This window comes from Salvelinus alpinus, chromosome 13, assembly GCF_045679555.1.
Source record: "Salvelinus alpinus chromosome 13, SLU_Salpinus.1, whole genome shotgun sequence".
In the NCBI taxonomy this organism is placed as follows: Eukaryota; Metazoa; Chordata; class Actinopteri; order Salmoniformes; family Salmonidae; genus Salvelinus; species Salvelinus alpinus.
In genome coordinates this window covers 45,488,360-45,632,538 of record NC_092098.1, presented here as the reverse complement: position 1 = coordinate 45,632,538, position 144,179 = coordinate 45,488,360, and the positions used below count along the sequence as shown (strand labels likewise).

General features: G+C 43.2%; 5 protein-coding genes and 1 long non-coding RNA gene across 10 annotated transcripts; 2 read left to right on the top strand and 4 right to left on the bottom strand.

Moving 5' to 3' along the window:
* Positions 1–34,209: 34,209 nt before the first annotated feature.
* LOC139537781 (NEDD4 family-interacting protein 1-like) lies at positions 34,210–54,954 on the bottom strand. Of its 3 annotated transcripts, none has more exons than XM_071339550.1 (7): positions 54,684–54,954; positions 48,057–48,144; positions 47,648–47,778; positions 44,890–44,977; positions 44,554–44,678; positions 43,859–43,925; positions 34,210–34,774 (listed from the first exon to the last, which is right to left on the bottom strand). In XM_071339550.1, the coding sequence occupies exons 1-7, from the start codon at positions 54,690–54,692 to the stop codon at positions 34,671–34,673; spliced, it is 612 nt and encodes a 203-aa protein (XP_071195651.1). In that variant the 5' UTR covers positions 54,693–54,954; the 3' UTR covers positions 34,210–34,670. The 3 variants fall into 3 exon arrangements, with proteins under 3 accessions (XP_071195651.1, XP_071195650.1, XP_071195649.1); XM_071339549.1 differs by lacking the exon at positions 54,684–54,954 and adding an exon at positions 53,961–54,238; XM_071339548.1 differs by lacking the exon at positions 54,684–54,954 and adding an exon at positions 48,350–48,488.
* Positions 54,955–58,615: 3,661 nt separating this feature from the next.
* LOC139537779 (uncharacterized) lies at positions 58,616–65,294 on the bottom strand. Its single transcript, XR_011667598.1, has 3 exons — positions 64,466–65,294; positions 59,066–64,229; positions 58,616–58,943 (listed from the first exon to the last, which is right to left on the bottom strand). It is a non-coding gene; the product is annotated as an uncharacterized lncRNA (long non-coding RNA).
* Positions 65,295–75,464: 10,170 nt separating this feature from the next.
* Positions 75,465–81,731, bottom strand: LOC139537778 (E3 ubiquitin-protein ligase RNF14-like). The gene is made up of 7 exons (XM_071339545.1): positions 81,553–81,731; positions 81,315–81,445; positions 80,697–81,221; positions 80,390–80,618; positions 80,074–80,246; positions 76,237–76,367; positions 75,465–76,051 (listed from the first exon to the last, which is right to left on the bottom strand). The coding sequence occupies exons 1-7, from the start codon at positions 81,701–81,703 to the stop codon at positions 75,994–75,996; spliced, it is 1,398 nt and encodes a 465-aa protein (XP_071195646.1). The 5' UTR covers positions 81,704–81,731; the 3' UTR covers positions 75,465–75,993.
* A 5,045-nt stretch (positions 81,732–86,776) lies between these two features.
* On the bottom strand, positions 86,777–97,381 carry LOC139537777 (heat shock 70 kDa protein 4-like). The gene is made up of 19 exons (XM_071339544.1): positions 96,994–97,381; positions 93,663–93,720; positions 93,422–93,562; positions 93,214–93,336; positions 92,925–93,024; positions 92,710–92,843; positions 92,375–92,619; positions 92,112–92,188; positions 91,829–91,980; positions 91,482–91,588; positions 91,241–91,374; positions 90,914–91,095; positions 90,081–90,173; positions 89,784–89,930; positions 89,266–89,391; positions 88,998–89,105; positions 88,799–88,918; positions 88,504–88,665; positions 86,777–87,708 (listed from the first exon to the last, which is right to left on the bottom strand). Exons 1-19 carry the CDS (start codon positions 97,098–97,100, stop codon positions 87,499–87,501), a joined length of 2,526 nt encoding a protein of 841 aa, XP_071195645.1. The 5' UTR covers positions 97,101–97,381; the 3' UTR covers positions 86,777–87,498.
* Positions 97,382–103,767: 6,386 nt separating this feature from the next.
* LOC139537776 (zinc finger CCHC domain-containing protein 10-like) lies at positions 103,768–112,034 on the top strand. Its single transcript, XM_071339543.1, has 4 exons — positions 103,768–103,951; positions 107,334–107,495; positions 108,112–108,156; positions 110,057–112,034. The coding sequence occupies exons 1-4, from the start codon at positions 103,911–103,913 to the stop codon at positions 110,298–110,300; spliced, it is 492 nt and encodes a 163-aa protein (XP_071195644.1). The 5' UTR covers positions 103,768–103,910; the 3' UTR covers positions 110,301–112,034.
* Positions 112,035–114,195: 2,161 nt separating this feature from the next.
* Positions 114,196–143,150, top strand: LOC139537774 (AF4/FMR2 family member 4-like). 3 transcript variants are annotated; one of them, XM_071339540.1, is made up of 20 exons: positions 114,196–114,620; positions 128,605–128,731; positions 132,957–133,670; positions 133,823–133,867; positions 133,979–134,065; positions 134,399–134,432; positions 134,557–134,623; positions 134,869–134,967; positions 135,160–135,313; positions 135,489–136,355; positions 136,622–136,707; positions 136,802–137,054; positions 137,397–137,494; positions 137,849–137,912; positions 138,426–138,562; positions 138,803–138,874; positions 138,998–139,091; positions 139,265–139,308; positions 139,468–139,679; positions 139,953–143,150. In XM_071339540.1, the coding sequence occupies exons 2-20, from the start codon at positions 128,609–128,611 to the stop codon at positions 140,078–140,080; spliced, it is 3,378 nt and encodes a 1,125-aa protein (XP_071195641.1). In that variant the 5' UTR covers positions 114,196–114,620; positions 128,605–128,608; the 3' UTR covers positions 140,081–143,150. The 3 variants fall into 3 exon arrangements, with proteins under 3 accessions (XP_071195641.1, XP_071195642.1, XP_071195643.1); XM_071339541.1 differs by lacking the exon at positions 128,605–128,731 and having other exon boundaries at positions 114,197–114,620; XM_071339542.1 differs by lacking the exons at positions 114,196–114,620; positions 128,605–128,731 and adding an exon at positions 121,981–122,165.
* The last annotated feature ends 1,029 nt before the right edge of the window (positions 143,151–144,179 follow it).

Here is a 144,179-nt window from a genome sequence, read left to right as displayed (position 1 = left end):
ACACCCTCCACACTCTAATTGATAAACAAGTTAACCAAAACAAAGGCAAAATCTACTCGTGTTTTGTAGATTTCAAGAAAGCATTTGATTCAATTTGGCACGAAGGTCTTTTTTATAAACTAATAGAAAGTGGTATTGGAGGGAAAACATATGATTTTATTAAATCAATGTACACTAAAAACAAATGTGCGGTTAAAATTGGCAACAAGCAAACAGACTTCTTCTCTCAGGGGCGGGGAGTGAAACAGGGCTGCCCAATAAGTCCAACATTATTTAACATCTACATTAATGAATTGGCAAAAACATTAGAAGAATCGGCAGCACCTGGTATCACCCTACACAACACTGAAATCAAGTGTCTGCTGTACGCAGATGACCTGGTGCTGCTGTCTCCCACTAAAGAGGGGTTACAGCAACACCTAGATCATCTTCACAGGTTCTGTCAGACTTGGGCTCTGACCGTTAACCTAAAAAAAACAAATATAATGATATTCCAAAAAAGGTCCGGAAATAAGGATGACAAATATAAATTCTATTTGGACACAGTTCTATTAGAACACACCAAAAACTACACATATCTAGGACTAAATATCAGCAACACAGGTAGCTTTCACATGGCTGTGAATGAGCTGAGAGACAAAGCAAGAAGAGCATTCTATGCCATTAAAAGGAACATCAAAATTGAAATTCCAATTAGAATCTGGCTCAAAATTTTTCAATCAGTTATAGAACCAATTGCTCTATATGGCAGTGAGGTATGGGGTCCACTCTCTAATAATGAATTTACTAAATGGGACAAACATCCAATTGAAGTATTGCATGCAGAGTTTTGCAAGACTGTATTGCAAGTACAAAGAAAAACTCCAAATAACGCATGTAGGGCAGAATTGGGCCAATATCCCCTCCTCATTCGAATAGAAAAAAGAGCCATCAAATTTTACAACCATCTAAAAACAAGTGACCCTAAAACATTCCATCACACAGCTCTACAATGTCAAGAGATGAAACCAGAGAAGAGTCCCCTCAGCCAGCTGGTTCTGAGGCTCAGTTCACCAACCCAAACCAACCCCACAGAGCCTCGGGACAGCCCTCAGAAAATCTGGCCCAACCAAATCATCACAAAACAAAAAGAAAAATATATAACCTATTGGAAAGACACCACAAAAAATCTAAGTAAACTTCAATGCTATTTGGCTCTAAACAGACAGTACATGGTGGCAGACTATCTGACCACTGTGACTGATAGAAAACTGAGGAAAACATTGACTAGGTACAGACTCAGTGAGCACAGTCTGGCTATAGAGACCGGTCGTCACAGACAAACCTGGCTGCCCAGAGAGGACAGGCTGTGCTCACTCTGCTCCAGGGGAGAGGTAGAGACAGAAGTGCATTTCCTACTACACTGTGACAAATACTCAGACCTAAGAGCATATTTCTTTCCCAAAATTATAATTCAATACAAAGAATTTGAAACTATAAAAGATGAAGAAAAATTCAAATATTTATTGGGTGAAAAGCCAAAATGTGCAGTTTTTGCAGCCAAATATGTGTCCTCCTGCCACAGCCTGAGGGACAGCCAGTGAAAAATGCAAAGTAATGTTGATAATATTTCCCATTTAGCTTAGTTTTGTTTTGTCTTTCGTACCAGGTCATGTGTCTTCTCAGTCATGTTGACACTGGTCTACTACTGTTGCTTTAATGTATTGTTGTTCTGATTAATATTGTTGTTGTAGCTGTTATTAATGGTAATCCCATGTCCACTACTACTATTATTATTGCTGTTAGTACCACCATTTATTTATATATAAATATATATATATTTTGTGTATATATATACATATATATTTTATTTAAATTTTTCGATATGTATACTTTGACAATGTAAGTAATAATAACTTGCCATGTCAATAAAGTCAATTGAATTGAATTGAATTGATATGGAGAGAACGGGAGGGAGATAGAGAGATATGGAGAGAACGGGAGGGAGAGAGAGAGAGAGATATGGAGAGAACGGGAGGGTGAGAGAGAGAGAGAGGCAGGAAGAGAGAGAGAGAGAGAGGCAGGAAGAGAGAGAGAGAGAGGCAGGAAGAGAGAGAGAGATGCGGGAAGAGAGAGAGAGAGAGGCAGGAAGAGAGAGAGAGAGAGAGGCAGGAAGAGAGAGAGAGAGAGGCAGGAAGAGAGAGAGAGAGAGAGAGAGGCAGGAAGAGAGAGAGAGAGAGAGGCAGGAAGAGAGAGAGAGAGAGAGAGAGGCAGGAAGAGAGAGAGAGAGGCAAGAAGAGAGAGAGAGAGAGAGGCAGGAAGAGAGAGAAGGGTAGAGAGAAATAATGAACCTAACCCAGGAGCAGGCCGTGTATTTTATGGTCACCCAACAAAGTCAGCATGATGTCTGGCTCTGGAGGGGGTATGTAACATACATCCATTATTTATTTATTTATTCCTTGAATTACTTATTTTTCATGTTTCAATGTTCTTTAAATGGGGATAAAAGCATTGATTAATATGTAATTCTAGGGAGTAAGTCAAGGGAGTGGGTTTTCATGGATTTTTTAAGCACTAACTTTTTTTATTTTGTCATTATTATGATTTTTATGAAGCAACATGGGTGTTTGATGTGGCTTTTCTGCATGTGGTTGATATTTGGCTTTTGCTGTAATGAGTATGTTGTGCTTGTGGCCCACTTATGTACGGGGGAATAGCTCAGTCAAAGCTGAGGGTTGAGAAAGTGACTTTGCAGTTTGCTACAATGAATAGAAAGATCTGAACTGCAACACTATCGACTAAATGAAGTTATTCAAGAGTTACTGCATGGAGATTGAAGATAGTACTGGGAAGGGGATGCCTGGGTGTACTGGGAATGCCTGTCTGTACACATCAGAGGTTTACAGGTTATCTTGGATAGCTAGTAATGACAGTGCAGAACAACTTGAAGACATAAACGTTGTGAACACATGCAGACATTAGGTTTCTCCCGTCTGGATTACTGCAACTCGCTGTTGGCTGGGCTCCCTGCCTGTGCCATTAAACCCCTACAACTCATCCAGAATGCCGCAGCCCGTCTGGTGTTCAACTTTCCCAAGTTCTCTCACGTCACCCCGCTCCTCCGCTCTCTCCACTGGCTTCCAGTTGAAGCTCGCATCCGCTACAAGACCATGGTGCTTGCCTACGGAGCTGTGAGGGGAACGGCACCTCCGTACCTTCAGGCTCTGATCAGGCCCTACACCCAAACAAGGGCACTGCGTTCATCCACCTCTGGCCTGCTCGCCTCCCTACCTCTGAGGAAGTACAGTTCCCGCTCAGCCCAGTCAAAACTGTTCGCTGCTCTGGCACCCCAATGGTGGAACAAACTCCCTCACGACGCCAGGTCAGCGGAGTCAATCACCACCTTCCGGAGACACCTGAAACCCCACCTCTTTAAGGAATACCTAGGATAGGATAAAGTAATCCTTCTAACCCCCCCCCCTTAAAAGAGTTAGATGCACTATTGTAAAGTGGTTGTTCCACTGGATATCATAAGGTGAATGCACCAATTTGTAAGTCGCTCTGGATAAGAGCGTCTGCTAAATGACTTAAATGTAAAATGTAAATGTTTACATCCATGGAGACCACATCACCCCAGGGTGATTCACCCAAATTCAGCTCCTTCCTCGAGCAGAGTAGCAGCGGTCCCTTTGGTTTTACAGCTTCATAATCTGCATCCACCCATCTCTCCAGAGGCCCCCACCCATCTCTCCTAGAGGGTTCCAGAGGCCCCCACCCATCTCTCCTAGAGGCTTCCAGAGGCCCCCACCAATCTGTCCTAGAAGCTTCCAGAGGGCCCCACCCATCTACCCTAGAGGGACCATCTCTCTGATGTAAGGAGGAGGGCTTGGTGATGGTAGGGAGCAGGCAGGGAGCATTGTCCTGGGGGAGGAGGAGGAGGAGCAGGGGAGAGCACTGTCCTAGAGAAGGAGGGGGAGGAGGAGGAGGGAGCACTGTCCTGGAGGAGGAGGAGGAGTAGGAGGAAGAGGAGAACTTGGCAGTGGCAGGTAGCAGCGAGACACCAGGGAGGGAACATTGTCCTGGAGGAGCTGGCGCGGTCGATGATGAGTCTAAGAAGCTTGTTTTTAAATCAGCGGTATGGTCGGGGGGGGGGGACAATTCCTCAGTGACATGTTGTATCATATCCTAAGTGCAACATCCTCTCTGCAGGATAAATAAAAGAGCCGCCTGTGATCAGGGGGAGATATATGATCCCCTCTCTTGGCTGAAGTGAGCCTCTGGTGACGTGTGTCGGCTCCCAGCAAGCTTCGCTCGCTTCGTGGAGAAGGGCAGATAAATTCCCTGTTTGTTTTGTTTAACGTGACAGCAGGAAGGAGAGCAGATTAACAAGCACCGGGCCCTAGGCACCCAGGCACATGTTGATTGCACAACCAGGCAACTACTCTGACACACACACACACACATGCATGTACAGTACGCACACACACACGCGCACAAACACACACACACTTCTACACCTATTAATTTCACATCCGTATCAACATAACAAGGAAACCCTCCAATCACCCACAGCAGCACACACATTTATTAGTCTCAAGCATGTCGCTGGTACACCATAGCGAAGCTGGTATAATAGCTATACCTACATTTTAGAAAAACAGGGTGATTAATACAAACAGACATATACTGTTAAGCTCAGGGAGACAGTTGCAGTCTGAAGACAACATCTCCATCTACGATCATAGAGGTAACTAAGTGGAGTCAGACTCAGAACTGGAATGAGGGAGGGCTGCAGGGCACAGGGTTGCAGGGCTGCAGCGTACAGCCACGGTCAAACATCTTCTCCAGGTGGAGTGTCTGCTAATATATTAGGCTGTTCCCGGACAAGATTTTTCCTGTGCTGAAATATTGTTCCTGTGATTTACTGACCCACAGGCCCCATGTGGAGATGTGCTGGAGCTTGGGAGGTGGGTAGGTGAAGAGAGAGGGAGAGAGAGGTGTAGAGAGAGGGAGAGAGAGAGGGGGAGAGAGAGAGAGAGAGAGAGAGAGAGAGAGAGAGAGAGAGAGAGAGAGAGAGAGAGAGAGAGAGAGGTGGAGAGCGAGGCAGTGAGGGGGGTGGAGAGAGGGAGAGAGAGAGATAGGGATGGAGAGGGAGAAAGAGAGAGAGAGGGTGGAGACAGAGGCAGAGAGAGGGGTGGGGAGGGAGAGAGAGAGAGAGGTGGAGAGCGAGGCAGTGAAAGGGGTGGGGAGGGAGAGAGAGAGGTTGAGAGAGAGAGAGAGAGAGAGAGAGAGAGAGAGAGAGGGGTTGAGGTTGAGAGAGAGAGAGAGAGAGAGAGAGAGAGAGAGAGAGAGAGGGTGGGTGGGTGGGTGGAGACAGAGGCAGAGAGAGGTGTGGGGAGGGAGAGAGAGAGAGGGTGGAGAGAGAGGGGCCCTTGCTTATAGTACTATGAGCTGAGCATTCACATAATATTACACATGCCTATGGTGGTTCTGCCCTGATCTATCATGCATCTTATTTTGCAAGAGACTTGGAAAGATAGTACAGTTAGAAAGTTCAATGAAAATGTAAAGTACATATCATCCAGTAAAGCACATCACTTCAGTTCTACTACTGGGTTTGTCAACTACTCATCCTTCATCCTTCTCAGTGTATCGGTTGTAGACAAATACCTTTGATGCAATACAACAGTACCAGTCATATGTGATGCAGGGACAGTTAACAGTGTAACCTGGGTTTTGTCATGTGTTGATTGGAGAGCACATACACAGTATGGGCTTGTGTATGGTTATGATGACCAGCCAAGCAGAAAGGACCCCCCACTTTACCCATTAACACGCTGTGGCCTCTCACCTCTGACCCCTGACCTGCCAGAATGGATTTTTAATGGAGGCCAGACGCTAGCGCCAAGTGGGCAGGAGCTGTGGGGGGCGCTTGGCTCGGCACGACTTAGCGGACAATTCACCGCTGTCTTGGGACTCTGCGTTCACCTACTATTTTTCCCTCAGGAGCAAGTAGAGTGAGGGGGAGAGAGAGAGAGAGAAAAAGAGAGAGAGAGAGAGAGAGAGAGAGAGAGAGAGAGAGAGAGAGAGAGAGAGAGAGAGAGAGAGAGAGAGAGAGAGAGAGAGAGAGAGAGAGAGAGAGAGAGAGAGAGAGAAAAAATACTCAGAAGAGGAAGTTTACACAGCTGACTGGAGTGCTGTAGGAATATGGCTATTTATAAAGCTAGCGATCCCTTGCTAAAATTAATAAATACACACAATTGAAGGCATCCTGTTATTTTGCGGTGAGGACTGAGGAAGTTATTTTGTGGTACACTGATCATTTTGGTTAGAACACCAGGCTATAAATACTGTCAGCGCTGCATACCCGCGCCCTCACTCCAAATGAAAAACTGTTGTAGAAGAAAAAAAAGTGGGTGGTGAAAAATAAAACGTTTACAACTGTAAAGTCCTTCAATCTCCAATCTTGTCAGATTCACTGTCACAACTTTTGGCATTGAGAACAAACGTGGTTCAGGCCTGTCAGGAAAATATTTCAAGGGCATGTTAATATTCCAGATGCTACTGAATGGTGAATCGCTCAGCGGATATCTATCACATCAGCAGCATATCTCCAGCCTGCCACCAGATCCCTGTGGTGGGTCAGTCAGCCAGTCTCTCTCTGTTTGTTTAGCCTAGTCCCTGGTGAATAGGCTTTTATATGGAGCACTAGTTCGTAATGCTCCAGTCCAAAAGAGGGTCCATCCCTCCCTACTCCTCAGCAGCACTTGGCCAGTTAGCCTCCCCACTGGCAGTCTGTCTCCAGTCTACTCACTGTGGGACCCAGACACACTCCCAGAGTTCACAGGCTCCAGGAGTAAACTTAGGGCAGCATGCCCCACTGAAAGCACTGAGCCCAAGGAAGGGGAGAGGAGAGGAGAGGAGAGGAGAGGAGAGGAGAGGAGAGGAGAGGAGAGGAGAGGAGAGGAGAGGAGAGGAGAGGAGAGGAGAGGAGAGGAGAGGAGAGGAGAGGAGAGGAGAGGAGAGGAGAGGAGAGATTAGCTCTGACCATGGTTTGGAAATGTCAACGACAAGAAATGTGTAATGACTAGGCTATTGGGCTAGGGGTCTTTCCTGATTACGTGACTGACCGTCACAGGAAAAACTCCAGCGGCCTGGCTTATACCCTATAACTAGGACCCCAGAGTTGTTCCTGGTAAGGTCACACATGGTCAGGAAAAAACTCCTGGCCCTCCAATGACAGCCCAGGATTCCATCACGGATATGAGTCTCAGGTCATCTAAGGTTGTATAAAAAGCCACACCTTCAGATTTAGTATTTCCCTATGCACCCCTAGTTTGTTCCTTTAGTTAGAATGTCCGACAGCTCATCATTCAATCACCTCTAACTTTTAATCCAATCAGAGACAATCTATTTAGCCTCCAGTCCCGCCTCCAGCCTGTGAGTTTCGGTGAAGACAGAGAACAGACAGTTTGTGATTATCCACAGAAGTAACAAGAAGAGAAGTTGCAGCATGTTTAACTGTATTTGTGTGTGCATCTAAAAGTAAGTAAGAATATGTCATGTTTCTCATACTGTATGATTGCTGTTAGGGGGTGATGAAGTAATCTGGTTTATTATAAAGTTGTAATTTGTAATTGCTTATGCATCGTCATTGCTAGCAACTACGTTAGCTACGTAGCCAGGCTAACTGTTTTCTATGTGTCATGCACATAGTGCATTGCAGTTATGTTTATGCTTTAGATAAAATATTTAGGTCCCTTTATTATCGTGGTCATAAGATGCAGAGTTTGTTTACATTGCACAGCCTGCTGGTAACTGCAGCAGCTTAGTAGAGATAGCAGGTTTAAGTTATGTTAGTGAGCGCTCTCGCTCTGTCCCACCATTTTCATGGTCAGTTATTTCACCTTTCAGTTGTCACCTGTCCTTGCGGGCCACTTTATAATTGACCGTCTATGGTAGCATACTAGAGCTGTATTCTATGTTAGCATACTAGAGCTGTATTCTATGGTAGCATACTAGAGCTGTATTCTATGGTAGCATACTAGAGCTGTATTCTATGGTAGCATACTAGAGCTGTATTCTATGTTAGCATACTAGAGCTATATTCTATGTTTGCATACTAGAGCTGTATTCTATGTTAGCATACTAGAGCTGTATTCTATGTTAGCATACTAGAGCTGTATTCTATGGTAGCATACTAGAGCTGTATTCTATGTTAGCATACTAGAGCTGTATTCTATGTTAGCATACTAGAGCTATATTCTATGTTTGCATACTAGAGCTGTATTCTATGTTTGCATACTAGAGCTGTATTCTATGTAGCATACTAGAGCTGTATTCTATGTTAGCATACTAGAGCTGTATTCTATGTTAGCATACTAGAGCCTTATTCTATGTTAGCATACTAGAGCTGTATTCTATGTTAGCATACTAGAGCTGTATTCTATGTTAGCATACTAGGGCTGTATTCTATGTTAGCATACTAGGGCTGTACTGTGTAGCGGTGTATGGACTGCAGCTGTATTCTATGTTAGCATACTAGGGCTGTACTGTGTAGCGGTGTATGGACTGCAGTTGTATTCTATGTTAGCACACTAGAGTGGCGCATCAGTCACTACAGCGCAGCGGTCACTACAGCACAGCGGTCACTACAGCACAGCGGCCACTACAGCGCAGTGTCACTACAGCCTCGGGTTCAATCCCAGGCTGTGTCACATGAGGCGGCGCACAATTGGCCCAGTGTCGTCCGGGTTAGGGGAGGGTTTGGCCGGCCAGGATTTCCTTGTCTCATCGTGCTCTAGGGAGACCAGGCGCCTGCAAGCTGACTTCGGTCGTCAGTTGGACTGTGTTTCCACCGACACATTGGTGCGGTTGGCTTCCGGGTTAAGAGAGCAGTGTGTCAAGAAGCAGTGGCCTCTCCCGAGTCCATAGGGGAGTTGCAGCGATGAGACAAGACTGTGACAATTGGATACCACAAGAAAAAAAAGAAAAAGAGTACCAGTGTTTGGTTGATGACAAGCCAGTTAAGACTCCATCCATACTGCTCTAGCCTGCAGCCTTATAGTGATTCAATATCCAGCCAAACAACCTAGCTTAGCTATCAGACACAGGTTTAACCCTGCCCTATTTTACAAAGGCCATTATCATGAACATACTGTTGAGCTCCCTCTAATGAACCCATCTCTCCTAGTCCCCTTAAAGCTTGATTTTCCACTGCACCGCAGGTGGCGGCCATCATCTGCCACAGTGAGGCAGACAGACGTCTACACAGACTTTAACTACCAGCAGTTGCTTTAAGAGGTCCACCCAGCTTGAACATTAGCAACCTTTCCCACCTCTCCCGTCCCCGTCCTTGCCGCTGGCGGCCTAGCCTAGGCAGCAGCGGGTAACCTAGCTGCCGTGACCCTGGCCTGTTGCCGTGGGATATGAGCTGGAGCCAGCCAGGCTTGTTTATGGCCTCTGAGCGGCAGGAAGTGCCGTGAGGGATTCCAGTTGGACCTGTCTCGTAGTTCATTTTACTGCCACTTTTTTTATTTACTTGTCATTCAGAGGAAAACAAGCAAGGGTTGAGCTTGTTACCGTTCTCAAACCCACCACACTTGAACCCCCTCCCCTTCCTCCCTCACCCATCCTCTGTGGAGGATGAGAGTGAAAACGCAGGTCGGGTCAAAGGGAGATGCTGATATCATTCCTTTCAATCAGCGGGGCTTGTCCTGGGAATTATCCCCGGGCATCGGAGCTCTCTGTTTGTTCCTCTCATATGTTTAACTCATTGGAGGACATCTTGATTAGACAAGAGGTCTGTTTTTCATTCAAGATGTAAGATGGGAAAGAGAATAGGTTAACCACAGAAATCATGTTGTATACACTTCTGTAATGTCTGTTAAGGCCCGAAAATAAAACTTGACTGATCAAAGTCACATTAAGCTATTGACTAAAGGTTGAATTAGAGCTCATATCTACCTAGTTCGAAGCTGCTGTAACAACAAGAATCATTTAAATCAATGACACAGTGGCTTACTTTATTTCCTCTCAGAATACAGATGTTGATTTGGACATGAAAAGCACTGTTTGTGTTTTTGCCCTGGGAAGGACACGTGTATAATGTAAGAGGCAAGCGACACGGTCCAAGAGGCTTTACAGAGAGCATATCTCCAGTGTTCACGTGGCATCCGCCGCTATCCCAGGGTGCTCCACTCTAGGGCAATGTTTATGTGACCGGGCCGCACTCATGTGACAGATAAAGACTGGCAGAGTAAACAGGACTGTGCGATACTGTGCTGATAGAGTGTTCCCATGCTTCCGCTACCTTCTATTTACCATCTGATGGAGTGGCCAATAAGCCATGTCGAGCTGTGTGCTGTGTGGGGGTTGCGTGTGTGCTCGTGTGCACGTGTGCATGTGTGTGTGCGTGCATGCCTTTATATGTGTATACATGTGTGTGTATGTCTGTGTGTGTGTCTGTGCGTGGGCCTGTATTTGTGTGCAGTGTTGTGCACACTGGCCAATTGGAGCAAAAAGCCTGCTGCAACTGGGTCCCATTTCCACCTGGAGTGTAAATATTGTCAGATGGACATCAAAGTTAGGGGCAGGGTCAGACGGTGGTGCTCGTAAGGCTTCTCTTCTCTTCTCCTCTCCTCTCCTACTCTTCTCCCCTCCTCTCCTACTCTTCTCCTCTCTTCTCCTCTCCCCTCCTCTCCTACTCTTCTCCCCTCCTCTCTTCTCTTCTCCTCTCTTCTCCTCTCCCCTCCTCTCCTACTCTTCTCCCCTCCTCTCTTCTCCTCTCCTCTCTTCTCTTCTCTTCTCCTCTCCTCTCTTCTCCTCTCTTCTCCCCTCCTCTCTTCTCTTCTCTTCTCTTCTCCCCTCTTCTCTTCTCTTCTCTTCTCCTCTCTTCTCTTCTCCCCTCTTCTCTTCTCCTCTCCTCTCTCTTCTCCTCTCCTCTCTTCTCCCCTCCTCTCTTCTCTTCTCCTCTCCTACTCTTCTCCCCTCTTCTCTTCTCCTCTCCTCTCTTCTCCCCTCCTCTCCTCTCTTCTCCCCTCCTCTCCTCTCTTCTCCCCTCCTCTCTTCTCCCCTCCTCTCTTCTCCTCTCCTCTCTTCTCCCCTCTTCTCCCCTCTTCTCTTCTCCTCTCTTCTCCTCTCCCCTCCTCTCCTACTCTTCTCCCCTCCTCTCTTCTCCTCTCCTCTCTTCTCCTCTCTTCTCCTCTCCTCTCTTCTCCTCTCTTCTCCCCTCCTCTCTTCTCTTCTCTTCTCTTCTCCTCTCTTCTCTTCTCCTCTCTTCTCCCCTCCTCTCTTCTCTTCTCTTCTCTTCTCCTCTCTTCTCCCCTCTTCTCTTCTCCTCTCTTCTCCTCTCCTCTCTTCTCTTCTCTTCTCCCCTCCTCTCTTCTCTTCTCTTCTCTTCTCCTCTCTTCTCCCCTCCTCTCTTCTCCTCTCTTCTCCCCTCCTCTCTTCTCTTCTCTTCTCCTTCTTCTCCCCTCCCCTCCTCTCCTCTCCCCTCCCCTCCTCTCTTCTCCCCTCCTCTCCTCTCCCCTCCCCTCCTCTCTTCTCCCCTCCTCTCCTCTCTTCTCCTCTCTTCTCCTCTTCTCCCCTCCCCTCCTCTCTTCTCCCCTCCCCTCCTCTCTTCTCCCCTCCTCTCCTCTCTTCTCCTCTCTTCTCCTCTTCTCCCCTCCCCTCCTCTCTTCTCCCCTCCCCTCCTCTCTTCTCCTCTCCTCTCCTCTCTTCTCCCCTCCTCTCTTCTCTTCTCCCCTCTTCTCCCCTCTTCTCCTCTCTTCTCCTCTCTTCTCCCCTCCTCTCTTCTCTTCTCCCCTCTTCTCCCCTCTTCTCCTCTCTTCTCCTCTCCTACTCTTCTCCCCTCCTCTCTTCTCTTCTCTTCTCCTCTCTTCTCCCCTCTTCTCCTCTCTTCTCCCCTCCTCTCTTCTCTTCTCCCCTCCTCTCCTCTCTTCTCCCCTCCTCTCCTCTCTTCTCCCCTCCTCTCCTCTCTTCTCCCCTCCTCTCCTCTCTTCTCCCCTCCTCTCCTCTCTTCTCCCCTCCTCTCCTCTCTTCTCCCCTCCTCTCCTCTCTTCTCCCCTCCTCTCCTCTCTTCTCCCCTCCTCTCCTCTCTTCTCCCCTCCTCTCCTCTCTTCTCCCCTCCTCTCCTCTCTTCTCCCCTCCTCTCCTACTCTTCTCCCCTCCTCTCCTCTCCCCTCCTCTCCTCTCTTCTCCCCTCCTCTCTTCTCTTCTCCTCTCCTACTCTTCTCCCCTCTTCTCTTCTCCCCTCCTCTCCTCTCCCCTCCTCTCCTCTCTTCTCCCCTCCTCTCTTCTCCCCTCCTCTCCTCTCTTCTCCCCTCCTCTCTTCTCTTCTCCTCTCCTACTCTTCTCCCCTCCTCTCTTCTCTTCTCCTCTCCTACTCTTCTCCCCTCCTCTCTTCTCTTCTCCTCTCCTACTCTTCTCCCCTCTTCTCTTCTCCTCTCCTCTCTTCTCCCCTCCTCTCCTCTCTTCTCCCCTCCTCTCCTCTCTTCTCCCCTCCTCTCTTCTCCCCTCCTCTCTTCTCCTCTCCTCTCTTCTCCCCTCCTCTCTTCTCTTCTCCTCTCCTACTCTTCTCCCCTCTTCTCTTCTCCTCTCCTCTCTTCTCCCCTCCTCTCTTCTCTTCTCCTCTCCTACTCTTCTCCCCTCTGCTCTTCTCTTCTCCTCTCCTCTCCCCTCCTCTCCTCTCTTCTCCCCTCCTCTCCTCTCTTCTCCCCTCTTCTCTTCTCCTCTCCTCTCTTCTCCCCTCCTCTCCTCTCTTCTCCCCTCCTCTCCTCTCTTCTCCCCTCCTCTCTTCTCCCCTCCTCTCTTCTCCCCTCTTCTCTTCTCCCCTCTCCTCTCTTCTCCTCTCCTCTCTTCTCCTCTCCTCTCCTCTCTTCTCCCCTCCTCTCCTCTCTTCTCCCCTCCTCTCCTCTCTTCTCCCCTCCTCTCCTCTCTTCTCCCCTCCTCTCCTCTCTTCTCCCCTCCTCTCTTCTCCCCTCCTCTCTTCTCCTCTCCTCTCTTCTCCCCTCCTCTCTTCTCTTCTCCTCTCCTACTCTTCTCCCCTCTTCTCTTCTCCTCTCCTCTCTTCTCCCCTCCTCTCTTCTCTTCTCCTCTCCTACTCTTCTCCCCTCTTCTCTTCTCCTCTCCTCTCTTCTCCCCTCCTCTCCTCTCTTCTCCCCTCCTCTCCTCTCTTCTCCCCTCTTCTCTTCTCCTCTCCTCTCTTCTCCCCTCCTCTCCTCTCTTCTCCCCTCCTCTCCTCTCTTCTCCCCTCCTCTCTTCTCCCCTCCTCTCTTCTCCCCTCTTCTCTTCTCCTCCCCTCTCTTCTCCTCTCCTCTCTTCTCCCCTCCTCTCCTCTCTTCTCCCCTCCTCTCCTCTCTTCTCCCCTCCTCTCCTCTCTTCTCCTCTCTCCTCTCCCCTCCTCTCCTCTCTTCTCCCCTCCTCTCCTCTCTTCTCCCCTCCTCTCCTCTCTTCTCCCCTCCTCTCCTCTCTTCTCCCCTCCTCTCCTCTCTTCTCCCCTCCTCTCTTCTCTTCTCCCCTCCTCTCCTTAGGTTGAACACGTGGCCCTGGGAGACAGACGTGGATCCTCGTCCCACAAGGTAATCAGTCGTAATGAAAGCACAACCAAGCTGAGCCCAGAACATCTATTCTCATGTATAAAGAAAATAGCAATTAACAAATCAGAGTTGAACTGTGGGAAAATATCCAGTAGCACCTCTGTCCTCCAACCACACACACTTTAATAATCACCAGAGAGCTGCTGCTGCAGAGGCACGTGGAGGGCAGGAGACAGACAGTAGTCCCAAACACTCAAACTTATTAAAGGCTAATGTTAATTCATCCACAGTGTCTCTGGCTTTGGGCTTGTAGAGGTCTTGACTTGTATGACGCCTGAGGGATCTGAACATAGATAATTCCAGTATGCTCATACTTCAGATTTCTGATATTTTCCCCCATTGGCTACAGCAACATTAATGGAGACCGATCTGCATCCAAAATGGAACCCCATTTCCTATATTGTGCACTACTTTTGACCAAGGCCCATAGGATAAGTATTGCACTATATAGAATGTAAGGTGCCATTCGGGATGCACTCTGATAGGAAGAGGACTTGCACCACGATCCCAGCAGCCAGTGTCTCCATCATCGCAGCACTCGGTGTCGCCACATTCCATCCTCAGGCACCGGTGAATAAAGAGCCATGGCGTGAAGGAGAAGGGCTACCAGACAAAAGCTCTCACGCTTCAGTGCCAGGGACACCCTGTCATGCTCCTGACCAAAGAACCATTGTGTTCTATCGGACCATGGGAATAAAGTCGATATGCATAGGGACTTCTATGGGGGTTGTGATAAGCAGAGAACACGTCTTCTACTTGTTTTTGTCAGTTCTGCAGCAGGAACATAGAATAATAGACTGTAGAATTACACATTATAAAAGCTCTATTCAAACAGACAGACAGAGACAGACCGACAGACTACTAGTAGATGGAAGTGTACAGCCTCAGGGGGAAAAGAGAAATTCCTCATGTTGAAGGAGGACTATGGGAGGCCTCACCATGGCCGGCTATATATGAGCATGCAGGGAGGGAGGGAGGCAGGCCCTGAGGCCCTGACCATGGCAGCAGCATCACACAGTGGGGAAAAGTCACAGATCAGTGTAGGAAATTGGGAATGTGAGGCTTGCCAGATTAGAGGAAATCTGTGCCCCTGTAGATGAACACAGTCCTCTTCCCTGGGAAAACAACTAGCCCTGCTCCAGGGGAAAGGCTCTCTCCGGGCCCCAGGAGACAGCGGAGACTGTGGCCACTTTAGTCGTGTTTGTTTGTTTGTTTGTTTGTTTATCCTTTATTTAACTAGGCAAGTCAGTTAAGAACAAATTCTTATTTACAATGACAGCCTAGGAACAGTGGGTTAACTGCCTTGTTCAGGGGCAGAACGACAGATTTTACCTTGTCAGCTCGGGGAATCGATCCAGTGAGTGGGGTCATTACCAACACTCAACTACAGGCAAGTACAAGGACAATAACAAAAAGTATCAATATACTTTAGACTACATTCAGTATCTTGTTTGAAAGTTAAGAGTGTTAAAAGTTTGTTTTTAAAAAATTACAATACTTTAGTTAATGCATCTCCATTAAACAAAGCACTTATTTTTTTACTTATCTATTTTTTACTTAACACCTATTTTTCTTAAAACTGCATTGTTGGTTAAGGGCTTGTAAGTAAGTATTTCACTGTAAGGTCTACACCTGTTGTATTCGTCGCATGTGACAAATAAAGTTTGCTTTGATTTTGACTTCACAGTCCTCCAAAGCTGAAACTGCTGATAACAACACAGGTTAGAGAGGAGACAGACACACTGTGGCTGAAGTAGGGTTGGTGTGTGGGGTTTAAAGGCCTTGTTCTGTCCTGTCCAAAAAGGAGGGAGAAAACAAGACAGACAAAAGTCTGCCCAACCCAGCCACCTGCCACATTCCCCGACAAGGACAGAGCCAGCGGAAGGACTATTATTCAGGAAGCCCGGGTGGCTCAGCAGAGCCTCTTAAACCCATTACCAGTGAGAGAGCCAGCACGCTTGACTTGAGCGTTTCAAAGCAGGAAGGAGCTAGCCGCCACCGTGTACATTTAGGAGGAAGTGGGGGGGTAGGAGGGGAGGTGGGGGAGGGGCGGGGGGGGGGGGACACACACACAAAAGGATTAAAAACAAGCATTAAACTCGCCGGCAAGCTCCCACACCTGCCTCACCTCAGAGGTAGTGGGCGGGCGGTTTGGGTTTGGGCAGATTTCCTATGGCTTACGGAATGGGAGGAATCCCTTCTCTGAATGTGTAAGTGAGGGAGCAGAGACAAACTTAATCGGAAGAGAGGAAGAGATCAATTCTGGTGGTATCCATCCATTGCTCACAGAAGGCTAATTTGCTCAAATGATTTGATCATATGATAAACAATGAGAAATATAACTGATAATCTTCATCTTCACCATCCTCTTCTTCACTATCCACTTCTTCATGGTTTATTTACACACACAAACACATACACACTCCCAAACTTGTAATCAAGAAATATGGTATTGGTTGCTATCCCCAGCCGTAAGCCCATAACACTGATTGGTCATTCATGAAATGTGAGAGGTGAGGAACCCTGGGATATCAGTATTACCATGGATGCAGAGCCCCCTGATTTATTAGGTTAGATTACTTGTTGGTTATTACTGCATTGTCGGAACTAGAAGCACAAGCATTTCGCTACACTCGCATTAACATCTGCTAACCATGTGTATGTGACAAATAAAATTTGATTTGATTTGATTTGATATTAACATGGATTTCCACTGCCTATACATTTAGAAAGTTAAAAAAATACACAGCCTTTCTCTGTGTAGCATATAGTAATGCCTTTCCTGAAACTAAATGCACAGCTAAACAAAAGCACCATCATTCCACAGGCCAAGGAAGGCAGCAGGAACATGTGAAAACAAGTGTCTGTGTATTTAATAACACTCTCTTTTGTCCATGTTTTCTCAGTCATCTGTGCTCATTTAAGACCATTAAAGGCCACTCAAAGACTCCAGCTTAACCACTTAAGATTAGGACCTCTCCCATTTCCCATCTTTATCCCCCACATCAGAGATCAGAAGAGGACAGCCGGCACACCACCTCATAACCATCCATGCGAGAGGGGATCCGCAAAAATCGCCCTTTTTTCAAGTGAGGTCACTGCCAATTAGGGCTCAGCCCTGGGCCTCAATACACACAATCAACCCAGGAGGGTCTCAGCAATAAAGAGGAACCACAGCCCAAATTCTCTCACTGACAAAACCTCTTTGCTCTCTCTATACACACCCAGCCTGCATGGAGTGGACCTCCAGCCTCGCCGACAGGTTCTCCCTTTGTCCCTTCACTACACACTGACACGCTCAGCTCCAGCTCAACCTCAGCCCTCGTACCCCGGGTGCACCTACCCGGCGTCCAGCACCTGTGCCCCTCCGCAGGGGGAGTTCCGGAGAGGAACCCCTTCAGGCACCTCACAGATGGTTCCCAAATTACACCTTCATTACCCTTCCTGGCCCTTAGCCTCACTCTCCTCCTCCGGCCAGCACTTCCTCTCAACGATGCAACACGTCACAATGACTGGCTGTTTCTCCAACACCTCAGCTGCTGACAGCTTCCTGGGAGCCCAGAGTAGGCCTCGGTGAACAGGCTCCCATCCACCACACCACCTCTCTTCCTGCACCAAGCACAGCACATGTCAACTGTCATCTGTCAATCACATTATTTTATAGGCTCACTAGAACTCTACTTCCTTGGGTTTGTTTCCTCATGCCTCTTTAGTGGAGATATCAAGAGGACACAACCTCCCTGAGCATGATGTCATGGGAGTGGAATGTGTGTACAGAGAACTAAAACAACCGCTATGGCTTTTCACTGTGTCCCACTGTAAATGTTGATCTGAGGCCAATGGAAGAATCCCAGCGGAGCCTTGATTGATAATGACCATGAATTAGCTGCTCGTTACAGAGTCTGTGTCTCATTTTCCAACCTTTTAAATGGGCCAAAGTGAAATCATTAGTTCTGATAGGAAGGCAGAAAATAGATGCACCTAACATGCATGAGCAAGGGCCATTTGTATTATGCATTTGTTTTTATGGATCCCCATTGGCTGTTGCCAAGGCAGCAGCTACTCTTCCTGGGGGCCAGAAAAATTAAGTCGGTTATACATTTTTTAAAACATTATAATACATTCACAACAGATTTCACAACACATTAAGTGTGTTCCCTCAGGCCCCTACTCTACTACCACATATCCACAACACAAAATCCATTTGTACGTGTGTGGATAATGCATATATTATCGTGTGTTTGTATGCATGTGTCTGTGCCTATGTTTGTGTTGCTTCACAGTTCCCGCTGTTCCATAAGGTGTTTTTTTTTATCTGTTTTTTAAATCTAATTTTACTGCTTGCATGGGTTACTTGATGTGGAATAGAGTTCCATGTAGTCATGGCTCTATGTAATACTGTGCGCCTCCCATAGTGTGTTCTGAACTTGGGGATTGTGAAGAGACCTCTGGTGACATGTCTTGTGGGGTATGCATGGGTGTCCGAGCTGTGTGCCAGTAGTTCAAACAGACACCTCGGTGCATTCAACATGTCAATACCTTTCACAACAATACCTCTCACAAATACAGGTAGTGATGAAGTCACTCTCTCCTCCAGTGATACAGCTGGACTTTCAGAAGGAGTGTGTGGTGCTAAAAGGTATCTCAAAAACAAACATGTCCATAAGGAGCAGTACATTACTTTTTAGGTGTCCACAAGTCTGTGCCTATACTTGCAGTAACTGGGGACGTGGACTGGGAACCCTGTGCGGTGAGATGGAAGGCATGTATGGTGAGACTTTGGAATAGACTGTTGGATATGCCAACTGCCAGAATAGCTAGTAAAGTTTTTCAATGGGATCTATCCATAGGAGAGCCTGGGCAACGGAAATGTCTGACGTTTTTCAACAGTCTGACTGTTTTTCAACAGTCTGACTGTGAACATCTGTACGAAAAACCAAATTAAGGGAAACAGATTTTTTTTTTTAAACAACTGTTGATGCAATATGAAAAGAAATAGGTGGAGAAGATTAATCATAAACACAAATTGAGAACCTTTTGTTTGATTAAAGGTGAATTTGTGCGTGAGAGATATATTACGTACAACCTACCTAAAAGCAAGAGATCGCTATGTGCACAGGTAAGATCAGGGAAATTGCCTCTGAGTATTGAAACAGGTAAGATCAGGGATATTGTCTCTGCGTATTGAAACAAGTAAGATCAGGGTTATTGTCTCTGCGTATTGAAACAGGTAAGATCAGGGATATTGTCTCTGCTTATTGAAACAGGTAAGATCAGGGATATTGTCTCTGCGTATTGAAACAGGTAAGATCAGGGATATTGTCTCTGCGTATTGAAACAGGTAAGATCAGGGATATTGTCTCTGAGTATTGAAACAGGTAAGATCAGGGATATTGTCTCTGCGTATTGAAACAGGTAAGATCAGGGATATTGTCTCTGCGTATTGAAACAGGTAAGATCAGGGATATTGCCTCTGCGTATTGAAACAGGTAAGATCAGGGATATTGTCTCTGCGTATTGAAACAGGTAAGATCAGGGATATTGTCTCTGCGTATTGAAACAGGTAAGATCAGGGATATTGCCTCTGCGTATTGAAACAGGTAAGATCAGGGATATTGTCTCTGCGTATTGAAACAGGTAAGATCAGGGATATTGTCTCTGCGTATTGAAACAGGTAAGATCAGGGATATTGCCTCTGCGTATTGAAACAGGTAAGATCAGGGATATTGCCTCTGCGTATTGAAACAGGTAAGATCAGGGATATTGCCTCTGTGTATTGAAACAGGTAAGATCAGGGATATTGCCTCTGCGTATTGAAACAGGTATTGTGGTGAAATGGAAGAGGAAAGACATTTTGTGACCTCGAAGAAATAGAGAATGAAACTCATTTGATCCTCTATTGCCCTTTCTACCACGATATACGCTTGCTCTTATTCCAGAAGGCACACCAGATAGACCCTGGCATTATGTGGCTGAGCGATGAGGAGAAACTGAAATGTTTTTTTTGTCCATTGTGTATTTCAGTTTGCAGAATATTTAGATAAAGCCTGGAATAAAAGAAAAAGGGCTACCTATAATTAAATTATACAAATATTTAGCTTCTATGTGGTAAATGGCTCGTGTGTATATAGATTGTTAATATTTTATTTTTATTTAACCATTATTGAACTAGGCAAGTTAGTTAAGAACAAATTCTTATTTATAATGACTGCCTACCAAAAGGCAAAAGGCCTCCTGTGGGGACGAGGGCTGGGATAAAAAATTAATTAAATAAAAATAAAGGACAAAACACCCATCACGACAAGAGAGACAACACTACATAAAGATGTATGTATGTATGTATGTATGTATGTACACTGCTCAAAAAAATAAAGGGAACACTTAAACAACACAATGTAACTCCAAGTCAATCACACTTCTATGAAATCAAACTGTCCACTTAGGAAGCAACACTGATTGACAATAAATTTCACATGCTGTTGTGCAAATGGAATAGACAAAAGGTGGAAATTATAGGCAATTAGCAAGACACCCCCAAAAAAGGAGTGATTCTGCAGGTGGTGACCACAGACCACTTCTCAGTTCCTATGCTTCCTGGCTGATGTTTTGGTCACTTTTGAATGCTGGCAGTGCTCTCACTCTAGTGGTAGCATGAGACGGAGTCTACAACCCACACAAGTGGCTCAGGTAGTGCAGTTCATCCAGGTGGCCTGCTGGAGGTCATTTTGCAGGGCTCTGGCAGTGCACCTCCTTGCACAAAGGCGGAGGTAGCGGTCCTGCTGCTGGGTTGTTGCCCTCCTACGGCCTCCTCCATGTCTCCTGATGTACTGGCCTGTCTCCTGGTAGCGCCTCCATGCTCTGGACACTACGCTGACAGACACAGCAAACCTTTTTGCCACAGCTCACATTGATGTGCCATCCTGGATGAACTGCACTACCTGAGCCACTTGTGTGGGTTGTAGACTCCGTCTCATGCTACCACTAGAGTGAAAGCACCGCCAGCATTCAAAAGTGACCAAAACATCAACCAGGAAGCATAGGAACTGAGAAGTTGTCTGTGGTCACCACCTGCAGAATCACTCCTTTTTTTGGGGGTGTCTTGCTAATTGCCTATAATTTCCACCTGTTGTCTATTCCATTTGCACAACAGCATGTGAAATTTATTGTCAATCAGTGTTGCTTCCTAAGTGGACAGTTTGATTTCACAGAAGTGTGATTGACTTGGAGTTACATTGTGTTGTTTAAGTGTTCCCTTTATTTTTTTGAGCAGTGTATGTATGTATGTATGTATGTATGTATGTATGTATTTATCTGTATATGTATGTATGTATGTATGTATGTATGTATGTATGTATGTATGTTTTTTACTGCTCTAAGGATATAAGTATTGTTTGGATAACCTTATTTACTTTTATGTATTTATTTTGATCTTTAATTTTTTTCACTTTTTATGCGATGCGCACTGCAGAGAACACCAGAAGAAGAGTTATAACACTCAAGTATTGTAATTATTAATTCATTCATTGAGCCAGGAGAGATTGACAGGCATATTATTAATGTTAGCTTTCTGTGTACATCCAAGGGCACGCCGTGCTGCCCTGTTCTGAGCCAATTGCAATTTTCCTAAGTCCCTGTTTGTGGCATCTGACCACATGACTGAACAGTAGTCCAGGTACAACAAAACCAGGGCCTGTAGGACCTGCCCTGTTGATAGTGCAGTTAATATTGCAGAGCAGCGCTTTATTACGGACAGACTTCTCCCCATCCTAGCTACTGTTGTATCAAAATGTCATTTCAAAATGTAATTTCAGTCGCTGTGGTAGCTGACGTGTATAGTGTTGAGTCATCCACATACATAGACACACTGGCTTTACTCAAAGTAAAGTAAAGGGGCCTATACAGCTGCCCTGGGGAATTCCTGATTCTACCTGGATTTTGTTGGAGAGGTTTCCTTTAAAGAACACCCTCTGTGTTCTGTTAGGCAGGTAACTTTTAAACACAATATAGCAGGGGGTGTAAAGCCATAACACATACACTACCGTTCAAAAGTTTGGGGTCACTTAGAAATGTTCTTGTTCTTGAAAGAAAAGCAAATTTTTTGTCCATTAAAATAGCATCAAATTGATACAATGTAGACATTGTTAATGTTGTAAATGACTATTGTAGCTGGAAAGGCTGATTTTTAATTGAATATCTACATAGGCGTACAGAGGCCCATTATCAGCAACCATCACTCCTGTGGCACGTTGTGTTAGCTAATCCAAGTTTATCATTTTAAAAGGCTAATTGATCATTTGAAAACCCTTCTGCAATTATGTTTGCACAGCTTAAAACGGTTGTTCTGATTAAATAAGCAATAAAACTGGCCTTCTTTAGACTAGTTGAGTATCTGGAGCTCCAGCATTTGTGGGATTTGATTACAGGCTCGAAATGGCCAGAAACAAATAACTTTCTTCTGAAACATGTCAGTCTATTCTTGTTCTGAGAAATGAAGGCTATTCTATGCGAGAAACTGCCAAGAAACTGAAGATCTCATACAACGCCGTGTACTACTCCCTTCATAGAACTGCGAACTGCGAACAGAACAGCAAACTGACTCTAACCAGAAAAGAGGCGACTAGGCGACTAGGCCAGCATCCCGGAGTCGCCTCTTCACTGTTGATGTTGAGACTGGTGTTTTGTGGGTTTTGAGCATGTAATCGAATCCCACAAATGCTGATACTCCAGATACTCCAGATACTCAACTAGTCTAAGGAAGACCAGTTTTATTGCTTCTTTATTCAGAACAACAGTTTTAAGCTGTGCAAACATAATTGCAAAAGGGTTTTCTAATGATCAATTCGCCTTTTAAAATTATAAACTTGGATTAGCAAACACAACGTGCCATTTGAACACAGGAGTGATGGTTGCTGATAATGGGCCTCTTTACGCCTATGTAGATATTCAATTAAAAATCTGCCGTTTCCAGCTACAATAGTCATTTACAACATTAACAATGTCTACACTGTATTTTTGATCAATTTGATGTTATTTTAATGGACAAAAAAAATGCTATTCTTTCAATAACAAGGACATTTCTAAGTGACCCCAAACTTTTGAACGGTAGTGTACGTTTTTCCAGCAACAGACTAAGATCGATAATGTCAAAAGCAGCACTGAAGTCTCGAGGTATTGCTCGCCTGAGGTAGAATACATCATGATAAGCTATCTACCAAGAGAGATCTCATCTATATTATTCGTAGCCATCTATTTACCACCACAAACCGATGCTGGCACTAAGACCATACTCAACAAGCTGTATAAGGCCATAAGCAAACAAGAAAATGCTCGTCAGGGGACTTTGATGCATGAAAACTTCAATCTGTTTACCTCATTTCTACCAGCATGTCACATGTGTAATCAGAGGGGGGAAAAACTCTAGAAAACCTTTACTCCACACACAGAGACACATACAAAGCTCTCCCTCACCCTCCATTTGGCAAAAATGACCATAATTCTATCCTCCTGATTCCTACTTACAAGCAAAAACTAAAGCAGGAAGTATGTACCAGTGACTTGCTCAATACGGAAATGGTCAGATGACACGGATGCTACGCTACAGGACTGTTTTGCTAGCACAGACTGGAATATGTTCGGTGATTCATCCAATGGCATTGAGGAGTATACCACCTCAGTCACCGGCTTCATCAATAAGCGCATCGACGACATCAAATTCACAGTGACCGTACGTACATATCCCAACCAGAAGCCATGGATTACAGGCAACATCCGCACCGAGCTAAAGGCTAGAGCTGCCACTTTCAAGGAGCGGGATACTAATCCGGATGCTTACAAGAAATCCCGCTATGCTCTCAGACGAACCATCAAACAGGCAAAGCGTCAATACAGGACTAAGATTGAATCCTACTACACCGGCTCTGTGGCAGGGCTTGAAAACTATTACTGACTACAAAGGGAAACCCAGCCGTGAGCTACCCAGTGACGTGAGCCTACCAGATTAGTTAAATTCCTTTCATGCTCGCTTCGAGGGAAGCAACACTGAAGCATGCATGAGAGCACCAGCTGTTCTGCACGACTGTGTGATCACATTCTCCGTAGCCGATGAGCAAGACCTTTAAACACGTCAACATTCACAAAGCCGCGGGGCCAGATGGATTACCAAGACGTGTACGCAAAGCATGCGTGGACCAACTGGCAAGTGTCTTCACTGACATTTTCAGCCTCTCCCTGGCCGAGTCTGTAATACCTACATGTTTCAAACAGACCACCATAATCCCTGTGCCCAAGAAAGCGAAGGTAACCTGCCTAAATGATTACCGCCCTGTAGCACTCACATCGATAGCCATGAAGTGCTTTGAAATGCTGGTCATGGCTCACATCAACACCATCATGCCAGAAACCCTAGACCCACTCCAATTCGCATACCGCCCCAACAGATCCAAAGATGACGCAATCTCAATTGAACTCCACACTGCCCTTTCCCACCTGGACAAAAGGAACACCTATGTGAGAATGCTGTTCATTGACTACAGCTCAGCGTTCAAAACCATAGTACCCACAAATCTCATCACTAAGCTAAGTACCCTGAGACTAAACACCTCCCTCTGCAACTGGATCCTGGACTTCCTGATGGGCCACCTCCAGGTGGTAAGGGTAGGAAACAACACATCTCCCACGCTGATCCTCAACACTGGGGCCCCTCGGGGGTGTGTGGTTAGTCCCCTCCTGTACTCCATGTTCACCCACGACTTCGTGGGCAATCACGACTCCAACACCATCATTAAGTTTGCTGACAACACAACAGTGGTAGACCTGATCACCGAAAACGACGAGACAGCCTATAGGGTGAAGGTCATAGACCTGGCAGTGTGGTGCCAGGACAGCAACCTCTCCCTCAATGTAAGGAAGACAAAGGAGCTGGTCATGGACTATAGGAAAAGGAGGGCCGAACAGGCCCCCATTAACATTGACGGGGCTGAAGTAGAGCGGGTCGAGAGTTTCAAGTTCCTTGGTGTCCACATCACCAACAAACTGTCATGGTCCAAACACACCAAGACAGTTTGTGACGAGGGCACGACAACACCTTTTCCCCCTCAGGAAACTGAAAAGATTTGGCATGGGTCCCCAGATCTTCAAAAATGTCTACAGCTGCTCTATCGAGAGCATCCCGGTTGCATCACCGCCTGGTTTGGCATCTGCTCGGCATCTGACTGTAAGGCACTACAGAGGGTAGTGCGTACGGCCCAGTACATCACTTGGGCCAAGCTTCCTGACATCCAGGACCTATATACTAGGCCAGAGTGTCAGAGGTTGGCACCAAAATTTGTCAGACTCCAGTCACCCAAGTCATAGACTGTTCTCTGCTACCGCACGGCAAGCGGTACCAGAGTGCCAAGTAAAGGACCAAAAGGCTCCTTAACAGCTTCTACCCCCAAGCCATAAGACTGCAGAACAATTAATTAAATGGACACTCGGACTATTTACATTGACCCCCCCCCCCCCCCCCCCCCTTTTTGTTTTTACACTGCTGCTACTCGCTGTTTGTTATCTACGCATAGTCACTTTACAAATGACCTCGACTAATCTGTTCGACTAACATTAACTCGGTACCGGTACCCCCTGTAAATAGACTTGTTATTGTTATGTCATTTTCTGGTGTTGCTTTTAGATTCTTAGATTATTTTGTTTATTTACTAAATCTTTTCTTAACTCTATTTATTGAGCTGCATTGTTGGTTCAGGGCTTGTAAGTAAGCATTTCGCGGTAAGGTCTACTACACCTGTTGTATTCGACGCATGTGACAAATAACATTTGATTTGATTTTGAAGTCTAACAAAACAGCCCCCACAATCTTTTTATCATCAATTTCTCTCAACTAATCATCAGTCATTAGTGTAAGTGCTGTGCTTGTTGAATGGCCTTCCCTATAAGTGTGCTGAAAGTCTGCTGTCAATTTGTTTACTGAAAAATAGCATAGTATCTGGTCAAGCACAATTTTTTCCAAACATTTTCAAAGAGTTGGTAACAGGCTGATTGGTTGGCTATTTGAGCCAGTAAAGGGGAAGAAAGGCAAGCAGTAGGGAGGCAGGCAGCAGGGAAGGATGCAGTAGGGAAGGGCAGGCAGGGAGACAGGCAAGCAGTAGGGGGGCAGCCAGGCAGGCAGTAGGGAGGGAGGCAGGCAGGCAGTAGGGGGGCAGGCAGGCCGGCAGTGGGGAAGGACTGACTGATGACTGACCACTTCTGCAGTGGGATGACAATGGGAGGAAAATGGGATGACAGTGGGAGTGGATGGATGAGTCATAGCCAAGGCTCTCTTATGGAGAGTGCTTATAAGTGTTTCTCTGTACAGTGTACAAGAGGTGTTAAGGACATCCTGTTGTATCCAAATATAACATTGCCTGTCATTGTTAGCATCTATGAAATCATCCTGAAGTCATTACATTGTGGTTGCTGTATTCCATGGGCAGAGGGAGGGAGGGACATGAAGATCAAAGAGCATTGACACAGGACAATAGAGGCACAGTGATAGGATTGTCATTGCTTGTGACATTCCAAACTCCAACTGAGCATGCTCTTAAGACACTCCCACCTACAAGCTCTATATCCACCCCGCCTCCCCTCACACACAAACATACACACTCTCTTCCCAAGCCTCCTCCATCTCTCTTTCTCTCTTCTCTTCTTCCTCCAGCTCTCTAAGGAGCAGCATCCAAATCCATTCGGTTAGATCATCGCGAAGCTATAAGCTATGCAGGCAGCTAATTATAGGCCACACTTTGGAGCGGAGGGCCGGATGTGACAGCATGCAGCGTTGGTGTGTGTGTGTGTGTGTTTGGCCAGGCTTCCAGCAGGAGATCGAATCCTAGCCCCTCCCACAGAGGACTGCAGCACTGACTCATACACGATCAAGGCAGAGATGGCCAGGGTCTGCTGACTGACAATGAGCACATGCAAATACATTCCTCTATTAGCATCACGCGCACACCCACCCACACATACACACACAGTCTACAGAGCCCAGCTGGTTATCCAGGGATACATTAACAGAAGTGTATCCACAATTCATTGACGAAGATGCTACATGCTGGGCTCTTTCCATTCTAGAATTCGAGACTCTTTACCTTGACCCACTTCCTTTCAGTCAATGTGGCACTGGAATGCATGCAGGTTGCTCCGGTATTTGACAAAAGACAATTACAGAAATTCACATACATGATACAAGATGGCAAATATCTACAGGCATTTCAGTATGAATGAATAAAGGACAACACCCATTCACAAATACTGTACACATAGAAACAGCCTACGTAGGTGGCAATGGATGAGATCAGCATATAACTCATTTCAGACATATTCAGCCCAGCTGCTTTGGGAGCTCTGGCTTGCCTTCTTTTTTTAGTTGTGAATGTGTGACACTGCTGCTTGGCTCCGTGTGTCCCCCCTCCCTCATTCCCCTCCTCCACCCAGTGAAAGGAGAGAGGTCCATTCATGCATTCAGTCAGCTGGGAGAGAGAGGAAACGGGGGAGGGCTGTGACGAACATATACAGTATATATATAAACATTATATATATATATATATATATATACACACACAGTTGAAGTCGGAAATGTACATACACTTCGGTTAGGGTCATTAAAACTCGTTTTTCAACCACTCCACAAATTTATTGTTAACAAACTATAGTTTTGGCAAGTCGGTTAGGACATCTACTTTGTGCATGACACAAGTCATTTTTCCAACAATTGTTTACAGACAGATTATTTCACTTATAATTCACTGTATCACAATTCCAGTTGTTCACACTTCATTGAATAGTACCCACAAAACACCAGTATCAATGTCAACAGTGAAGGGGCGACTCCGGGATGCTGGCCTTCTAGGCAGAGTTGCAAAGGAATAGCCAGATCTCAGACTGGCCAATAAAAATAAAAGATTAAGATGGGCAAAAGAACAGACACTGGGCAGAGGAACTCTGCCTAGAAGGCCAGGCCTTTCTACTGACTCTGAAAAACACTAAAAGAAAGATGCCCAGGGTCCCTGCTCATCTGCGTGAACGTGCCTTAGGCATGCTGCAAGGAGGCATGAGGACTGCAGATGTGGCCAGGGCAATAAATTTCAATGTCCTTACTGTGAGACGCCTAAGATAGCGCTACAGGGAGACAGGACAGACAGCTGATGTTCTTGCAGTGGCAGACCATTTGTAACAACACCTGCACAGGATGGGTACATCCAAACATCACACCTGCGGGACAGGTACAGGATGGCAACAACAACTGCCCGAGTTACACCAGGAACACACAATCCCTCCATCAGTGCTCAGACTGTCTGCAATAGGCTGAGAGGGCTTGTAGGCCTGTTGTAAGGCAGGTCCTCACCAGACATCACCGACAACAACGTCGCCTATGGGCACAAACCCACCGTCGCTGGACCAGACAGGAATGGCAAAAAGTGCTCTTCACTGACGAGTCGCGGTTTTGTCTCACCAGGGGTGATGGTCGGATTCACGTTTATCGTCGTAGGGATGAGCATTACACCAAGGCCTGTACTCTGGAGCGGGATCGATTTGGAGGTGGAGGGTCCGTCATGGTCTGGGGCGGTGTGTCACAGCATCATCGGACTGAGCTTGTTGTCATTGCAGGCAATCTCAGTGCTGTGCGTTACAGGGAAGACATCCTCCTCCCTCATGTGGTACCCTTCCTGCAGGCTCATCTTGACATGACCCTCCAGCATGACAATGCCACCAGCCATACTGCTCGTTCTGTGCGTGATTTCCTGCAAGACAGGAATATCAGTGTTCTGCCATGGCCAGCGAAGAGCCCGGATCCCATCGGAGGGTGAGGGCTAGGGCTAGGGCCATTCCCCTCAAATGTCCGGGAACTTGCAGGTGCCTTGGTGGAAGAGTGGGGTAACATCTCACAGCAAGAACTGGCAAATCTGGTGCAGTCCATGAGGATGAGATGCACTTCAGTGCTTAATGCAGCTGGTGGCCACACCAGATACTGACTGTTACTTTTGATTTTGACCCCCCCCCCCCTTGTTCAGGGACACATTATTTAATTTATGTTAGTCACATGTCTGTGGAACTTGTTCAGTTTATGTCTCAGTTGTTGAATCTTGTTATGTTCATACAAATATTTACACATGTTAAGTTTGCTGAAAATAAACGCAGTTGAAAGTGACAGGACGTTTCTTTTTTTGCTGTTTATTTATACACACACACACAGTACCAGTCAAAAGTTTGGACACCTAGGCATTCAAGGGTTTTTCTTTATTTTTACTATTTTCTACATTGTAGAATAATAGTGAAGATATGAAAACTATGAAATAACACATATGGAATCACATAGTAACCATAAAAGTGTTAAACAAATCAAAATATATTTTATATTTGAGATTCTTCAAAGTAGCCACCCTTTGCCTTGATGACAGCTTTGCACACTCTTGGCATTCTCTCAACCAGCTTCATGAGGTAGTCACCTGGAATCCATTTCAATGAACAGGTGTGCCTTGTTCAAAGTTAATTTGTGGAATTTCTTTCCTTCTTAATGCGTTTGAGCCAATCAGTTGTATTGTGACAAGGTAGGGGTGGTGTACAGAAGATAGACCTATTTGGTAAAAGACCAAGTCCATAGTAAGGCAAGAACAGCTCAAATAAACAAAGAGAAATGAGAGTCCATCATTACATTAAGACATGAAGGTCAGTCAATGCAGAAGATTTCAAGAACTTAGACAGTTTCTTTAAGTGCAGTTGCAAAAACCATCAAGCGCTATGATGGAACTGGCTTTCATGACAACCGCCACAGGAAAGGAAGAACCAGAGTTACCTCTGCTGCAGAGGATAAGTTCATTACAGTTAACTGCACCTCAGATTACGGCCCAAAAAAATGCTTCACAGATTTCAAGCAACAGACATCTCAACATCAACTGTTCAGAGGAGACTGCCTGACTCAGTCCTTCATGGTCGAATTTCTGCAAAGAAACCACTATCAAAGGACACCAATAATAAGAAGAGACTTGCTTGGGCCAAGAAACACAAGCAATGGACATTAGACCAGTGGAAATCTGCCCTTTGGTCTGATAAGTCCAAAGGAAAGATTTTTGGTTCCAACTGCAGTGTCTTTGTGAGACGCAGAGTAGGTGAACAGATGATCTCTGCATGTGTGGTTTCCACCGTGAAGCATGGAGGAGGAGATGCGATGGTGCTTTGCTGGTGACACTGTCTGTGATTTATTTAGAATTCAAGGCCCACTTAACCAGCATGGGTACTACAGCATTCTGCAGCAATATGCCATCCATTCTGGATTGAGTTTAGTGGGACTATCATTTGTTTTTCAACAGGACAATGACGCAAAACACACCTCCAGGCTGTGTAAGAGATATTTTACCAAGAAGGAGTTATGATGCTGCATCATCCAACCTCAACCAAATTGAGATTTTTTGGGATGATTTGGACTGCCGAGTGAAGGAAAAGCAGCCAACAAGTGCTCAGCATATGTGGGAACTCCTTCAAGACTTTTGGAAAAGCATTGCTCATGAAGCTGGTTGAGAGAATGCCAAGAGTGCGCAAAGCTGTCATCAAGGCAAAGGGTGGCTACTTTGAAGAATCTCAAATGTAAAATATATTTTGATTTGTTTAACACTTTTTTGGTTACTACATGATTCCATATGTGTTATTTCATAATTTATGTCTTCACTATTATTCTACAATGTAGAAAATAGTAAAAATCAAGAATAACCCTTGAATGAGTAGGTGTGTCCAAACTTTTGACTGGTACTGTATATGAATAATTCACCTGGATTACATCACTGCTAGAGCAGAGGGGGGTAGGAGAAAAGAGCAGACCCCCTCCCTCACCCTGCTCCTCTAGTATGAGTCAGACAGGCCAGTTCCCTTGATGCACTGCAGAAGCATAGTGTGACGTCTCCGTCTCCCCCCGTCTCCGCCCCCCGACTGAACCAGCTTTCTGTCTCACACACACACCAACACCACGGAGCAAACACACAATCATCCTCACCAGAGAAATAACAAATGAGATGCGGAAGACAAGGGATGCGACACTCCAAAATAACTTCATTCATGAGCAACATTCAGATGTTTCCTACCAGGTTTAGCACAGAGACAAAAAGGCATGATTCACTTTAACAATGTAAGCCTGTTTTGAAATGATGCCACTGGGGTAGGCGAGGCTGAGGGGGAGTGAGTCAGAGTGGTGAGGATGAGGAGCAGGTGAGGATGAAGATGAAAGCGAAGCTGAGGGGGTGTGCTGAGCGGAGCGCCAAGTCAGCACGTGGGGTGTAGAGCGTCTCTGGACTACCTGCTGTCTTTCCCCCGTGGCAACGGCAGCTCGACAATGAGTCACCGCTGCTCATCCGTAACCCCCGGCGACCAGCCCTCCCTCCTCCCACCAGCCAGTGCTAGCTAGCATCCTCTCCTCTCCTCCCACCAGCCAGTGCTAGCTAGCATCCTCTCCTCTCCTCCCACTGTCAGGCTGACCTTATCAGTACAGAGTCGGCCCCTTTCACAGCCCCTGCCACCCATCCCCCAACAAATACTCTTTCACACACACACACACACACACACACACACACACACACACACACACACACACACACACACACACACACACACACACACACACACACACACACACACACACACACACACACACACACACACACACACACACACACACACACACACACCACAGTACCCATATGAAGCGAGTGAGGGAATGGGATATGGGGAGGGCCAGGATGACTCACATGTCAGTGGTGACAGGCGACACACCTTCCTCCACACCAACCTGCTTGCTAAACCCCTTCCCCTGAAATCTGTTTATTTTTTACAATGAGGTCATTTGACTGCCTGCAATTTACATGACGCTGATGTGGGTTGTAACCAATACCAAGTACTAAGTGCTTCTCCCCAAGGAAGTCACACAGGACAGGGAATGAGGTGATGGCCACTTAGCACCTGGGAGCCAGTACACATGGGCCATAACACTGAAGCAGGAAGAGTAACCCGGCTCATTTCCATCAAATCTAAATGTCCCTTGATACACTATTTATACAACAGTATGTGGACACCCCTTCAAATGAGTGTATTTGAACATTTCAGCCACACCCGTTGCTGACAGGTGTATAAAAATCAATCACACAGACATGCAATCTCCATAGACAAACATTGACAGTAGAATGACCTTACTGAAGAGCACAGTGACTTTCAAAGTGGCACCGTCATAGGATGCCACCTTTCCAACAAGTCAGTTCGTCAAATTTCTGTCCCGGTCAACTATAAGTGGTGTTATTGTAAAGTGGAAAAGTCCAGGAGGAACAACGGCTCAGCATCGAAGTGGTAGGCCACGAAAGCTCACAGAACGGGACCGCCGAGTACTGAAGCGTGTAGTGAGTAAAAATCTGTCCTCAGTTGCAACTCACTACAGAGTTCCAATCTGCCTCTGGAAGAAACGTCAGCACAAGAACTGTTAGTCGGGAGCTTCATGAAATGGGTTTCCATGGCCGAGCAGTGGCACACAAGCCTAAGATTACCATGCGCAATGCCAAGTGTCGGCTGGTGGGGTGTAAAGCCGCCATTGGAAATGCCTTCCCTAGAGTGATGAATCACGCTTCACCATCTGTCAGTTGGACAGACTTATCTGGGTTTGGCAGATGCCAGGAGAACACTACCTGCCCCAATGCATAGTGGCAACTGTAAAGTTTGGTGGAGGAGGAATAATGATCTGGGGCTGTTTTCCATGGTTCGGGATTGGCCCCATAGTTCCAGTGAAGGGAAATCTTAACACTACAGCATACAATGACATTCTATACGATTCTGTGCCTCCAACTTTGTGGCAACATTTTGGGTTCCTGTTTCAGCATGACAATGCCCCTGTGCACAAACAAGGTCCATACAGAAATAGTTTGTCGAGAACGGTGGAAGAACTTGACTGGTCTGCACAGAGCCCTGACCTCAACCCCATCGAACACCTTTGGGATGAATTGGAACGCCGACTGCGAATCAGTCCAAATCGCCCAACATCAGTGCCCAACCTCACTGATGTGCTTGTGTCTGAATGGATGTTCCAACATCTAGTGGAAAGCCTTCCCAGAAGAGTGGAGGCTGTTATAGCAGCAAAGAGTGGACCAAGTCCATATTACTGCCCGTGATTTTGGGATGAGATGTTCGATAAGCAGATGTCCACACACTTTGGTCATGTAGTGTACGTTGAGAACAGCGATAGGATAGTCTTGGTACCAGTCAGTTAGGCTATCTTTCCACCCCTTACCATGCTAAACATATATCTTAGGCATATGACACGAAGTACAAGGAGTGGAATGTTAGCTAAATAGACAATTTTTTTACCCAGGCTAGGAAAAGATACAAGTTGACAGAAGATACTCTTTTAGATGACAAGTAACAAGGAAGCTCCACCCCCTCACCTCTGTCTACTTTATCGCCGACGTGATGCTATGGGGTGTAGACCATGTTAACCCAAAACGCAGAAGAGAAGATATCAATGAAAGTGTTCTTATTCAGTTACTTACAGCCAGTGCATTCAACTACGGTAGGTAAAACCACCACATATCAGTCATAAAACTTTCCTCAATATAACTACGTTGTCAACATATTTTGACAGTGATTTATTTAATGAAATCTAGTACACACAAATGCTCTGAAAAGTGTACATGCAGGCTCACATTATTTAAAGCGTGGAATTTCAACTTGGTGATGCATTATTTCAGTCCCTCAAATGTTTATAAATAAAGGTGTTGAACAAATTGTAGATGTGTACAACAGTTCAGCCATGGTAGGCTAGCAGTTCTTGAAGATTAGCTATTGCAATCTTCAGACTTGAGCAATTTAGGTAAACATTGCAACATCGGGGAAAAGTGCACTTCAAACCATCAAACATTTATTTGGTGAAGGCTCTTTCACTCTACGTACAGCCAAATTAAGAAATCAGGGCATAAACACATCAGCGTCTCCCTCCCACTGTCCTTTGGGTAGTGAAAACACCAGGTAACTCAATTGATCATATGATACATTAAGGAACCACCCAGCACCTATATCTTCATGTGTATTACACCAGATTCACTGACCAATCCCAAACATGGAGGGAACTATTCACTGCAGATGTGTACTCTACTACCCCAACATCCATCTCAACCTACCTCCCCACCTCCCTCATACCCGCAGTAATACAGAAATACATTAAATACCCCAGAACGATTGTTAAAAAACAAAACGCAGTAGACTGTAGAGATAGGTAATTATGGTGATAACAAACCGAATACTGGTTTACAAGGGTTGTGTACAAAAACCTGTGCCAATCAAAATCGTCAATGCAAGTTAAGGATTGATGAGTGTCAAATACGATTGGTACATAAACCTGAACAGTTCAATCTATTTTTAGTCGTCGTGCAGGCCTCCCTTAAAAGAAAGAAGAGCTTAGTCTCAAGGGGACTCCCTGCTTAAATAAAAAGGTGAAATCAATTCCTTGGATACTCCTTAAATGTCTGAAATGCACTGACAAACCCTAGCAACAAGGTTCCAACGCCTACCTCGATCACTGTATTGACTGAAAATGACGCTTGAATACAAAATCATTCAGTTTTCTACACATTGAAGGTAACATCTTAAGACAGACTTTAATTTCATTATCATATACACATCAAGAAAAAAGCACTGCTTTTGATAAATTTGACTCAATGCTCCGATCCACAGACAAAACTCAATGGTACTGTCACAGGTTCAGCATACAGCTGAGTAGTCTCCATATCAAACACTTTGAAAGAGGACAGAAAAAGACAAGACTGCCCCCTATTGGCTAAAAGGGGCACAGTACATAACCATTGCTACAAACTGATAATAATATGTAAGGCATTATTTATACATCACAGACTTGATTGCAAATAGCACTTGACAAACCACTAATGATTGAATAGTTACAGAATTGTCAACATCCACCAGTTTACATCAAGAGACCGAAAGTGTATCGTCCGATTCAACGGCAGCAAAACATTTCTCAGCCTCCCGGGATGGAGTTTAGAAGCCAGAGCAAACTTCTCTATAGAAGTCAGATTTCCACTTTCAGTAGATGAAAAGGACTCTGGTTCGCGGGAGAGTAGAAAACGAGTCAGCCATTTTGCGTATCTTGGCGTAGTTGATGAATCCTCTGAGGAAGAGCAGGAATCCTGGAAGACAGAGAACACAGGAGTCATTTTTCTACAATGTTTTTTTGGGGCAGCAACTCAACTCCCAGCATCAAACAAGGCATTCTTGTTAGTGTGAGTGTTAAATCTTCATGCATACTGTCCATTCAATAGATAAGAGTTGAATGGCAGGAACACGGTTACCGAGATTTACCTCCCAAAACGACTATTTTTTCCCGGGAAAAATAACTGCAAAAAAAAACGGTAAATTATAAAAAATTATTTATATGAACAGCATGGCGTGAACTGGAACTGTTAAATTATATGAGATGTCTAAATCTGTCTTCTCCACAGCCTCTGCATGATGAATCATCAACACTCAGGATGGGCACAGACCCATCTCAGATTGGAGCGCAGTTCACAAATGCATGCAGATCTTATCTCATCATGGTAACTGTTTTTCTTGTGACAGATAGGCCTACATTTGCAGCAGCATAGTCTATAATATAAAGATTGAATGTGCGTCTAATTTACCCATCTCCACCTTACTTTTTTTAATGTAAAGATTCTTGTTATTTATTGCAGCTGCAGAGTTTTAAAAACAGCCTATGACTCAAATATCATTGCTTTAAATCTCTCTCGCTCTCTCATTGCATCCAAAATATATAATCCAGTTCTAGAGTGATATATAGCCCTATATGTTCTGGCCTACCTCTTTCAGGTAATACATTTAATGCAGTATTAGCCTTATTTTTGTCATTAATGATGGCTTATGAATAATACGCTTCTAACTTATAGCCTCTGTCTCTTGTGCAATACACAAGCACCTGTGCTCCACTAGCCTCATTAAAAAAACACTCCTTAGCTCTTGGAGTCCCATGCAGGAAAAGCTAGACTAGAATAGCTTGCTGGACATTTTTTATACCAATAGACTATTCAAAGAGGTAAGCAAGTTCGTATGCTGAAAGTTAAATACAGCAACCAATAGAAATCACGGGTAGTTTGAAAGAGCAAACGCACGATGGCAGTAGGCTATAGCAGTTATTTATTCAGACCCATAACTATTCAATTATCTTCGTCAAGAGAAGTGAAATCCTTCTGCATCCTTCTGCATCCGATTCTAGTAAGGAATATCTAGGATAGGATAAAGTAATCCTTCTAACCCCCCCCCCCCCCTTAAAAGAGTTAGATGCACTATTGTAAAGTGGTTGTTCCACTGGATATCATAAGGTGAATGCACCAATTTGTAAGTCGCTCTGGATAAGAGCATCTGCTAAATGACTTAAATGTAAATGTAGTCCTATAATAATCAAGGATGTCATTAGAATGACGAAGGACAAAACATATTTAATTTAACTGTTGAAAGCGAGGAAGAAATTAAACAATAGGAGAGAAAGAGCCTACTAGGCTAATAACATTAGGGGAAATATTAAGATAAATATATACACATTCTTCAAAGTAGCCACTCCTTGCCTTGAGAGAATTGCACACTTGGCATTATCTCAACCAGCTTCACCTGGAATGCTTTTCCAACAGTCTTGGAGTTTCCACATATGCTGAGCACTTGTTGGCTGCATTTCCTTCACTCTGCTGTCCAACTCGTCCCAAACCATTTAAATTGCATTGAAGTCAGGTGATTGTGGAGGCCAGGTCATCTGATGTAGCACTCCATCACTCTCATTCTTTGTCAAAAAAACGTTTTTATTTAACTAGGCAAGTCAGTTAAAAACAAATTCTTATTTACAATGACGGCCTACACCAGCCAAACCCGGACGACGCTGGGCCAATTGTGCTCCGCCCTATGGGACTCCCAATCACGGCCAGTTGTGAAACCCTGGTTCGAATCCAGGCTGTGTCTAGTCACGCCTCAAGCACTGAGATGCAGTGCCATAGATTGCTGCGCCACTCGGGAGGTGTGTTGGGTCATTGTCCTGTTGAAAATCAAATGATAGTGGGACTAAGGGCAAACCAGATGGGATGGCGTATCTCTGCAGAATGCTGTGGTAGCCATGCTGGTTAAGTGTGCATTGAATTCTAAATAAATCACAAGTGTCAACAGCAATGCACCCCCACACCACCACCTCCATGCTTCATGGTGGGAACCACACATGCGGAGATCACCCATTCACCTGCTCTGTCTCAAAGACACGGCAGTTGGAAACAAAAATCTCAAATTTGGACAAATCAGACCAAAACGACAGATTTCCACCAGTCTAATGTCCATTGATTGTGTTTCTTGGCCCAAGCAAGTCTCTTATTATTGGTGTCTTTTAGTAGTGGTTTATTTGCAGCAATTTGACCATGAAGGCCTGAAACACAGTCTCCTCTAAACAGTTGATGTTGAGATGTGTCTGTTACTTGAAGTACTCTGAAGTATTTATTTGGGCTGCCATTATCTGAGGCTGGTAACTCTAATGAACTGATCCTCTGCAGCAGAGGTAACTCTGGGTCTTCATTTCCTGTGGCAGTCCTCATGAGAGCCAGTTTCATTATAGCGCTTGATGGTTTTTGCAACTGCACTTGAAGAAACTTTCAAAGTTCATGACATATTTCGGAATGACTGACCTTCATGTCTTAACTTCTTTGGGATAGGGGGCGGTATTTTGACATCCGGATGAAAAGTGTACCTAAAGTAAACTGCATTCTACTCAGGCCCAGAAGCTAGGATATGCATATAATTGGTCGATTTGGATACAAAACACTAAAGTTTCTAAAACTCTTAAAATAATGTCTGCGAGTATAACAGAACTGAAATGGCAGGCGAAACCCCGAGGACAAACCATCCCAAAAAAGAAAAAAAATTCATCCTACCACTGATTTCAATGGCTGGCACTTATAATAGGGCGAAATCGTGCCCAATTGCAGTTCCTAGGGCTTCCTAGGATGTCAGTCTTTAAAAAGAGTTTCAGGCTTGTTTTTGGAAAAATGAGCCAGAAATTGTAGTTTTTCTAGGTGGCTCCCATTTTGGCTGTAGTGTTTCCAAGCTTGAATGAGAGTGCGTTCTTTGGTATTTTTCTCCGGTAAAGACAATAATGATTCTCCGTCTTAAATTGTATCATTTATTTGCGTATTAGGGTACCTAAGGTTTGATTATGAACGTTGATTGACTTGTTTGGATAAGTTTATTGGTAACGTTTGGGATTCATTTTGTATGCATTTTGAAGGAGGGAAACCGAGTGGATTATTGACTGAAGCGCGCCAGCTAAACTGAGTTATGGATATAAAGAAGGAATTTATCAAACAAAAGGACCATTTGTAATGTAACTGGGACCTTTTGGAGTGCCAACAGGAGAAGATCTTCAAAGGTAAGGCATATATTATATCGCTATTTCTGACATTCGTGTCGCACCTACCTGGTTGAAAATGATTTATGCATTTGTGTGCTGGGCGCTGTCCTCAGATAATCGCATGGTTTGCTTTCGCCGTAAAGCCTTTTTGAAATCTGACACAGCGGCTGGATTAACAACAAGTTAAGCTTTATTTTGATGTATTGCACTTGTGATTTCATGAAAGTTTAATATTTATAGTCATTTAATTTTAATTTGGCGCTCTAATTTCACCGGACGCTAGCGTCCCACTAATCCGCAAGAAGCTAAAGTAATGGACTGTCATTTCTCTTTGCTTATTTGAGCTGATCTTGCCTTAATATGGACTTGGTCTTTTACCAAATAGGGCCATCTTCTGTACACCACCCCTACCTTGTCACAACAGCTGATTGGCTCAAATCCATTAACCTCTTGACGCTAGGGGTCAGACTTTTTTTATTTTCTTAAAATATCGTTCCCAAGGTAAACGGACATTTTCTCTGGCCCAGATCATAGAATATGCATATAATTTACAGATTAGGATAGAAAACACTCCAAAGTTTCCAAAACTGTAAAAATATTGTCTGTGAGTATAACAAAACGTATTCTGCAGACAAAAACCTGAGAAAATATTTTTAAAAATCTGTGTTTCCTGGACCGTCTATCCTCCATTTAAAGGGGTATCAACCAGATTCCTTTTCCAATGGCTTCCTCAGGCTGTGACCAGGCTTTAGACAGTTTCAGGCTTTTATTTTGAAAAATGAGCGAGATGTTTCAAAAGAGGTCAGGTGTCCTCTGAATAGTTCCTGCGCGCGAGAGAGGCGCTCCCCATTTTCCTTTTCTCTCTTAAAGAATAGGTTATGGTCCGGTTGAAATATTATCGATTATGTTCGTTAAAAACAACCTGAGGTTTGATTATAAAAAACATTTGACATGTTTCTACGACCATTACGGATACTTTTTGGAATTTGTCGAACGGAACAAGGCTGTAGTTCTCAGCATAACGCGCAACCCAAATGGCGTTTTTTTGTGATAAAAGTAATATTTATCGAACAAAAAGAACATTTGTTGTGTAACTGGGAGTCTCGTGAGTGGAAACATCTGAAGATTATCAAAGGTAAGCGATTCATTTTATTGCTTTTCTGACTTTCGTGACCATGCTAATTTGGGGCTATGCTGTTGTAGCATTGATTGCTACACTCACAAAAGCTTGCATTTCTTTCGCTGTAAAGTACATTTTCAAAATCTGACACGATAGGTGGATTAACAACAAGCTAAGCTGTGTTTTGGTATATTTCACTTACGATTGCATGATAAATATTTTTAGTAATATTTATGCATTTGCCGTAGCGCAGAGAAGTTAAGGAAAGAAATTCCACAAATTAACTCTTCAAATCAAATTTTATTTGTCACATACACATGGTTAGCAGATAATGCGAGTGTAGCAAAATGCTTGTGCTTCTAGTTCCGACAATGCAGTAATAACCAACGAGTAATCTAACCTAACAATTTCACAACAACTACCTTATACACACAAGTGTAAAGGGATGAAGAATATGTACATAAAAATATATGAATGAGTGATGGTACAGAACGGCATAGGCAAGGTGCAGTAGATGGTAGAGTACAGTATATACATATGAGATGAGTATGGTAGGGTATGTAAACATTATGTGGCATTGTTTAAAGTGGCTAGTGAAAAAAAATGTTGCATACATTTTTCCATTATTAAAGTGGCTGGAGTTGAGTCAGTATGTTGGCAGCAGCCACTCAATGTTAGTGGTGGCTGTTTAACAGTCTGATGGCCTTGAGATATAAGCTGTTTTTCAGTCTCTCGGTCCCTGCTTTGATGCACCTGTACTGACCTCGCCTTCTGGATGATAGCGGGGTGAACAGGCAGTGGCTCGGGTGGTTGTTGTCCTTGATGATCTTTATGGCCTTCCTGGGACATCGGGTGGTGTAGGTGTCCTGGAGGGCAGGTAGTTTGCCCCCAGTGATGCGTTGTGCAGACCTCACTACCCTCTGGAGAGCCTTACGGTTGTGGGCGGAGCAGTTGATACAGGTGATACAGCCCGACAGGATGCTCTCGATTGTGCATCTGTAAAAGTTTGGGAGTGCTTTTGGTGACAAGACTAATTTCTTCAGTCTCCTGAGGTTGAAGAGGCGCTGCTGCGCCTTCTTCACCACGCTGTCTGTGTGGGTGGACCAATTCAGTTTGTCCGTGATGTGTACGCCGAGGAACTTAAAACTTACTACCCTCTCCACTACTGTCCCGTCGATGTGGATAGGGGGGTGCTCCCTCTGCTGTTTCCTGAAGTCCTCGATCATCTCCTTTGTTTTGTTGACGTTGAGTGTGAGGTTATTTTCCTGACACCACACTCCGAGGTCCCTCACATCCTCCCTGTAGGCCGTCTCATCGTTGTTGGTAATCAAGCCTACCACTGTAGTGTCGTCTGCAAACTTGATGATTGAATTGAAAGCGTGCATGGCCACGCAGTCGTGGGTGAACAGGGAGTACAGGAGAGGGATCAGAACGCACCCTTGTGGGGCCCCAGTGTTGAGGATCAGCGGGGTGGAGATGTTGTTACCTACCCTCACCACCTGGGGGCGGCCCGTCAGGAAGTCCAGTACCCAGTAGCACCGGGCAGCGTCGAGACCCTTTGTCTTGAGCTTGATGACTAGTTTGGTAAGGTATTATGGTGTTAAATGCTGAGCTGTAGACTTTTAACAAGGCACACATGTTAATTGAAATTCATTCCAGGTGAGAGAATGCCAAGAGTGTGCAAAGCTGTCATCCCGGAGTCGCCTCTTCACGGTTGACGTTGAGACTGGTGTTTTGTGGGTACTATTTAATGAAGCTGCCAGTCGAGGACTTGTGAGGCATTTGTTTCTCAAAGTAGACACTAATTTACTTGTCCTCCTGCTCAGTTGTGCACCGGGGCCTCCCACTTTATATTCTGGTTAAAACCAGTTTGCACTGTTCTGTGAAGGGAGTAGTACACAGCGTTGTACGAGATCTTGTTTCTTGGAAGTTTCTCGCATGGAAGAGCCTTCATTTCTCAGAACAAGAATAGACTGACGAGTTTCAGGAGAATACTTTGTTTCTGGCCATTTTGAGCCTGTAATCGAACCCACAAATGCTGATGCTCCAGATACAACTAGTCTAAAAGGTGGACAGTTTTATTGCTTCTTTAAATCAGGACAACAGTTTTCAGCTGTGCTAACATAATTGCAAAAGGGTTTTCTAATGACCAATTAGCCTTTTAAAATGACAAACTTGGATTAACTAACACAACGTGCCATTGGAACACAGGAGTGACGGGTGCTGATAATGGGCCTCGGTACGCCTATGTAGATATTCCGTTAAAAATCAGTTGTTTCCAGCTACAATAGTCATTCAGAACATCAACAATGTCTACACTATTTCTGATCAATGTTATTTTTCTTTAAAAAACAAGGACATTTAAGTGACCCCACTTTTGAATGGTAGTGCGTGTCAGCCTACCAATTATACAAATAGGCCCTACTATATTTCAAAATTAAAATCAAATTCGCTAGCCTATACTTGTAACTTTGTAGGCCGCATGTGCAGACCGAGAATCGCATGTTCTCTCCCTGCTTTATCATGGTTTGAACGATGTGTTCCAGTCCATATAATGTCATACAGTTCACACTCAAAAAGATTGGCCTACTGAAGCTAGTTTCAATTATTTACCCAAGAGAACATATAAGCTACATATATGGGCTTTTCTGTTGTGCAGTAGCCTACATCATATATGTATTGGATAACACTACAATAATTTGGGCTTATTAAAATGTATTTCATGTATTGCTCAGGTAGCTACAGGCTTGAATTAATCAAATCCAGGCATATACCTATTTATATGCTTTAATGATTATTTAATGCTTTTGAATGACACTTCCGGTTTTAGCGGGAAATACTGGGTTACCCAGGAGAAAAATGATTTATTCTCGGGATTGAACATTTGTAAAATACCCAGAAAATATTCAACCCTAATAGATACCGCTGGTTATTTCTATAAATAAAAATGGGGCCAATGTGGTTTGAAACAAATAAAATGGACTTTCATGCAGTTCCATGTGCACTTAGGAATAAAGTGAATATATGCAAATTGGCCCATAACTCCACCTATACACCAACATAGGTCTAGGATTATACATCCTTTAAGCAGGGTTCATACAGACATTGGCAAGTCATTCAAGCACTTTCAGAGACTTTATCAAGCACTAAAATGTAATTTAAGGCCCTCAACATTATACAATTGTATAATTGATATAATTGTACATATAGGGCCTAATATAGTAGCCTGTGTGGCCAACGCAGGCACACATAAAGCCATGAATAGCCGTAGCATTAATCTCACCATCTGAAACTCACTAACGCAGTTTTTACAATGAGAGAGTGACCAAAAACCATGTTTATTTTTTAATGAAAGGATTTGTATGGAAAACCAAGTGGATGCCAACAGATGTGGTCCTCATAATAACCACATGGTTTTACTGCAAGAGTAGCACAACACCCTCCAATCGACGGGAAACAAACGAAAGTGGCCACATCTCTCACAAAAACAAATAAGTATGAGGGACCAGGAGAACTTAGAAACTGGCTACAATAACTTTTTATGCACCAAATTGAGGAAATGTCATTTTAAAAAAAAAGGTAGGCTTATTACAGTAATTGAATTTCTGAGCTCCAAATAGGCTACCTTTGTATGGTTTAAAATTGCAGGTCTAACATGGAAAACAAAATGTTGTTATTTCATTACCAGATCATATCATGAATAAGCCCATTGTCATTATATCCAGAATAATTCATAGGAATAGAGTTTGGGTGTTGCGTACTAGTCTATCCTACTGTGCACAGTAGACTCAGCGTCCAATCCGAGGCATAAAAATATTAACTTGCTGCTTTTCTGTTTAATCTAACGAGACCCTGCTGTAAATCAAGCAGACAACAGAGCAACATCAATTCTCTAGGGATGTTAGATCCAACGTGGATCCAGGCACAACTGTCTTCTCCGGCATAACGAATGAGACACCAAAATATTCTGGACGTTCCTCACAAGCACCTTTTTCCCAGCACTTGGGCTGTTGTTGCATCGCATGTGCTTCCACAACAGCTGTTCATCGCTTGACTGTCATTTGGAAAATTCCTTCCTGTATCACCACGTAACTAATCAGCTGGACACCAAATGAGCATCCAACAAGTATTATGCATAATTATAGAAAAACCACGTTAATGACAGTATCGATTTAGCTTTTAAGCATCAAAGTAAGGTGACTTTCAGTTAGAAGCATTTGATTTTGTAATGCATACATGATTATGTGCCCATGAAAACTGTTTTCACCCCGTAACATAAGGAGACACAAAATGTTACGTAGTTACACTGAATTTCTCAGATCTCTATACAAAAAATAAAATAAATATAAATAAAACTGTCCGACAGTTAAATCTCATTCAGTTAACTGATTATTGCTTAATATATGACATAACTTACATTGCCATAAACGCACGGTTTATGTAATGTTTTATGTAACAATTTGACAAATCTGTCAACATAGGTTTTAAAATCAACTCGTGAATTTTTATTGAAAATAGCTCTGATCCCCATTTATTTATTAATGTAAATTAAAAAAAATAAAACTGGCAGATTATTATCAATGACTGAACAGCTGTAACAAGTTGTCCAGTGTAGGAATTCCTCACTGGTACCCTAATTTATAAAAAGACCCCTCTACACCAATGCATTTACCTGTCTAGTACTACAATTGAAAACTACAGAGAAATGGTTGTACCTACCCATTACCAGGAACACCCACCACAGCCAGTACTGCCCATCAAAGTACCCAGGGAAGTAGGTGGAGAACTGGGGATAAAACAACCATTAACAGATAAGTGGACCAGTCAGAGTAAACATGGACGTGATCTTGGGCTCTGGAAGAGGGAAACCTACACCAAACTGAAGTGCTTTGCCATCAGATCACTACACCAAGATGCCAACTTTGATTGTTGGGAAAGAGCTCACAAGTTAAGCATTTCACTGCACTGTTTTACACCCGCTGTATCCTGTGCATGAGACAATAAAACTTGAAACTAAAGCTCTGAGGGTGTTGGTAGTGATATCTTGTGTAAAATAAATAAATATATATAGGCACACACTAAATATTGCCTGGCCACGCCCACAGACGTTAGTTTCTCCTCTGCAATGAGTCTGGATCTGAGTACCTCCCTGACCCTTCACCATGGGTTGGGCCATAGTCACGTGGATAAAGCGGAGGTCTGAAAATGTGTCATTGGCTTTGATGCTCGGATTAGTTAGAGACAATCCAAATCGTGCCCCTCGTCACCACAAACGACTTCAAATGATTGCAGTCTCAGACTAAAGAATGTAGCAATCTACAGAACAGCGGAATCATTTAGTGGGAGTTGTCAGGCTACTGTAAATATGCTCCCAATAGTTGAATGGGTAAACTGAAATGTTAGTGATATGTTACCCGGACGATGAGGATCCACTTGATGAGTGACAGGCCAAAGCCAGAGATGGCTCCGTAGCGGCCAGCTGCTGAGGTGGTCAGACAGAAGGACAGGAAGAAACCGATCCAGTTGAAGAGGAATGCCACTGAAGAGGAGAGAGAAGGGGCTTTAAAACAGACCTGTGCATATGGTCGACAAGGATGGGCTGTTTCTTAACACAAATACTATTCTTAGATCACATCAATAACTTTATCATCAAATAAATACATAACACGCCTCGTCATTTTGCTGGGTGTATTATACTAACCACAGTCTTCACCAAGGTGGAGAAGATTCAACTTCAAGATGTGACTTACTAAAAAAGGTCAACATGAAAATCCCATCGTTGCCTATCTGTAGCTGGTCCGCATCCTCAAAGTCGTCCCTGGCTGCAAAGTCATCATCCTGCAGAGATAAAGAAATGGTGGAGAATATCGTCAAGTCATTTTGGATGATGGAAACCTCATTGCACTATATCAACCAAGACAGCAAACATTTATTCTACGCACATGTCCTTCTCTTTACATCGCCCTAATGTAGTGGATGTACAAGTTATTCAGCTGGAGATGTTTCAATTCAAATTGTCATTTTAATTTACCTTTATTTAAACTAGGCAAGTCAATTAAGAACAAATTCTTATTTACAACGACGGCCTACCCCGGCCAAACCCTAACAACGCTGGGCCAACTGTGCGCCACCCTACGGTACTCCTGATCACGGCCGGTTGTGTTACAGCCCAGGATTAAACCAGGGTCTGTAGTGACGCCTCTAGCACTGCCTTAGACCGCTGTACCACTCGGGATTCAATGTAGTTGAAAGAACAACATTTAATGTCCTATCAGGAAATACAGCACTACAGGCCGACAGATGGGTCTCTGCAAATGGCTGCCACATCCTTTTCTCACGGTACTATTCTATTCCACAGCATTACTGTACAGTTAGTACATCAAAAGTCTCCAGCCGTTCCATGCTGTACACATAGCACGCAGTGTGTGGGGGGAAAAAAAACAGACCAGTCATTTAGATGGACGACACGTAAGGTGGTAAGGCAAAAACATTTCCCACTAGAGGGCATAGACGAGCCATCGCTCTCAGGGCGTGTCCGACAGTGATTATTAGGGCGTGCCTGCCCACAATGCGTGACCCACCGTTTCAAAACAGACTCAACCTGTACCGAGTACAGTATACAGTGCCTTCGGAAATTATTCAGACCCCTTGACATTTCACACATTACAGCCTTAATCTAAAATGGATTACATCTACACACAATACCCCAAAATAACAAAGCAAAAACAGTTTGACATTTTTGCTAATTTATTAAAAATACTAACCTTAAAAAGCTCACATTGACATAAGTATTCAGACCCTTTACTCAGTACTCTGTTGAAGCATATTTGGCAGCAATTACAGCACAGTCTTCTTGGATATGACAATACAATCTAGGCACATCTGTAATTGGGGAGTTTCTCCCCTTCTTCTCTGCAGATCCTCTGAAGCTCTGTCAGGTTGGATGGGGAGCGTTGCTGCACAGCTATTTTCAGGTCTCTCCAGAGATGCTCGATCTGGTTCAAGTCCGGGCTCTGGCTGGGCCACTCAAGAACATTCAGAGACTTGTCCCGAAGCCACTCCTGCGTTGTCTTGGCTGTGTGCTTAGGGCCGTTGTCCTGTTGGAAGGTGAATCTTCACCCTAGTCTGAGGTCCTGAGCAGATTTGTCAGGGAGCTCTCTGTACTTTGCTCTGTTTGTCTTTGCCTCAATCCTGACTGGTCTCCCAGTCCCTGCCGCTGAAAAACATCCCCACAGCATGATGCGGCCACCACCATGCATCACCGTAGGGATGGTGCCAGGTTTCCTTCACGAGACACTTGGCATTCAGTCCAAAGAGTTCAATCTTGGTTTCATCAGACCAGAGAATCTTGTTTCTCATGGTCTGAGAGTCTTTAGGTGGCTTTTGGCAAAGCTCCAAGGAGGCTCTCATGTGACTTTTACTGAGGAGTGGCTTCCGTCTTGCCAATCTAACATAAAGGCCGGATTGGTAGATTGCTTTGGAGATGGGAGAACCTTCCATCAGGACAACCATCTCCACAGAGGAACTCTAGAGATCTGTCAGAGAGATCATTGTGTTCTAGGTCACCTCCCTGACCATGGACCTTCTCCCCCGATTGCTCAGTTTGGCCGGGAGGCCAGCTCAAGGAGTCTTGGTGGTTCCAAACTTCTTCCATTTAAGAATGATGGAGGCCACTGTGTTCTTGGGGACTTTCAATGCTGCAGGAATGTTTTGGTACCCTTCCCTAGATCTGTGCCTCGACACAATCCTGTCCCGGAGCTCTACAGAGAGTTCCTTCGACCTCATGGCTTGGTTTTTGCTCTGACATGCACTGTCAACTGTGGGACCTTATATAGACAGGTGTGTGCCTTTCCAAATCATGTCCAATCAATTGAATTTACCACAGGTAAATTTGTTGTTGATCAAGTTGTTGAAACATCTGAGCAATGGAAACAGGATGCACCTGACCTCAATTTCGAGTCTCATAGCAAAGGGTCTGAATACTTATGTAAATAAGATGTGTTTTTATTTTTAATACATTTGCAAACATTTCTAAAAACCTGTTGTTGCATTGTCATTATGGGGTATTATGTTTAGATTGATGAGGATATATATTTTTCATAATCCATTTTAGAATAAGGCTGTAACGTATCAAAATGTGGAAAAAGTCTGAATACTTTCCGAAGGCACTGTATACCTACACACACCCATGGTTAAACAGGCGTACTTTTATATTATATGCAATGGGGTTCATGGAGTCACTTTCAGAAACTAGCCTGCATCCAGTTCAATGTAAATTGTACACAAAACTGATGCAAGTTTGGTTACTTGGAAGATCAGCCACGCCGTCAAAAAAAGAATGTAGAAAATGTACTCAGGAAGTTTTCTGACCGTCAATAGACAGGGACTGAATTCCTTTCTGCCACACCCACAACACTGAGGAACAACACAGAACCTGGATGAACACAAAATAGTCCAGCAAAACCACAAGGGATGGTTACGTGGAGTTTGTAGTGCTGGAAGACTCACCCTTTCAGCAACCAAGGGAACATGGACTTCAGCCTTGGTTCTCTCTGCCTCGTCATAGGAAGGGAGAGTTGTGGCCACGCTGTATGACGGTGGCTTGGGGAACCCCCCGTCCTCTTTATAGTCAAAATAAGCTACGGGAGGTAAATAAGTGAAATAAGCTGCTGTGTTACACTTGAGTACCATATATCCCCTTTTGTTAGGCTAAATGCTGTAACACCATAAGTAAACGTAATGCTAGGCTAGCAGGGAAATCTCCTCTGTCATAAAAAAGATACTTGACTTGTCCTAGTTTAGTTCTAGACTGTAAATATCCAATGCCTCTCGGGGCAACGGTAAAGACATTGACCCCCAGGCCAAACCATAACACTCCACTGTGATGTGAGTATTTGTGTATGCATTGAACTATTACCTGCATTATCTGCTGCAATGCTGCTGTAAGGGGGTGGGGCTTCAGCTGCCACCTGGAGAACCTCCTCTGGCTCCTCTTCATTGGGCAGCTGAATAGGGGAAGAGTCAATAAACTGGTTACGCCTAGCTGACAGAGAACATCAACATGACCTAGTGAAGAGATCAGTTCAAGCCCTGGAGATAGTGCTCTTGTTTTATTCAGGCTCTAAGCTAAAAGGTCAGGCAGGTACATATTATAGCAGACTTCTGGACACAACACAAAATAACGAACGCCGGCCGTTCTCAGTAGATCACCTGCTGGGTGACAAACTGTCGCGATTCACCATGTAGAATCATCAGGAAATTAACAGAAAATGAAGGCCGATGTTCTGTAATCAGAAGAGACGAGGCTGTGCACTGTCGACGTTTGCTGTTTCGTTCCCTCTCGTAGAATAAAAAGAAGAAGAAGTGGTCACACTAGGTTTCAGCTTCACGCTTTGACAGGAACTCACATGACCACCTACTTTAACGAAATGGCAAGCAGACAGTTAGCTATTTTGGTTGTTATTTCTTTCATTTTCATAACAGGTCACTGAACGATCTATGGGACCTCCTTCCCCTACATGCGATATAATTTAAAAAGCATAATATCAAAGAAGTTTAGTCACGCCACGCACTTACAGTACCCAGGTGACAATCGCTATAAAAAAGAGGTATGGCGCGACTAACTGTTTTCGTCACCATCCCGGAGTGCAATTTCAACTGCCCCAAACAGAACTTGATCATTCCCTAAATTAAAATACAATTTATTTTATTTTGATATGCCAACATGGGGCTAGGACTAGGTCATTTGCAGGGCTTTGAAAATAATTGGTGTATATTTCATAACCTTAATTTGTTAAAAAAAACTTTGAGCATCATGTGGTATATTGTTTAATTTCTTTTGTGACATGAGTCTTTTATATCAAAATATCACAGATGAGACAAATGTTCACCTGCCCCTTTAAGGGCTGGAGGTTACCGTAGTAATGTGACTCCAGTCATGTTTGTGCCTCTGACTAGTATCCGGGGTGCTTCTCTTCCCTAGCAGTTAAAACTAAACATTGAAAAACAACCTAGCTTGTGAACAAAACAATATAAATAGCCAAGGAACACAAGCACAAAGTCTCACTTCTGTAGACTGTATGCATGTGCGCAGCAATTCTAAAAATGAATCTGTCACTCAGCTCTTCAAGTGTGCACACAGTCCCCAGCCAGGCAGTGTTGCAGCGCGAGGCAGAAATGCTTTGTGCATTCGGTTCAGGAGATACAACCATATTCTCTAGAATACCATAGTAGCTAGCCATACAGACAATGCAAATGGCACAGCAACTCCCTGCACGCGAAATATCCGCTCCGGGCTGGCGGGCCCACCGACGAGCTGGGAGAGTCAAATGTGCATTCTAATAGGCCTATTTGCCCAACATTGGAATGATATTCTAAATTTTCATAACCTAAATAATTACATATGCGATGCCTAGCCAGCCATAGCACTGTTTGAAACCTGGACGTTTTACATGGCATATCTTATCTTGCTCTTAATAGACTACATCCAAAATCCGACCATAGAAAAAAAGCAGACTTCCTGATATGCCATTGAAAGCATTCTTCTAATGTCCAAAGTCAGTAACGCAAAATCCTATTGTTGCATCTTCAGATATTCTCTAAGTTTCTACCATTAGTCTGTATATTCATCTCTGTCGCATTATAAAAACTGCTCGCATCAGGTACGTGTTTGAGAATGGTGTTTAAACATTTTAGGACGCCCTAAATTTCAAGCCCTGAGTAGTTGATTTATGTTTGTTTGTTTTGTTATTAAAGTTGGATTTAATTTTCCCCACACAAATACAAATAAAACATTGTACTGCATAAAAACATTGAGCATTGACATCCAGACATACCCTCCAACATAGCACACATACACAGTCAAATACTATCTCACAAGCTACAACACAGAACTAAATGGGTTCACAAGCACAAGTCATCACCTCCCAGTTCTAGGAATTGTTGATTTTTATCTAATCTAGTCCCCCTCTGTCATTATTGTGCTGGCCCATACTAGCTAACTTGTATTGCTTTTTGTCAGGCATTTCCATCCTTGTGTGTTCGCTAGCTAGCTAGTTATCGGGATATACTCGAAGCTACCTCAAAAGTTAGCTCGTAGCTAGCTAAATTAGCCACACACAGGTACCGTAGCTAGGTGGTTTGTTGTACCCGTTGTTGTTGGTGGTTGTTGACCCGCCATGTTGGGCCAGTCCCCGCACACTAACCCGTTGATCTAGCATTACCATTCCCTCACTTGGAGTTCTGCTGTGACCACACTGCTCAGCGGTGCTGTAGGCTACTAGTCCTCACTTAACCAAGTCCACCAACACTGAGACTGACAGTCCACTCTTAACTGTGCCAGTCAGATGGCTTCATATAGGCGGGAGTTGAGTCGGGACCTTGATACATATTTAGGCGGGAGTCTCGACTCCGAAGCACGACGGGCCGGAGCCAACATAGTATTACTTTCTAAGCATCTAAAGCCACTGCCGAGGCAATCGAAGCATACAGAGACTAAAAGCTACTTTGTTACCTTTTTCTTGGAACACACTTCTCTTATGTGAAAACTGTTCTTTCCACACTGATTCAGTGCTGTACACAGGATGTCATTCCACCCATGTCAACAGTGTGAAAAACAACTCCCAGCCTCAGATGAGCACACACACTTCTTTGCTTGGGAGCTGAACATGCTCAAGCGGACAGCTCATGCACTCTGTCAGAAATTCAAACCAAGATCATTGAAATCTCGACTTGCGCACTTTGCATCATGAGTCTACCACACCAATCAAACACTCCAGGTCTAATGATGGGTCTCACTCCCCTCGTGATCCACCGCTCAATAAACACCATAGCTCATCCTTGCCAGGGAACAAATTGACAAACAGATGTGCAATGAGATTAAATTCAACCTTTATTTAACTAGGGAAGTCAGTTAAGAACAACTGCTTATTTACAACGACAGCCTACCCCGGGTCAAACCCGGACGAAGCTGGGCCAATTGTGCGCTGCCCTAAGGGCCTCCCAATCACGCCCGGATGTGATACAGCCTGGATCCGAACCAGCGACTGTAGTGACGCCTCTTGCACTGAGATGCAGTGCCTTACACCGCTGCGCCACTCGGAAGCAGCGGTCTAAGGTCTGCCCTTAAGCACATCCTGGCCAGGCTTCCCCTGCCGGTACCAAACCCCTACATCTGAAGAGAGCGTGGTTGCTGAATGGATGACACTGACGTACTGTCCAAAAGAGCCTCCAACTCTTATGACAGACTATGAACACTAATGATGATGATGCTGTCATGTACCACAGCTCTAGTATCATCTAAGCCTGCCGGTCTGGCAGTGACGGTCGACCAGAAAATACATTTGTCTGAAATATTTGAGAGGGCAAGCAGGAACTTCAACGTGGAACATGCACCTACTGCCATGGCATCCACATCCAAGTTTGATCAATTCAGTTTTTTAAAAGACAGACATCATCCCGATTTGGCGTGCTCCAAGGCACTTGGTTTTGGCCATTTCCCCCATGTGGATAAATCATTTGCTTCACTTGTCCTGCCTGCTTCGCTCTCTTTTCAGACAAAGAGCTGCCTAACAAACAATGCAGGGCATCTGATTGCATCCTACACAGGACACATGGCAGCACTGCTTCAGCCCTTCAGTTCTACCCTTCAGCCTTTCACCAAGTGCATAAGTGAAGCGCTAGCCCCCCATCGCCAAGCAGGAGTCAGGGTCCTGAACTACTTAGACGATTGGCTAATATGTGCAGGATCACAAAGCCTTGGCACACACATCCATGGTCCCACATCACCTCTGAGTTGGGACTAACAATGAACTTGGAAAATAGTTCTCTGGTACCCACTCAGTGTGTGCACTTCCTGGGCTTGACATCGGACACTCAAATCATGCGAGCAACACTCTCTCCAGAAAGAGTGGTATCTTTGAAAAACACAAAAAGCTGCCCATTTCAATGAATTGCTGGAGGAGAGAAATACAATGGTTGCACCCAACACTTCAAATTCCCAGCGGAGTTCTTCTAACTGCATTTCACAACCGGGTGACTGACCAGATGCCTTCCAAAAGGGATGGGGAGCAGTCTGGAATTCAGTCATGGGTCCATGGTGTATGGTCAGCACCATGGACAAAGGCTCACATCGATGTGCTGGAGCTCAGGTGGTTCACTTTGCACTCTGGCACTTCCTCCCAGTACTGAGAGGACAACATGTACGGATACGGGACAGAGAACACAACCGGTGGTTGCACACATCAACTGCACCAGGTAACTACTGCTTTGGGCAAACAGACACCTCACATTCTTCAGAGCAATACACCTGCCAGGGGTGGAGAATCAGGCAGCAGGCCCTCTCTCCAGAGGAGGTCCTCTTCCTTCAGACTGGAGGATATATCCCACAGTAGTGGCAATGATCTGGGCACGATTCAGAAGGGCCGTTGCCGATCTGTTAGCATCGCAAGACTCAACCCAATGTCCTATGTTGTTCTCCATAAAGGGTCCAGCAGGTGTGTTCTCTGGAGTGATGAATCACGCTTCAACATCTGGCAGTCAGACTGACAAATCTGAGTTTGGCGTACGCCAGGAGAACGCTACCTGCCCTAATGCATAATGCCAAATGTACAGTTTGGTGGAGGAGGAATAATGGTCTGGGGCTAGGCCCCTTAGTTCCAGTGAAGGGAAATCTTAACACTACAGCATACAATTACATTCTAGACAATTCTGTGCTTCAAACTTTATGGCAAGTTTTGGGACAGCCCTTTCCTGTTTCAGCATGACAATGCACCTGTGCACAAAGCAAGGTCCATAGAGAAATAGTTTGTCGAGATCAGTGTGGAAGAACTTGACTGGCCTGCACAGAGCCCTGACCTCAACCCCATCTTACACCTTTGGGATGAATTGGAGCACCGACTGCGAAACAGGCCTAATCACCTAACATCAAGGCCTGCAGTAATGTTCCAACATATAGTGGAAAGCCTTCCCAGAAGAGTGGAAGCTGTTATAGCAACAAAGGTGGGACCAACTCCATATTAATGCCCATGACTTTAGAATGAGATGTTCGATGATTAGTTTTCCACATACTTTTGGTCATTTTGAGCGGGGCAGCTGCCTCGCAGCGCTAAAGGCGTCGCTACAGACCTGGGTTCAAACCTAGGCTGTGTTGAAGCCAGCTGTGACCGAGAGACCCATGAGGCGGCGCACAATCGGCCCAGTGTCGTCCGGGTTGGGCCGGCCAGGATGTCCTTGTCCCATCACGCTCTAGCCACTCCTTGTGGCGGGCTGGACGCATGCACGCTGACTTCGGTCGACTGTTGTATGGTGTTTCCTCCGACACATAGGTGTGGCTGGCTTCCGGGTTATGCGAGCAGTGTGTCAAGAAGCAGTGCGGCTTCAAGGACGCAAGGCTCTCCGTACGGGAGTTGCAGCGATGGGACTAGACTAACTACTACCAATTGGATATCACGAAATTGGGGAGAAACGGGAGTAAATGTAAAAAATATCAAATAAAATGTAGTGTAGCTTGTTAGCTAGCATTATTAGCTAACGTTAGTTACACTATCAAAACATTACCATTACGAAAGTTGACCAAGTTAGCAAAAATGCATTGCTAACCAACAAAACAATGACTAACATGTTAATGTAGCTACAAAGCATCACGACGTTTTAATATGAATTTGTTAACTGACGTTTCAATCATGGTGTCATTCAAAACAACGAGGCCTAGGTAGAGCCAACCCATCACCAGTGTTTCTTGCAAACCTCTAACTAACGTTTGCTAGCTGTTAGCGAATGATTACCAACGTTAACTCAAAGACACGACAAACCTTTTACTCACCTGCTGATATCTAGCGCTTGGCTCAGACATCCTGATATGAACAGAGGCAAATCCTTGTATTTTAACAATAAATCAATTAGATCATCGCCAATGTAACGTTATTCAATACAGAAATGATAGCTATAACCGTAATGTAAACTCTTTCCTCCGGACACTGTCTCTGCTCAGGTCCCTCCCCTCGTTGTTTCTTCTTCTTCGTCTTGTTCTTCTTCTTTGGGGTTGGGCTGGCAGATCGCATCCAACTTTTGAGGTGCATACACCGCCACCTACTGGAGTGTAAGGCCAATCACGGCCTACCTACATTACCTTATCTTCATTAATCCTGTTCCTATTAGAAAGTGAAACAGAGCCCTAGACACCACTTCCCTCCCCCCATTACACCACCCAAACTCCAACCCTTTCACATAATCTCTCCATATCTTCTTCATACAGTTCACAAAATATCAACACGTGTAATATTCATGTGTAAACATACTGAATTATAATTGGATGCATTTTACCGCCGTATCATACTGTGCTATGATTGGTTAAGACCACCCAGATGGTTAGGTCATGGGCAGTTGATCATGGTTGGAGATACGTGAACATGCAAGTTATAGCTAGCTAATAAAGAGCTACGTTAAGAAATATCCTGTAGTACTGCATTTTATTATTTTGTACAAAGCGTGCAAAACAAGAAAACATGCACCACCGTTTCCTCCACTAAACACTCATTACACAGACCTGTTTCATGTCTCCTTATAATCCACAATGTTGCATTCAAACCTGTGTTCCCAAACTGTAGTCTACTCCACACAACTTCCTCTCTCCTACATCCCATACTCCCCACCTCTTCCTTTACTGACTGGTGCGCACGATAAAATTGTCTCCCCTTACTAGCATCCCACTCCCTTTGCCAAAGATTGAGCCCTTTTGCCCGGTTCAAGGATTTGACTTCCCTGCGGTCCAGCGGGACCTGAAAATCTACACCCTCTCCTCACAGCACACTTATGCCGAAGATTGTTATATCTAAACCAAGATACACCTCAACCTGTCGTTTCAAACGGGAACAAATGAGCCATAGTGGGCAACACAAGCAATGGGGTTGGCAGAGCCAAGCAGGAGCTTGCGAGATCCTATTAGCGCATTCATTTGCAAATTTCCGTTGGGGAACGCCTATTAAACAACGCAAATTTTATTTGAATTAGCAGAATGTCAGCCAATATCCACCTCGTTCCATCTTCTCCCACTACCGGCCCACATGTTTGGTAGTGAGTGGAAACGCCAACCGGATGCTCACATTTATACATCCGGTGAAATATCTGTCTCATTGTTCTATCTGTGCTTATGCTGCGTTTACATGGTACGAGGTAGATGATAAGCAGCAAACCGGGTGTCATTGTTTTCAATGAGAGCACAACGGTAAATGCCATTGAAGCTGGCGGTGAATGCTGTCAGCTGCCACTAGACAGGACTTGCCGCCGAAGTTCAAATATTTCAACTTTTGCCGTCTGGTCTGCTGTCGAGTTGTTTTCTTTCAGATGTTGATTTGCACGGATTGTTTACTGAAATCACCATAGCAACACATACCGTCGCGATTGCTTTCTTTTGCTGTCACTCTCTTTCTTGATTTCTCATCCCACTATGCTGACAGGTATGACGTTTTTAGCGTCCCTCGTCTAAACGCAGCATTAGTCACCAAATCGGCCTTCTCATTACCCTCCACACCCACATGGACAGGGACCCAGTACACGCTTACCACCACTCCTATCCTCTCCAATCCCATTAACAGACTCTGAGTGGTTTCACCTCCTCCACCCATCTCAAACCTATTGGCATCAACTTGGCCGCATACACTGACACATAATCAGTTAACCTGCTTACATACTCTAATATTGAAATCGGGGATATACACCCCTGACCCAAGCCTACCACTGACTTTGAACCATCTGTATATGTCCTTAAAAACAAATAAAACCGATTATCTTTCCACACACCGTCTCACGTCCTCACCCCATTCTCTCCTGCCTTCAATCATGTCCACATCTACACTTGGTTTCGGAAACAACCACAGAGGAATCTTCCCCAATGCAATTTACGGCCCTATCTCTCTCTCCCCCAGTCCATATTCTACCACCTTCAGCCTGATTGTCCACCCATACACCTTCTGCTTACCCACTCCTCGCTCTCAGCATTCCCCAGTTGCCGTGACTGCATGATGTCCTTAACTCCCTTTCAACCTCGCCCAGTACGCTAATGCAAGTTTGTCCCATCTTATCCTCAGTGGCAGTTACCCACTATCCACCTGCAATGCCTCAACAGGTATCATTTTGAAGGCACCCACACATAATCTCAGGGCCCTTGACTGTATCCTATCCAGGCGCTGTAGTACCGTTTTGGCTGCTGATCCATATACAAAGCACCCATAACACACAAAGATGACCTGATCAATGCCTGGTACATATACAACAATGTTTGTCTATACAACCCCCTATCCTGCCACTGCCCTCATGAGGTTCAGCACCTTCATGCACTTAATTTAAATATGCTCAACATGTCTCTTCCACGTAAGCCTTTCATCAAACCACATACCTAAATCCTTAAACTCAGACACCCTACCTATATCCTGACTGTATATTTACAGCCTAACATATTTAACTTTTCTCCTAGAATACACCATAAAGCAGGACTTGGCCACAGACATCCTAAACCCCATGTTAGATACCAATCTTTCACAACTCCCACAGCTTCTTGTATCTTCCCCATCATTGAAAATAAGAATTTGTTCTTAACTAACTTGCCTAGTAATAAAAAATAAAAAAAATACAAGGCCACACTCCCTCACTGTCCCTCTCTTGCGAGCTTGTGACGTCAAGACTCCAAAACATGGTAGCATTTGTTCTTTCAGCAGCCTGGTCTCGCTCTTTACTCTACTGCCCCAACACACTGGCAAATATATTTGTACAGTGGAGGCTCCTCAGAGGAGGAAGGGGAGGACCATCCTCAGGGAATTTCATAAAAATAAAAATAGTGAAACATTTAAAGTTATCTTTTTTAGATAAAACTATACAAAATATATTCACGTCACCAAATAATTTATTAAAACACACTGTTTGGCAATGAAGGTCTACAGTAGCCTCAGCAGCACTCTATAGGGTAACACCATGGTGTAGCTTATATCCTCCTCTGGGTACATTGACTTCAAAACAAAACCTAGGAGGCTCATGGTTCTCACCCCCTTCCATAGACTTATACAGTAATTATGACAACTTCCGGAAGACATCCTCCAACCTATCAGAGCTCTTGCAGCATGAACTGACGTTGTCCACCCAGTCAAAGGATCAGAGAATTAATCTAGTACTGAAAGCATAAGTTACAGCTAGCTAGCACTGCATAAAATGTGGTGAGTAGTTGACTCAAAGATAGAGAAAGACAACAGACAATTTCTTAAAAAATGAAGGAGCAGAGAGAGAGAGAGAAGAAAAAAAAATCCATTTAGCTAGTGAATGCAGCCAGCTAGTTAGCCTACTCAAACACCCGGCTCAAACAGAGGGATGCTATGTTAGCTAGCTGGCTATGACTATCCAACACTGGAACTCTTCCAAGTCAAGGTAAGCTTTTGGTTTTACAAATGTATTGCCACCGGGGCTCCTTAGTGTAACTGCTTACTGACTGTACACTGTACTGCATGATTGTAGCTGGTTTACTAACGCGTTAATTCTATTAGCTATGTTGACTATGACGTTACTTTAGCTAATGGTGACAATGATGTAGACCGTGTGTAGCGGTTATGGTATGGTTTGGCTTGGAAAGGGTTTTTCACCTGGTCACAGACAGCTGATGTGTTGTGCATTGAATTCCACAAACGGAGGGAAAAGGTGAGAGGAAGAGAGCACGTAGATGTGAGAAGGAATATAATGAGCTGTTTGTGTGGCTATGAAAGTTAACTGTTTGCATGTGATCAGGGGTGTATTCATTCCGCCAATACTGTTGAAAAGTGTTTCGTAAACGGAAGCAAATGGGACGACACGGGGATAAACATACCTGAATTTGCCCAATAGAAACTCTTGTTTGCAACTTTTGGACTAATGATTACACCCTAGATCAGCTAGATGCAGGCAAGAGTGTGCAAGGTTGTATTGAATGTGTCACTGTCTGTCACCTCAAATCTTTCTCTCGACCTGTGCACCTACATTGTAAACTTTCATTCATAGGCTAGGTGGTAGCAAGCTAATGGTGGGTATAGGGACAATTTGACTATCATCGATGTTACATTGAGCTGGGTGAATGGAATATGAATGACAGTCATCCAACATGATGTAATAGAAATAAGGCCATGCTCATAAGAACAATAATCGGCTTCCCTCATCGTAAATGGCACCGACCGCCACTGTATTTGTAACTAACACTTCTGTCTGTGACACTGGCATCTACCACTGACAGTTAAATAATAGCCATCCATATTCCAGTTATTGTACATTTTGGCTTAGAATTTAGTGTATTTCACTATTCAGGAACTTGAATAGTGAAATGATACAGAGGTTACCTCTGAAGATTGCATCCTGTGCTGACAGTTCTTCTTGATAGTGTCTTTCACATTCAATATTCAGCTTTTGTGTGATAGTGCAGCAATAATGAATAAAGCAACAGAACACTTATACAGATTTATTGCATCTTTATTTAAATGAAAAATATAAAAACAATACTCGTGACACTTGGATGAGAGTGTATTTGATTAGTGTTTTTAGTTTTTTTTCTTCGTTTTGGTACTTCACAAGAACAGGGTAGGTTGTGCCGATATGCTTCTTGTTATAGTGGTGACAGACGACGTCCACCTCATAGATACCGAAGAACACTGACAGGCTCATTGGGTGAGACCAGGAAACACAGGGTATAAAGAGCAAACTCAAATTCAGGACTGACGCCAACAAAGATGCTGCCTTTGGGTTTCATTCCATTCTTCCAAATGAACTGTAGCGCCAGGATGTGCTTGTTCTTGTCAGGCTGGTTTTGACATAAAAGAGAGAAGAGAGAGACAATGAAGACATACATCCACGAGAAAGAGTCATTTGTTATGCTTGACATATACACAGAGTATGCAAAACATTAAGGGCACCTGCTCTTACCATGACAGACTGACCAGGTGAATCCAGGTGAGAGCTAAGATTCCTTATTGATGTCACTTGTTAAATCTCCTTCAATCAGTGTAGATGAAGGGGAGGAGACAGGTTAAATAAGTATTTTTAAGCCTTGAGACAATTGAGACATGGATTGTGTATGTGTGCCATTCAGAGGGTGAATGGGCAAGACAAACTATTTAAGTGCCTTTGAATAGGGTATGGTCGTTTTTATTTTATTTCACCTTTATTTAACCAGGTAGGCTAGTTGAGAACAAGTTATCATTTGCAACTGCGACCTGGCCACGACAAAGCATAGCAATTTGACACATACAACGACACAGAGTTACACATGGAATAAACAAAACATACAGTCAATAATACAGTAGAAAAAATAAGTCTATATACAATGTGAGCAAATGAGGTGAGATAAGGGAGGTAAAGGCAAAAAAAGGCCATGGTGGCGAGGTAAATACAATATAGCCAGTAAAACACTGGAATGGTAGATATGCAGTGGAAGAATGTGCAAAGTAGAAATAGAAATAATGGGATGCAAAGGAGCAAAATAAATAAATACAGTAGGGGAAGGGGTAGTTGTTTGGGCTAAATTATAGATGGGCTATGTACAGGTGCAGTAATCTGTGAGCTGCTCTGACAGCTGGTGCTTAAAGCTAGTGAGGGAGATAAGTGTTTCCAGCTTCAGAGATTTTTGCAGTTCATTCCAGTCATTGGCAGCAGAGAACTGGAAGGAAAGACGACCAAAGGAGGAATTGGCTTTGGGGGTGACTAGTGAAATATACCTGCTGGAGCGCGTGCTACGAGTGGGTGCTGCCATGGTGACCAGTAAGCTGAGATAAGGCGGGGCTTTACCTAGCAGAGACTTGTAGATAACCTATAGCCAGTGGGTTTGGCGACGAGTATGAAGCGAGGGCCAACCAACGAGAGCGTACAGGCCGCAATGGTGGGTAGTGTATGGGGCTTTGGTGACAAAACGGATGGCACTGTGATAGACTGCATCCAGTTTGTTGAGTAGAGTGTTGGAGGCTATTTTATAGATGACATCACCGAAGTCGAGGATCGGTAGGATGGTCAGTTTTACGAGGGTATGTTTGACAGCATGAGTGAAGGATGCTTTGTTGCGATATAGGAAGCCGATTCTAGATTTAATTTTGGATTGGAGATGCTTAATGTGAGTCTGGAAGGAGAGTTTACAGTCTAACCAGACACCTAGGTATTTGTAGTTGTCCACGTATTCTAAGTCAGAGCCGTCCAGAGTAGGACGGGCGAGCAGGTGCGGGCAGTGATCGATTGAATAGCATGCATTTAGTTTTACTTGCGTTTTAAGAGCAGTTGGAGGCCACGGAAGGAGATTTGTATGGCATTGAAGCTTGTCTGGAGGTTAGTTAGGACAGTGTCCAAAGAGGGGCCAGAAGTATACCGAATGGTGTCGTCTGCGTAGAGGTGTATCAGAGAATCACCAGCAGCAAGAGCAACATCATTGATGTATACAGAGAAGAGAGTCGGCCCGAGGATTGAACCTTGTGGCACCCCCATAGAGACTGCCAGAGGTCCGGACAACAGGCCCTCCGATTTGACACATTGAACTCTATCAGAAAAGTAGTTGGTAAACCAGGCGAGGCAATGATTTGAGAAACCAAGGCTGTCGAGTCTGCCAATAAGAATGTGGTGATTGACAGAGTCGAAAGCCTTGGCCAGGTCGATGAATACGGCTGCGCAGTAATGTCTCTTATCGATGGCGGTTATGATGTCATTTAGGACCTTGAGCGTGGCTGAAGTGCACCCATGACCAGCTCTGAAACCAGATTGCATAGCGTAGAAGGTACGGTGGGATTCGAAATGGTAGGTAATCTGTTTGTTAACTTGGCTTTCTAAGACCTTAGAAAGGCAGGGCAGGATAGATATTGGTCTATAACAGTTTGGGTCTAGAGTGTCTCCTCCTTTGAAAAGGGGGATGACCGCGGCAGCTTTCCAATCTTTGGGAATCTCAGACGATACGAAAGAGAGGTTGAACAGGCTAGTAATAGGGGATGCAACAATTTCGGCAGATAATTTTAGAGAGGGTCCAGATTGTCTAGCCCGGCTGATTTGTAGGGGTCCAGATTTTGCAGCTCTTTCAGAACATCAGCTATCTGGATTTGGGTGAAGGAGAAATGGTGGGGGCTTTGGCGGGTTGCTGTGGAGTGTGCCGGGCAGTTGACCGGGGTAGGGGTAGCCAGGTGGAAAGCATGGCCAGCCGTAGAGAAATGCTTCTTGAAATTCTCAATTATAGTGGATTTACCGGTGGTGACAGTGTTTCCTAGCCTCAGAGCAGTGGGCAGCTGGGAGGAGGTGCTCTTATTCTCCATGGACTTTACAGTGTCCCAGAACTTTTTTGAGTTAGTACTACAGGATGCAAATTTCTGTTTGAAAAAGCTAGCCTTAGCTTTCCTAACTGCCTGTGTATATTTGTTCCTAACTTCCCTGAAAAGTTGCATATCACGGGGGCTATTCGATGCTAATGCAGGACGCCACAGGATGTTTTTGTGCTGGTCAAGGGCAGACAGGTCTGGAGTGAACCAAGGACTATATCTATTCCTAGTTCTAAATTTTTTGAATGGGGCATGCTTATTTAAGATGGTGAGGAAGGCACTTTTAAAGAATAGCCAGCCATCATCTACTGACGGGATGAGGTCAATGTCATCCAGGATACCCCGGCCAGGTCGATTAGAAAGGCCTGCTCGCAGAAGTGTTTTAGGGAGCGTTTGACAGTGATGAGGGGTGGTCGTTTGGTCGCAGACCCATTACGGATTCAGGCAATGAGGCAGTGATCGCTGAGATCTTGATTGAAAACAGCAGAGGTGTATTTGAAGGGCGAGTTAGTTAGGATGACATCTATGAGGGTCCCCGTGTTTACGGATTTGGAGTTGTACCTGGTAGGTTCATTGATAATTTGTTTGAGATTGAGGGCATCAAGCTTAGATTGTAGGATGGCCGGGGTGTTAAGCATGTCCCAGTTTAGGTCACCTAGTAGCACGAGCTCAGAAGATAGATGGGGGCAATCAATTCACATATGGTATCGAGGGCACAGCTGGGGGCAGAGGTAGGTCTATAGCAAGCGGCAACAGTGAGAGACTTGTTTCTGGAAAGGTGAATTTTTAGAGGTAGAAGCTCGAATTGTTTGGGTACAGACTTGGATAGTTATACAGAACTCTGCAGTCTATCTTTGCAGTAGATTGCAACACCGCCCCCTTTGGCAGTTCTATCTTGGCGGAAAATGTTATAGTTAGCGATGGAGATCTCAGGGTTTTTGGTGGTTTTCCTAAGCCAGGATTCAGACACGGCTAAGACATCCGGGTTGGCAGAGTGTGCTAAAGCAGTGAGTAAAACAAACTTAGGGAGTAGGCTTCTAATGTTAACATGCATGAAACCAAGGCTTTTACGGTTACAGAAGTCAACAAATGAGAGCACCTGGGGAGTGGGAGTGGGGCTAGGCACTGCAGGACCTGGATTAACCTCTACATCACCAGAGGAACAGAGGAGAAGTAGATTAAGGGTACAGCTAATGGCTATAAGAACTGGCCGTCAAGCACGTTCGGAACAAAGAGTAAAAGGAGCAGGTTTCTGGGCTCGATAGCATAGATTCAAGGCATAGTGTACAGACAAGGGTAAGGTAGGATGTGAGTACATTGGAGGTAAACCTAGGCATTGAGTAAAGTAATGATGAGAGAGATATAGTCTCTAGAGACTTTTAAATCAGGTGATGTCATCGCATATGTAGGAGGTGGAACAACATGGTTGGTTAAGGCATATTGAGCAGAGCTAGAGGCTCTACAGTGAAATAAGGCAGTAATCACTAACCAGGACAGTAATGGACGAGGCATATTGATATTAGAGAGAGGCATGCGTAGCCAAGTGAACATATGGGTCCAGTGAGTGGTTGGGCTGACTGGGGTCACGTAGGTGCCAGGCGCACCGGTTTGTGTCAAGAACAGCAACACTGCTGGGTTTTTCACACCCAACAGTTTCCTGTGTGTATCAATGGTCCACCACCAAAAGGGCATCCAGCCAACCTAACAACTGTGGGAAGCATTGTAGTCAACATGAGCCAGTATCCCTGTGGAACGCTTGACACCTTGTAGAGTCCATGCCCCAACGAATTGATGCAAACGGGGGTGGGGGGAGGTACAACTCAATATTAGGAAGGTGTTCCTAATGTTTGGTATACTCAGTATATATATATACTGTATATATATCTCTATATCTCACGTCATTTCTAAAGAATACTCTGAAATTGTCAACTCAAAGTCGCATATCTGATTCAACATGATAATCAAAACATACATTCATCATGTCAGTATTTTAAAAAAATCTAAACTGGGGAGAATTTGCGTTCACACTGTAGTGTTGCCTTTAATCAATGTTTCCCAGCTTCACTTGCAAATACAACTGGATCCAGTTATGAAAGCCGATGACCGTGCGGCCCCTTCTGGTCTCTCCGACAAAGACATGCTCAAACCCTGAGGAGTCTGGCCTGGAGGAACATGGGAGAACATTATGAGGCTGGAACATAGAACACCACTGCTTTTCCACCCTCTTCCTGAAGGGATGATATTGAAGAGTAATGGGAGGTCATCCACCTCTTAGATTAGCTTGGTGATGCACACGATGACATGATAGCACAATCTGCGGCTTCACATACTGTACAGCATAAGTGAAAATAGACTACTCTACTCCTAGGAATACACAAAAGCTAAGGCTCCAAGTCAAGTCTCAAGTTATTTTCTTTCCTGCCAAGTCAAGTCTCAATTCATCAAATGTGTGCCTTGAGTTGGTCCAAGTCTCGAGTCGTAAGTCCACACTGTATGCCATTTGAAAAGACAGGCATAAAGACTAAATAAATGAGAGACTGAGGTGACAATACAGCCTTCTTTAATCGTGAATGGATTTCACATTGAACAAACATAACCCTAACCAGTGAAGAGAAAACATTTAGCAGCCTAATGAAGAACTATTTTGACATCTGAAAAGTAACAGTTACATAAGAGGAGAGATTTACCCACTTGCTAGTTCCTCGTCTGGCGTACAGCTCAAACCAGATATGGTAGAGTTGCTCCTTGAATTCCGGTAATCCCTCTGGGGAGTGCGATTTCTCTACTAGGTACTTATGTGCGATCTACAAATGAGAGAAACATATGGAGACAATTTCAATCATGGGGTGTTGATTGACTCACTTTAGCTTGTAAAGGTTCCAACTTGGCCATGGTTCTCCCTGTGAATTGATGTGACATTGAAATGGTTTTAACTTTTTCTGCATGCATCTGTGATTTGACTTATGTTCCTACTCACCAGACTAAATAAAGATACAGTATTCTTGTTACCGACCTATCCACCATATGTTTTAACTGATACCTTCATGGTGGGCATTCGAAGCATGCAGTCCAGAAACTTGTGGTTTTCTGCTTCCTCATCTGGGGTTACAGTCTCAGGCTCACCGGTATCACTTTCATAGTTATCCAGTAGAGAGATAAAGGCTGGAAGAGGACATGCAGATCGGTTTCGAGGGTAGTATGTGTTCTGATCTTACAAAAGGAATATTTTGTTTTGTCTATCCACTCCTCCTGGATGTCAGTACACATCCTGTTTGTATCATGTTCAATTATATTTGAACTCCTGCTACTCTCTACGTACGTAATACATTGCAGATAAGATAGGATTTCCAAAGGAAAATAATGGTATCACACAGGAAACGGTTGAAATCAAAAGTTCATAAAAATGGAAGCACTAACGCTCACACCTCAAGCGTTTACCCTAAAAAAGACTCCTTTTTGAAAATGCTTTCATCGACAAACAAGAATAGAGGATATCCAGCTCCATCACTGTCATCATTCATGTCAGCATTCAGTCCCGGCTTTCCCCTGCACAAAGCACAGCAGAGGAAGAGGAAATCAGTTACACATTACAAATATGTAAGCATTCCCACCAATGACCTAGGGATGAAGCTGTCCACTTTTGTTTAGAAACATTGTATCCTCTTGAAATAAATGAAGCATGACCCAGTGCCCTTTGAAGCTGCAACTCCACATTTGTTTATGAGTCAGGAGATTCCAACAGCAGCATGTTTTCACTGGACTTGCACTCTCTATCTATCTGTGGCACAGTGTCTAACATGCTATTGTGTCCTTTAGAACAGGGATCATAAACTAGATTCAGTCGGGGGCCATTTTTTTTCTTGAGCCGGTGGTCACGGGGCCGGAACATAATTACAAATAATTTGTAGACCAAAAAATGTAACGCAAGACACCCAAACAGATATATTTGACTAAAACATAATAATTTGAAACCTTGCTTAAATTTGTGTACGATCACATACAGTATATCTCGCTATTATGCATGGAAATACTTTGAAACAGATTTCCAAAATTAAAATCACTTGGAGCTGATTTGCTGATGTTTTTACAGTCTTATGTCCAACAATGGGAATAAAAAAATATAAAAAAATAAAAGTGATTTCTCAACAAAAAAAATGTCTTGCTCAGAAAACTTGGGGGGCCAAATCAAAAGCGGGCTAAATTCCGGCCCGTGGGCCGCCAGTTGGGGAACCCTGCTTTAGAAAGACCACAACAGCAACAATATAGAGCATTTTAGGGGTCTGGATTTGTTCAATGTGCTGTGACCTTACAACAAACAATGCCTGTGGCCTTACTATTAGCAAAAACATTCATCAAGGTAAACACATAGTTTGTGTACAACAATTAACAGACATGATATCACTGAATAATTCAGTGAACTGATCATCACCACCTCTAACAACATTAAAACAAAATCACATTTCTAGATAAAATCATTACGTTTAACAGTTTGAGTTCATTAACATTCAGGTTTTGATTGATACTACCATCCATCCAGTATCTTGCCATCAATGCAAGCTACTTATCAATCTGTCTCAAATTTCACTGACCTTGTTCGGCTTTGGCCTGCTCACTGGCGTATGAAGAAAAGTGGTCAAGTGTGTTTGGGGAAGCCAAGGGGATTCAGTCCTGTGGGGGGATTTGTGCGGGTGAAACTGGCCTGTTGAAAGGAGGTATCTTTATGTATAAAGACAGGGGGCGCTCCAACATCATGAGGCAGGACAGGGGCCATTTTAAAGGTTTAGCCACTGTCAACAACTCTAGCCGAAGGGATTAAACTGTTGTACTGACTGTTTTTGAATAACTTTCTACAATGTCGGTTCCCTTTGTTTCTTTAGTACTGCATTGTTTTTCTCCCGTCTCTGTCTTGTCTCTCCACCACCGTGTCCTCTTCCCAAGTGGAAATACACCACAAGTGTGTGTAGAAATAAGGTTATTGTGTATAATAAATAGGGCCATATGAAAGGCAGTGAGACCAGTCCAGAGGTGTTTATGATGAAGCACAGATTATAGGGGCCGGTTAAATCAAAGACAACAGTTACATTGTACTGTCTGTTGCATCATGACATCGTGACACAGTAAAAACAATGTTCTCAATTCTCTAACATTTTGTAGATGAGTGACAAATCCTGATCTACTAAATTGTTGTACATAACATGTATCATTCATGACAGGAAACAAAATAAATATATTTACATTCTAAAATGGAAGGTTCAGACCTGAACATCGATTAAGGCAGACCCCTGCACCTCTCTGATTCAAAGGGGTTGAGTTAAATGACCCCTGCACCTCTCTGATTCAAAGGGGTTGGGTTAAATGACCCCCGCACCTCTCTGATTCAAAGGGGTTGGGTTAAATGCAGAAGACACATTTCAGGTGAATGCACTTCAGTTGTGCAACTGACTAGGTATCCCCTTTCACTTAATTCCCGATAAAAGCCTGATCTTAAAGGCCAATTCCGCCACATTTCAACATTCATTATCTCCAGCGCCATACCAGTGTCTACAAAAGTATGTGGACACCTGCTAGTCAAACACCTCATTCCAAATTCATGGACATTAACATGGAGTTGGTCCCCCCTTTGCTGCTATAACAGCCTCCACTCTTCTGGGAAGGCTTTCCACTAGATGTTGGAACATTGCTGCGGGGACTTACTTCCATTCAGCCACAAGAGCATTAGTGAGGTTGGGCACTGATGTTGGGTGATTAGGCCTGGCTCGCAGTCTGCGTTCCATTTCATCCCAAAGGTGTTTGATGGGGTTGAGGTCAGTGCTCTGTGCAGGCCAATCAAGTCCTTCCACACTGATCTCGACAAACCATTTTGTGCACAGGGGCATTGTCATGCTGAAACAGGAATGGGCCTTCCCCAAACTGTTGCCACAAAGTTGGAAGCACAGAATTGTCTAGAATGTCATTGTATGCTGTAGCATTAAGATTTCCCTTCACTGAAACTAAGGGGCCTAGCCCGAACCATGAAAAACAGCCCCAGACCGTTATTCCTCCTCAACCAAACTTTACAGTTGGCACTATGCATTAGGGCAGGTAGCGTTCTCCTGGCATCCGCCAAACCCAGATTCGTCCGTCACACTGCCAGATGGTGAAGCGTGATTCATCATTCCAGGAACACGTTTACACCACTCCAGCCGACGCTTTGCATTGCGCATGGTGATCTTAGACTTGTGTGCGGCTGCTCGGCCATGGAAATCCATTTCCTGAAGCTCCCGACAAACAGTTATTGTGCTGGCTGACTTTGCCTCCAAAGGCAGTTTGGAACTCTGTAGTTGCAACCGAGGCAATTTTTGCGTGCTGCGCCTTCAGCGGTCCCATTCTGTGAGCCTGTGTGGCCTACCACTTCACAGATGAGCTGTTGTTGCTTCTAGAGGTTTCCACTTCACAATAACAGCACTCACCATTAACAGGGGCAGCTCTAGCAGGGCAGAAATTTGAAGAACTGACTTGTTGGAAAGGTGGCATCCTATGATGGTGACATTTTGAAAGTCAATGAGCTTTTCAGTACGGGCCATTCCACTGCTAATGTTTGTCTATGGAGATTGCATGGTCGTGTGCTCGATTGTATACACCTGTCAGTAAGGGGTGTGGCTGAAATAGCCAAATCCACTCATTTGAAAGGGGTGTCCAATACTTTTGGCCATGTAGCGTATGTGAAAACAGTGTTTCTATGATCTGTGGTTAGAAAGATAAGAAAAAAGGTAATTAAAAAAATGCTTCTCTGTGACATCACAGGATATGATTCAAAGTAAGAAAAACTGATTTAAAAAACCTGCAACAAGTTTCTAGCCAGAGGGAGTGTATTTTCTTACTCCCCAGGTAACCGAGAATGTCAGTGTTTGAAAATCAGTGTTTTTAAAATGTCTTAGAGAGATGTGTCCAAACTTTTGACTGGTACTATAAATATATATATATATTACATACACAGTTTAAGTCGGAAGTTTACATACACCTTAGCCAAATACATTTAAACTCAGTTTTTCACAATTCCTGACATTTAATTCTAGTAAAAATTCCCCGTCTTAGGTCAGTTAAGATCACCACTTTATTTTAAGAATGTGAAATGTCAGAATAATAGTAGAGAGAATGATTTATTTCAGCTTTTATTTATTTCATCACATTCCCAGTGGGTCAGAAGTTTACATACACTATATTAGTATTTGGTAGCATTGCCTTTAAATAGTTTTACAAGCTTCCCACAATAAGTTGGGTGAATTTTGGCCCATTCCTCCTGACAGAGCTGGTGTAAGTGAGTCAGGTGTGTAGGCCTCCTTGCTCGCACACACTTTTTCAGTTCTGCCCTCAAATTTTCTATAGGATTGAGGTCAGGACTTTGTAATGGCCACTCCAATACCTTGACTTTGTTGTCCTTAAGCCATTTTGCCACAACTTTGGAAGTATGCTTGGGGTCATTGTCCATTTGGAAGACCCATTTGCAACCAAGCTTTAACTTCCTGACTGATGTCTTGAGATGTTGCTTCAATATATCCACACAATTTTCCTCCCTCATGATGCCATCTATTTTGTGAAGTGCACCAGTCCCTCCTGCAGCAAAGCACCCCCACAACATGATGCTGCCACCCCCGTGCTTCACGGTTGGGATGGTGTTCTTCGGCTTGCAAGCCTCCCCCTTTTTCCTCCAAACATAAAGATGGTCATTATGGCCAAACAGTTCTATTTTTGTTTCATCAGACCAGAGGACATTTCTCCAAAAAGTACCATCTTTGTCCCCATGTGCAGTTGCAAACCGTAGTCTGGCTTTTTATGGCGGTTTTGGAGCAGTGGCTTCTTCCTTGCTAAGCGGCCTTTCAGGTTATGTCGATATAGGACTCGTTTTACTTTCGATATAGATACATTTGTACACGTTTCCTCCAGCATCTTCACAAGGTCCTTTGCTGTTGTTCTGGGATTGATGAGCACTTTTCGCACCAAAGTACGTTCATCTCTAGGAGACAGAATGCTTCTCCTTCCTGAGCGGTATGATGGCTGCGTGGTCCCATGGTGTTTATACTTGCGTACGATTGTTTGTACAGATGAACATGGTACCTTCAAGCATTTGAAAATTTCTCCCAAGGATGAACCAGACTTGTGGAGGTCTACAATTTTTTTTCTGAGGTCTTGGCTGATTTCTTTGGTTATCCCATGATGTCAAGCAAAGATGCACTGAGTTTGAAGGTAGGCCTTGAAATACATCCACAGGTACACCTCCAATAGGCGAATTGACATCATTTGAGTCAATCAGAAGCTTCTAAAGCCATGACATCATTTTCTGGAATTTTCCAAGCTGTTTAAAGGCACAGTCATCTTAGTGTATGTAAACTTCTGACCCACTGGAATTGTGATACAGTGAATTATGAGTGAAATAATCTGTCTGTAAACAATTGTTGGAAAAATTACTTGTGTCGTGCACAAAGTAGATGTCCTAGCCGACTTGCCAAAACTATAGTTTGTTGACAAGAAATTTGTGGAGTGGTTGAAAAACTAGTTATAATGACTCCAACCTAAGTGTATGTAAACTTCCGACTTATATATATATATATAGTTTATACGATAAGCTTGAAATAAGCATGGTTTGATTGACCTAACAATCGAAAACACATTTTATTTTAGCTTTCCTAATGAACCAGAAAATCTGTAGCTATTTATGTTTGTTTATCAAAGATAGCCAGCTAATTCATTGGTCCTGCTTTGAAGGCTAGTGTACCACTCAGGATTTAATTGAAGTCAGAACCTTCCATGTAAGAATGTAAACATAATCAGCAAAATGTCTAAAAACATATCATGTTAGTTCAGTACTTTTGGTCCAACAATGATTTGTGTTTTTAATCATTTTTGGATTCCTGTATGACTCAGCACTGCCTTCTGTGTTAAAGACAATGACAGCGCAGCCCTTGCACACTCTTGTGGAAGGAAAAGGCATTGTATGTTCTTGTGAGAAACGTTGAATGCGTTGGAGTCTCATCTCATCACTAGTTCATCAATGTCAGTTTTTCAGCAAATCCAACAATTAATTTACTAGCGGCAATGAAACTAAAGAGTAAGTACCTTTTTTTTTTAAATTTCGACCAGCAGATGGGTGCGACTATGGGACAAGATATGAAAAAAACTGTAGCTGCATGCAACAGTATCATGGTCCAAAAGCACCTTTACAAGAATAGGAATAGACCTGGCTCAGTTTCCCGATAACGATGGAATTTAGGCCCACGAGTGTTTTAACGATGCATCTTTCTTACAACAGCCGAAGATGTAACATGCGTTTTCCAAAACAGCACGTAGAGAACAGTTGCTAGTGAGTCGGAGCGTCGATACAGATAGGTTCGAAAGACAGTGTTGCTGATCAGATCTCAAATCAAATATTACCGTAACATTATAACTATTTCACATGACAGATCAGCTCCTATAGAGATGAACATCTACGGCTGCAAATATTGAGGCGGTTTATTCTAATGCATACCCATAAAAAAATGCACATTAAATCACCAATGTTAGGATACACGTCATGAAATATATTGAGACATTTCAGACAGTAGCCTAAAAGTAGCAAAATAGAAGTCAGTGTATTGAACATGAAAGGTATTTCAATATGAATGAAATAGGCCTATAGCCTACTGTAGGCTATTTATATTTAATGCAGTCATCTCGGTTTTCATTTGAAGCATTATTTTATACTTCACTTGTTTGGTTTACAGGCCTCCTGGGCCATATACAGCGTTCCTCACTGAGTTCCCTGAATTCCTATTGGACCTGGTAGTCATGGCAGATAATATTCACATTTTTGGTGACTTCAATATTCACATGGAAAAGTCCACAGAACCACTCCAAAAGTCTTTCGGAGCCATCATCGACTCAGTGGGTTTTGTCCAACATGTCTCCGGACCAACTCACTGCCACAGTCATACTCTGGACCTAGTTTTGTCCAGTGGAATAAATATTGTGAATCTTAATGTTTGTCCTCATAATCCTGGACTATCGGACCACCATTTTATTACGTTTGCTATCGCAACAAATAATCTGCTCAGACCCCAACCAAGGATCATCAAAAGCTGTGCTATAAATTCTCGGACAATCCAAAGATTCCTAGATGCCCTTCCAGACTCTCCACCTATCCAAGGACGTCAGAGTACAAAAATCAGTTAATCACCTAACTGAGGAACTAAATTTAACCTTGCGTAATACCCTAGATGCAGTCGCACCCCTAAAAGCAAAAAACATTTGTCAAAAAAACTAGCTCCCTGGTATACAGAAAATACCCGAGCTCTGAAGCAAGCTTATAGAAAATTGTAACGGAAATGGCGCTACACCAAACTGGAAGTCTTCCGACTAGCTTGGAAAGACAGTACCGTGCAGTATTGAAGAGCCCTCACTGCTGCTCGATCATCCTATTTTTCCAATTGAGGAGAATAAGAAAAATCCAAAACGTATTTTTTATACTGTCGCAAAGCTAACTAAAAAAGTAGCATTCCCAAGATAGATGGCTTTCACTTCAGCAGTGATAAATTAATGAACTTCTTTGACGAAAAGATCATGATCATTAGAAAGCAAAGTACGAACTGCTCTATAAAACTACACAACACCGCCAGGACCTAGGATCAAGGGAGACACAAGTGTTTTAATACAATATCTCTTGACACATTGATGAAAATAGTCTCTAAACCGTCAAGCTGCATACTGGACCTTATTCAAACTAAACTACTGAAAGAGCTGCTTCCTGTGCTTGGCCCTCCTATGTTGAATATAATAAACGGCTCGCCATCCACCGGATGTGTACCAAACTCACTAAAAGTGGCAGTAATAAAGCCTCTCTTGAAATAGCCAAACCTTGACCCAGAAAATATTTAAAAAACTAAAATCATTCTATATAGAATCTCCCCTTCCTCTCAAAATTTTTGGAAAAAGCTGTTGCGCAGCAACTCACTGCCTTGCTGAAGACAAACAATGTATACAAAACAGTTCAGTCTGGTTTTAGACCCCATCATAGCACTGAGACTGCACTCGTGAAGGTGGTAAATTACCTTTTAATGGTGTCAGACCAAGGCTCTGCATTTGTCCTCGTGCTCCTAGACCTTAGTGCTGCTTTTGATACCATCGATTACCACATTCTTTTCGAGAGATTGGAAACACAAATTGGTCTACACGGACAAGTTCTGGCCTGGTTTAGATCTTATCTGTCGGAAAGGTATCAGTTTGTGGATGATTTGTCTTCTGACAAATCAACTGTACATTTCAGTGTTCCTCAAGGTTCCATTTTAGGACCACTATTGTTTTCACCATATATTTTACCTCTTGGTGATGTCATTCGGAAACATAATGTTAACTTTCACTGCTATGCGGACAATACACAGCTGTACATTTCGATGAAGCATAGTGAAGCTCCAAAATTGACCTCCCTGGAAGACTGTATTTCAGACATAAGGAAGTGGATGGCGGCAAATGTTCTACTTTTAAACTCGGACAAAACTGAGACGCTAGTTCTAGGTCCCAAGAAACAAAGAGATCTTCTGTGGGATCTGACAATTAATCTTGATGTTTGTACAGTCATTTCAAATAAAACTGATGGACCTCGGCGTTACTCTGGACCCTAATCTCTCTTTTGACAAACATATCAAGAATATTTAAAGGACAGATTTTTTCCATCTTTGTAACTTTAAAAAAATCTGAAACTTTCCGTCCAAAAATTATGCAGAAAAATGTATCCATGCTTTTGTCACTTCTCGATTAGACTACTGCAATGCTCTACTTTCCAGCTACCCGGATAAAGCACTAAATAAACTTCAGTTAGTGCTAAACACTACTGCTAGAATCATGGCTAGAACCCAAAAAATTTATCATAATACTCCAATGTTAGCCTCTCCACTGGCTTCCTGTTAAGGCTAGAGCTGATTTCAAGGTTTTACTGCTAACCTACAAAGCATTACATGGGCTTGCTCCTACCTATCCTTCCGAGTTGGTCCTGCCGTACATACCTACACGTACGCTACGGTCACAAGACGCAGGCCTCCTAACTGTCCCTAGAATTTCTAAGCAAACAGCTGGAGGCAGGGCTTTCTCCTATAGAGCTCCATTTTTATGGAATGGTCTGCCTATCCATGTGAGAGACGCAGACTCGGTCTCAACCTTTAAGTCTTTATTGAAGACTCATCTCTTCAGTAGGTCCTATGATTGAGTGTAGTCTGGTCCAGCGGTGTGAAGGTGAACGGAAAGGAACTGGAGCGACGACCCGCCCTTGGTGTCTCTGCCTGGCCGGTTCCCCTCTCTCCACTGGGATTCTCTGCCTCTAACCCTATTACGAGGGCTGAGTTACTGGCTTACTGGTGCTCTTCCATTCTGTACCTAGGACGGGTGCATCACTTGAGTGGGTTGAGTCACTGACGTGATCTTCCTGTCCGGTTTGGCACCCCCCTTGGGTTCGTGCCGTGGGGGAGGTCTTCGTGGGCTATACTTGGCCTTGTCTCAGGGTAGTAGGTTGGTGGTTGAAGATATCCCTCTAGTGGTGTGGGGGCTGTCCCTTGGCAAAGTGGGTGGGGTTACATCATGCCTGGTTGGCCCTGTCCGGGGGTATCATCGGATAGGGCCACAGTGTCTCCCGACCCCTTCTGTCTCAGCCACCAGTATTTATGCTGCAATAGTTTGTGTCAGGGGGCTAGGGTCAGTCTGTTATATCTGGAGTATTTCTCCTGTCTTAACCGGTGTCCGTATGCTCCCTCTAATTCTCTCTCTCTCAGGAACTGATCCCTAGGACTATGCATCAGGACTACCTGGCCTGATGACTCCTTGCTGTCCTCAGTCCACCTGGTCGTGCTTCTGCTCCAGTTTCCAGTGTTCTGCCTGCAGCTATGCAACCCTGTCCTGTTCACCGGACATGCTACCTTGTCCCGACCTGCTGTTATCGACTCTCTCTCTCTCTACCGCACCTGCTGTCTCTAACTCTAAATGATCGGCTATGAAAAGCCAATTGACATTTACTCCTGAGGTGCTGACCTGTTGCACCCTCTACAACCACTGTGATTATTATTATTATTTGACCCTGCTAGTCATCTATGAACATCTGAACATCTTGGCCATGTACTGTTATAATCTCCACCCGGCACAGCCAGAAGAGGACTGGCCACCCCTCAGAGCCAGGGTCCTCTCTAGGTTTCTTCCTAGGTTCTGGCCTTTCTAGCGAGTGTTTCCTAGCCCCCGTGCTTCTACACCTACATTACTTGCTGTTTGGGGTTTTAGGCTGGGTTTCTGTACAGCACTTTGTAACATCGGCTGATGTAAAAAGGGCTTTATAAATACATTTGATTGATTGTATCAATTGCAAAGACATTGGGAACGTTGTATTTGTGGTCAACTTTGTTCTGAAGTTCTCGGCGGACATAGAGATGGATAAACCATGTGATTCTATGCATAAAGTGTATAAACTGACACGAGAGGGCAAAAAAGCATGCACTTAGTTGTTCTACGCATGGTCAGGCAGGCGTGAGATTACATGCATTTTCAAGTACAACGTTAATAACAATGGTTTTGGGGAACAGCTCGAAGATAAGGATGCTCCTAAGAAAGTTCTAACGATTAATGTAGCCTTAAAACGCTTTTGGGTAACCGGGCCATGGACAGGAAGTTGATTTGCTGTAATCACACGTTCACTGTTAATACAGAGTCCAATCGCCATAAAACATGTATTGAGAAACATAGGAAAATTGTCCTATAACCCCCATCATAAAATCAAAACAGTAATTTATATATGGTTGTTAAAACACAAGACAACCACTTTTTGGATGAAAATGATAGTAACTAGGAAATGTGGTTAAGGACTAATGTTTTTGTACTGAAAAAGTATTTAACTAATCAGTGTGAGTCTCATTCAAACACATACTGTTACATGTTAAATAAAGTGCACCTTTTGGTGAAAAAGGAACAAAAACATTTTTTTAAAGTGTGTCTAAAAAATCCTATTCCAGCAACAAAACATTAAATATTATGCCTTGATGGCCATTGGCTGAATGTCACATTTGGCAACACTTTATTTACCTTTTTCACATCAAGTTGTTAGCTCATGGTTTGGATGGTATCAGGGTGTACACACATTCTTCCACAGATTTTAACTCATGATCAAAATAAATAGTAAAAACATCCCAAAATTTTGTTCTCTGTTCTTGATTGTAAGATTTCACCCCCAGATCCCAGAATTTTCTTTTTAAAATTGAGATTGATAAAACATGGCAACATTATCTGTTCAAATCATCTAAACATACAAACTCAGCATTAGAACGCTCTCTTCACGAGCATGCTTTCAGAAAAATACTGGCCCTGAGTATTTGACTTCTGTATGCAGTAAGGTAATGTGCCTGTATAAGCTTGGAATCGCTCTCTGCTAGCCAGTCAACCATGAGAAATGACTGATATATTTTGGCATAGTAAATGCCTGATCAATGATGGTGAGAAATGGTGGTGTTGGCTAAATCCATATGCAGTTTGTGTAGTAAGGGTGAGATAAATTGCAAACAAATGAAGCACACTGAGGTATTGCACACATCAGTCCTCTTCATCACTCAAGGCATCATCTTCATCAATATCCACACCCTGGAACAGCCTAGAAAACACCAAAAGAAACACATAAGCAAAATGTCAGTTTTACTAATTATGAAGTCAATAAAAGGTTAGATAAACATTCTATGAGCATAATCCTGATTTATCGTACATCTAAATGGCCACACAGAGCCAAACGTCAATGAAGCCTTCCAAAAAAGGAAGGAGGACAATAACAAAGCTACTCACTGGTTGTAGCAAGGCGAGGAGGGGTTATTGAAGTGGCTGTAGGGGTTGACACGTGTGAGCTGGCCCAGACACAGCCAGCAGAAGTACTGCTTACACGAGGTGCAAGTCATCTTATTGCAGCCATCTACCTTCTACACAGAGAAACCAGAGAAGATGATCAATCAAATTAACCTATAGATAGAATCATGGGGGTTAAAACAACCCAAAAAATCCCATGACTGAAACTTGTCAGATCGATTGTCTAGGGCCAAGTTAGTTTTAAGGAAAGAAGATCATTTTGTATCGATTAGAGTCCCCTTGCTTAAGGGGTCTGTGGTCCTCCTTGGGATAAATGTTTATGTAGAAGCTCAGTTCTGGTGACATTCTACTCCAAAATTAATTCAAATAAAATGATGCTAAAATTTAAATTACACTTCCAGAAATTGGCCCAATAACAATTATTTTACCATATTGGACCATGCATATAGCTTATTCATATTCTATATAATCAAATGTGCTATTAGCAATAAGAAGGAATACCTGTAGGCCAAATGATGGTTATATCCACGGGGCAGACGGGTTTAGGACCATGAAATATTGTGTGGATGAAGGGTGGGTGGGTGGCATGCGAGTTTAATAAAGAGAAAAGAATACCTTAAAAAAAAAATCCATAAGTGTATAATTCTTATCTATATGCTACATAGATTTTTTTCTTACATAATTTTCAGCTGTCTGGCAATAGTGCGTAAGCCTAAACTTTAAGGCCTAACTGTACGCGCGCCAAATAGTCTACACGCCAAATGCTTTTGCAGGCGGGCAGAAAAAGTTATTGTCATCCACGGAGGCAAAAAGGAAAATATCAGAGTTTGTCCTTTTTATATAATGTCAGAGTTTATATAAAAAGGACAATGTCAGAATTGAAAATAAAGAGGGCCAAAAAAGTTTGGTGAAGTTGTAAAAGAGGATGATATCAGTGCCACATTTGTGGCCTGCTGGAGGTCATTTTGCAGGGCTCTGGCAGTGCTCCTCCTTGCACAAAGGCGGAGGTAGCGGTCCTGCTGCTGGGTTGTTGCCCTCCTACGGCCTCCTCCACGTCTCCTGATGTACTGGCCTGTCTCCTGGTAGCGCCTCCATGCTCTGGACACTACGCTGACAGACACAGCAAACCTTCTTGCCACAGCTCGCATTGATGTGCCATCCTGGATGAGCTGCACTACCTGAGCCACTTGTGTGGGTTGTAGACTCCGTCTCATGCTACCACTAGAGTGAAAGCACCGCCAGCATTCAAAAGTGACCAAAACATCAGCCAGGAAGCATAGGAACTGAGAAGTGGTCTGTGGTCACCACCTGCAGAACCACTCCTTTATTGGGGGTGTCTTGCTAATTGCCTATAATTTCCACCTTTTGTCTATTCCATTTGCACAACAGCATGTGAAATTTATTGTCAATCAGTGTTGCTTCCTAAGTGGACAGTTTGATTTCACAGAAGTGTGATTGACTTGGAGTTACATTGTGTTGTTTAAGTGTTCCCTTTATTTTTGTGAGCAGTGTATATAACATAACATATATACACACACACACCTCATTTTCTCCCAAGTCCCTAAAAGTATTTTTCTAAGCTGCATGTATATAATTATAGACAAATGTACTAAAAACAGCCTAGTAAAAAAGTCAGAAATTATAAGAGGAAACATATCTAAAGTTAACAACAAATCCTGCAAGCCCGGTGTAAAAATATCTTCCTGCAGTCTCAGACTGTAGCCTACTGTAGCCTACCAGACCCTAACCCTTCACTTTTTACATAGAGGCATAGTCTGCATTTACCCCATTGGACACATCCTGATGTATATATTTATAATAAATGAATAACAATCACCATTATTCACTCAGTTTATGTTTTTTATTTTTGTTTGTTTCTATTACAAAGTATGTCATTACCTTTAAGAGCTCTGTTGGGCAGCTGAGCCTAAACCACGCTCCTAAACCACGCTGCTGGAACCGCCTAAACCACGCTGCTGGAACCGCCTAAACCACGCTGCTGGAAACGCCTAAACCACGCTGCTGGAAACGCCTAAACCACGCTGCTGGAACCGCCTAAACCACGCTGCTGGAACCGCCTAAACCACGCTGCTGGAACCGCCTAAACCACGCTGCTGGAACCGCCTAAACCACGCTGCTGGAACCGCCTAAACCACGCTGCTGGAAACGCCTAAACCACGCTGCTGGAAACGCCTAAACCACGCTGCTGGAAACGCCTAAACCACGCTGCTGGAAACGCCTAAACCACGCTGCTGGAAACGCCTAAACCACGCTGCTGGAAACGCCTAAACCACCCTGCTGGAAACGCCTAAACCACGCTGCTGGAAACGCCTAAACCACCCTGCTGGAAACGCCTAAACCACCCTGCTGGAAACGCCTAAACCACCCTGCTGGAAACGCCTAAACCACGCTGCTGGAAACGCCTAAACCACGCTGCAGGAAACGCCTAAACCACGCTGCTGGAAACGCCTAAACCACGCTGCTGGAAACGCCTAAACCACCCTGCTGGAAACGCCTAAACCACGCTGCTGGAAACGCCTAAACCACGCTGCTGGAAACGCCTAAACCACCCTGCTGGAAACGCCTAAACCACGCTGCTGGAAACGCCTAAACCACCCTGCTGGAAACGCTTAAACCACCCTGCTGGAAACGCCTAAACCACGCTGCTGGAAACGCCTAAACCACGCTGCTGGAAACGCCGGTTGTAAAACAATGAAAAACGTGCAATTGAAGGAGAAGATAAATAAACATGGTAGCAATGGAAAACTAGGACCGTCTTTTAAAAAAAAGGCTAAAACTGCTTTCAAAATACATTTCCCAAAACTGCTTTCAAAAGGTTTTTCCCGCGATTGCATTAAGAATAGTACATTGACTGCTTGTCAGAATAAATATTCCTCTCGAGGCGCATGTATCTCGCATAAAAAGACAACAAGCCGACTAGGTAAATAGGTAAACTATTCTACTATGGGGTTGTCGGATTTTGTTTTAACATTATATGGCAAAAAAATAAGCACTGGAAAGTTCCATTCTGAGTGATAAAGTAGAGGTTTTTGAATGACTTAGCCAGCAGCTACAGTAGGCTACACACCACGGTCTGAGATGAGCGCTGTGGTGATGTGTATTACAGACTTTCATCTGAACATAAGTGTCATCAACAATCATGCATGTCAGTTCATTGCACACAGCATAACAGAGAAAATTAAATATTTGAGAATACATTTATCTGGGAATATATTTCATAGAACAGACATGCTTCTGTCTGTATTAGACTGTGTCACCTCCAATCTGTCTGTATTAGACTGTGTCACCTCCAATCTGTCTCTATTAGACTGTGTCACCTCCAATCTGTCTGTATTAGACTGTGTCACCTCCAAGAGTGCAGAGATTTTTATTGGACATCTACAATGATCTCAAAAACGACCTCTTCAGAATCCATATGATGGAAATCTGTCACAACGACAGAACTTTAACCTTTGGGATCAGGTCAAAAAGAGATGTCCAATACGTTCCACACGTGTGGAACCTGTACAGTGTGCGGTGTGAAACGGAAATGTGTTTTTTGCATATCAAACTTCCCTGGATACACTCAGATAGGGGTCATGGCATGGGATCAGCCATTATTGACGGCAACCCGGGAGAAATTGGGGTTAAGTGCCTTGCTCAATAGCAAATCAACAAATGTGTTTTACTGGCGATTCAAACTAGTTTTTGGTTACTGGCCGAATGCTCTAACCGCTTGGCTACCTGCAACCCCATGTAGGAGCAGCAAAACATATCCAAACTAAATAATACAGTCTTCTTGTGCAGAGAGCAACATACCTGTATGTTCGTGCCACAGCGCGGGCAGCCTTTACAGTTCTCATAGAGCCAGTCCCTGCTGAAGGACTCCTCCACGGCACGCTGGATAACCCGCTTCCCAAAACGCTGCTCCATGAACTTCTTCCCCTCGGCACTGGCAGAGATATACTCATCCCTTAGGCCTCGCAGCTCATCTACATGGCAGGAGAGAGAGTCCCCTCTTAATACCAAAACCATTATTCTAACCTCCATTTAGATTGATCATCTTTATCACTCATTAAATTGTCAGGTAATATAATATAGACTATGTAATACAATGAACAATTATTTCCTTTACCTGGTGTGACCTTGCAGTGGGACAGGCCGTGGTATCCACGTTTGCAGAGGGTGCAGAAGGCGTACTGACAGGAAGGGCAGATGCCCATGGTGGTGTCTTGCTCCACCATCACAGCCTGACAGCATGACTGGCGAGGGCAGTACACCACATCAGCCATCAGGTCCAGGCTGGACTGAAGCAGGAGACGGTCATAACGAGTAAACAACTCCTCCCCGACAAGGAGCTTGACCTGTACAAGGGGCAGTGTATTAGTCAGTGCTCATAAGAGCACCATAAGAGCTCATTTAAGAGTTGAGTCAAAAGTTACCTGTGAGGGCATAGCCAAGGAGGTGCACTTGGGCTCGGGGCAGTTAAGACACTGAACGTTGCCGTCGCAGATCTGAATCCCAAAGTACTCTGTCATGCAAGCCTTGCAATACACGTGCTGGCATCCCTTAAAGCACAGGCAGCTCGAGCCCAGCTTCTCCATGAAGCAGATGCTACAGCAGAACGCCTTGCCGTCAAACACCTTCTGCCTGTGAGCTTCGTCAAAGTCCAGTAGCTGAGGTAGGATATCAGTACGGGGGTCCACCACCAGCACAGCACGGGGGTCCAGCTCCAGCAGAGACTCCAGTTTGCCTTCCTCCCCGATTATAGTCCCCGCCCGCTTCACGCCAGCCTTGCTTCTCTTCGCGTCAACCGGAGCCATGCCTGCCTTAACAACCTCTAGCGGAGACTTGACATCCAGGAAGGCAAACGCCTCCTCCTTGAGGAACTGGATCCATTTGTAGAGGACAACACAGCCCTGGTTCTCCCCCCACAGCTCATCCAGACGCTTGCAGAGAGAAGTCATCTGAGGGGTAGAAAAAAAGGGTTTGTCAGGAAGACAAGGGGAATGTTGTTGAAAGATGTTATTTGATTTCTTACAATGATGCGTCTGCCTCACCTGGTCCCTTGACAGCCATTTGGAACTTAGTGTATAGACCGGAGATGAGGAGGAAGGGTAGTCGGCAGGAAGTTCAAAGTTAAGCACCAGGGGAGGTAGGAAAGATACGTCATATTCTGTCTGCTTGTCTCCTGACAGAAAGAAACACATTCAATTTCAGGTTAATGTTGATTAAAAAAATATATTTTTAAAAAGGAACAAGTAGTATTAATGCAGAGGAAAGGAAACACAGCCTTGCCTTTGACTATCAACTTGAAATTAGGAGGAAGTTCAAGGCATAGTTGTATTTCTCCGCCTTGTGCCGATTCAGCTCCGTGAAACTCCTCTTCGTCGTAAATACTCGCTAGAGCAAGCAGCTCATCCTTCTGCGCTGCCTGGTCCTCCGACATTCACATTCCTGTGAGGCAACAACAGTAAAACTAAACCATAGAAAGAAGAATGAATAGAACGTCGCCATTCATGTCAATGATGGTATAATGGGTGGACTGGCGGCCATTGCGAGTGTACCTATAGGAGCAAAGCAGGAAGTTTACCTATCAATCTGTGCTGTGATTTCTTCAGTCAACCACAGATGATCCGTTATATATACACCTGATACTGTAGTGGCCACTCTACCAATGAAAATAAATGTCTTCAAAAATGGAAGGCAGTCAGGAGGCAAGATTAGGTGGGACCATTTTAGCCAATGAGAGGGCAAATACGCCAGCAACTTTAATATTCATGTTGACTAAGAGACTGACTCAAAGACCACTGAATTGATAAATCTTTTGAGCTCTATGGACTTTATCCAACATGTTACTGGGCCCACCCATAACCGCAGCCATACTCTGGACCTGGTTATTACCAAGAGGCTTTCTACTGGGCCCACCCATAACCGCAGCCATACTCTGGACCTGGTTATTACCAAGAGGCTTTCTACTGGGCCCACCCATAACCGTGGCCATACTCTGGACCTGGTTATTACCAAGAGGCTTTCTACTGGGCCCACCCATAACCGCGGCCATACTCTGGACCTGGTTATTACCAAGAGGCTTTCTACTGGGCCCACCCATAACCGTGGCCATACTCTGGACCTGGTTATTACCAAGAGGCTTTCTACTGGGCCCACCCATAATCGCGGCCATACTCTGGACCTGGTTATTACCAAGAGGCTTTCTATTGGGCCCACCCATAATCGCGGCCATACTCTGGACCTGGTTATTACCAAGAGGCTTTCTACTGGGCCCACCCATAACCGCGGCCATACTCTGGACCTGGTTATTACCAAGAGGCTTTCTACTGGGCCCACCCATAACCGTGGCCATACTCTGGACCTGGTTATTACCAAGAGGCTTTCTATTGGGCCCACCCATAATCGCGGCCATACTCTGGACCTGGTTATTACCAAGAGGCTTTCTACTGGGCCCACCCATAACCGCGGCCATACTCTGGACCTGGTTATTACCAAGAGGCTTTCTACTGGGCCCACCCATAACCACAGCCATACTCCTGACCTGGTTATTACCAAGAGGCTTTCTCCTGAACCCACCCATAACCACAGCCATACTCTGGACCTGGTTATTACCAAGGGGCTTTCTACTGGGCCCACCCATAACCACAGCCATACTCTGGACCTGGTTATTACCAAGAGGCTTTCTACTGGGCCCACCCATAACCACAGCCATACTCTGGACCTGGTTATTACCAAGGGGCTTTCTACTGGGCCCACCCATAACCAGGACCTGGTTATTACCAAGGGGCTTTCTACTGGGCCCACCCATAACCACAGCCATACTCTGGACCTGGTTATTACCAAGAGGCTTTCTACTGGGCCCACCCATAACCGCAGCCATACTCTGGACCTGGCTATTACCAAGAGGCTTTCTATTGACATATCCTCTATTGTTGATGTTGCTTTATCTGATCACCACTGTGTCTTTTTTACTACCTTGGTGCCCATAGCACAGGGTAATACTCAACGCATTATTACGAAACACTATCGTATCTCTGAAGTTGCTACAGACATCACCTATTATGCCTTCCTCTCGTGATGATTTAGTTGATAACTTTAATAGCAAATTAAGGGCAACCATTGATGCCATAGCTCCAGTACGGTTGAAAAAGGCCACATCCAATCAGAGAGCGCCTTGGATGAGTGAGGAAACAAATGAATTAAGAGAAATTACACAAAGGCAGAGCAGAAGTGGAGAAAGTCATAGTTGCAGGTCCATATGATATTCTGATAGTGCAACTAGGCAAATATAACAAGGCAATTAGAAAAATGTGCACGTCATTTCTAACTTCATCACTATTATTCATGTTCTTCTCGACCATTGATGGCATGATAAATTAGGGCTGGGTCATATATTGAATAAATTGGAATGTGTTTTTGCGTGAAATTCCAAAATGCCTGTATTGCAAGAATCAAGGTTTTGTTATTTTTCATTTTTATATCTGCTTGTTCTCATGTTGTATTTTTGGTCTAAACTCCTTTGCTCCTCTGGGCACCTTGCCATTTACACCAGAGATCTGTATATAATGACGAGATGCATATCTCCGCCCTAACAATGGGAGTCGTTGTCCCAAATGCGGGAAGGCAGGCAATAAGCTTTGGTCCAAAAAAAGCCCCTAGAAATGCATTGGCCTTATTTTAGACAGATTTTAGCAAGAGTGAAACCGCTCGCTGCGCCTCTTCCTCTTTGGTTTACACGCACCAAGCCCCTCCCCCTGTCTCTCACGCCAACAAAGTTGAGAGATCACATCTTCCTCTCTGACAAGCGCTTTCAACTAGGGCTGGGCAATACGGGCTAAAAATTGAATCCATTTTTTTCAAACTTATGGGCTATTCACTATATATATATATATCTCTCTTTAAATAAGTTGTTTTACTATTAAACAAATACACTGCATTTCAACAGTCAGCAATAATCTAATGAATGCTGGGCTTGTGAAGTTATACCTAGGCTAAATATATAAGCCTTCCACAACCATAAGGCCCAATAATAATTTAATTATTTTATCGAAATAATTTCTCCTGCTTTTTTTGTTTTTGCAATAGACTTGAAAGCCAGATTAGTGACTGTCTCTGAAAATGTCATTTTTTGCTACAAATTTAACTAGAACCATGCATAATGCACATTCACTAATAATGACTAACTTCTTGTAGCAGCCATTAGGCTATAGAAAATGAACACAGGTCTCATCAACTATTTCTCAAGCCCAAGTGCTAGCTAATCTTTACATTTCAAGTTTAGCCAACTTGGATCTATTTGCTAGCTAACAAGGTTGAACAGTTGAATTGTTCTAAAAACACACCCTTCTGTCCGTTTCCAACTGTTTGAAAAGCTTTGAGTACACGTCCAGGTAATCCATCTGGCCCAGCGGCTTTGTGAATGTTGACCTGTTTAAAGGTTTTGTTCACGTCGGCTACCGATAGCGTTCATGTTACCTGATGAAAATGCTGTACAATATGATCTTGTTGCCATCTGATGCACATTCAGATGTCATAAATCAGCCCTGTAGAGCTCTGCCTGTCCTATGCCGTGCCTTGATTGCATTGTTGATGATATCTGGAAATGTGCATGTACACCCTGGCCCATCTACTGTTGCTAGCCCCAATTCTGACTTGTGCCCTGATTTCTGCTCTTGTAAAAGCCTGGGTTTTCTGCACGTTAACACTAGAAGCTTATTACCTAAAATGGATCAATTGAAAGTGTGGGTTATTCTTTTGGAGGGAGTTGAAAGTCCGTGTTGCCCAGCAACAGCCCCAAAACATCACTGCTCTAGAGGAGATCTGCATGGAGGAGTGGGCCAAAATACCAGCAACAGTGTGTGAAAACCTTGTGAAGACTTACAGAAAACGTTTGAACTCTGTCATTGCCAACAAAGGGTATATAACAAAGTATTGAGATAACTTTTGTTATTGACCAAATACTTATTTTTCCACCATAATTTGCAAATAAATTCATTAAAAATCCTACAATGTGATTTTCTGGATTTCTTTTCTCATTTTGTCTGTCATGGTTGAAGTGTACCTATGATGAAAATTACAGGCCTCTCTCATCTTTTTAAGTGGGAGAACTTGCACAATTGGTGGCTGACTAAATAATTTTTGCCCCACTATACTGGCACGGTTTTCCTGCCCTCAACTTAGTCTCGGGCCTAACACCCTTGCCAATATTTCCTCCAAACACAGGCTTCTCTGGCATTATTACTGAAATAACTTTGGCTATAATTTTACATGTAGGCTAATTATTTATGTAATTATGCAAAATATATAAAAATATTATTCCAATGTTGGCTTTTTTAGAAGCAATAAATGAAAATGTGAATTTCTGACTCAGTTGACAGCACCATTTATCTGTCAGTAGTAGGCTACTCTTATTTGCCTTTTAAATCACTATGAATGACCTCGGTCCTATGAGTAGACCCATGTTAGCATATCAAAACATATTTTTTAATTTGGGATGGTTCATCTTCAGTTTGGGACGGATTAAAATTGCACTTTGGGATGGTGCCGAAAAACAAGTTAGTCTCGAGCCCTGTATGTAGCAAGCTAGCTAGCTAACATTGGCCATCAAGTTTAAGTCAGGAGAGAGTGGCGCGCAGAGGTGAGGCCAGAGAGGAACCAATTAACTCTATTACTAACAAATTATTGATTGATTAATAGTAAAATAAAAATTAACTCTTGATGGATCTCCTCTCTCTCCTTCCCAGTGGGATGGATGGCAGTGGATGCTGCTGAGGGGAGGACGGCTCATAATAACGGTTGGAATGGAGCAAATGGGTTTGATACCATTCCACCAACGCCGCTCCAGCCATTACCACGAGCCCATCCTCCCCAATTACGGTGCCACCAAGCTCCTGTGGATGACTCGGACATCAGGCTGCAGGCCCACATTAATTTACATTTTTCTGAAACTGGTTGTCAGTCACAGAGGCTGCGTTTATATACTAATTTTGGGGACTTTAAACCAATTAATTGTTACAAAAGGTAATGAAAGAAAGTCTCTTTGCAATCAGCAAAAAATATGTTGGCGCTTTAAGGGTTAACCAGTGTATCCAGAATAGCACTGTGGTGAAGCTGTCTGTAGGTCATGGTGGTTGGAACAGAGAAAAAAAGAAACCCAGCTAGTGGGGATGAGGGCTCACCCTCTGCACACAACTGTTGGTTTTATGTACTGAGCTGAGGGGGTGATCCAAAAATAATGCCAATTAAGTGGCCTATTTGTTCCTCAAAACCACCACTGGCCATAGAAGGGATTTGCCAATTTGAGATTTAAAGCAGAACATCTAAACATTGCATTTTGTTTATTCCACCTTTGTGAATTTGACAGTATACTAACAGCAAATCAGAACTTTGTATAATTATTTTCTTTTCGCGGAATTCAATGTGTTCCACTCCAGGTCCCTTGGAGTATTCTCTCACCCGAATCAACATGTTCCTCATTGCATTTTCAAATAATCTTTCAAGCACTTGAACATAATTCTCATACACCAAAATGTATTTATTTTGCTTTTGGTGAGTGGTAACAGCACCAAATTGGTATTCACCATTCATTCACACCATTCATTGTACAGAGTAGAAAAACAAAACAAGGCTATACCAGAGAACAACCCACAGACCATTGCCTTTAAATGTGACAGCCTTATATTGAAATATTGCATGACAGTAACTCAAATCTAATTAAACATATAGTAGACAGATAATTGATGCCTCTATCATATCTCTGAATACACTAACCTTTATTCCATCCAATCTCTCCCCCATCAGGGTGTCCTCTACATTTATCCAACAGGGAATAATCATACATTTCAAGCTTGAACCCCCTTCCCCATTCAAACATAAGTTAACATTTCACTAAACTTCTGTACTCGTTTTTTCGCTGCTTACGACCTCTTAATATTTCAATCTCAGTGGAAATAGGCTAAAGAGATGCTGAGAACATTCCTTACTAAATGGCCATTGAAGCAATACACAGAAAGCAAGTTTCCATCCTGCGGCACTCACAATATTTGATGTCAAACAGCTTGAGCAATATGCATTCATTGTATTCAGCAAAAAATAGTGGAACATTCCAAGAAGGCTGATTGACAGTATTTATAGGAATAGTTTGACTGTGTCATCAAAAGAGAGGCTATAATCAATAAGATCTCAGAGAGGTGTGAGGCGGGTGGGGAGAGAAGGCTGGGGCAGCTGTAGCAGTTAGTCAATGTCCATCTCAGGCAGCTTGTTGCCCTCTGCAGATTCAGGAGCCACCGTGCTCTCTGCTGCACCCTTCTCTGGGCTGCCTGGCTGGGCATCTGTGTCCTCCTGTCCATTAATAGGTCCATTCTGCTCTTCCTTCTCATCCTTGGGGATCTCCACTTTGGGTTTGGGTTTTGAGACGATAGGGTTGCAAGCTGAGTAAAGCTCCTAAACAGATGGAAAGAGGATGTTAAATTAACTTTATGAAATATTACCTATAATTAATTACAATATTAGTGAAATGGTCTTCCTTCCAAAACATGGTAATTGTGACAAAACATGCAATGTCTAGTGCAGAGAATCATTGTACCATCTAAACCACTGTGAAAAATATTTTCAATATCTCCAACTATTGTATTTTCAGCTGTTTGAAGCTGGTGTATAAAACCGAAAGATGCAAATGTGAAAATGTGGGAACAAAAAGCATAGAAATAGCGCACATAGAAGAGATCTACAACTTCTTAGACTTGCTTTCAATAAGAATGACAGATCTACAACTAACATTTGTGTGTGAACTTGGTCAGGTTCGCCCCCAAAAATGTCGATATTACAGCATTAAGTATATTAAAAAGCAGCTTTGTGTTGGAATGGTGTGGGCATACCCCAACAACAGAAGGACGCCGGTCAAAAATATTCACGAGTAGACCACTGATGGCCAGCTCATCTTCCTCAGGATGACATCATCCTCAATGAGGAAATAGTAAACCTTTTTGAAACTGTCTGTTTGAGGTGGGGTTTTTGAAGTGGTTTTTTTCTTCTCCAATTTGTGCTTTGGCCACAAATAGGAGTATACGGTGAGTCCACAACATTATTTGGGTACGAGTTGACAGAATATGAACTTTAAAAAGTGAGCTTTGGGACATTCTGAACTTTGGATGACCATATGCCATATTAGGACCAGGAGTCCCCGACCATGTGACCTGAGTCCTTGACAGACTATACAAACCTATTGTCTGCACTAACCTTTGTTTTTGCCTGAATCTCCTGGACTTTGACGGCAGGCTCCTGGGTAAGATTCTGTTTGCTCTGCGCATTCATTTTGCTGTTCATCCAAATCATGGCGTCGTTCACCTGCTTATCCACCTTCAACATCTCCAACTCGTCCAAATGCTCATACTGCTCCTCCTGGGTGTCAAGACAGACATAAGGAACATTTCAATGCTGGGAGGCATTGAGATATATCATTACATGTCCAGTGACTCAAGGTTGATGAAACTACATGTGCATAACTATGCAATAACAATATCTTAGAAGTTACCTTTGTTTTGTAAGCTTCTACAATCTTCATGTACTGTTGGATATGCCTTCCAAGTTCATCGAATGCTTTTGGTCTCTCCTCAGCCTCGATGTATCTTTCCTGGATGGGCTGCCCAAATTTCTGTAGAAGGGACATTTGGTTCAGTCACATAACAAAATACATCCTAGAATCAGAGACAGGAATTGACTGACAATGTTACCTTTAATTCAGCCAGTTTGTCGATGTACACTTGTTTCTGTTGGTCCTCGCCATCATCATACAACCAGTTCTCTGTGTCCTCAAGTCTTAATGCAAAGGTGTCTCGGTCCTGCATTTAGTAAAAACAAACTTGTAGTAACTCCACATCATTTGTTTTTAATACATGTAAAGGTTATATATTACACTGGGAATAATACAAATAAAATGTGGCTTAGCCTTGCTGTTAGCTAGTGCTTTTCTACTCAGCCAGCTTAAGGGAATATACTCACAGATTCACTGACAAACTTCTCCAACACTCCGTGCAGTTTGTCCCTCATCTCATAGACGTACTCCTCTACATTGTTCTTGGCATCGTTTCTCTCCTTCTCCAGCTTGTCCTGCATCATCATCTTACCCTGAGGTGGACACAAATATAAATTTGTATGCACTCACTCTGGACAAGAGCACCTGCTAAATTGTAACATTTAATGTAACACTTCCTACCACAACTCTCAGACACAGATGAACATGCTTAAGCAACCCATTAAACCTAATTTTACAGACAAAAAGGTTGAACAATTCTTTATACTGTACAATAGTGGTATGATATACAGTGTTGCATGTTAAAATTATGCTTGTAAAACATTAACAGACAATAATACATGGTTTATATCAATACAGGACAGGTTTTCAACTAATGAGGACAAAAGTCAGAAAAATATCCTGTCTCAGTGATGCTAAGCCAATCAGATAATACTGGAAAAAATGAATTAGTGTTGATACTAGTTATGGTGTCCTACAACATTACCTCATTCTCCATGAACAGATTGACCAGGTCATTGGTTAGTTGCCAGTGCAGGCTGTTTTCGATTGGGAGTTCAACAGTCTTCGTTTTCACTTTGGGTTTCTTTGCCGATGGAGCGTGATTCTTCTCCTGTTTTCCATCCTCCGATGTCTGAGATTTAAAAAAAAAAATTAAAAAAAACATATATATATATACACTACGTTTTAGGTAAATGTGCATTGGTCCCATACCTTTATCATGAATACGTACACACAAAACACATCCCCTCAGAATGTTGAAAATATGTAGTCAGTCAGTCACCTCCATTTCCTCAGTCTCTGACTTCTTGTCAGCATCGTCTTTCTGTCCATCACCTTTGGCTTTTTGGTCATCTTGTTCGGTCTGCATCTTACTCTGATGAGACAATAAACATTTTATTAGCTCTCCATTCATGTGGCGTTAACACCAAAATGCAGAGATGGTCAGATAACACAAGAAAAACAAGCAGGCAAAGAAAAATACAATAATATATTTTCTGAAGCAGGTTTAACTTGTTGAGACATGACAGATGAATTAGTTGCCATTTTACTGAATATGTCTGGGTTGATTAATTGTCCAATAAATTGGGTGTGGGTAGTGTAAAGGCATTATTGCCGATGTAGCCTTGGCTTCCAGGCCTCCCTCAAGTTGTTCTCCAGAGCCTGGGGAAGTTCATATCGGAAAAGTGGGTATGAGTGGAGCGCTGATTGCCAGCGGCTGCTGACTGATTGGCTGTGAGTAGATGATTATTCAAACAACCACCCCTTCCATTCCTCATGAAAAGTGCTAATTATCCAGATAAGCTAATTAATGGCGCAAGCATACTACATTTCCCCCCATGGATATTTATAATTTGGTTGAAATGACACGACCCCACATGGGCAACAAAGAAAATGATTGGCTTTCGGTTTCCAATCGCTGCCTGTTTGAAAGTGCCTATTCTAATTGTTGGGAGGGGCAAACAACTTGGATACCCTCCACCTTTTTTTGGCCTCTTTCTGACAGGAACTTCCACAGGCTTTTAAACTGAAGGTGAGGTGAAACCCTGGTAGAGGTGAAAGCCTGGTAGAGACCATAGCCTATGTAAGCGCTGTGCGAAAACAGTGCACACAAACCTCCTCTTCCTTCCCGGCTGGGTCTGTCTCCATTGGCTCCTCTCCCTCATTAGGTTTCAGGAGCTCTACTAGAGAGGCACTGGACACGCTGAAGACCCCATGGACATTCACCCTGACCTTCACCTTGACCTTTGAACTCTCACCATTTGCCTGGGGAACCACTTTCTGGACAATGAACTGACCTGATGAGTTCACAAGTGGAGTATTAGAAGACACCCAGTAACCTGGCCTCAGAGACAACCATTAAAAGTACAAAATTAATTGAACAGGTGCAAGCTTATAGCTTATTAGAGGCATTTAAAGTTTCAGGACGGTTTGTTCTGGTACCTATTGTGGGGTCCGGGTACGGCAGCTCTTTGGGGTTGTTGTAGTACGCCTCCAAGGAGAAGGGCTCTCTCCGGTAGAATGTCAACACTTTGGAGAAGGGTGCTGCATGGTTCCTTGGGAATACCTCGCAATCACTGACGGAGGAGAGTAGACCAGAAGATAACGTGAGTCACTGCCAATCAGAGTTCAGTGCAATCGGTGTTAAATAAGCCAATGTCAAATGTGAAGAAGATATCATTACCTTAACCCCTCCTCTGCAGCAGAGTTCCACTTCAAGGATATGGGATAGTGGACGACATCCGTGATGGAAAACTCTCTGACTTTGAAGGCAGGGGACAGGATTGCACACTAAGGAGATAAACCACCTGCATTATAATATGTTTGCTAAGTGTTTAACAACTGTATACAGTACTTAATGTTATGGCAACAGGAAAAGTTATTACCTGCTAATTGTTTGTGCTATAAAGTAAACATCAGGTCAAACAACTACAGCGATACCGACCAGTTCCATGAGTGAGAGACATGGGCGTGCCATTTTTAGCCATTTGCTTAAGAAACCATTGGGGACAGTGAGTCATGACATGATACCTGCAGTGCACATCCTCTTGCGACAGCCTCGTCTGCATTTAATGTCGTGCTCAACTCTTTTCCAAAGAATTTGCTGACTCTTTCTTTGACGGCAGGGATCCTGGAGGCACCGCCCACGATTTCCACAGCGTAGATGTCTTCCTTCTTCAGCTCTGGACAATGCATGAAACATATTAGTAGTCAGATTTAAACAGCCAATCCAGGTCTTAGCAAGAACATGAACAGGCTGCGCTTGTGCACGTGGCTCAGGGATATTCCAGCTACTATTACAACAGCTACTCACTGGCTTGTTCCATGACGCTGTGCAGGGGAGCTTCCACTTTGGCCAGAAGCCCTGCACACATCTCCTCAAAGTGGCCTCTGGAACAACAGTGGTCATGGGATATTAATAGATACCGTACACACATGCAGCTGCTTGCATCATGATGATACACATGCACCGAATGAAAACACTTCCTGACACATGGCTTTCCCACTGCGGATGGCCAAATGTGTAATGTAGACGTACCGAAATAAATGAGAGGACTTGTTTTATGCTCCACTAACCTGTTGAGTTTCCCAGTCACATCGATGTCATTCATGAAGCACTCAATGTTGAGTGGCAAATCAGAGGAGTTGGCGCTCATCAGCTTCTTGAGCTTCTCACACTCCTGGTAGAGACGAACCAGGGCTCTGGGCTTGGTCTTCACATCCAGCTTGTACTTCTTGCCAAACTCCTCACAGAAATGGTTCACCAACACCTCGTCAAAGTCTTTGCCACCCAATTCTGCATCAAACGCAGAAGCTAGCATCTGAAAGAGAACAAAACAATGTACCTAATGCCTTGTTCTATCTTAAAAAAAATTTGTGTTACGTTTTCTTTGAACATATCAAAAATGTACCTTGAGCTTTCCTTTGTTGAATGCACAGACAGAGACCTGATAACCAGAGTGGCCCAAATCTACAAATACCACATTTCTTGGCTTTTCCTCAGGGGCAGGGAGATCCTGTTTATAGATCCCATATGCCAGTGTAACTGGAATAGACAGAGAAATTGGTTCAGACCAAGATTTACATGGGATAACATTGTTCAGTGTTGGCATGGTAATGGAATTACCTGCAGTGGTCTCATTCATGAGTCGTAGGCAGTTGAGCCCTGCAATCTGAGCTGCATCTATGACAGACCTCCTCTCTGCATCAGTGTAGAAGCTGGGGACCTGGAGGACATTAGGAGAAATTATGAGTTGACAAAAACACAGACCTTGACTGCCTAAACTGTGTGCGCGCACACGTGTAACTGCATATTTTCTATAGGGCATAGGCATCGCTGTAGTCATGAGAGTTTGTTAACCAAAAAAAGAATATTCCATCTTCACGCCTGTCTAAGTAGATGTAAAACTGCTTACAGAGATGACACAGTCAGCCACAGGTTTCTTCATTGCCGTCTCAGCAGTCTCCTTCAGTTTGTTCAGCAGCATGGCAGTGACTTGTTCAATGCTGAAGACTTTCTCCTCCTCCATGTACATCACCTAGTAAAAAATTGAGTAAGGGAGTAAAAATGAATATCTCAAACCAGCTCCCCGTTCAGCCGCATCTTCACTTCTGATCATTTACCTTGATGCCGGTCATCCCAGAAGGCATCTGGGCCAGGTCGTAAACCAAGCTAGATTTTGCTGACTGGACGTAGGGGTCTAAGAACGCCCTGCCATGGAATCGCTTGAACCCTTGAACAGTGTTCTTACAATTTGTTACAACCTTCCAAAAAGAAAAAAGAACAAATGCCATGGTCAAATAACATGCTACTTTATTTTCACAAATGACTTATATTAGCGATACGTCTTAAAGCAAGGCTTACCTGGCCTTTCGCTGCCGCTCCTATTGAACGATTCCGTGGTCCAAAGGACACACATGATCTGAAAAAGGTGAACAAGATAATTGATAAGATCCTTCCTTGTGTGCATGGTGCTTTAGATTCTATGGCATTCCATATCTTAGTGTGAATTAGCCTATGTAAAATTCAGAGACTGAGATGAGATAAGTAAAGTAATCTATAACTTAGCAAGTCATCACATGAAATTGTTTAGCCTACATTATGCTTGGGCGGTTTACCGTATATCGGGCTATTATGAAATACAGACAGTATGACTTTCAACACTGTCAACAAAAAAAGGTGCGTGCTATGCCACTGCTTATAAGTTATGACAAGATTTCTATCGAAGATGTGCCAAATAGATTATCTTCAGCTCAGGGCTCCAACTATGCATTTGGTTTTCTAGCATTACAGCAGACAATCAATCCCCTCCTGGATCAAGATCCCTGCTGCATAAATTTATTTTGCACGTTAAAAAACTTGAACCCAATCGAACATCTCTAGATAAACCTGAAAATAGGTGTGCAGCGACGCTCCCTATCCAACTTGACAGAGCTTGAGAGGATCTGCAGAGAAGAATGGGAGAAACTCCCCAAATACAGGTGTGCCAAGCTTGTAGCATCATACCCAAGAAGACTCAAGGCTGTAATCGCTGCCAAAGATTCTTCAACAAAGTACAGAGTAAAGAATCTGAATACTTACGTAAATGTGATATTTCCCTTTTAAACCTGTTTTTGCTTTGTCATTATGGGGTATTGTGTGTAGATTGATGAGGGTGAAAAACGATTTAAATAATTTTGTAAGGCTGTAACGTAAAATGTTCTGAAAAAAGTCAAGGGGTCTGAATACTTTACGCATGCACTGTACGTGCTAACAAAGTGATGGAAACACTAAAGTAACTCAGATATTACACATCCAACAAGTACTTGTAAATATACATTTCAAACTGGGACAGAATCTTGAGCATTTGTTTTTCCAATGTTGGACTTTTGTAAAATATTGGGTAGCGACATCCATCTGCAAGCTTGTGATGTTCTTTTTGTTTTAGATAGTCCAAGATCCTCCACCAACGAAAAGTATGTGATGAATTCGATTATGATTCTTGCTAAATATTAAATCCATAAAATGAATAAAAAACATCCTATTCAATATATTTTACGGTAGATTTAACTTATTACTTTGCCATATTGAATACTATGCTCTGTAAGAATAAGGTAATGAAATCAATTGATACTCGTCTTTGAATGTAAAAACCCGGTGTTTCTTTTTTTGTGTTGTTACAATTTTCAAGGATGTATAGATTTTTGTAAGACATTTAAATTTGTATCTTTCAATATATCGAATTTCTCAAATATATATCTAAATGCCAACTGCTTGAAGAAAAAGAATGTAACTAGAAAAATAATGTTATTTGCTGGACAAGGATTGTCCCGACTTTCAAAAGTGCCTGAATTGCTTCGACTTTTATTTCTGATTGACTGGATGCAAGTTTAAACATCCAATTATTTCATATCTATAGGAATGCAAGTTTCACCGGTGTTACGCAATCAATTCTTTCATTCTATCCATGCTGCATGAAGAAGACTCTAGAAGTCGACAAGGTGTGACGTCATGACGTTCAGCTGTTTCTTTTGTTTTTTTCCCCCAATGGAAACGTACCTTACCCCTGGTTTTATGCTGCGTTCACAAACTAGTCGGATCTAGGAAACTCAGAAATGTGCGATTTCCTAATTAATAGAACGCGGCACGTGTATAACTACAACCACTTGGCAAGTCAGACATTTCTGAGTTTTTCTAGTTCCAATTGGAGACATATTTTCATTAGAATATTCTAAAATCCGCATAACAACAATTTGCGCATTTTTCCATCAGAGATGTTTCCATCAAATTGACTTCTTGAAAATAAAAATAAAGGTTGTGCGTGTTGACGTGGTGCACATAAAAATACCCTTTGCAGTTCAATTCCCATGTACCAAATAAAAAATACAAGTTACATGTTCAACTCTGATGGTTCTCTCACAAAATATGTTGCATTATATATCCAGTGTGCACACTCTGGTATTGGCGCGTGCACTCTAGCTACCTGCGGATGTATCGCCTACATTATGAGATTATCATTATAGACAAAAGAGCGTTATTTATCAAACGGCAACCAATCACCGATTATCATGTCACCAGAATAAGACCCTCGATATTTATTGGAAAGGCGCATTAAGACATTTTAGTCATTTAGCAGACACTCTTATCCAGAGCGATTTACAGCAGTGAGTGCATACGTTTTTCATACTTTTTTGTACTGGTCCCAAGTGGGAATCGAATATTGCACTTTCACCACCCTGTGAAATTCAGATAAAACCAGTTTTGATTTAGCCTAATAAACTGCATGTTTTCCCCGCGTAGTAGTGGTAGGACCACAAACGTCATCGCGTGACTCCAAGTGTACTTCGATATGATGGCTATGTTAATATTTGCGCATAAAAGCAATTCCACCGTCATTTCTCGCATAATTAATTTTATCGACACTAAAAGATACCAAGTTGTCTAGCGTGTTTTGTTTTGTCGACGTCCGGAAGTTTAACGAACAATTTTCTGTTTCCATCAGGCCGGTCATTACATGTTTTATCCGACATGTACTTTACTTGCATAGGTTTGATGGAACCTGGTTTATGACCGTTTTAGGCAGTTATCGCATGTATTTTCTGTCAACTTTCTTAAATGCTGAAAAAAAATGCCACAAAAAAATAAAAATCCCTGAACTAGTTAATGTTAATATTGACTTAAATCTGACAGTACTGTAAATTAAGTGGCCAGTGGTGCCATAAACTAATAATATGGTATATTTTTTATAAATAAAGGTTAAAAAAAAAATCTCATTGCATGGTGTACTTTACCACACAGTTATACGCACTGCAAAATTGCTAGAATATTCCTACCGGCGATTGACGGATGTCGTCATAGCAAGTGAGCCAGTACAGTAAACGGTGAGCTAGCTAACTGGCTAACTATGATAGCAGGCGGACTCATAAGTAACTGCTAGTTTAATAGCAACCATTAACTAGTTCAATACACATGTGAAATAAATCCATCTGATAAAAGCGGGATGGTGAAATTAGATGGATTAGATGGGCTGCATTACGTTAGCTAGCTCGCTAACGTAATGCAGCTGAATTCACGTGCAGTACCCTGTACACACAACTGTTAACTAACTAGCTACCTAGCAGCTAGTTGTCCAGGCCGCAAAAACAGAAACTGACCACTCTCACTAACCAATTGTATTTGTCTCAAGTGTATGGCTAGTCTAGAATATTTTACTTACGGTGTACTTCGGTCGCTGTATTCGTTAGCCACGGTCTCAATTCCTCCGGCTCGAGCTACAGCAACATAGCAGCTTTGAAAGCCCACATCAATTCCCACCACTGACATCTTCCACGCTAACGTTACCTTGCCTGTATTCTACTATTGTATGAAATGTTGACGTCAATAACTCCTTAAAATAACAGAAACGTGTTTGAATTATTTTTGGAAAGACGTACAAAAGTCAATAGATATTGTTAAATCAGAAGTGTACTTCAATTCATAATCCGCGGCACTGTACTGAATAATCTGATAGCTGTGCACACCGGGCGGTAGATAGCAAGATCTGCTACAACTACAAGGTGGTTTTGTGAGTTCACGCGGAATCTCAATGCAATATCGCGAGAAGTGAATGGTTCTCGATGGCTCTGGACCTTTCTATCAGAAAGATGTCGTTCTAAACCATGTGGAATTTTTTAAATTTTCTCCAACTAATGATATGTAGTACTCACATATGTCAGTATCTCAATTGCTGCTAACTCAAAGTTGGCATGTAAAATGCGTATATATATTTATACATATATATTATATATATATATTGTAGCGACCCGCACAGACAGCTGTGTGTTATGTGTTAGGCTAGTAGGTGGTTGTGTTGTACTTACTAGTACCCAGTTTTCGCGGGGTCCGACATGCCAATCAACCTGCTATCTGCCAATCGCGGGAATGCCTGGAATGTTCTGATGCCGGGCATCCTGGCGGTTGGCGGAGTGGCGTGGAGGGGGGTTGGGCAGGGGGATGAAGCATTGGAAGTTAAGACCAGGTTTAGCCTTTGTTCTCTCTCTTATGTCTGGCCTTCACAAGAGAAGGTCACGGTTGGCTTGTGGTTATCTTTCACTTATTTGGCGTGGGTTACGGCCAAACAGTAGCCTGTGTAAAGTTGGTTTAATAAACCGTCAATTCGTAAACTCAATCCTCTGTCTGGACAATTGTTCCTTTATGATCTAGTCAGGTCATTACAATATATATACACACACTGCCATTCAAACGTTTGGGGTCACTTAGAAATGTCCTTGTTTTTGAAAGAAAAGCACATTTTGTTGTCCATTAAAATAACATAAAATTGATCAGAAATACAGTGTATGCATTGTTAATGTTGTAAATTACTATTGTAGCTGGAAACGGCAGATTCTTTAATGGAATATCTACATAGGCATATAGAGGCCCATTATCAGCAACCATCACTCCTGTGTTCCAATGGTACGTTGTGTTAGCTAATCCTAGTTTATAATTTTAAAAGGCTAATTGATCATTAGAAAACCCGTTTGCAATTACGTTAGCGCAGCTGAAAACTGTTCTGATTAAAGAAGCAATAAAACTGGCCTTCTTTAGACTAGTTGAGTGTCTGGAGCATCAGCATTTGTGGGTTCAATTACAGGCTCAAAATGGCCAGAAACAAAGAACTTTCTTCTAAAAACTCATCAGTCTATTCTTGTTCTGAGAAATGCAGGCTATTCAATGCGAAAAATTGCCAAGAAACTGAAGATCTCAAACAGCGCTGTGTACTACTCCCTTCACAGAACAGTGCAAACTGGCTCTAACCAGAATAGAAAGAGGAGCGGGAGGACCCGGTGCACAACTGAGCAAGAGAACAAGTACATTAGAGTGTCTAGTTTGAGAAACAGACGCCTCACAAGTCCTCAACTGGCAGCTTCATTAAATAGTACCCGCAAAACACCAGTCTCAACGTCAACAGTGAAGAGGCAACCCCCGGGATGCTGGCCTTCTACAAATTATGATGGACGGTTAGTGCTATCCAGAATCCTTGGGATGTCCCTAAACCCTCACCCCCTGCAGGAGGCTGATGAGGGGAGGGCGGCTCATAATAATAGCCGGGAACAGAATGAATGGAATGGCATCAAACACATGGAAACCTTGTGTTTGATGTATTTGATACCATTCCAGCCTTTACCACGAGCCCGTCCTCCCCAATTAAGGTGCCACCAACCGCCTGTGAGTCTCTTACCTGTTGCTTACCTTAACTCTTACCTAACTCTAACCTTTACCCTTACCTTAAACATTTTAAATGTCAACTTCAATGGGGTAACGTCAGAGCTGGGCCGTCCCACGGATCCCCAATATCAAGGATCAATTATGGACAGTCATTTTCAGCTACCTACAGTATATAACCTGTCTTTAGTTTTCTGCTCATATTGGAATTCCCTGCTGTGTTGCTCTGGTTGTCTGCGTCTAATAACATCTGTAAATATTTTAAATCGACGCTCAAAAACCTACAGCTTGATATTTATAGTCAGTTTACTCCAATATTTTTCTGTTGTTCAAGGCTCAAACTCCCATGATTCCATTCGGCAAAACCACTCCCACCATTACCAACCGAAATTGCACTCAGGTTTGCGCTTTCCAAATAGCCTATGGTCTTGTTCAACATTGCAGGCGACTGAGAAACCTGCATCATAAATAACTATTCATTATTATTCTAGATCAGTCAGCCATTCACAATTTGCCCATGATGCATTATGGTTTTGATCCTCTCGAACACTGTAAACGTTTTATTAGTTCCAATAGGCCTCCAGTGTTGTTGGTTGTACAGTCACTGAAGGTGTGTTTGTCTGTTATCGTTGAAAACACTATTTTAGATGCCGCAGGTTTAGCTACTTAGCTAGCTAGCATTGCTAACGTTAGTACCAAAGATACAGGCTAAAGGACTAGGATTCCGTGTGAATACCTCCGAGCGGTCGGGTAGACTGTTTGGAGTGTTTACCATACTGGATTTAGGACCAAGCAGACACCACAGAGCGGGCTGACAGGCTGTGTGAAGGCGAAGCTTCTGGAAGGCTGGCTGGACCAGCATGGGAGAGTTGAGCATGGTTCAGTGTGTCCGTGTTGCGCTCTTTCACCGAGTTGTAACAGGCAGCAGAACAGAAACTGGCTACTCTTTAGTTGACTGATGTAGCTGGCAAGGTAACTGCTGTTTAACTTAACAGAAAACAAATTCAACTAGTGTTTATTTGCAGTGCTGAGATAGTATTGTAACTGACATGTAACATTAGCTAATGTTTCATCCCCTCTCGACTGAGGTGAAGAATAAGCTGTGCTTGTGAGTAGCTACCACAGCCAGGTCAGCTCTAGCCTCTAGTTATCTGTCAGATAGCGATAATAGCCAGCTCATATTGCTATCTAACAGCAGTTGTTTGTATGGAAATGTTTTGTAGCCTTTGTTTTGTCCCGTTTCAGAAGTATATAACCTTGGCAAGCTTTCGCCAGTTGATGTACCGTTAGAGAGAGCTGGCCAAAAGTTGGCTTACATTAGCTAGTATTTTTGCCTCAATCAAACTAGACCTGAATCAAACGATGAAACCATTGGCCAAATGATTGAAGATTGATATTCTGATGTTTTTTCATAGCAATGTGAGTTGTATTAGTCAGTATGGCAATGTAACTTTATTGATCTGTCAGTTTCCCTAGCTAATTCCCTATTTTTCACACTGACACAGTCAGTAATAAAATTCTCTAGCATTGCAGGCTTCACTGTCATGGTTCACAGTAGAGGTCTGAGCAGACCGATTTCTTCATCCCGCTCCCACCCGCACCCGCTTTCTGTTCGACTCCCTCTCCCACGCGCTACTGCCCTCCATTTGGCAAATCTGACCTCCTGATTCCGGCTTACAAGCAAAAACTAAAGCAGGAAGTTAGTGACTCGCTCAATACGGAAGTGGTCAGATGATGCTGATGCTAAGCTACAGGACTGTTTTGCTAGCAAAGACTGGAATATGTTCCAGGATTCTTCCGATGGCATTAAGGAGTACACCACATCAGTCACTGGATTCATCAATAAGTGCATTGATGAAGTAACGTACGTACATACCCCAACCAGAAGCCATGGATTACAGGCAACATCTGCTTTCAAGGAGCAGGACACTAACCCGGATGCTGATAAGAAATCGTGCTATGCCCTCCGACGAACCATCAAACATGCAAAGCGTCTATACAGACTAAGATTGACACCTACTACACCGGCTCCGACGCTCATTGGATGTGGCAGGGCATGCAAACTATTACGGACTACAAAAGGAAGCACAGATGCGAGCTTCCCAGTGACACCAGCCTACCAGGTGAGCTAAATAACTTCTAAGCACGCTTCGAGGCAAGCAACACTGAAGCATGCATGAAGCATGCTGTTCCTGTAACGATTCTCGTCTGGTGAAGGAGAAGAGGACCAAAATGCAGCGTGGTAAGTGTTGGTCATAATTTAATTGAAAAACTGAACACTACACAAAATAACAACGAGGAGAAAACGAAACAGTTCTGCAAGGTGAACAGACACTACACAGAAAATAAACACCTACAACCAAAATGGGGGAAACAGGCTACCTAAGTATGATTCTCAATCAGAGACAACGATCGACAGCTGCCTCTGATTGAGAACCATACCAGGCCAAACACAGAAATATAACAACATAGAAAAAAGAACATAGACTACCCACCCCAACTCACGCCCTGACCAACCTAACACAAAGACATGAAAAAGGAACTAAGGTCAGAACGTGACAGTTCCAGACGACTGTGTGATCACACTCCGTAGCCGATGTGAGGAAGACCTTTAAACAGGTAAACATTCAACAGGCCGCAGGGTCAGACGAATTACCAGGATGTGTACTCTGAGCATGCGTTGACCAAATTTTCAACCTCTCCTTAACCGAATATGTAATACCAACATGTTTCAAGCAGACCACCAGGGTTCCTGTGCCCAAGAACACCAAGGTTACCAAGCTAACCTGCCTAAATGACTACTGACCCGTAGCACTCTGTAGCCACGTCTTTAGCCATGAAGTGCTTTGAAAGGCTGATCTTGGCTCACAACACCATTATCCCAGAAACCCTAGACCCACTCCAATTTGCCTACCGCCTCAACAGATCCACAGATAACGCAATCTCTATTGCACTCCACACTGCCGTTTCCTACCTGGACAAAAGGAACACCTACGTGAGAATGCTATTAATTGACCACAGCTCAGCGTTCAACACCATAGTACCCTCAAAGCTCATCACTAAGCTAAGGACCCTGGGACTAAACAACTCCCTCTGCAACTGAATCCTGGACTTCCTGAGGGGCCGCCCCCAGGTGTTACGGGTAGGTAACAACACATCTGCCACGCTGATCCTCAACACGGGGGCCCCTCAGGGGTAAGTGCTCAGTCCCCTACTGTACTCCCTGTTCACCCATGACTGCATGGCCAGGCACGACTCCAGCACCATCATTACGTTTGCAGATGACACAACATTGGTAGGCCTGATCACCGACAACGATGAGACAGCCTATCGGGAGCAGGTGAGACAGCCTATAGGGAGGAGGTCGGAGACTTGGCAGTGTGGTGCCAGGATAACAACCTCTCCCTCAACGTGATCAAGACAAAAGAGATGATCGTGGACTACAGGAAAAGAATGGCCGAGCATGCCCCCATTCTCACCGACGGGGCTGTAGAGGAGCAGGTTGAGAGCTTCAAGTTCCTTGGTGTCACCAACGAACTATCATGGTCCAAACACACCAAGACAGTCGTGAAGAGGGCACGACAATGCCTATTCCCCTTGAGGAGACTGAAAAGATTTGGCATGGGTCCTCAGATCCTCCAAAAGTTCTACAGCTGCACCATCGAGATCATCCTGACTGGTTGCATCACCACCTGGTATGGCAACTTCTCGGCATCTGACCGCAAGGCGCTACAGAGGGTAGTGCGTACGGCCCAGTACATCACTGGGGCCAAGCTTCCTGCCATCCAGGATCTATACCAGACCGTGACAGAGGAAGGCCCTAAAAATTGCCAAAGACTTCAGCCACCCTAGTCATAGATAGTTCTCTCTGTTACCACACAGCAAGCAGTACCGGAGCACCAAGTATAGGTTGAAAAGGCAGCTTCTACCCCCAAGCCATAAGACTGCTGATCAGCTAGTCAACTGGCTACCCGGATTATTTGCATTGCCTCTGAAGCTTAGCAGCGATGGTCCTGGATGGGAGACCAAATGCTGCTGGAAGTGGTGATGTAAGGCCAGTAGGAGGCACTCTTTCCTCTGGTTTAAGAATAACATTATTCCAGGGCAGTGATCAAGGACATTGCCCTGTGTAGGGGACTATCTTTTGGGTGGGATGTTAACTGGGTGTCCTGACTCTGTGGTCACTAAAGATCCCATGGCACTTATTGTAAGAGTTGGGGTGTTAACATGGCCACATAATCATCCCCAGCTTCCAATTTGCTCAATCATCCCCTCTCCTCTCACCTGTAACTATTGCTCAGGTTGTTGCTATAAAATGAGAATGTGTTCATAGTCAACTTACCTGGTAAAATCTTACCTGGTAAAATAATTATAATAAACCCTGAATTGCTAATGCTGTCTATTGGCCATTGAGTGGCTTTGAAGCCACCGGTCGGGCCATATTGGCACTCCCTAGTAGGAGCAGTTCTCCATAGGAATGAATGGAATTCTACAGTAATTCACTTAAATGTTTCAAGGACAAAGTACATATATTTAAGTATTTTTTTCTGTTGTAGTGGGGACAGTAACAAAGGGTACTCTCTAATAGTTATATATATGTGTGTGTAGCTCACATAATTTAAAGTAAAAGTATGCATTAAGGTGTCTGTAATAGAATAAATAAATGTGTCAAAAATGAATGTAGACATTATTTAATATATTTCTATAGCTTCCAAACTATAGATTCCAAAATATTTTTTACAAATGTGGATTACCAAGATGGTTGCGTGGTGGCTTCAATACAGCTCCCCTGGCAGTCACCCAGGGTTTCTACACATCACTGGCATCAACCATAGGCTTTTGATTGGTTGGCGGTGTCCTCATGTCGCCCAATTGGCATCTTTTTGTTTCGCCATCCCGGAAGTAGCTACATTTCAACCAAATTGCAACATGGCGACACCCATGCACAGAATTATTGCCCGTCGGCAAGCGTAAGTTTGTTTATGACTAAAATTCTTAAGAATTTTGGTGTACTTACTCGATTCAGCGTATATAGTGATCACCGTGTTTACTTAGAGCAATAAGTAATGTGGAGTTGCGAATATTTGGCTAACTAGCTAACAATAGTATTCTTACTAAAGGCTAGTTAGCTAGCTACTGTAACGTTACCTACAACGTTGTTTGAGATGTGGGCAATAATGATGTACAACGTTAACAAATTAAATGGTTACATTTAATAAATAGTATATGTTTATTTGGCTAACAAGCATAGATATCATACTGTCTGCACGTTGGATAGCCGAAACATAAGTTAGCTAGCGCTAACGTTAGCTGGGTAAAAGCGTCCGTATGTTTACCATCCGAAAGGTTCGTGTATTTATGACTAAATTGTGACGTTTTGGTCTTCGGCAAGGTTTTTTTTCTGGCTGTTCGTGGAAGGGTGCAGTTGCGGCCTGCAATTTGGGGCGTTCGGAACCCCTACTATATATCTGGGTAAATGTTTAAGCTAGGACAGGTGTGGGTGCTCCAGTACAGTAGGTGGCGTTAATGCACAATAATGTTAGGCAGGACCCATGAAATGTTTAACAATGCTTTTTCTGATTAAAAACTAGTTAATTGCATCTGCTGTGGAGCCCAGTTTCATAATAGTACCATATGGCCCAGCTGCTTGCTGTAGTTTTGAAGTAATCATGAGAAAACAGGCCACATTTTCCACCCTGCCATCTCCTATTAGTTTTATTGAGCACCAACTCGCCTTCCAAACGTTCTATTCCCAGGCTACTGTTCCACGTCACAATGCCTGCTTTGCTATGGTTGGTAGACAGTGTCCTTTGCCCCCCCCACCTGTTGGGCACAGTTTTCCTGCAGTGTGTGTGTGTGTGTGTGTGGGGGGGGGGGGGTCCATGCAGGAACCAATGGGATGCTCGAGGGGATTGTTCATGTGGGAACTAATGGGATGCTTTAGGGGATTTTCACGAAGGAACCATGGGACGCTCGAGGTGGGTGTTCATGAATGCCAGTATGCAGGAATGCCCCAAATTGCGGGCTATAGTTGCACACTATTGGCTGTTTGTGTCAATAATGTCTATCTGCAGACTGCGGCTATTACATATCACGTCCACTACATATCACGCCCACTACCATTGAGGCTGCTAGCGCTGTCTCTGGCCCACACTCCAGCACGGTAGGTGGCGGTAAATGCACCATTGCTGGATGCCAACTGCCCAAAACCCCACCGAAGGAGGCTGCTAGTTAGTTAGTTTAGGTGACACCGGTACACAGTGTCCTTCGACCCCACCTGCCGTGAACTGCTTTCCCGCGGTTCTGTTAGCAACTTCCCTCGCAGTAAGGTTGGTTAGAGCGTTGGGCCGGTAACCGAAATGTTGCTGGATCGAATCCCCGAGCTGACAAGTTAAAAATCTGTCATTCTGCCTCTGAACAAGGCACTGTTCCCCGGTAGACATCATTGTAAATAAGAATGTGTTCTTAACTGACTTGCTTAGTTAAAGGTTAAATACAAAAAATAGAACACTGGTACACAGCAGTGAGGACGACATGTAGTGGGCGCGGAATGTAATACTTGGTTAGCAGATGGACCCTACTGGTTTGTGCTTTAGCCAAGCTGAAATTTGGTAGCCAAAACCTACACCCCTTTGTCAGTAATTGGTCAATATTAGGGATTTTTATGCAACTTTTTTATCTTGAGAAATACTGCACCAAACATCTTAGATGTAAAATTGTGTGACTAAGAACTGCTCGGCAAAACCATAACTAAAGAAATCTGTAATTTTTTACATCTTAGATTAATTCATACTATTTAGAGGAAGTGTATACTGGCTACTGCGTCTCAAGAGTGACACAGTAATATTGAAGCTTTTTTCTCGTTTTTCAAGCGAAGGTCTTTAGGGAGTATGCGAGTCAGACGTTCACTTGCCTAGCCAAGTTCTGCTAGGAGCAAACCGAACGTAGCTAACGTTAGTATGCGGATGCCTTAACTATCTAGCTAACTTGCTTGCTAGGTAATTAAAAGTTTGAGACAAAATATCCACAGGAAAGTATTGTTCACCTGACTATTTTCTCTGATGGAGAACAATCAATTTGAAATCTGAATAAATAAAACAATTCACACAAAGATGTCTATTCTCCATCCTCCCCTGATTTAGGATATAAAATTGTTATGGCGTGTTTTGTTCAATAGCAGTTGGCGAGAGAACTGAATATTCAATGTAAAACTAACTTTACTTCAGTACCAAACCATATACGGTGCACCAAACCACATACAGTGCATTCAGAAAGTATTCAGACCCTTTGACTTTTTCCACATGTTGTTACGTTACAGCCTTATTCGAAAATGCATTAAAAATAAAATTTTCCTCTGCAATCTACACACATTACATACCCCATAATGACAAAGCGAAAACAGGTTTTTAGAAATTTCTGCAAATGTATTAAAAATAAAACAGAAACCTTATTTACATAAGTATTCAGACTCTGCTATGTGCCTCGAAGTTGAGCTCAGGTGTTCATTTGTTTATTACAGCCTGATTAATCAGACTAGCTAGCTAACAAACTATTCGGGAGAGACTACAAGGACACTGCTGACTTGCAAAACAACTAACCAAAATCTAAAACAGAACCTGACCTTGACTAAACATCAGACTGTTACCATGGTTACCCCATGGATATTCAGTTTGAAAGAAGTCTGCCTTAGAAAGATGTAAGTCTCTACAAACCAGTATGTTGAATACAATATTTACATGCTGATTGCTTGGGACAACATTTGGTCTGTAGTTCGGTTAGGCTCGGCCATATTGTTTGTTGCGTGTGAGGAAAAATATATACAGACCAGCATACTGAAGGTCGGGTCAATAACGCTTCCCTGTGAAAAATAAGTTGAGATCTAGTTAGTTCAACATTGACTTGTAATGGGACTGTTCGTAAAAATGCTGCGCCTACATGTTAGAGACAAGAGCGTAAGTATTTCACTCTCAAATCCTGAGGCTAACCCTGGTTTGCACGTCAGGAGTGCCCGTATAGCCTTTTCCTAAAAACTCAAGTACAACACTAGCGACTGGGGAACAGGCATAGTGCTTGAGCCAGCAACTACCTGTGCTACATTGGTCTCAAGATCTCTTAACAAAGGCTTTAGATACTCAGATACGGTCAGGGAAGCTACTCAATTCTTCTGAAAAAGTGTCCTGACTCCACTTATCCTGATTTGGCCCAAGAAACAGCAGGGATTATCCAACTATTGCTACCATTGTAGTGAGGGGCTAGGTTCCATTAACATAGGGAGGGGGTGGGGGGTACACGATGTTAAAGTCTACCTACAGTTATAAATAACTCTTACTCATGTCTCTCTTTTTCAAACAGGGAGGCAAATAAACAACATGTTCGGTGTCAGAAGTGTTTGGAGTTTGGACACTGGACATATGAGTGTACTGGCAAACGAAAATACCTTCACAGGCCATCAAGGACAACAGAAATGAAAAATAAACTGAAAGAAAATCAAAATAAACAGGTCAATGCCACAGGGTAAGTCAGCCACAAGTATGTATTTGTATTGGGTGACTGCTGTCTTACTATTAAGTCAGCTTGATAGAAGATCACTTTTGCGTTCTGAAGATGTTAACACTGTGGAAAGTCACCTTGGTCGTGTCTATTAGGGAGACATTTTTTGGAAACGGAGAGGTAGGCCTACTACTTGAGCATTTCCAAAAAGAAATTTTCAATTTCTATTGCAAAAACATTTACCCTAATGAACGTGACCCTGGTGTCTACCATTTGATGTCACTTTTGAATAGGCTGCATAGTCATGATTTTGAACACTTCAAATCAGTATTTTGTGGCTACAGTGTACTGCAATAGCCTGAGTTTACAGAAATGGTTTGCTGTATGGTTACAGCAGTAATTAGTCTGACAGTATTTACAAGGCAAGTACTGTAACCCAACCTCATAACTGTCTAGTACTGCCATCTAGAGGAGATACAGTATAACTATTCATTGGGAGGTAATTTCCTCTGTACAATGATTCATAAGTGTTGCCAAGTTTCTTTTCACTTTTATTTTCCCCTGGTTGGTTTAGAATAATCTTTTGAATTTTTTCAGCCATGGAATGTTGTAACTAACTCAATCTCTATTCACTATTCAGACCAGGAAAGGAAAGCTCCAATGAGAAAAAAACGAAGAAGAAAAGGTAACTGTCAGTCACCTTTTAGCTCTAAACCCCATAAAATTTTTCCAACCTTATGACTGTTGCAGATAAACTTAGCTAAAAAAGAAAACGTCCCTTTTTCAGGACCCTGTTTTTCAAAGATAATTTGTAAAAATACAAGTAACTTTACAGCTCTTCATTGTAAAGGGTTTTAACACTGTTTCCCATGCTTGTTCAATGAACCAAACAATTAATGAACATGCACCTGTGGAACGGTCGTTAAGACACTAACAGCTTACAGACGGTAGGCAATTAAGGTCACAGTTGTGAAAATTAGGACATTAAAGAGGCCTTTCTACTGACTCTGAAAAACACCAAAAGAAAGATGCCCAGGGTCCTTGCTCATCTGTGTGAGCGTGCCTTAGGCAGTCTGCAAGAAGGCATGAGGACTGCAGATGTGGCCAGGGCAATAAATGTCAATGTCCGTACTGTGAGACACCTATGACAGCGCTACAGGGAGACAGGACGGACAGCTGATCGTCCTCGCAGTGGCAGACCACGTGCAACAACACCTGCACAGGATCGGTACATCTGAACATCATACTTGCGGGTCAGGGACAGGATGGCAACAACAACTGCCCGAGTTACACCAGGGACGCACAATCCTTCCATCAGTGCTCAGACTGTCTGCAATAGGATGAGAGAGGGCTTGTAGGCCTGTTGTAAGGAAGGTCCTCACCAGACATCACCGGCAACAACGCCGCCTATGGGCACAAACCCACTGTCGCTGGACCAGACAGGACTGGCAAAAAGTGCTCTTCACTGACGAGTCGTGGTTTTGTCTCACCAGGGATGATGGTCGGATTTGCGTTTATCATCGAAGGAATGAGCGTTACACCAAGGCCTGTACTCTGGACCGGGATCAATTTGGAGGTGGAGGGTCCGTCATGGTCTGGGGCGGTGTGTCACAGCATCATCGGACTGAGCTTGTTGTCATTGCAGGCAATTGCAACGCTGTGCTTTACAGGAAAGACATCCTCCTCCCTCATGTGGTACCCTTCCTGCAGGCTCATCTTGACATGACCCTCCAGCATGACAATGCCACCAGCCATACTGCTCGTTCTGTGCTTGATTTCCTGCAAGACAGGAATGTCAGTGTTCTGCCATGGCCAGCGAAGAGCCCAGATCTCAATCCCATTGAGCACGTCTGGGACCTGTTGGATCGGAGGGTGAGGGCTAGGACCATTCCCCCCTCCAGAAAAGTCTGGGAACTTGCAGGTGCCTTGGTGGAAGAGTGGGGTAACATCTCACAGCAAGAACTGGCAAATCTGGTGCAGTCCATGAGGAGGAGATTCACTGCGGGGTGTCAGGTAGCCTAGTGGTTAGAGCGATGGACTTGTAACCGAAAGGTTGCCAGATCGAATCCCTGAGCTGACAAGGTAAAAATCTGTCGTTCTGCCCCTGAACAAGGCAGTTAACCCACTGTTCCTAGGCCGTCATTGAAAATAAGAATTTGTTCTTAACTGACTTGCCTAGTTAAATAAAGGTTAAAAAAAACTGCAGTACTTAATGTAGCTGGTGGCCACACCAGATTCTGACTGTTAATTTTGCGCCCCCCCCCCCCTGTTCAGGGACACATTATTCAATTTCAGTTAGTCACATGTCTGTGGAACTTGTTCAGTTTGTCTGTTGTTGAATCTTGTTATGTTCATACAAATATTTACACATGTTAATTTTGCTGAAAATAAACGCAGTTGACAGTGAGAGGACGTTTCTTTTTTTGCTGAGTTTAGATCTCAAATGGGTAGAGCATAGTCCACTCGACACACTTTTCTGTTATATGCAGTAGAGATCTAGGCTATGCCTGCAATATGCTTTCTGTAATGTACTCACTATTCTGCTTATGTAATAATGGTTTTGTAAATGTGCCACTTGCTTTCAGGTCAAAGGATGCAAGTGGTGGTGGTAGTAGTAGCAGCAGCAGTGACTCTGACAGCTCTTCCAGTGACTCATCGTCTGACAGTAGTGACTCCTCAAGCTCTTCGTCGGACGACAGTGACAGCAGTAGTGACAGTTCTGACAGCTCTAGCTCCTCTTCCTCTAGCAGTTCAAGCAGCTCGGCCTCTGATTCATCAGAAGGAAGTGATTCAGATCAAGGTCCTCCCAAGAAGAAAAAGAAGAAATGAAAAAGATTTATATGTATTGTGTTCCACCATGACATTAACCTGAGCTCCACTCTGACCCTCTAGCTGTTCAGGAGTTGTCTTACGAAGTATACGGTGTAAATTGTAATGAACAAGCAGCAGGTTTGGGTAGGTTATTTTCTAAATGTAATCCTTTAGTTACTAGTTAGTTACCTGTCCAATTGTAATCAGTAATGTGATCTGATTAGTTTTTGTTACTTTTGGATTACTTTCCCCTTAAGAGGCATTTAAAAAAAAAGGATCCATCAAATGCATTTCGTGTGTCATGGTAGTGGTCTCTGACTTGTGAACAGACTCGCTCAGGTGGAACAAACTCTAACTTGCGCATTTTTTTCAATGCTAAATTGAATGTCATTAGTTAGGTTTCCATCCAATTGGCGACAGATTTTGATACCAATATTAAAAAAGCTGCATGAATAAAATCTCTGCATTTTCTCAGAAGAAATGTTTCCATCAAATTGACTTGTTGTGGATAAAAGCCTGTGTGTGATGACGTAGTGCACATAAATTTATTTTGCAGTTAAATTCCCATGTACCGAATAGAAAATACAAGTTAGATGGGTTTCCGTTGAATTTTCAACTCGTCTGATAGTTTTGTCAGAAACAATATTGAGTTATATAGCGAATGTGGGCTCTAGCCAAGAGCTCGCCGATAGAGTACAGGTGTAGCCTATATGACGAGACTATTATGGACAAAAGAGCGAGATTATTTTAATTTGTCAAATGGTAACCACACATCGGTCATCATGTCACCAGAATAACACCCTCGAAATGTATTGAAAGGAGCATCAAGCTCATCACCTTGCACTTTCACCACCCTGTGAAATTCATCACACATTAAAAAATAAATAAATCTGTATCCTAGTAAACTGCATGTTTTCCTATGTCGTAATGGGAGGACCACACAAAATATCATTGCGTGACTCCAAGTTTACTTAGATATAATGCTTATTAAATCAATAGTTGCACATAAAAGCGCCATTTCTCACACAATGAATTTTACAGACCCAAAAAGACCCCCCCCCCCCCCTGTCTTACTCCCCAACCCTGACAAACAGTGAGGAATTTTGTATTGACCAGAATGTGTTCTCTCTCCTGCATTTCTCCCTTGTACAGTCAGTTAAGAAGTGTGGTCATATCTCAACTTAGTTTCAAATCACAAGTTTGATAATTCGTCTAGATTTAAAATGAGAAATGTATGTGCTTTTTACATACCTGCTGTACTTCCTTACTTCTATTGCTTTTGAGTGACACTTCAAATGTGCAGTTATGTAGCTACTGAAAGATATGTAATGCATAATTTGGAGGGCCTGCAGCATTAGATGCATTGACCCTTTTCACACTATCATGCTAACCCGAACTGTACTGTACTGTGCTGGCTCAGACGTTTTCTTTTCATGTTGTTTTTCCCCAGTACGATTCCCGAAACAACCAGCCCAGTACAACTTGGATCTGGTTGTAGTGTGAACCGAGTTATTGATTATTTTTATTATTAAAACATGTTTTACCCCCAGATGAGTATAAACAGAAAAATGTTATTGACTGTGTTGATAAACTGCCATTTTAGGAAATTAGCATGGACTCTGTTTGGCACAGCCAAACTGTGATCATGCCAATGAATCCCCCTGTCCCCCTGTTAGTTGTGCTTTTGATTTGTTTGTTACCTAGTGCGACATCCTTTAATCATTTTTGAATAAAAGGACAGTTGCAAGTGTCTTCACTTGTTGGTGTTTTTCATGTTTTTTCTCTCAATCAGATGGAACAAAGTCAACCATTTATAGCACTAGAGTACCTTGGAAAGTGTAGTAAATTGTATGTACTGGTGTTACCCTTACAAAAAAAAAAGTTTGCCATTTTGAAGCTGCAGTAAAAGTGCAGTAACTGCAGTCAACTGGTATTTTTGGATATGGTAATTGCAGGATAACTGCAGTTATACTGCACTGTAACTACAGTTACACTGCAAAACCACTAATAAAAAAATATTTTAGGATGCAGTATTTGCAGCATACTGCAGTTATACTGCACTCTGACTGCAATGTTTTTTTTGTAAAGGATGGCAGTACTGTAGGGCAATCGAAGGTGTGCCCGGGCGTGGGGGTAATGATAGAGAAGTCTGGGGGTGTGTTTTCCCATAGGAAGGGCCAGGTAGTGTAGAGGGTAGTGAATGGATCTCTTGGTGTAACGGCTAAGGTGTTGGGATGATAGTCCCTGGGCCCAAGTTAAAGTCCTAGTTTGTTACCCCCAAATTTGCTGCAATATCATGTTGTAGCAATCTTAGCTAAATGAAATAGCTACAGTGGCATAAGTCAGTGTTTCCCAACTCCGGTCCTCGAGTACCCCCAACAGCACAACTGATTCAACTCATTTAGGGCGATGATTAGTTGACACGTTGAACGAGGTGTGCTTGTCTGGGGCTACAACACAAATATGTGCTGTTGGGGGTATTTGAGTACTGAAGTTGGGAAACTGCAGTAATGTGTTGGACTTAGTCCTGATCGGGCCACCCCTGGGTCAATGTACTTTTAATCTGTGATCTGAGTTTGAGTCCTGATCGGTGGGATGGCACTCCAATGGGCCTAAAGGTCAGAAAACATAACACGAGTTGCAAAACATAATGAAGCCTATGACCTGTTTGAGGTCACATGGTTTTCTCTTATTGAAGCATGGTGGAGGTGTGTGGGACCTACGACTAGAATGTTTGCAGGGTTTTTGAGGCGGAGGAAAGTGTAAGAAAATAACAATTCGAACAGTTTACTACTACAGCGGATGAGCTGAAAAAGTGTGGAGATGTGGAAATGGACAGCGAGTAAGAAGGAAAGGAACATCGGACCCAATAATAACCCTATAATAACCCAATCACAAATCATTAATGGCTTGATCACAAGATAACACTGTTGAAGGTAATATATTTCTTAAGCGCTGTTGAATATGCCAATAATGCAAGAGGGAAGCGCTGTTGCGAAGAAGATTGTAGTGGCAGGTGCACTGAAGATGCCCGAGGTCGAACCTCGTCCCAATGATGATAAAGATGATTCTGGCCCAGTGGGAGTGAGATTTATGGGGAGAATGGATTCTTGCCATCTAACTGATCCATATGTGGTGTCAGGTTGGTTGACACCACATGATGTGTAGTATCGGTGGAAACATTTGTGTGTGCGGCAGGTAACCTAGCGGTTAAGAGTGTTTGGGCGAGTAGCTGAGAGATCGCTTGGTCGAATCCCCGAGCCGACTAGGTGAAAAATCTGTCTGTATCCTTGAGCAAGTCACTTAACCCTAATTGCCCCCGTAAGTCGCTCTGATAAGAGCATCTGCTAAATTACTCAAATGAAAATGTAGAATGTGTTAACTGTATGGATACCCATGGTCAGAATTGTCTGGTGGGAGAAACGCAGGTTGAGTTTGCCAGGATCAGAGTAGTACAGGTGTCATATGCTGAGGCAGTGAAAATGAGAGGAAGACGGATACAGGGCATGAGGCCAAAAGAGAGTGATGGGAATAACATGTGCTTCAGGAAGGTTTGTTTCTGAATTTTCATAGCCATGGTTATCAGCTGTACCGCAGAAATGGAACGTCAATCACCGAAAATAGATGTGGTGGCAGCTGCAGAGAAGTACTTGGGTGTACGAGATTTTACTGCAGGTGTTTTGAACGATTTTGTCCCGTCAGATAGGGCCAAGTAGTGGAATAGTGGTGAGTTTTTTTAATGAGTGTAGGGTTAGTTGGTAGGGCAACTAACCAATCATACTCCAGTACAGTAGGAAGCAGTGTATGCAACACCTTTCAGTTGGTTGCGACTCGACCATAGACATTTGAAGAAGAAGAAGACGCCTGAGTCAAATGATTAAATTCGTTGAACGCATTCAGAATAACTTCCTTTTAGCAATTTTATTGTCTGATACATTCATTCATTGATGTATCTATTAAAAACACAATAACAAAATATGACTTTCTAAAATAGTAGTCATGATCCGAATCCTGAGAATACGCCATGATCACGTGATCAAGTTTAGGGAACCGAATTCATCCCAGCTGCTGGCTTCATGCATCCACTCATCGCTGCCTAGTTAGGCACCTTGCTAGCTTTTGTTATAAAAATGAATAGAGAAAATAATGACGACTAATTTTTTGCTGTTTTCACAGCTATACTTGATAGAGGATGTAGCCTGTTCACACGTTTTGAGTATTTTTACTATTATTGTTACATTTTTGTCGGGTCCATTTCGTTAACTGGAAAGTGGAAAAGACAAAGAGAAAGGGCTTTCCAATAGCTATAATGGTTTGGGCCTAAAAAGAAGACAAGAGGTAATAAACAACTAACATTAGTTAAAATGTTTACTGTTATATACTAGTTAGCTGTTATGGTAACAATTTATTTGCATTGCAATTTAGCTATTGTGTGTATATGAAAGGTGGCTAGGTTGCCAGTAATATCGAGCAAGTGGTAGTTACTATTAGCGAGCAACAGGATATCTCTAGTTTACGTTATACGTCTTTAGCCAATGCTAGCAAGCTAATTACCAATCCGTGGTGACGTCCCATTGTAAGTTTCCGTACCGTCGACAATGTTATTCAAATGTTGACAGAATCAAGTATTTTTCTGACTTGAAGGGGAAAATATTTAGTTTACACTCGTGGTTACTGTAGTTAACTAGTTGATATGTAAGTTTGCATGGAAGCTTGCGACGGCTAGCATGTTGGCTAGCCGTTTCGTAAGTGAGTATTTTGTCAACTGTCTGAAGCCGCGAGTCAGACATTCAGCGATAATCTCTGGTCATTTTTGTTTGGAAGTCGTTGAATATGTGATTTTAATTAATTCATTTGTTTTATTACAGCAAACAAGTGAGACAGGAATGTGTCCGAAGTAAATTAGTATTTTTTTGGTAATGTTTACAGCTAATAAAGTCAATACTTTGATTCTGTCATTGTAAAAAAAAAAAAAAAGTTTGAGAACCCTCTGACTAAATGACCCATTGGGTGTTGATACACAAACGAATACATTTTACTTTGAAGGTATTTTTCTCTGATTTTTATATCAAACCAGACCAATGCATGATGGCATTGCATGCATCTCTGGTTTAGTTGTCATGTTGTACTATACTCTTTAAAACATTTTTTGGGGGGGGTTTCCCTTTACATGAGCACTGCTGTAACAACAATCATGTGTTTAGTTATACTTTCTTTAATGTGAACCCCAGTGTCTTCACTTACGTCCCATTTAATTAAAAATGCAAAACGGAGCTAAATATCTTAATTTTTCTCCAACGACTGTTGGCTTTCTGGGTCTAGGAAGCCATTTTAAGTGTTACGGTGGGGGAAGGGCAGCCTCACAAGTTTTAATAGTTGCTACATAATTACACATTTCACTGAGACATGCCCTCTGGTGGCAAGCATAATTCTTGGTACAGTAAGTTTTAATCGTTTTTCTTGTTTCAATGTAAATAAGTGGTGCAATTTTCTGTTTATGAACAGTTCATGTTAATTAGCAAACACCTGTAGACTGTCAGTAATTTTAGACGGGGGTGTTGGGAAAGTGTGGTTGTATTTAGATTAAGTAATTCTTTACATTAACACTTTGTTGTTTCTCTTTGGCTAGCTACTTAATTTCTGTCCCATCTCATTATTCTGTAAGTATAGGGTTGTCTGTTTATGTGCTCATAGCTATGCTTCTGTGTGAATTCATCTCAACTTCCTGTTTAATCAAATCAAATTTGATTGGTCACATACACATGGTTAGCAGATGTTATTGCAAGGTTAGCGAAATGCTTATGCTTCTACATCCGACAGTGCAGCAGGATCTAACAGGTAATATCTAACAATAACACAACAAAATCTAATACACACAATCTAGTAAAGGAATGGGATAAGAATATATAAAATATATGGATGAGCAGTGACAGAGCGGCTAAGATGCAATAGATGGTGTATAATACAGTATATACATATGAGATAAGTGATGCGAGATATGTAAACATTCTTTAAGTGGCATTATTAAAGTGTCTAGTGTTCCATTTATTAAAGTGGCCAATGATTTCAAGTCTGTAGGTAGGCAGCTGCCTTTCTGTGCTTTTGATGGCTGTTTAACAATCTGATGGCCTTGAGATAGAAGCTGTTTTTAAATCTCTGTCCCAGCTTTGATGCACCTGTACTGACATCGCCTTCTGAATGGAAGATGGGTGAACAGGCTGTGGCTCGGGTGGTTATTGTCCGTGATGATCTTTTTTACCTTCCTGTGACATTGGGTGTTGTAGGTGTCCTGGAGGGCAGGTAGTTTGCCCCCGGAGATGCGTTGTGCAGACCGCACCACCCTCTGGAGAGCCCTGCGGTTGTGGGTGGTGCAGTTGCTGTACCAGGCGGTGATATAGCCTGACAGAATGCTCTGAGGTTGCTATTTCTAGTGCGTGGACCATTTCAGTTTGTTAGTGATATGTACACCGTTTAAGTTTGCTCAGTGGCGTCAGCTAGCCTAACTGTTTTGAGGCCAAGTGTGAGCTTCTCAAGTGTGCCTTTACAGCTGAGTTATGACAGACATTTTTAGGGTATTGTTTTATCTGGTGGTGAGTTAAGGATTTTTCAATCCTTGTAGAGTTTGTTTTAACCAATGTCATACCAGCAGATGGTCTGTCAGTGAGTGAATGTAGCCTAAAGTGTTTGTTTTTTTGTATCTTGCAAGAATGCACAGGGCAAGTCAGCCATCCAAGATAGCCTAAACTTAGGCTTGTCTAAGTTTTTGCTGTAGTTTTTATTTTTATTTTTTATTTTTATATTTTATTTTTACATCTGTAAGCTTAAATGGCGCGTTTCAGGTTGGAAATAATCTATTGTTATTTTTCTCTCTGCGTTGTTGGGAAGGGCCCGTAAGTAAGTATTTCACTGTTACATGCTGAACACACCGGCTGTGTTGCAAAAGAATTGTACACATACATGTTATTCAATCAAGTCATCCAAACTGCTCGTGCGCGTCAACAAGCGTCTTGGTAACCAGGCGCTAAAATAGAACTTGGTTCTATTTTAGATGCTTGACGCGCTGCTAGTCCTGCCTGTCCCATCTCCTCATTGGTTTTTAGGAGCATATACCCACGTGGGTGATTGAAAGATGAACAAGGTCCACACTTCAGTCCAGTTGGTTGCAGTAATGCACTTTAAAGTTGGTTGCCAACCACCATATACAATCCACAGAAGACTGAATTAGGAAAGATTACTAGAAACTAACTAGGTTTCCCCTTTTCTGTGGATTAATGGTCGAAGTAGAGAACACATGACTTTGTGACTCAATGGGTCGATATTTGTCAAAGGTCCCAAAAAAAAGGACCTTGTACATTTCAGGTAAAATAACAACTCTGTGTTTCTTAGGACAAATAAGATAGCAACAGCTAGCTAAATGTCCATGAATGTTTCATGTGTTACGGCCTGTCCCCAAATTAATATAGTTGGTTCAGAGTTTGTTTTGATATTTCAACCAGCGTGTCCTGATTGCGTCTGGTGCGTATAGACAAATTCCACATGCAGAGCTGGCTTGGTCATCATGTTAGTCTACACCTGTCAGATTCGATTTGATTGCAGTCAAGGGTTGATGAAACTGCAGATTTGGCCTACCGGCTGACAGCAAAAAAACAGCTTCAAACCCCCGTCCCAGACTAGACTATTAGTCAGACTTAAAAAAAAAAATATATATATATATATTCCTGCCAAAACCAGCACCTCAACCTAGATGCACTGCTGTGCTTAGGGCTTCTTTATTTTTAGTCAGACTAGTTTATATTCGTATATACGCTTAGTGTACAAAGCATTAGGAACACCTGCTCTTTCCATTACAGCATTCACCTGGTTAGTCTATGATTCCTTATTGATGTCACTGAATGGGAGAAAAGCGGTTAAAGAAGGAGTTTTAAGCCTTGAGACAATTGAGACATGGATTGTGTGTTTATGCCATTCAGAGGGTGAATGGGCAAGACAAAATATTTAAGTGCCTTCTGAACGGGTTATGGTAGTAGGTGCCAGGTGTCAAGATCTGCAAAGCTGTTGGGTTTTTCATGCTCAACAGTTTCTCATGTGCATCAGAAATGGTCCACCACCCAAAGGACATCCAGCTAACTTGACACAACTGTGGGAAGCATTGTCATCAACATGTGCCAGCATCCCTGTGGAACGCTTTAGACACCTTGTGGAGTCCATACCTAGAGTAGTTGAGGCTGTTCTGAGGGCAAAAGGGTGGGATGCAACTCAATATTAAGAAGTTGTTTCCAATGTTTTCTACACTGTGCATTTTACTAACAATCTAGCCTTGTCAATTGGTTTTATGCTGCATACTGTAGGCTAGTCATATGATAGTAGTTTGAGGCCCTTACATCACCAATGGCAAGCTCTTGGTTAAACTAATAAGCCATCAGCTGCTTCATAAGGGCTTTTCCGGTCACAGCAAAACAATGCTGCTCATTGCTTCATGAGCTCACCAGCCCATGTTGCAGCATTTGTTCCTTTGGACTCTGGATACAATAAAGTTGTATGACAGCATATCATGCAAGCTATTTTATTTAACACACAGCCTACAACAACGTAAGCCTACATCATAAAGCCTAGGCCTACAATTTTATGTTCAAATGTGACATGTTGTCTCTGGCTAGATAAGGCTTCTTTGAACTGTCTGTTTAGTGAAATAACAAGAACATTCAGAGGTGGGTTTTGTTAAAGGGCAACTCTGCCACTTAACATTTGGGTTGTTATTATGAAGTATTTGATGTCCTACACAGTTTTAGTGTGATTTCATGTCTATTGACTGATGAGCGATTAGCAAAACTGGAAATGGCTTATCTGTGATTGTTTTCAAGTAGGATCCCTGCGATGTCTAATAAAATGAATTATGGCCAGTCATTTTTAGCTATCTATATAACTTGTCTAGTTTTCTGCTCATATTGGAACTCCCTGCTGTATGTTTCTCTGGTTGTCTTTGTCTAATAACATGTGCTAATATTTTAAATAGATATTCAAAAACCTACAGTCAGCTTGCATCTGTAAAAGTTTGTGAGGGTCATCTAAAACAAATTGCCATGAACTCTCAGCTAAATTTAAGACGGCATTACTTACATAATCGACTTAAAACTAGGCTAGCTTTTATCAATATGTTAGTAAGAAACAGCTTGGCATTATTTTAAGGGTTAAGAATGATCTTACTTTCCCTTTAACCATTTTGAAATGGGCCAATCTTAATTTTTTATCCATTGAATGTATAGGCATATTTTTATTTAACCAGGAAGGGCTTTTTCAAGATCGTCCTGGACAAGATAGGCAGCACCAAGTCATTACACAATTACAGACAAACAACATGAAAAACTACAGGTAATCGAGTAAAAAAGCATACAATTCACAAGAGCATAACAAAATCATTAAAACAGCAAATTAAAAACATTGACAGGTCAGGGAATCAGCCTCAAAATCCTTAATCAATGATTTAAAAAACAATCGGGACAAGTTCTTCCAGTTAAAGTATTTGGTAAGGTGTTCCAAGCCGATGGCGCAGAGCACATAAAAGCCCTTTTACCAAATTCAGTTCGTACATTTGGAACAGTTAGCAGAATAAAGTCCTGCGAACAATTGACTCGCCCAAACTGCTTCTGACTGTCCACCTTAATTTGTATATTTTAAAGCACCGGAAATAGTATTTCCCAAGCTGTGTTAATGGATTTACTCAAGTCATCAATGTCCACTTAGGCCTCGTGTTTCCATTCGGAGAGTGGCACACATCCTGCTGCGCGCAGTTGAGTGGTATCCTCAGACTTCAGCCGTTGTCGTCTCTAACGGTTTTCCAGGTATTTCATTTTCAGGGTGCCTTGGCTTGACAATGAGCAATGGAGTAGGCAAAAACACAAACAGAACTAAGATCAGGCTAAAGTTGACTAGGTGTCGGCTATAGACCCTTTTCCCGTACACAACGCACAGATGCACATGACTCTTGGCGGCAGTAAGAAGGCGACAGGTAGCCTAGCGGTTAAGAGCGTTGGGCCAGTAACCCAAACGTTGCTGGTTTGAATCCCCGAACTGACTAGGTGAAAAATCTGATGTGCTCTTGAGCAAGGCACTCAACCCTAATTGCTCCTGTAAGTCGTCGCTCTAGATAGTAGAGTCTGCTAAATGACTAAAATATAAAGCCATCGCTAATTGTGCCCATTCAACAGGCTAGATTTACATTTTTGTTACTTCTAAACAAAATAACTTTTTGGGGTTCTCATACGCTTACAATTATGTTTTGATTCTTGCTTGAACAGTCGCTAAGATTATATTTGGTTGTGATCTTTGCAAAATAACTATTTTGGATGCAGCAGCAGTTAGCTAGAATGCTAATGCTCACTGATATAGGCTGTAGCAAAAGCTAGCCAAAGAGCCACTTTACTGGTTGAAGTGTTTTTTTATGTATAATGCGGTTGATTTGCAGTGTTGACACAAACATGATCGTCCTGCTTAATATAAGAGCCTTAAAATTCAATTATTATCCAAAATTTGTTTGAAATGCACTCATAAGCAGAAGCTTTTAATATATAACAACTCCCCATTGTTCTGCCACCAACATGCGTGCATCGCCCTTTGTGCTGCAATGTTTCTCAGCACAGAAAGTGGTCTATTGGTCTAAAACTCTCATCGCATTCAATTAGCTTACTGGTCATAGACAATTCTTCAAAAAAAATCTGATTTGGTAGGGCTACTTATTGGTTAGGGCCTTTGAATTAGGCTAGGTTTTGGTTTCTTCCACTTCCATTCAAGTAGGTCTAGTTATTACACTTCTGGATATTAGGCCTATGTTGTCATATTGCTGATAAAAATGTCTGTCTTGGAAATGCCTGAAGTGTGTTTTGAGCAGGGCTGACCCATCTACGAGTAGAAAATGGGCTCTACTTTAAAGAAATTGCTGCTAGTTTACCCAGTGCTCCAGGGCATAGTGGGGGAGGGAGTTTGTTGATGGGAAGACAGACTTTGGTTGGCTTTGGCATCCTCAGTCATTACATCACAAAGAGGTGAGGCTCAATGGCATAACATATCCTTTTATGGAACTAAATGGACTGTTCCATTTTCCAGGAAGAGGTTGCTATTATCTTAACTGTTGACACTCCTTATTTTTCCTCCTAAAGTGTAGGCTAAGACATTCACCAACGTGATTGTTCCACTATTTTAGACCCAGGCGTATGCTTTTCTCCCATCTATTCATCTTCCTTTGATTGTCTGTTTACTCTATTGATTTTGTTTAGATTAGATGAATTAGTTTAGAAGGGCTGTGGTGTTTTTTTCTTCTGGTCTACTGCTGGGCTTGTGATGTAAAGGCACACTTGAGGATCTTGCCCTAGCACAGTGATAGGCATTCCATCTTGTTAGAATTATTTTCTTTTAAATTATTTCCTTAATTAACACTTACAAAGACCCGTAACCTCTTGTCAGTACTATTTTGCATTACTGCATTACAACTCGTTTGTCCCAATTATATATAACAAACGCCTACAAGAGTGTATGACACATTGTGCACTCATGCAGGCAACCCCCCCATCTCTCTCACACACAGAGAGCCTCCTTTCAACTTCATCTATTATCCCCTGCCTTTGGCACACCCGCTGTTGGGCAGGGTGGTATCTCCCGTGAACTAGCAGTAACCTCCCTCTCCCTGAGTCAGATTTATCTCTACTCCAAGGAATTACTGTAATGTCCGCTGTAGATCAGGAAACCCAGTTTTGAGAACGTCTCCTCATTTAAAGGAATACTACCAGAGAGCAGACTGGCAGAGCATGACAACACTTCTGAATCCCCTGGCGTTTCACTGAATCCCCTTTCTAATGTTTCTGTGGTTTGCGCCATGTCGCCTCTGTCAGGGTAAGCAACACAACTAGTTGGTTTCTCTTGTTAGTTTTCCGTCTACATTTCCTGTGAAGAGCGTTAGTTTAGCTGTTGTGCTAGTCAGACTGTCACCAAACTTCATTATCATATTGTGAAAGTTGGCGATATGAAGGGTGGAATTGTCAGTTTCTCAAAGAAGCATGTACCTAAACTCATGGTCTTCAGACACCTGTTAGTGTATTGGTTTGTCATATAGAAGTGAGTTCAGGAAGCCTTATTACCAGTACAGTAGGTCTTCTCCCCCTCCCCAGTTAATATTTCAACTCAACTAGACTTGCATTTTGCATGCTCAAGTAATGTATATAGTTAGCTACTGAGGTTGGTATGAAAGCGCTTTGCTTGGCCTCTTCAAATTCCTATCTAAATTGGGGGACACATGGTTGTGTATTTGGCCATATATTTTAGGATTTTGTGAAAAATGTATTTTTACCATTGTTGTTTTTATGGGTAGCCTAATTGTGGTGCTGGTTTTGGTAGCATTGCCATCAATCCATTCCTTTCTACTAATTTGTTTGGTAGCTCAGCTTTTGTCTTTTTTTATCAGTGCTAAAATAGGAGTAAAAGGAACCTTTTCAAGGTAACATTCGGGCAGGTATAGTCTTTCATGTTTGGTAGCAGTGTCTTCAGTATTAGTAATATATACTGAACAAAAATATAAACGCAACATGCAACAATTTCAAAGATTTTGCTGTGTTACAGTTCATATAAGGAAATCAGTCAATTGAAATGAATCCATTAGGCCCTAATCTATGGATTTCACATGACTAGGAACACAGATACCTTAATAAAAAAAAAAGTAGGTATTAGAGGTCGACCGATTATAATTTTCCAACGCCGATACCGATTATTAGAGGACCAAACAAGCCGATACCGATTAATCGGCCGATTTTTTTTTTTTTAATTATAAAAAAAAAAAAAATTGTAATAATGACAATTACAACAATACTGATACATCAATAAAATACATTTAGCCTCAAATAAATAATGAAACATGTTCAATTTGGTTTAAATAATGCAAAAACAAAGTGTTGGAGAAGAAAGTAAAAGTGCAATATGTGCCATGTAAGAAAGCTAAAGTTTCAGTTCCTTGCTCAGAACATGAGAACATATGAAAGCTGGTGGTTCCTTTTAACATGAGTCTTCAATATTCCCAGGTAAGAAGTTTTAGGTTGTAGTTATTTTAGGACTATTTCTCTCTATACCATTTGTATTTCATATACCTTTGACTATTGGATGTTCTTATAGGCACTTTAGTATTGCATGTGTAACAGTATAGCTTCCATCCCTCTCCTCGCCGCTACCTGTGCTCGAACCAGGAACACATCGACAACAGCCACCCTCGAAGCAGCGTTACCCATGCAGAGCAAGGGGAACAACTACTCCAAGTCTCAGAGCGAGTGACGTTTGAAACGATATTAGCGCGCACCCCGCTAACTAGCTAGCCATTTCACATCGGTTACACCAGCCTAATCTCGGGAGTTGATAGGCTTGAATTCATAAACAGCAGAGCTGCTGGCAAAACGCACGAAAGTGCTGTTTGAATGAATGCTTACGAGCCTTCTGGTGCCCACCATCGCTCAGTCAGACTGCTCTATCAAATCATAGACTTAATTATAACATAATAACACACAGAAATACGAGCCTTAGGTCATTAATATGGTCGAATCCGGAAACTATCATCTCGAAAACAAAACATTTATTCTTTCAGTGAAATATGGAACCGTTCCGTATTTTATCTAACGGGTGGCATCCATCAGTCTAAATATTCCTGTTACATTGCACAACCTTCAATGTTATGTCATAATTACGTAAAATTCTGGCAAATTAGTTCGCAATGAGACAGGCGGCCCAAACTGTTGCATATACTCTGACTCTGCGTGCAATGAACGCAAGAGAAGTGACACAATTTCACCTGGTTAATGTTGCCTGCTAACCTGGATTTCTTTTAGCCAAATATGCAGGTTTAAAAATATATACTTTTGTGTATTGATTTTAAGAAAGGCATTGATGTTTATGGTTAGGTACACGTTGGAGCAACGAAAGTCCTTTTTCGCGAATGCGCACTGCATCGATTATATGCAACGCAGGACACGCTAGATAAACTAGTAATATCAACCATGTGTAGTTATATCTAGTGATTATGATTGATTGTTTTTTATAAGATAAGTTTAATGCTAGCTAGCAACTTACCTTGGCTTCTTACTGCATTCGCGTAACAGGCGGGCTCCTCGTGAGGCAGATGGTTAGAGCGTTGGACTAGTTAACCGTAAGGTTGCAAGATTGAATCACTGAGCTGACAAGGTAAAAATCTGTAATTCTGCCCCTGAACAAGGCAGTTAACCCACCGTTCCTGGGCCGTCATTGAAAATAAGAATGTGTTCTTAACTGACTTGCCTAGTTAAATCAACTCAACTCTTTCGCATAGAGTTGATCAGGCTTTTGATTGTGGAATGTTGTCCAACTCCTCTTCAATGGCTGTGCGAAGTTGCTGGATATTGGAAGGAACTGGAACACGCTGTTGTACATTGATCTTGAGCATCCCAAACATGCTCAATGGGTGTAATGTCTGAGTATGCAGGCCATGGAAGAAATGGGACATTTTCAGCTTCCAGGAATTGTGTACAGAACCAGAATTGTGACATGGGCCCGTGCGTTATCATGCTGAAACATGAGGTGATGGCGGCAAATGAAGGGCACGACAATGGGCCTCAGGATCTTGCTACGGTATCTCTGTGCATTCAAATTGCCATCGATAAAATACAATAGTGTTCGTTGTCCCTAGCTTTTGCCTGCCCATACCATAACCCCACCGCCACCATGGGGCACTCTGTTCACAACGTTGACATCAGAAAACTGCTTACCCACACGATGCCATACATGTGGTCTGCGGTTGTGAGGCCGGTTGGATGTACTGCCAAATCATCTAAAACCACATTGGAGGCGGCTTATGGTAATTTAATGTTAATTTCTATATCTGGCAACAGCTCTGGTGGACATTCCTGCAGTCAGCATCCCAATTGCACACTCCCTCAAAACTTGAGACATCATTGGCATTGTGTTGTGACAAAACGGCACATTTTAAAGTAGCCTTTTATTGTCCCCAGCACAAGGTGCACCTGTAATGATCATGCTGTTTAATCAGCTACTTGATATGCCACACCTGTCAGGTGGATGGAATATCTTGGCAAAGGAGAAATGCTCACTAACAGGGATGTAAACAAATGTGTGCCTGTAATTTGAGAGAAATAAGCTTTTTGTGCTTATTGAAAATTTCTGGGATGTTTTATTTCAGCTCATGAGACATGGGACCAACACTTTACATGTTGCATTTTATATTTTTGTTCAGTATACATCAGATTAAGCTGGTCCACGTATTGCAGTGTGTTGATCAGTGGCGGTGGCTGAGGGGAGGACGGCTCATAATAGTGGCTGGAATGGAGTCACGGAGTGGTATCAACCACATGGAAACCATGTTTTTGATGTGTTTTATACCATTCCATTGACTCCATTCCAGCCATTAATTCCTATGAGCTGTCCTCCCCTCAGCAGCCTCTACTGGCCCAGTTTCAATTTAAAGAAAAAATCCACTCAAACTATATTTTTGTTTTTGTTTCATTAGTTCACTGTTGATACAGTCCCAAAATGTTTGGCATGTCAGCAGTCAAGTTTTCAAGATATTAGACTTTCAAGAAGCGAAGTGTCACTTGCCACATCATCATGAGGCGGCAAGTAACACTGCTTTTTGAAAGTCCAATATCTTGAAACTTGACAGCTGACATGCTGAACATAAGTCAAAGTGCAAGGCCTCATTCTAGTGTCATGTATTTTAATGGCTTGTTTACACTTGATTACTGGTATTTAATTATTTTTTATTTTTTATCTTTAACTAGTTAAGTCAGTTAAGAAAAAATTACGGCCTACCAAAAGGTGTCCTGCGGGGATGGGGGCTGGGATTAAACACATCACAACAAGAGAGCCATCACAACACTACGTAGAGACCTAAGACAACAACAGCATGGCAGTAACATGACAGCACAGCACAGCATGGCAGCACAAAACATGGTTAAAACATGAAGTAGCACAAAACATGGTACAAACATTATTGGGCACAGACAAAGGCAAGAAGCTAGAAACAACAATACATCACGTTACTCAGCCACCACTATCATTAAGTATCCATGATTGAGTCTTTGAATGAAGACATTGAGATAAAACTGTCCAGTTTGAGTGTTTGTTGCAGCTCGTTCCAGTCGCTAGCTGCAGTGAACTGAAAAGAGGAGCGACTCAGGGATGTGTGTGCTTTGGGGACCTTTAACAGAATGTGACTGGCAGAACGGGTGTTGTATGTGGAGGTTGAGGGCTGCAGTAGATATCTCAGATACGGAGGAGTGAGGCCAAAGAGGGTTTTATAAATAAGCATCAACCACTGGGTCTTGCGACGGGTATACAGAGATGACCAGTTTACAGAGGAGTATAGAGTGCAGTGATGTGTCCTATAAGGAGCGTTGGTGGCAAATCTGATGGCCAAATGGTAAAGAACATCTAGCTGCTCGAGAGCACCCTGACCTGCCCATCTATAAATTACATATCCGTAATCTAGCATGGGTAGGGTGGTCATCTGAATCGGGGTTAGTTTGGCAGCTGGGGTGAAGGAGGAGTGATCACGATAGAGGAAACCAAGTCTAGATTTAACCTTAGCCTGCAGCTTTGATATGTGCTGAGAGAAGGACAGTGTACCATCTAGCCATACTCCCAAGTACTTGTATGAGGTGACTACCTCAGGCGCTAAACCCTCAGAGGAAGTAATCACAACGGTGGGGAGAGAGGCATTCTTCTTACCAAACCACATGACCATTGTTTTGGAGGTGTTCAGAACAAGGTTAAGGCCAGAGAAAGCTTGTTGGACACGTTTAACACAAAATCCGTGGAGGGGCCAGCTGAGTATAAGACTGTATCTGCATATAAATGAATGAGAGCTTCCTACTGCCTGAGCTATGTTGATGTAAATTGAGAAGAGCGTGGGGCATAGGATTGAGTTTTGGGGTACTTAGCTGGCACACAGGACTGCACAGGTGCCATTGAAACCCGTAATAGAGTTGTTGATGCTCTCCAGATAATTTTCTTTAAGCCCCCACTTGCCTCATAATATACAGCAGGTTATTTAAATGGGATGAATATTGAGGGGAGCTTTTACTGAGGGCCAGGACATTTGTATATCTGATCAGTCGGCTTTGTCCCACTGATATAAATACTAATGACAGCATTCCCACATTTTTTTGAATACTTTTAGTTAGGTAACACCTACTCCTTATCTGAAGGTCTTTGGGAAAACTTTGGTAGGTAAATAAAAACCTATCTCCTGTTCCTCATTTATTCGGACCATACGCTAAAAGTCCACATGATGGGGTCGAATGTGTTGATGAGACTGAATGGTATAAATTTAGTTTTAATGGTGGCCATTGTAAAGAAGCAGTTTAATGACTGTATCGTACCAGTTATGACTTTTGTCACTTCCCGTTCCTGACATGTATGGTTAATGGAAGGTATAAAACCATCTGCTTTCAGTGATGACTCAACCCTGTAGCATATTGAGCAGTCAGGGAATTGCCATAGGCCTTATGTAGCCTAGTCTAACCAGGAAACAGTTAAACAGCACACGTTTTGAGGGTAGGTGTGGGACAGGGTAATCTTACTGTCATCACTCCTTAAATCATTGCAACAGAGAGGCCAGGGTACATTGTACATAAAAAAAAAATCATTTAGCAGACGCTCTTATCCATAGCGATTATGGTTAAGTGCCTTGCTCAAGGGCACATCAACAGATTTTTCACCTAGTCGGCTCAGGGATTTGAACGAGAGACCTTTCGGTTACTGGCCCAACGCTCTTAACCGCTAGGCTACCTGCCACATATAGTGCCCAAAAGCTTGTTTTCACATGCCATCAGAAATATTAGCTATTATATTGCTATAGATGAAGAAAAACGCCAACCAACATGAAATTATGATTTGTTGTATATTTTTATTGGCTTGATATATTGGAGGGTGGGTTATGTACTGTAGAAAATTGAAGTGGGTCGTTAAGAAGCAGTATACGCAGATAGCCTAGCTGTTCAAATGCTCATTTCATGAATTCTATTGACTTAACTGTGTTATCTCTGTCCCACAGTTGTTCCAACATATACCATAACAAATGGTATAGTTTTGATCACCATGAATCATTGTAATAACTCTATAGACTTGTTTAGATGTTCTAGTCCCTTTTTAAGCCATTTGGAACATGCCCTTCCCCTAAGTTGTTGTATCAGTATTTCTTTATACTCTGCAGTGTCACTTGGTGTTTTTTCATGTAGATAGAAGTATTTGGAAGTTGCCATTTTCTCTTCTCCACGCTTAGTGACTGTGTCTCTGTTGTTAGCAACATGAACCGTGAAGACCGGAATGTGCTCCGTATGAAAGAAAGAGAAAGGCGAAATCAAGAAATCCAGCAGGGAGGAGAGGCCTTTCCAGCTCACTCCCCTCTCTTTCCTGAACCTTATAAAGTTGTAAGTTTATTTTGTTATTCATTTTGTTTTGCTTCTGTCATTTAGTTAACTATTGGAGTTCAGACTTTGGTTTCTTCTATAGTCTAAGTATTCCCTTTATTCTATGATTGATTTGCAGGATTCATTGATTGGTAACTCTTTTTAAAACAGAGAAGACCCGACTTGTTTTTATATCTGAACAGTGGCAGGGAGAGAGTGAGGTAAGTGCATTGTTTGGGGGAACTGCATCAGCTGCAGGTAATGTGTGCCCAGGGCTGTTGCTTGCTGCTCAGGGGGAATGTAAGGCCCAGGCCTCACTGGCTGAGGTGTCCTGCCCTCGCTGGCTGAGGTGTCCTGCCCTCGCTGGCTGAGGTGTCCTGCCCTCGCTGGCTGAGGTGTCCTGCCCTCGCTGGCTGAGGTGTCCTGCCCTCGCTGGCTGAGGTGTCCTGCCCTCGCTGGCTGAGGTGTCCTGCCCTCGCTGGCTGAGGTGTCCTGCCCTCGCTGGCTGAGGTGTCCTGCCCTCGCTGGCTGAGGTGTCCTGCCCTCGCTGGCTGAGGTGTCCTGCCCTCGCTGGCTGAGGTGTCCTGCCCTCGCTGGCTGAGGTGTCCTGCCCTCGCTGGCTGAGGTGTCCTGCCCTCGCTGGCTGAGGTGTCCTGCCCTCGCTGGCTGAGGTGTCCTGCCCTCGCTGGCTGAGGTGTCCTGCCCTCGCTTGTCTTTCCTTCCTTACTCCTCCTCACAGAAGAGCCTGAGGTAAGTGCATAGCCCCTTTTGTCCCATCGAATTGCTAGGTCATTGTGGGCAATAAACAGTCCACATGTAAAGGGGACCTGCATACTGATATCTGTAGCATGCGTGTATGGCACAGTGCCCCATCATATCGCGGTTCAGTAGTAGACCAAACACTTATTGATGTTGATGCTTACCAGGCCTCTGTAGTCAACTAAACCACTGGTTCCCAACCTTTTTCGGTTACTGTAACACCAACTGAATTTTGCTCTGTCCATAGTACCCCTGAAGAACCCCCCCCATGTGCATTTTGACCAGTAAGACTATGGTATCATGATTCTTAAGTACCCCCTGTGGATAGGCCAAGTATCCAAGGTCCTAGTACCCCTGGTTGGGAACCACTGAACTAAACAACAGTAAACAGTTGGTTTAGGGATGCACGTTCACCATGAGCACTGATGTGGGCCAGAGCTCTCAACCCGCCAACTCAATTATTTCAGCCCCTGGCTGAGTCTAATCTTTGCCACTAACCAGATTTAAACGGAGATAAGTGGCTCCTCTCTTAGCTAGAGGACCCATGAAGGACGGCTTGGAATGCATCCTGACAGGTAGCAAATAGAAAGGTGAGTCCTACCTGGAAAGCCAAGTCTTTTGCCCCCACATAGTGAAAGGTAAGCAGCTGATTTGCCGATTTAAGAATAGGACCCAGGGAAGTGGCTCTCCCACCGTCATCCGTAGACAACCATGGCAGCCGTGTTGTGTTCAGCAGTTTTTAGAGCCCTGGGTTCACTGTTTACCCATGCCGTTACAAAATGAGGCATGTAATGTAGAAATGGGAAACATCAACTGGCTAACTTAAACTCCCATCTTCTCATCTGGGCAGTAGAATGCCGCTTTGTGATATTTTCTAGAGAGTTAAGTGACATCAGTCGTGACCAGTAGTATTCATGGTCATGTAAAATTAGTTTACTTTGTCCTCCTGTAAATTCCATGGCTGTTACTTTAAAGATCCGTTTAACAAAGCTGCCACTGAAGTTTTACAGCTATAGAAGCAGTTTAATGTTTTTACACTGCTGGAACAGATGTAGCTCAGCTTTCCCCAGTCAGAAGAAAAATGCTGATCTTAGATGTCATTGTAGAATGACTTTAGGCCTGTTGCTTTTCTCTTTGAAGTATATTGGTCTCTGATGATATCATCTAAGTGATCTCCTGAGAACTTTGTAAATGTAGTTTTAAAACTGGTGCATGAATTGTAAAAGATAAGGTTAGATGTGACCTTTTTTTGCTTGTTTGCTACCAAAAGCCCTTCTATCAAAGAGTAGGCCTTGCATGGTGGCACACTTAAGCATTGTACACAAACAACATATTGCAAGGCAACCCCCAATCACTAGTGTGAATGGGCAATGATGGATTTTCTCTCCTTTCCTCACAAGTGCTGTCTTTCCATCCATGTCAGACAAGCTCTGTGTAGCACGTGTTCTTACATTTCCTGTTACAGATATTGGCTTGTGTTTCTCACCCCACAGCTTGTATGTGTCAGAAAGAATTGGTTTGGGGCCCCATGTGAAATTGGATATGCTCCACACTCTGTGGTTTACCTCTTGTCATCTGTAGCGGGAGTGATTGATTAACCTCTAGTGGAGCCATGGAAGGGCCTTATCTCGCTATGCAGATGGGCCCCAATGGTCGTGAGGCGACTGAATAAGCCAATCATCTCTTGTTTGATTGGTTGATAGGGCTCTCTTAAACAATATTGAAGCTTTGAGGGCTAATAGTATAAAATTTTTTTTTTTTTTTTTTTATGTTATAAGAAACATTGAAGGATCTCTTGCCTCAAAAGAAAAAAAGGGTTATTCGTAATTTGTTTCGCCACAATAAATACTTTTGGGTAGCATATTTCATTCATGTGCAGTGCCTTCGGAAAGTATTCGGAGTCCTTGACTTTTCCCACATTTTGTTAAAGCCTTATTCTAAAATGGATTAAATAAATCCTCAGCAATCTACACACAATCCCTCTTCATGACAAAGCAAACACAGTTTTAGACATTTTTGCAAATGTATTAAAAATAAAAAAACATGCTTTATTTACATAAGTATTCAGACCCTTTGCTATGAGACTCAAAATTGAGCTCCGGTGCACCCTGTTTCCATTGATCATCTTTGAGATGTTTTTACAACTTGATTGGAGTCCACCTGTGGTAAATTCAATTATTTGGAAAGGCACACACATGTCTATAAGGTCACACAGTTGACAGTGCATGTCAGCAAAATCCAAGCCATGAGGTCGACGGAATTGTCCCTAGAGCTCAGAGACAGGACTTTGTCGAGGCACAGATCTGGGGAAGGGTACCAAAAATATGTCTACAGCATTGAAGGTCCCCAAGAACACAGTGGCCACCTCCATTCTTAAATGGAAGAAGTTTGGAACCACCAAGACTCTTCCTAGAGCTGAGCAGTCTGGGGAGAAGGGCCTTTGTGTGAGGTGACCAAGAACCTGATGGTCACTCTGACAGAGCTCTAGAGCTCCTCTGCAGAGATTGGAGGACCTTCCAGAAAGACAACCATCTCTCCAGCACTCCACCAATCAGGCCTTTATGGTAGTGGCCAGACGAAAGCCACTATTCAGTAAAAGGCACCTGACAGCCCACTTGGAGTTTGCCAAAAGGCACCTAAAGACTTGCAGACCATGAGAAACAAGATTCTCTGGTCTGATGAAACCAAGATTGAACTATTTGGCCTGAATGCCAAGCGTCATGTTTGGAGGAAACCTGACACCATCCCTACGGTGGAGCATGTTGGTGGCAGCATCATGCTGTGGGGATGTTTTTCAGCAGCAGGGAGGCAAAGATGAACGAAGGAAAGTACAGAGAGATCCTTGGTGATAACCTGCTCCAGAGCGCACAAGATCTGACTGGGGCGAAGGTTCACCTTTCAACAGAACAACGACCCTAAGCACACAGCCAAGGCAACTCAGGAGTGGCTTCGGGACATGTCTCAATGTCCTTGAGTGGCCCAGCCAGAGCCCGAACTTGAACCCGATCGAACGTCTCTGAAGAGACCTGAAAATAGCTGTGGAGCTACACTCCCCATCCAACTTGACAGAGCTTGAGAGGATCTGCCGAGAAGAATGGGAGAAACTTGCCAAATGCAGGTGTGCCAAGCTTGTAGTGTCATACCCAAGAAGCCTCGAGGCTATAATCGCTGCCAAAGGTGCTTCAACAAAGTACTGAGTTAAAGGGTCTGACTACCTAGGTAAATGTGATATTTTTATATAAATTAGCAAAAAAAATGTCTAAACCTGTTTTGCTTTGTCATTATTGGGTGTTGTGTGTAGCTTGATGAGGAGAAATAACAATTTAATACATTTTAGAATAAGGTTGTAATCTAACAAAATGTGGAAAAGTCAAGGGGTCTGAATACTTTCCAAAGGCACTGTATTTGACTACGTAAATTAATTCACGGCCTTAATTGCTGTCCTGAAGGTGACCCTCTATCTTTCTCTCTGTTTTTGTCTGTGCAGTCCAGCAAAGAAGATAAGCTGTCCAGTCGTATCCAGAGTATGCTTGGAAACTACGACGAGATGAAGGAACCTATCGGAGACACAATTCCAAAACTCGGTGGCAAACCCTCAGGCTCATCCTCCGAGGAGAAGTCGGGCCAGTCTCTATTTGGGGAGCAGCGAGGCAGTGGCCAGAACAGTAAATGGACTCCAGTAGGCCCAGCGGCCAGCACCTCGTCCTCCCAGTCCTCCAAGAGATCCAGCCTCCAGGGCAGCCACAGCGGTAGCAGGAGTAGCCAAAGACACGAGCGGGAACACAAGAAGTCTAGTAAGCATGGCTCAGAACACTCCAAGTCCCACACGTCCAGCCCAGCCAAGGGCTCCCTGAGCTCCAGTCACTCCCGTTCACTGGGCGCTGAGCACCACGGCAAAGAGCGCTACCGCTCCAAGTCCCCGCGCGAGGCCAACTGGGACTCCCCGTCGCGTGTGCACACAGCCTTCCCCAGCGGCCCGCACTCCAGCCAGGCCTTCCCCCCTTCGCTTATGTCCAAGCCCAGCTCCATGCTACAGAAGCCCACAGCCTACGTGCGCCCCATGGATGGCCAGGAGACGGTGGAGCCCAAGACCTCGTCAGAGATGTACAGCGGCCAGTCCCACAGCAGCACCATGGGGGAGATGAAGTCTAACGGCAAGGCCTCGCTCTCCAAGCTCAAGATCCCCTCGCAGCCTGTTGAGGTAAAACCACAGAACTAGAATGAGTAGAACATTCTAGAGAATAAAACTTTTTTCGTTACAATGTCATTATGTTAGCATGCCACATAATCAGTTGTTTTACAAGCCATTTTTGAAAACTTTTCTTACAGTGGTATGATCTTTGTTATTTCTAGGGTCCCATGACTGGGGATGCTAATTGTGTTGATGAGATTTTAAAGGTAAGGTTGTTTTTCAGATGATAACATGTATTGTTCGAAATGCAAGTTTTTTTCCCCCCCCAAGTCATTAAGGTCTTCACTTCACTTTACATTTTCTATTTTTACCTCCAGGAAATGACTCAGTCCTGGCCCCCTCCGTTGACAGCCATCCACACCCCCTGTAAAACGGAGCCTTCAAAGTTTTCATTCCCTTCCAAGGTCAGACTGCAGAGCAGGCCTTAGTGACGTACAGAGGTTGAGGATTATTCAAATATGAGAATTTCCATCTCTTGCAAAGATCTGAATTCACCCGGCACTATTTTGCCCTAGTCATTGGTACAATAAGTAAAGTCAATTTTTTCATGGATATCTTTTGGGCGGGGGGGGGTGTATATTGGAATGCTCTATATATAAATGGTAAATAGTTAAACACTATAGCATAATCAATAAACAGCTGTTTTGTAATATAATTGAGCAGTGATGTTTATTTGACTTTAAGGGCATGTAATGTCTCTGTATAATCTAAACATTTCTTGACCATGTCTCATTTAGGACACTCAGCATGCAAGTTTTCCAGGTGCACACAGTAAGTATTGCCCAGGACTTTACATACAAGATAAGTCTCTCGCATCTTGAACCTCTGGATACAGGTTGATTTCACCATTGTCGTAATGCTCAAGAGTTCTCGTCTCACCCTTCCTCACCTCCAGAGAGACAAACCAAAACGTTGAGCAGCCACCAGTCCAAGGCAGCACCATGCGACGGAGATCAGGCCAAGTGAGTGTCCCTCCCCTTCTCCCTGAACATTATGGCTAGCTGCCAGCTGCTTAATGATCCAGACAGGTGACACAGTTTCTCCCTCCAAGCACTTTGTCTTTTCATGCCTTTGATATAAAGACTCGCAAGCATTGAGGGACACAGAATAGGAGCCTTATTGCTTAGTTCTCCCAATAGTTGTTTGTGTGATAAAGAAGCCATACTTGGTGTTAATGTGTAACATACACGGCCTTGTAATGTTCCAGTAATGTTCTGCTGGAGGATGACCTGAAGCTCAGCAGTGATGAGGACAGTGATGGAGAACAGGACTCGGCCAAAAATGCTTCCAGAAACGCATCGGCAAGGTAGTGGCTTACTGGTCTCTGACAGACCCATTTTAGCGCGCGTTGTTGATATTATTCTCCCCACTCAGAACTGAAAATAAATGCTAGAAGAATAGCTAGCTATTTTAATGTGTAACTACTAACGGATGATGCCTTCACAAGAACAGCCCCAGCTTGCTGTTCACTAACTAACTGCGTGTCTCTGTCCCACAGTAACAACAGTAATAACAGCGAAGGAGCAGAGCACTCGCGGGACGACTCCAGCAGTCACAGTGGCTCAGAGAGCAGCTCTGGGTCAGACAGTGAGAGCGAGAGCAGTTCCACGGACAGCGAGGCCAATGAGCCACCACGCCCTGCATCACCAGAGGTAGGCCTGCTCAGACCTTTGACTACTCTCTTCCCTTTGACCTATCATTAGTAATAATAATAACCAATGACAATTGTTCCTGGTCAGTACAATTACCTTCTTGCAGCTGACCTTTTGAGGTGTGCAGAATATGCTTTTGTAGATCCCAGTCTTATCTCCACACTTTTCCTCACAGCCTGAACCAGCCACAGCCAATAAATGGCAGTTGGACAACTGGTTCAAGAAAGCTAAGCAGTTCTCTCCGGCCTCCCCAGTGGACAATAATGTACCCACCAAGTACAAGAAGGAGGGGCGGGACCAGAGCTCAGGCCGGGGATACAGCGGGCAGGGAGGGTCTAAGGACTCAGGGGTGCCCACACCTAGCAGAGACCTAAGAGCAGCACAGAAGGGCTCCGAGAGCGGCCGTGGCCGGCAGAAATCCCCGGCTCAGAGCGAGGGTGGCGCAGGCCAGCGCAGGACGGTGGGTAAAAAACAGCCCAAAAAGTCTGAGAAGCCCCCTGTGGTGGAGGAGCCTAAGGGGGGGCTAAGGGTGGAGAGTGAACCTGCTCCCGAGATCCCTCCCCATCGACCAAAGGCCGCCACCAAAGGCTCCCGCAAACCCAACATCAAGAAGGAGCCCAAGTCCTCGCCCAGACTGGCTGTTGACAAGCGCAAGAGCAAGGCGCCCATCAAGAAGTCCAGGAAGTTTGTGGACACGGACTCTTCCTCCTCAGAATCAGAGGAGAACGACAGCATTCCCTCGTCGTCGCAGACCCCCAAGTACACAGAGAGCATCAGGACTCCAGTGTGTGTGTTCTCGCCTATGGAAGAGAAAGAGCTGCTCTCTCCTCTCAGCGACCCAGACGACCGCTTCCCCGTCAGGCAGCAGCAGGGGCTCATGGTGAAGATTGACCTGACCCTGCTCTCCCGTGTCCCCGGACGGCCTTACAAAGACCTAGTAGAGCCCAAAGTAGAGAGGGACTGCTCCATGGACAGAGACAGCAAGGACTTCCAGAAGCAGCCCTCTGAGAGGATCTCCAGTAAGGGCAAGAGAAAACACAAGGTATGTCCTGCCACAGCACACTGCTATTCATGTCATGTTAGGACTTGACTTTGGTTTACTATGCAAATTGGTGAAAAAGATTGCTTTGACAGGGTACGTTAAGCTTGAATGTCAATTACTTTTGGCCGTCTTGCTGCAGTTTGAAGAGTGTTGTGATATTTCATGTTCAGCTGATACCCAGTCTAGTACTATATCTATTTATTTTACACCCTTTCAAATGCACCCACAATAAATCATCCTTTCCTCTCCTCTGTTAATCAACTTAGAATGACGACGAGAACACCAAGCCTGATGGCAAGAAGTCCAGACTTGAAGACAAATCCTCATCTCACCACAAGACCAGCAGCAAAGAGTGAGTATTTTCATCCAAACAAAACCATCACATTAACTTTTATACTCCAACATTGTGAACATTGAATGGTATCATTGATAAACACCCACACCAGGTCTAAGAGGGTCATGGAGGCCAAGGTGAAGGAGGAGCCGGTGCCCTCTCCCTCCATATCAGGGTCAGGAGGGCTGCAGAGGACGCCCAAGGCAGAGCATCAGAGCCGCAAGCGGACGGTCAGCCAGTCATCCACCTCCCTGTCCAGCGGAGCCAGCAGCGGCAAGGAGGGAGGCCACAGCACCAAGAGCAGCTCCACTTCCAAATACACGAAAGGCGGGGACAAGCAGGCCAGGAGCACCCGGGAGGGCAAGGTCTGTGTGTGTCAGTCTAGTCTAGCTGTCTGTCCATCTATGTGGGCTGCACCATGTCAACCTACTGTCTTGCGCTACCATGTCAGCCCACTTGCTCTACTAGACACCATTTTATACAAACGTGTGTACACGTCACTGGAGTCCCCGTTACCAGCTGAACTGAGTATTCAGACGGCTCAAATCTTGCACAAAATGTCCACTCACTGCCATGCCCTCCAAATACATTTGGGAAGGACACAAATATGAGATTTGTAGCTCACCACTTTCACCACTGCATGATTTGTTATACGGTCACATAAAATATCCCACATAGGATTATAAACTTTTTTGTTGTCTCTGCAGGAGAAATCCTCAAAGGGCTCTGATAACCAGCTTGCTGTGCCACCGCTCTCCTCGGACGGCTCAAAGTCCCTGAGGTCAAAATTGGTGTTTGAGGACAGGTAAGAAGAGCCGCCTCCTCTCCACTGTGGATAACCTGCTGTTAGCCAGCGTGTAGAGCTGTAGTTATAGGGTTGCCTTTGATGTGAAGCCCCTGGGATGTGAAGCCCCTGGGATGTGAAAGCCCCTGGGATGTGAAAGCCCCTGGGATGTGAAAGCCCCTGGGATGTGCCTGTGTAAATAAAACAGGCCGCTTATCATGGCCTAGTATCTTCACCCCCCTGCCTATATATTGCTGTGTAGTTCGGAGAGTCTATTGGAATTAGGAAAGGGGGGAAAGTACTTCATTTTTATGTAATTTTTCAAAGTACAGGAAATAATTGCAAAAACTGACGGGCGAACCTGTTTTGTTTCAGGATTCACTCTGCCGATCACTACTTACAAGAGGCCAAGAAACTGAAACACAACGCAGATGCTCTGGTAAGAAATGATTGCATACATATACAGTATGTTAGCTGTTATGTGAAACCAAGAGTATGCTTACTGTTTTTGCACGAAAAGCTTGGGAATTTAGTCATTATTTTGCACACGCTCTGAAATCGGAACAGTTACAATGGTTTTACTGTGTAGTGCTTTTACATCATCTTATTGGCTCCTCTGGCAACTGAAAGTGGAGCAGCTAGAGTAGTTATAATTGTCCACACTTGGTATCAATAGTGCACCCTGGGGATTATCATCAGATGCCTAAGTGCATCTCACTGCCCTTATTGGGGGACTGGATTCTGTCTAGTCCTATTCTACACTATCCAGGGAACCCATCAACATTTTATTAGAAATCTACATAATGATATTTCATGACTACCAACATTGTAATTTCACCACAAGCACTGGTCATGAAGCATTCCCCTTGCTACTAACTGTCCCAAATTCGAGTGAGAGGGAATCAGTTGCTTAAGAGCCAGTTTTAATAATGTGTGGTGTTCCTGTGTGCAGATGGACCGGTTTGAGAAGGCTGTGTACTACCTGGATGCTGTGGTGTCCTTTATCGAGTGTGGAAATGCACTGGAGAAGAGTGCCCAGGAGGCCAAGTCCCCCTTCCCCATGTATGCCGAGACCGTGGAGCTCATCAAGTAAGAACAAATGGCTGTATTTCTCTACAACTTCTCTACAACATGTTTTAATGATATCATTTCAGTATCAAATAGCAAATATCTTCATGGTAGCAATTACATTTCATAGACACCATAGACTCAGCATTGCATAAATGGACAAATTATTCACGGAATTTACAGTAAACATTATTATTATTATGAAACCTTAGAATGCTGGGAACCGGTCTTTAAGGTCTCTCGTTGTGTGTGTGTTTTCAGGTACACTATGAAGTTAAAGAGCTACATGGCCCCAGACGCTACGTCAGCAGACAAACGGCTAGCTGTGTTGTGGTAGGTGTCCTGACTCATAGCTCATAGCTTAGATTCCATTTAGAGTGTCTGGACTGGAGCGTCGATGTTCCCCTGCTCATTGAGTCACTGCTAACGCTCATCCATCCCTCCCTGCTGCTCCAGCCTGCGTTGCCAGTCCCTCCTCTACCTGCGACTGTTCAAGCTGAGAAAAGAGAGTGCACTGAAATATTCTAAAACACTCACAGAGCATCTGAAGGTAATTTATTTTCCTTGGTGCAAGTTCATAGGAGTTGTGATATTGTCACTTCAAATGTGTGTTCTTTGAATGTAGTGTTGTATGGATGAGGAGAATGATAGTCAATTTGCATTGCTTATATTTGTTTATAACAAATGGCAAACGTTTGTTCTGCATTTCAATTTGTTTTTCAGAATTCCTTGAGCAACACCCAAGCTCCCTCTCCTGGAATGGGAAGGTAAGACATTTTATTAGTTGTATGCTGTCTTGAGACTAACAGTCTTCTTAAATGTATTTCACTTGTCAATTAATGGTCTAGACGTTATGCTGAATCATCTCGTTTTGAGCGGTTGCGATTCCCCCGCTTACCAGCCATCTGTATCTCTCTGTCTTCCAGTAAAGCGGCAGGCATGCCCTCGCCAGTCTCTCCCAAGCTGTCCCCAGGTAGTGCTGGTAGCTACTCGTCAGGCACATCCAGCGGCAGCTCCTCTGTAACAATCCCCCAGCGCATCCACCAGATGGCTGCCAGCTACGTCCAGGTCACCTCCAACTTCCTGTTCGCCACTGAGGTGTGGGACCAAGCAGAGCAGCTGTCTAAAGAGCAGAAAGGTACCTGACTCGTTTGCTCTCCTGGGGGGGGGGGGGGCTCCTCCTCCTCCTCTCCTATGGAATATATGTGGTAGTTGTTAGTCCAACTTTCAAGGTATGAATATCCTATCTACTGCTTGTTTAAGACGTTATATTAGGCTCCAGAATGAATCCATAATCTAAGTGAAACTAGCTCTGGATGTGTTGACCTGGCAAGCCATTCCTGGGCTAGAGGTCTCTTAAGTGTTTACCTTGCTCACTCTGGTCGTGTTATGTCTCCTGTCTGTTTTGTAGAGTTCTTTGCGGAGTTGGACAAGGTGATGGGCCCTTTGATCTTCAACACCAGCAGCATGACTGAACTGGTGCGCTTCACGCGGCAGGGCCTACACTGGCTACGGCTGGACGCTAAGCTCATTCCCTGAAGGACTCTATATACACCACACACACACACCGTCCACCACAACGCACCGCTGCCCCTCCATGCACATGTGAACTTATCTGCCTCAGACATATCTATAACACTGTGTCCATTTTCTACACCAGCTTGCCAAAAACACTGAGCGATATGGAGCATCTTGCACCTACGACTGTCCGACACGGAGGAGGAGGATTCCAACTGCACAGATCTATTGGTACATTCTAGCTATATCCACTATCAGCGTTTTCCTCTGTCATATCTTTGGATTGTGCAAAGGAAAGCCATTTTTCTATTTGGCACAATGCCTTTGCTGAATTATTATAGATGAAATACACTAAATACATTTTATTCTATAGGCTAAAAGCACATTATTCACATTTGGCTTTTAATGTGTTATTATTTTTACCGAAGTACCTCCCTCAAACCAAAGGTGCTTTAAAACTAAGGTCTGTCTCTTATCTTTTTTGTGCCTTGTATCAGATATACAGGGAACTAGAATATACCATATGTTGAAATGCAGATCCAGCCAGACATTTTAAAGAATAATTTTAAGCTTCCAAACATGATTTTGGAATAGTACTGGACTCAAGCTGTGATCAGTGGGTTGAAGGCTGTACTGTTGGTGTGTGAAGTAATGAGAGCTTGGTTTGCCTGACAGATATCCCTGACACATACACACATTACTCTAACAGTTGCCATTGAAGGGGAGGTAGCTTGCGGCTGACCATATTGGTGTTAGCCTGTGATACACCATTCAATTGATTTTGTTGAAGTTACTTTCATCGTTCTGAAGCACCACAATATATTTCTTATCTGTCAATGAGTTCTTCCTATGAATTGCCCTGCGAGATGTTCATTTCTAAACAAGGTGTTATTGTTCCATTTATTCCTTATAGATCTGTACTGGAAAGGGTTGCTGTTAGTGTATTTTTTTAAGGCACAGCAGGGTGTGGTTGGTATGGCAAATGTTATCCTTGAAACACAATGTAATTATTTGTATAGTTTCTGCAAAAGTTGCCCAGTGAAAGCAGAAAGTTAGTGCAAGGAATGACATAAATGCATTCGCATTTTAAGACCACAATTAACAATTCTTCTAATAATTGATGTAGCATACACGTTGGTGGTGCTCATTAGCCATACGTAGATTACATGAGTGTTATATTTCAGTCGAAAAATACATGGCCAATATAGATTTTATTTATGTACCAAGCAGTTGCTCTGTTCAAAGTTCTGTTCAAACTTTCAGATTAAAATTATTGAAAACTGGGTTGAAAGAGCTATGAAATGCAAAGTATTTCTATTGTATATGAAAATGTCATGTTTAAAAGTGGTTACTGGGTTCTCTACATAGTATAATAGTAATTTGTGTACTACAAAACTTAAGTAATCTATTATCTATATATTTATGGTACAGGTTATATAATATAACAAATTGCGCTAATGTAGTGGTAAACTGGCCTAATATTTACGTGTTCTTCTGTTATTTTGTATTGTCAGCAAGGCAAATGTGGACATAAGTGATTTTGAACAGGAAAATGTACTTGATGAATAAGTGGTATTGTATTGTGAAGGACTTTTCTTATCAGCCCACTTACAGAATACACATGCTGGAAACACTAGTACCTTTTTTTCCCCTCATTGGCTCCCTTGTCTTTCATTTGGGGAAAACTGTTATTTCTTCTTATACTCAAAGAGTAGAGGAAGATTGTTTTTATCTATGCAGGATTTTTTTTAAACTAAAATCATTTCTGGGCTTTCAGTTTGAAATCAGGAATTTCCGCTCTTGTTTTTAACTGTCGGTCAAAACCCGTTTGGTTTGACAGAAATGTCCAATGTTTTTAGCTTGTGCATCATGCTTGTCCACTGATTTACTGGTATATGTGTATATATAGCTCTCTTTTAGTAACCAAACATGGATGGCTTTATGAAGCCATTTTATACCTTAAGCTGGAGGCCACTTTTCTCATAGATATTCCTCTGGGTGTGCGTGCTCGTGTACCAACTCCTATGTTTTCATACACTGGTACACTTTTGTACAGCTTCAAGGCTTGTTCAATATATTTAGATATACAAAAGATGATTGGGATAATTTTAACACTTCTCGTGAGTCTTTCATTCATATTTATTCGTTTTTCTGCCCCTTTTGCTTTGTCATCCATTATTTTTTATATTTAAGTATTTTACTGAAAATAATTTTATGAGTTTAGAAGATATCGTAGTATGAGTTGTTTTGATACATTGAAATATGGTCAGTATAATTAGTTATAACTTGAAGACATCCAGGGTAAAATGTTATGAAATTAAATAGAAAGACGTAACACTTGCATGTTTCTATTTAAATACAAATTTGTACAAATTGTATATAAAACAATTCATTTAGGGTGAATTTTTACTACAGTTAAACATTTGTATTGATGCATCTGTGTCATTAAGATATATATGCACATTTGTGAGCTTTCTTTCTTCCAAAATGTAAGAGATGACAAGTCTCTGAACCATATCAATCATTTTTGTTTCTGTATTGTATGCCTTGTCTCCTGCTCACCACTGTCATTGTCATCATCAATGTCTTTAGAATCAAGTGCTAATGTATGTTCTGTATTTGATATGGAGACATGTAAATCCATTAAATGTATATTGTTGATCACATTGAATGGATGTTGGAGTGAGACGTTTTTTTATTTTTGATCAACTGTACATCTCTACTGCATGTGAGAAAGCTGTATCCCTTTTGAAATTGATCTGAGATGTCTTTTGAATGAGGTGTATTTCTCTGTTAAGCAGTTGTAGAAGTTAATACAGTATGTTGCGCTTCATTTTTCTCAAAGACCATCAGCATACAAAGTACAGTAGTCTAAATTGGGTTAGTTTCAAAATATTGAGAACTGAGATATATATTATGGATGCAATATATTAAGTAACGGTACTATTTTGAGGTTGTTATTCAAACTTGGAATAACATGTCATTTAAAATTATTGTGAAGTATTACTTGTTACTAATGGGATATTTGAGTCTGTCCTGAATATTCTTTGTATTTTGCCTTATTGAGAATAAAATATATATGGTCTTTCAATTTACCTGTCGTTTCCAATACATCATGTCAATATACAGTACTTGTAATGTATTTAAGAACGTGATTTTGATTGCATGTAGAAACCTTACATTCATTGATCACAACCAATTTTAGTGACACAGGGCCCTTTCTGGTCTCTGGCTTCTTAATTCCGCAAAATGGTACGAAGCATCATCTGGATATGTGTGCAACAAAAGTTAAACATTCACCTGCTACCATTTCTGTTAAGCCCTGTACCCATACAGACTTTCACCTTTCTCATTGACTTCTCAAACCCCAAACCTCGGCCTTGTAGCAAGCTTTCCCTTAAGTCTCGCGATGTTGCACCTCTGTTTAGAAACGGATTATATTGCAATTTCTTGACCCCATACTGTACTACCTTTTGATTCTAGCATTAAATTCATGAAAAACCGGTCAGATAAGATATATAAAATTGTATTCGTGTATTGATTTGCTCATACTCGATCCCTGTTCTCAAAATAGTTGACGGTCAAGAAGTTAAACACATCGCCGAAATGTTGAACTAGCTAACGTTACAACTCCTACAGTTTAGGTAGCCTGCTCAAGTTGACTCGGACTCACCCGACGGTTGTGTTTAATTTATTTTTTAACAGACAGTACTTTCTCAAAATGCAAAATATATATATTTTTTGTAGACTCTCGACAAGCTGTGACGTATACAGATGGTGAGAGTTGTGGTTCATGTTTGTAGATCTGTCGTTAGTAATGAAACGCTTGTAACTTTTCGCCTTCGCACTTGGTAAGTAAATTCACTCTGAAATACGTACATTTTAATGAGCGGGTTTTCATGACTTTGACGAAGAAAATGTAAGGTTCATCCTTTGCCAACAAAAACTAGGAACAAAGAAGCGTCACTTTCATACCGTAGCCACACCGTGGACATTAATTGTCATGTCACTACATTGACTGTCTGTCTTGGCTTGGAGACAGTCTTAGATTTTTTTTTTAATGTGGTGCTTTCTGATCTGCCTGACAAAGTCCACTGGTCATCTGAGTGGAAGAATCCCA

What these genes read in the sequence shown, in the direction of transcription:
- LOC139537774 (XM_071339540.1), top strand. Translation starts at nt 128,609, where the DNA reads ATGAACCGTGAAGACCGGAATGTGCTCCGTATGAAAGAAAGAGAAAGG. An exon ending in CACGCCCTGCATCACCAGAG is followed by an intron (nt 135,314 to 135,488) that starts GTAGGCCTGCTC and finishes TTTTCCTCACAG; the next exon opens with CCTGAACCAGCCACAGCCAA. An exon ending in AACACAACGCAGATGCTCTG is followed by an intron (nt 137,913 to 138,425) that starts GTAAGAAATGAT and finishes TCCTGTGTGCAG; the next exon opens with ATGGACCGGTTTGAGAAGGC.
- LOC139537776 (XM_071339543.1), top strand. Translation starts at nt 103,911, where the DNA reads ATGGCGACACCCATGCACAGAATTATTGCCCGTCGGCAAGC. An exon ending in ATTATTGCCCGTCGGCAAGC is followed by an intron (nt 103,952 to 107,333) that starts GTAAGTTTGTTT and finishes TTTTTCAAACAG; the next exon opens with GGAGGCAAATAAACAACATG. An exon ending in AAACAGGTCAATGCCACAGG is followed by an intron (nt 107,496 to 108,111) that starts GTAAGTCAGCCA and finishes TTCACTATTCAG; the next exon opens with ACCAGGAAAGGAAAGCTCCA.
- LOC139537777 (XM_071339544.1), bottom strand. Translation starts at nt 97,100, where the DNA reads ATGTCAGTGGTGGGAATTGATGTGGGCTTTCAAAGCTGCTATGTTGCT. An exon ending in GTACCCGGACCCCACAATAG is followed by an intron (nt 91,096 to 91,240) that starts GTACCAGAACAA and finishes TGAACTCATCAG; the next exon opens with GTCAGTTCATTGTCCAGAAA. An exon ending in AGATTCAGGCAAAAACAAAG is followed by an intron (nt 87,709 to 88,503) that starts GTTAGTGCAGAC and finishes CCATCTGTTTAG; the next exon opens with GAGCTTTACTCAGCTTGCAA.
- LOC139537778 (XM_071339545.1), bottom strand. Translation starts at nt 81,703, where the DNA reads ATGTCGGAGGACCAGGCAGCGCAGAAGGATGAGCTGCTTGCTCTAGCG. An exon ending in CCACTGCAAGGTCACACCAG is followed by an intron (nt 80,247 to 80,389) that starts GTAAAGGAAATA and finishes CCTGCCATGTAG; the next exon opens with ATGAGCTGCGAGGCCTAAGG. An exon ending in TCCTCGCCTTGCTACAACCA is followed by an intron (nt 76,052 to 76,236) that starts GTGAGTAGCTTT and finishes GGTGTTTTCTAG; the next exon opens with GCTGTTCCAGGGTGTGGATA.
- LOC139537781 (XM_071339548.1), bottom strand. Translation starts at nt 48,391, where the DNA reads ATGATTCTACATGGTGAATCGCGACAGTTTGTCACCCAGCAG. An exon ending in TTCCCTTGGTTGCTGAAAGG is followed by an intron (nt 44,978 to 47,647) that starts GTGAGTCTTCCA and finishes TTATCTCTGCAG; the next exon opens with GATGATGACTTTGCAGCCAG. An exon ending in AGTGGATCCTCATCGTCCGG is followed by an intron (nt 43,926 to 44,553) that starts GTAACATATCAC and finishes TTTTATCCCCAG; the next exon opens with TTCTCCACCTACTTCCCTGG.